Source organism: Solanum dulcamara, chromosome 7 (genome assembly GCF_947179165.1).
Source record: "Solanum dulcamara chromosome 7, daSolDulc1.2, whole genome shotgun sequence".
Classification (NCBI taxonomy): domain Eukaryota; kingdom Viridiplantae; phylum Streptophyta; class Magnoliopsida; order Solanales; family Solanaceae; genus Solanum; species Solanum dulcamara.
Genome location: NC_077243.1, coordinates 11,320,660 through 11,424,062, shown reverse-complemented (window position 1 = coordinate 11,424,062; position 103,403 = coordinate 11,320,660). Strand labels below are relative to the sequence as shown.

Genomic DNA, 103,403 nt, shown 5'->3' with positions numbered 1-103,403 from the left:
AAGCTTTACGCAGACTTCTGTCGTATGAAGTTTCTCAATTGGGCACCCTTAATTCTTGTGTTAATAGTGCGGTCTGTGGTCATCCGATTCCAGAAGCTCTTTGATTTCAACTAGCTGATTTATCGTTCTGGAATCTTTAGTCATAATAGTGTTGAATTTTGCTGCCTGGATGATCATGATAAAGCATTCCAACTTTGTTTTTTTCTTTTGTTTATCAAGGATTGGTTTCTTGACAAAATGGAATAGGCAGTGCTCATTGTGGTAATACAATTATATATTGAAGTTTGCCTCCCATTACGAGGCTATCATTATTGTTCTTTCAAGGTCGTTTTGGTGCTCCCTTCATGCAGATTGTCAGCTTCTAGATTAGCGTGGTTCCTTCTCTCTCTCTTACTCTTCACGTTTGATCATTTCTTATGGGGAGATGAGGTTCCCCCGAACTTTTCACTCATTACTGAGCCTTTCTTTCTGTGCTTGCAGTTGCAGGAACTTATATGTGAGGATGGTTTACTTTTTTTTTTTGCAGGAACTTATATGTGAGGATGGTTTACTTTTTTTTTTTTTGGTTAAACTAAAGTATGAGCTGCGGTTAGTTTGTCAAGATGCTTATGTTTTTTGATCCCAGGCGCGAAGTTGTCAGGGACTGCGGGAGATTGCTAATGTCTAAGAGCTGCTTTAATCCGTGAGGTTGTGTTACGTACTGCTACTTTTGCCTGCGTTCCTTTATCAATCACTCTTAGATTGATTTAAGTTATGATTCAGGAGTAGAACACATGGAAAGTTGATTGATGTTATTGGATGCGGATATGCACCTCTAGTTACAAGCTCTCAGGGATGTTAATCTGAAGATGGTAATGGGTTGTACTTGCAGGGACAATTCCTGCTGTCTTTCGTTGCCCCTGGTTGTGGTTCACAGCTTAACATTTTTGTTTTCCTTCGGTGTCTAGTTTGTTATGTCTTCCTTATTGGGGGTTGAGATGTGATTTTTCCTCTACATTGTGGAATATAGGTTTTACCCATTTGCAATTCGATCAATTGGTGTAGTGGAATCGTTTGGGTACTCAAGCATGAGTTAAGGTGTTGAAAACTTATAAGTGTTACTTTCGTACAGAGGTTTAGTCGTGTGATTATTTCTGTACTGCTTGATAACTATAGATGTGATTGGTGAAGGTATGGAATTTCGCACTGCTTGATCGCATGTGGAGTTCTTTTTGGGGTCCGTCAGGTACATTTAGTTCACTGGTTTGTACATGCTGCTTCATCTTCTTGCTTAGGTTAATCAGAGTTCATATTGTTTTCTGCAAAATTGCAGTCTTTGACCTTTTATATATGGTGCAGAAACATTGGGTAATACAATTCTATTCAACATTAGCAACAACATGGCTAAATGATATATCAATCATTAAAACTTTACACCAAATTCTTAATCATCAATTCAGTGCTAATTTCATTGTCGCTAAAGTCAATATAAACTAAGGACTTCATTCTGAAAAAAGAGGGGGAAAAAATCATAAATAAAAATTTCAATTTAATATTCAAAAAATAGAAAAGAAAGTTAGTAAATGGTGACCTGGATATTAGTATTTGCACCTTCAATAAAAAACAAGAATCGAAATCTTCAAGCGTTAAATTTTTTTCCTTATTTACTTGCGTTTTTTTAAGTAAAAAAGTCAAAGTTAAATTTGAAATAGATTTTAGATATCATGATGAAGTCAAATATGAATTTCTATTTATTCAAAAAAAGTATAATTATAGTCTGAAATTCAAAAAGAATTCTAGGTGTGATTTAAAAGACCAAGAAAATATAAGGAAGAAAGTTTAACAAGGAAAATTACATTTAATGTATATAGCCCATAATGTTATTGACAATTACTAAGATTTAGAAAATCTGTAATTAGTTTTATTTTTCTCCCTCTATATATATAGAGCGCACAACTCATGTATGTATTAGTCTTCATCTATCCATTTCTCTCTGTGTTAAGATAGAAAAGTTCATCGCCCCTCCTACTCCAAATAAAACGCCATGGAAAACAACAACTCTGAGCTATCGTCAATGAATGCAGGTGAGTCTGCTGGGTACCCAACTTGTCCGCAGCATCTCCTTGAGAAGATGGAAGAGCAGTTGGAGATGTTCTGGGCCTACCAGCAGAGAGAAATGGAGCATGTTAACGATTTCAAGCACAATGTACTTCCCCCTACCCGCATCAAGAAGATCATGAAAGCCGACAAGGATGTCCACATGGTCTCCACTGAATCACCCATTTTGCTGGCTAAGGCTTGTGAGTTTTTCATTCTGGATCTCGCCCTTCGTTCTTGGATTAACGCTGAGGAAAACATGCGAAGGACTTTGAAGAAGGATGACCTCACCGCTGCCATTGCACAAACTGACATTTTCGATTTCCTTCTTGACGTTGTTCCTGGGGATGATGCTACTAGTACTGGCGGCTCCATACCAAGTGTTGTTCCGTTCTATGCTGCTGGTGGAAGAAATGGACAGGATTATCTTGATCGTCAAAGGTAACTGTCTTATTTTTCCTTAATTCACACCTATATGGTTCAATTATTAATTATTTGTAATAATATTTCTATTTGATCTTGTTGCAGCTAAAGATCATGTCCGCTGCTGATCCGGAATATGCTTAATAATGGCACAACAGAAACTAGTATTAGTTACTAATGCTATATATAGATCCTCTCAAATGTAATGAATGCATCTTATTGTTATTGTTCATGGATATTGTAATGTCTTGAACCCTTTCATTATTTGTCCTTATAAAACTCTCTGTAGTTTATCAGAATGTTTATGCTTATGGATCAGTTCTATTCTGATTTTTATCGGTGTTAAAATAATAAACTGATCATTCTTGTTGCATAACAATTGTGTTATTTTACTTTACTCAGTTCTCTTTTTGCCCTTTATTTGTGTTTTGAAAACTAAGAATTCATTCTTGAAAAGGAGGGAAAAGAAAAATATTGTAAATAGCAATTTCAGTTTGATATTGAAAAAAATTAAAAATAAGGAAGCAAGTGATCTGAATATTAGTATTTTCATCTTCACCAAAAGAGAAAAAAAAATCTTCAACACTAATTTTTTTTCCATGTTTACTTGCTTTCTTTTAGTATGAAAGTCTAAGCTTACTAAATTGGAAATACAAACAATAACAACATCCTCACCTAGTATAATTCCATTAGTAGAGTTTGGAGAAAGTGGTGTGTACACAACTTATCTCTACCTTGTGAAAGTAGAGAGACATTACTAAATCTGATAAGCTTTAGATATTGAAAGAAGTATAATTAATCAGAAATTTAAAACTTTTTTTTAGAACCTAATTTAAAAGATATAAGAAAATATAAGGAAAAAAATAGCTAGGAAATTCACGATTATGTATATAACTCAATTTTTTTTAACATTATATTCTCCAAATTATAAAATGTTGAATAATATAAATATGTTTAAAAACTAATCCTGGTAAGGGTTTAACCTCTACCCACTAAGCCCCCTCACCCCAGCTATAAAAGATTTTTAAAAAAATGACCAATGTCAAACTTAAAGATATTACTTGAAATTCAGGAAAACAATGCCTAATTCTTCCTATTTTATTTTAAATTTTGAAGAAAAAAAAATTTACCAGCCAAAATCACATATTCTTTTAGAGTTTGTTAGAATTCTGAATTAAAGGACGACTCACTCTATGAAGTTCACCGTTCATTTTGTAGATAGTATTTTTTTAATCAAATGTTTTTGCAATTTTATCATGCATGGCTTCATTCGGATTGCTATAACTGTTTTCTGCATTTGTTTTTGTGAGCAAGGTAGATTTTAGAATCATAATTTATATTTATTACTTATCAATTTAGAATGGTTTAAGAATGAAAATTAAATTTGGGATGTCGCTTCAAGTTGTCGAATTTTACTTTAATTTTGGGAAAAATAATTAATCCTGAAAATTCATACAATCAACCCTAACTAATTTGATTTGAGGCTTTTTTTTTTATCTGAAAAAATGAATCCCAAGAGAAACATGTATATATATATTAACTTTATTAGTAGAAATGGTACTTCAAACGTGAAATGAGCATGAAGGGGTGCAGTTGTAGTTTCGTTATCATAACATATTTTAGAACTATTTATGTGCTCAGAGAGAAACTTGAATGATGTTGAGAATTGCTTTTTGCCCCATTCAAATTTAGATTTTTATAATGTCACAGTTTTTCAATCCACTGATCTAGTTTGCCTTCTAGTTATGGGAGTTTCAATTATATAATAACCTGCTTGAAGATCATACGTAAAATTAAACTAAGGTTTTTATTTCCATTTTTCATCTTAGATGGACTTCAAATCCACCTTTGTGAACCCACCCACCCCACCCATTTGCAAAGATCAGAAGTTGAGCTCATGCTCCGATGTAGTAGTAATGGAAGTCTTGATCAGAAGTTACATCGAAGAAATCTTGAATAACAAAACACAATGATGAAGCTTTTTGAGCAAGTCATCCCTGATTTTGAGACAATGAGCTAAGAAGCCAAAAGGTCGATGAATGTTTCTAGAGGCTTCCTATTTGGTTCATGATCTACACATCTGATTATTTTTTTTTCATTTTTGTTTAGAAGACTCTGGGACAAATGTTGGGCCGGGTCATTTTGCACTTTTGATTTGTTGTGGGCCGTTTGGCCTTCTCTTGTTTTCTCTAATTGGGTTATGTTTGCAAATTAAGGTGGTTTTTGATTTCTCAATGTGTGATACGTTTATTAGAGTTCGATTAATTCAAATTTGCCTAGGATTCATTACAAGAAGTGTTCTCTATCAATAAAATTTTATACCCATTAATTGAAACTGAGACTTCGAATTGAGAAATGAGTCATCTCATCCATTGTGCCACATGCATCCTTTGCTGGTGGTAGAGAAAAACATGTTACTCGAAAAAGACTAGAGTTTTTGTTTTCTTTTTTCATCTTCGATCCTTTCATTTTTAAGGATTATAGAGACTGAACTGAAAACAAAAATCAAAGAGGGATTTCACATGGAACAACTGTTCTCTCTCTCTCTATATATATATGTATATATATATTTGTACTTTTTTGGGCTAAACGGCTGAAATTAGCTCATGAAAAGTATGTTTTAAGAGAATAAAAATATGTGTTTGATAAGTACTTGTACCTGAAGCCTAAACACATGTATTATTCTTCATCCATTTCTCTGTGTGTCTGTGTGTGTTAAGATAGAAAAGATCATAGTCCCTCTTACTCCAAATAAAACGCCATGGAAAACAACTCTGAGCAATCGTCAATGAATGCAGGTGAGTCTGCTGGATACCCAACTTGGCCGCAGCATCTCCTTGAGAAGATGGAAGAGCAGTTGGAGATGTTCTGGGCCTACCAGCAGAGAGAAATGGAGCACGTTAACGATTTCAAGCACAACGTACTTCCTCCTACCCGCATCAAGAAGATCATGAAAGCTGACCAGGATGTCCACATGGTCTCCACTGAATCACCCATTTTGCTTGCTAAGGCATGTGAGTTTTTCATTCTGGATCTCACCCTTCGTTCTTGGCTTAACGCTGAGGAAAACATGCGAAGGACTTTGAAGAAGGATGACCTCACCACTGCAATCATACAGACTGACATTTTCGATTTCCTTCTTGACGTTGTTCCTGGGAATGATGCTACTGGCGGCTCCATACCAAGTGTTGTTCCGTTCTATGCTGCTGGAGGCACCAATGGACAGGATAATCTTGATCGTCAAATGTAATTTTCTCATTTTTCCTTAATTCACACCAATAGGGTTAGCAAAAAATATATAAAATAATTTGTCAAGTTCAATTAATTGCTAATTATTCCATTTCCGTTAAAGGTGGTATAGATATAACTTTCTTCGTTTTCTGAAAAATGACAAACGGAACGTTTTGCATGTCTCCATGGAAAAAGTATTCTTTTTTTAATTTCACTCTATTAGATAGATACAAACATTTTATATGTTTGCCTTGTTGCATTTAAGGCAATCTTAATTAAATTCGAGTATAAATTCTTTGATGCTGAATTTATTATTGTAACAATCTCTATCCACTGCCCTAGTTGTAGTTTCATAATATGGTTTTCTTTGAGGATACAAGACATTGATTTAATCTCATTCATATGGTTCAAGTATTAATTATTTGTAATAATTTTTCTATTTGATCTTGTTGCAGCTAAAGACCATGTTCGCTACTGATCCGGAATATGCAATTAATGGCACAACAGAAACTAGTATTACTTACTAATGCTATAGATCCTCTCAAATGTAATGAATGCATCTCATTATTGCTATTATATTGTTCATGGATATTGTAATATTGTCTTGAACCCTTTAACTATTTGTCTTTATAAAACTCTATGTAGTTTATCAGAATGTTTATGCTTATGGATCAGTCCTATTCTGATTTTTATCGGTGTTATAATAAATTGATTTTTCTTCTTGCATAACAATTGTGTTGTGTTATTTTACGCAGTTCTCTTTCTTCCCTTTAGTGTTTGGACTAGCTAGTATTGCTCCGTGCTATAATGGTATGGTGGAGTTCCCAAGGCTTATCGGCTATGAGATTATTAGTAAGCCTCGTCGGCATTCAAGAGTTTAGCCTAATTGTCAATGATGTGGGTGCAGACCTTAATGACTAATGACTAGGATAATTACAATTTCAGTAATTCCTCATTTATACAATCTTAACAAAATTAGCTCAAATTTATTTACAAAGCATGGATGACACCGTTAGTCTTTTATTATATTAAAATCACATTGACTTAGATAAACCACTGAATCATAAACATGGGTGCACTCAAATATATTCTACTAGTTTCATAAACACAAAACATTAATGAATTTCCTCATTGTTATAACAACATATGTTTGACAAGAGGGAAAATGTTGTTTAACCCATCTTTACCCAAGCAAATTTTGAGCGGATTGAATATTGACTCAATAATTACTTTGATCTAATTATTTTGATCCACCTGAATTTGATTCAACCGGCACACTTGCCATTTCTACAGTCATATAGTAATTCTTAATTCTTGATTATATGTCATGATCACTATTTGTGGTACATATATTGTTGAAGCTATGGAAAATGCATTTTCTCTCCCTTGCAAGTCTTGTGTGTTTTTATCATTTTTGGGTGAATGTTAAGAGGTAACAACTTTAACATCAAGCTGTGTAGGAAGTTTTGTCACAATATTTTGTAGGTCAAGTATGGAAAAGATCAGATAAAAGACAATAAGTTGTAATTGATAGTTTCAGTTCAACTTTTATATCATGAATAGTAGCATAGTGAAATAAGTGATTTTCACTCGGATACAAAATTATTCCTTTCAACTTAAGTTGATCAGAAAACACAACACAATCAAAGTTATTAAATAGACGAATTATAGAAGGAGATAGGCTTCAGACTTTCTGGAGTTAGCGCATTTGTGGAGAAACATTGAGAGAACAATAGTATAATATGACTAAATCATATATAATTCACTAAAACTTTAACGAGATTCTTAATTATTAACTCAATGCTAACTTCATTATTGTCACTATGTTGGTTGAAAAAGTTCTAGGTAAATTATTATTTTTATATGAAGCTTTTCCCAACAAAAGTTGGGCTTGTGATATATATTAATATCTCACTAATTAAGGAGGGTATGACCTAACCTTCATTATAAAAAAGATAGTGATTGCCAGAAACTTGCAATCTTACCCGGAAAGTTGAGGTAAATGAAAATTAACAACTTCATTCTTAAAAAATGAGGAAAAAGAAAAAATTTATAAATAATATTTTCACTTTGATATTCAAAAAATAGAGAAGGATTTTAGTAGATAATGGGGATCCGAATTTTAGTATTTTCTCCTTCACTGAAAAATCAAGAATCAAAATCTTCAACAATAACTTTTTCCTTATTTATTTCCTTTCTTTTAGTAAGAAAATCTTAAGTTTAGTATATCTAAATTAGATTTTTGAAGAAATGGAGAATGCATTTGTTTCTTCTCTTCCTTAGCAATATAGGAGGTTTTACAAAAGACAAATTTTATTGGTCAAGTGATCACACAGACAGGAAAGGATCAGATTAAGTTGTAATTGATAGATTCAGGACATAATACATAATATGCCCTTTTAAATTTACACCATCTTGACATCTATGGTCTCCAATTTTGAGTCTGTATAAATAGATACTTACACTTACCCAAAATTAAACGGTTCAATCAAACTTGTATAAAATTAAGACATAATACATAAATATGCCCTTTAACTTGACTTCAATTAGCATCTATATCCTCCAACTTTGGGCATGCACAAATAGATACTTAAACTTATATAAAATTGAATAAGTAGACACATGCGTCCTACGTGATATAATACACATAGAACGATATGTAGGAAACGAATTTACATGTAGGACACTAAGTAGGACACATGTGTCTATTTGTTCAGTTTTATACAAATTTAAAGTATATTTATACACATCCAAAATTAGAAAACATAGTTATCAGTTGAGACCAAGTTAAATGGCACATTTAAGTATTATGCCTAAAATTAAACTTGCAAACTAAGGAATGTAAGCAATTCAATATGTATTTTATTGAATTGCACGACATTATCTAATCAAACTAAGGAAAATGTTGTTTTCTTCAGATAATCAATCAATTTCACTAATTGGGTTATGTTTGCAAATAAACAGGGTTTTTGATTTTTCAGTGTCTAATATTCACATTAGAGTTCGATTAATTTGAATTTGTGTCGCATAGGACTCATTTAAGGAAAATGCTCTCTACCAAAGATTTTTTTTTCATACCCAATATTTGAAACCGAGACCTCTGATTGAAAAAGGAGTCACACCATCCGATCCGTTACTACTTGAAAAAGAAACGGAAATGGAAATTAATTAATTTAATTTATCTTTTTTCATCCGAATTGGGGAAAAAAAGTAAGTTTTAACAGAGTAACATCTGTGTTTAATAAGTACTTGTACCTGAAGCATCAACACTTACACCTTCATTAGTTTTAGTTTTTTGTGTATATATATAGAGCGCACAGCTGTAGCCTGTATGTATTAGTCTTCATCCATCCATTTCTCTGTGTGTCTGTGTGTATTAAGAAAGAAAAGATCATCGCCTCTCGTACTCGAAAACGCCATGGAAAACAACTCTGATGAGCAATCGGCAGAGAATGCAGGTCAATTATCCGCTTCGCAGCATCTCCTCGAGAAACAGAAAGAGCAGTTGGAGATGTTCTGGGCCTACCAGCTTAGAGAAATGGAGAAGGTTAACGATTTCAAGAACCACCAACTCCCCCCTACCCGCATCAAGAAAATCATGAAGTCTGACCAGGATGTCCACATGGTCTCCACTGAATCACCCATTTTGCTTGCTAAGGCATGTGAATTTTTCATTCTTGAACTCACCCTTCGTTCCTGGCTTCATGCTCAGCGACGGACTCTACAGAAGAACGACCTCACCGCCGCCATTACCCAAAATGACATTTTCGATTTCCTTCTTGACGTTGTTCCTGGAGATAATAACGCTATTACTGATCACGGTTCCTTACAAAGTTTTCTTCCCTTCTATGCTAGTGAAGGCAGCAATAATGGACAGGATAATAATCTTGATCATCAAAGGTAACTTTCTCATTTCTTTAATTCACACCTAGAGGGTTAGAAAAAAGATAAATTAAATTAATTAATTTCCATTTCCGTTACAACTTTCTTCGTTTTCTGACAAGTGACAAAGGGAACGTTTTGTCTCCATGAAAAAAGTATTCAACAAGTTATCTGTTATATATGAACAGTAGTTTCTTGATGGTGTTGTACTTGCCAGACTAAGCAACTAATTTAGTAATTTATTTGTTATAATCTTTTAATTTAACACGTTAGTTTAATCCAACTCATAGATATAGTTCAATTATTAATTATTAGTAATATTTTTTTCTATTTGATCTTGTTGCAGTGTTGTAGATCCGGATCTGCCTAGTGGTACAACAACTAGCAGTTATTAGCTAGTGTTAGTGTGAGCATTTTAACATTTTATTAAATTGCAATTTTTAGCAATTGTCCATTGATGACATTTAATGTCATCTTTATTATTCTTTCTTTTGTGCATAAAAATGTCTTTCATTATCATTTTTATTTAGTGCAAGACTAAATCATTCCATTATGTATTTTTAATCTAATTATCACTAATAAGTGGTACACTAAATCATATTATTATGTATTTTTAATCTAATTATCACTAATAAGTGGTGCACTAAATCATAATGGTGCACTAAATCATAATGGTACACTAAATGATGATAATGATGACATTCTATTATTTTTTTCATCTTTGAATGATTTTCTCTCCTATAAATAGAGAGGTCTTCTTTGTTTTGAAATGCAAGATAAGAGAAGAAAAAATTGAGAGAGTTAAGTTTATATAAAAAAGAGAGTTCTTATTAGTTGAAGGAAGGTGTTCTTTGTGTAGAGCTTTAAACTCAACTCTTGTCCAGAGTTTGTTGAGTTAAATTTTTGAGATAAGGCTGTTGTATCCTGGAGGGGACAAGTCAAGAGGACTACTGCTGGACCAGTGAAACGATTTACTGCAGTGGGCTTGAATCTCCTTAAAGAGAGCGAGATATTCGCGCCTCAGCCAAGAAGTGAAGTTAATTTCTTCATTTTATTTTTCAATTGTAATTTGTAATCTTATAATTTCACCAACAGCTAGTTACTAATGCTACAACTTCTCTTAATTATGAATGCACCTTATTGCTCTACTCTTCAAGGATACTGCTTAATTGTAATGTCTTGAATTCTTTTATTATCATTTTGTTAGTATAAAACTCATGCTTATGGAGTTTTGGTTTTCAGAGTTTTAATCAATTGACCTTTCTTCTTGCATAACAATTTTATTATGTTATTTTAATCAGTTCTCTTTCTGGCTATTAGGTCGTTTGGTAGAGTGTATTAGAAATTAATAATGCATGTATAAGTTTTGTGTATTAGTAATACCTTATTTGGTATTTTTATTGGGGAGTGTAGTATTTACTAATACAAAGGAAATCTATGGTATAAGTAATGCAAGGGGTTTAATGCATGTTGTTTGCATGGTTAAAGATTCAATTGCCCCTCAAAATCTTTTTTACCTCTTTTCCACTATATTTGTGGAAAGTATCTTTGTAAATAAATTTTTTTAATAAAAATTGTGCAATGCTTGCTATCTTTTAACATACCCAATCAAACAATACATAAGAAATAATTAATGCAAATATTACTAATACACTCTATTTAACATTATTCTTATACGCCCTACCAAACAATTCCTAAGTGTTTTGATTATTGCTCCGTGCTATAGAAGTATGATGAACCCACCAAATCTTAGCTTATCGGCTATGAGATTATTAGTAAGCTTAGTGGGCATCCAAGAGTTTGTACTAGTTGTTAATAATGTGAGTGAAAGTCTTGATGACTAGGGTAATTACGACTTCATTAATTGCATCATTTGTTTCCATTTTAGGAACTTGTTGGATTTCTCGATTCAGAAAAAGATTTAATAAGAATAAATTTGTTTCTCACCATTCATTTGTTCAAATAGCTACCTATGATATCAACACATAATTAAGAATGCTTATCATAAACTTCTTTAAGAATATATCATTATACGATCAGTAAGACAAATATCTTGTTGACTAAAGGTATAGTTAGTCAAGCTACCATGGCTAATTAATGGTAGTTAAGCTAACAAGAGTGGTTATTTGGTGGTTAGATACTAACTAATAGGTTGTTAGTTAGTTATAAAATTCAGTTAGAGTGTATGTGTACACAATACAGAAATTAGTACAAATACATATATATGTACATGTATCAGTGAGGGAAGAATACAACTTGGGAGATATTTCTTTCTCTCTCTTTTCTCTCTCTAAACTCAGAAGCTCTCCCTCACTCTCTCTCTCTAGCCTCGTCTCTTCTCTTCTATTTTCCTCCATTAATGAAGCACTGAGAACCTCCATTAATGGAGTTTTAGCATGGTATCAGAGCCTGCACTACGATCTACTAAGTGCGGCAACCTGCTGCTGAGATTCAAAGCCAAGGAGCACTAGAATCGCAAGTCAGCTGCTAAGAGGAAACAACAACAAACAAAAAAAAATCTAAGCTTGAAGAAATGGCGATTACAGCTGGATTTGAAGATGGATCTACGGAAACCAGCAACCAAAACACAAATGCCACCATCGAGGCAGCTCGATTCAACATTCCGGTGATAGACCATAATCATCCACTCTATCTTCAATCTAGTGATACTCCAGGAAGCTCACTGATATCTGTGCAACTCACCGGCTTAGAAAACTAGGCAATATGGAGTAGGCCATGCGTATTGGACTGCTAGGTAAGAGTAAGTTAGGGTTTGTGGATGGTAGATATCCTAAGTCAAAATTTCCCTCTAAATACTTTGATATTTAGGAAAAATGCAACGCCGTAGTGTTGTCCTAGATTATGAACTCTGTAAGACCAGATCTACTTAGCAGTGTAGTATACAGTGATGACGTTCACAAAGTATGGTGTGAGTTAAAAGAGAGGTTTGACAAGATCAATGAGGTACATATATTTCATCTTCACAAGGAGATTCACAGCTTAAATCAAGGAACAATGTCAGTGACCGATTATTACACCACACTTAAGAGCTTATGGAACGAGTTTGACTCCATCATGCCATGTCCAGGATGTTCCTGTGATGAATCCAGAAAATTCAAGGAACACTTTGAGTATCAAAGGTTACTCCAGTTCCTAATAGGATTGAATGAATCCTATTCAGTTGTTCGAGGACAAATTCTACTTCAAACTCCTACCCCAAACCTAAACAAAGCTTTTTCACTCATCTTAGATTATGAAAGTCAGAGAAATCTAGTCCATACCAATTCAGATGTCTCGTTTCACAGAACTATTGAAAGTGCAGCCCTGTTCAGTCAGAAAGCATATTCTCATGGTAAATGAAACTTTGGAAGTGGTGATGGTCATCCAAACAGAGGACACTATGACTCTCAATACAAGCCACATGCTCAGAAAGCTCAGAAAGTTGTATGTGAAGTGTGTGGATACAGGGGACACACTAAGGAGCAGTGCTTCAAGGTTAAAGGTTATCCTGTGGGTTGGAGATCAAAGAAGAAAGGTGGAGGCACAAGCTCTCATGCTAATCAAGTTGAAGTCTCTCAATCTACTAACAATGGCCTGCCCACTCTAAATTCTTCAACTCCACCAACTGCAACTTTTTTCACACAAGATCAATATCAACAAATCATCCAGATACTGGCAAAAGGAAGTGAGAATGTAGGGGAGCATTCATCTAAAGCAGCTTCTGCAGGTAGTACCTTATCTGCCTTAGTATCCAAATATGTGCCTTTGGGCTGGATAATAGATACTGGAGCTACTGATCATATGACAGACAGTCTTGATGTGCTTGATGCAGTTCACCCTATGCCTAATCCTGAGAGAAAAGAAGTTCACCTCCCTACTGGTAATGTAGTATCAGTCTCACACACTAGGAGCACAAACGTACTTGGTAGTCAACGTATTAGTAATGTGTTGTTTGTTCCAGACTTCAAGTATAATTTACTGTCTGTGTCAAAACTTACCAAGGAGCTTCACTGTATGGCAGCCTTCTTTCCTGATTTTTGTATTTTTCAGGACCTCTCAAATGGACTGGTCAGGGGGATTGGTAGAGAAGATCGAGGCCTCTACATCCTCAAACAAAATCTCATCAGCTCAGCTCCAACCTTTCTTTCTTCTGCAGGATCAACACATACTGCATCTACTTCAACAAGTCAAGCTGAATCTGACTCCTTGTGGCATAGAAGATTAGGCCATGCCCCCATAGACATAATAAAGAAGTCCTCTGGTCTTGATATAATTCATACTACTGTACTTTCACCTTGCACTGTCTTTCCCTTAGCTAAACAAACTAAATTACCTTTTCCAACTAGCTTTTATGTCTCTACATCAATGTTTGAGCTAGTTCATTGTGATATTTGGGGCTCTTACAGAGTTTCCACTCATTCTGGAATGAAATACTTTGTGACCTTAATGGATGATTTTTCCAGGTGTTGACACCCAATTTTTACCCTCAACAACGTAATTTTTACAAAAATAATAATAATAATACAATAATAATAATATATATATATATATATATAAAATTAAATAATAATAATAATAATAATAATAATAATAAAACGAAATATACATATATGGTATCATCGTTTTAAATTAATTTCTCTCTATATATATGTGGCTATATATATATATTTATAAAATAATTCTTGAATATAATATATTTTATTATTTATTCAAAAAACAATTATCTCAAAAGATTTTTATTTTTAAAATAAATAGCTCTGTTAATTAGTTTGATTTAATTAATAGACTCATATTTCAAGTTAATTTATTTAAACTGAAGTTAATTATTTACTTTGTCAAAAATGAGAGATTTGTTAATTAATTAATGCATACTCATCTTATTTTAATTTTAGACTTCTTCAATTTTAATTAAATTAAAATAATTGGCTTTTATAAAACCATGCATATTTTCAAGTGTATTTTAAATAATTTGTCATCTTCATAACATATGCATTTTTTTGTTATATAGTCATTATCTCTTAGTAATATTTAAATTTGACTTATAAAAAAGAAAATTATTATTTACCATAATTAATTATTTCGTAAATTAATAATTAGTTACAATGAGGTTAATCATTTTACTTTTGTTAAAATTAAGAAGATCGTAAATTAATTCGTCTAATTTGATAACCAATTTCACTAATTAATTTTACGTTTTCATTACTTCTCCTAAATAACAAATAATTAATATTGAATTAACAATTTTTTTATTTTTATTCTTCCATTAATACTACAACACGCAAATAATATATATGCCATCTCCTCGTCAAAAAATAAAAATAAATAAATCAATAAATAAATAATAATAATAATAAATAAAGAAATTAAAAATATATATATATTATTTATTCATCCAAAAATAAAAATAATTAAAAATAAAATAATAATATTCTGCACACCTTTTTGTCCCTCTTTTAAAATAATAATAAATAAATAAATAATTAAATAATGTTAATCTTCCGTAAAATAAAAAATAAATAAAAAATAATAATAAAAAATAATAATAAAAAATAATTTACTACCCACACTTTGTCCCCTCCCCGTTTCCCCATACTAATAAAAAACTAACGCGTGCCCCCGCCCATACCCCTTTGTCTCTAAACTATATATATATTTATATTCATCCGAAATAAATAAAATAAACAAATAATTTTGCCTATCCAAATATATATATATCTATATTCATCCGAAATAAATAAAATAAACAAATAATTTTGCCTATCCAAATATATTTATATATATATATATATATATATATATTATATTCATCCGATTTTCATTATTATTTTTTTATTATTATTTTATTTTTTTAATTTTATCTCTTTAATAAAAATTTAAAAAAAAATTTAATTTTTAATCCACGCGTGCCCTACCCATACCTATATTAATACTATATTAATAATGCCCATCACCCGTTGTCCCCTGTTTAAAAAATAAATAATAATAAACATTAAATAATAATAAAATATATAATTATTTTCTTTTCATCCAAATAATTTAAAAAATGAATATAATAATATATATATATATATATATATATATTTATTTTTTCTCGCCGCACTTTTGTACTATTTTAATATATATATATATATATATATATTATATTCATCCGATTTTTATTTTTTATTTATTTTTTTTATTTTTTATTTATTTATCTTTTTTTAATAAAAATTAAAAAATATATATTATTTTAATCCACGCGTGCCCCGCCCATCATCCTTTGTCTCTGCAGAATATATATATATATATATATTCATCTGATTTTAAAAAAAAAAGAGTATAATATATATTTCCGCCTCCGTATTATTTTATTAATTTGTCCACTCCGCATTATTTTATATTTTTACCCATTCCGCATTATTTTATTAATTTCCCACTCTGCATTATTTTAATCATCCGGCATTCCCTTTCATTTCCCTATATATACCCGGTTACTCACTCTAAAAAAAGGGTATAACAGCTTGGCGACTTCGCTGGGGAAATAAAGGTTCTAAACCATAACAGACTTAGGTTAATAATTTGAATTTCTTTATATTTTTTAGTTTTTCTTTTTTTTAATTGTTTGATGATTTATGTTATGATTATTTATTTGCTATTGCTTGATATTGATGTATGTTTGCAATTATTTTGTTGCTTTATATATTTGAATATTTGTTACTGTTTTATATAAACTGTCATTCCGTTCATACTTCCTCCAATTCTGGAAAATGGACACTTTCACACGTACACGTGAGGTGTGTTTTGCGCACCCACAAAGTTTTTTCAAAAAATCCCAAAATTTAGGAGAGTTGGCATATGCGCGGGGTGTCCGGATCTTTTTCCGTGTGGCCGCGTAGCCTTCTCACTCGAGTTGTCCACTCGGGAACCTTTTGTCTAGTAAGCCAAATCTTAGAAAAAACATAAGATAGAGTTGTGCTTCCCTTCGATCTAAGTCATGCATACATACGCCTTAGGTGGATTGACCCAAGGTGTCAATTCCACATTTAAGAAACCACTCATACGTCGACGGGATTCATGACCCAACGACCAATAAGCATATTTTATGGAACGTGATAATGATAGACTAATCCAAGCCAATTTTGACATAATGAGTTTGGAAAATGTGTCCTCATTTTATTAATTTGTATTGTAGGATGGATTCAACTCCCCAAATACCCAAAATTAGAATGGTCGAGGGTGTCCCGTACAAATTGAAGAAATGGTGGGAAAATTTTAGCCCCATCGAGAAATCAGCAATTACGAAAAAATTGGGCTTCCTCCCTATGCTATTCAAGGTTTCCCCGGATAATCATGTGGTTAGCGCATTACTTTCATTTTGGGATCCAGAACGTGTTGTGTTTGCATTCAAAGACTTTGAGTTAACACCCACATTGGAGGAAATCTACTATTTCACTAGTTTGAAGTATCGAGGAAGAAGTCAAATTATCCCACACGGTCAATCAGGGAAAAAATTTCTTTGATACTTAGGATTGAAAAACACTAGGAAACTAGGGTGTTTCAAATACAATTGGGTTTCCTTGGATTACTTATATGGGCGGTATGGATGTTCGGACAGTTACAAGTTATTCAGAAAAGAATTCTCTTGCACCTCTACCCATTGGCAAGTTAACCGTCCTATTGCATTTGTTGTGGCTTTACTAGGAACCTTGGTATTTCCACAAGAACATGGGAAGATTAGCACTTGTATATGTTATGTGGCTAAAGCACTTTTCAAAGGAGTCGACGGAAAGGAAATCGCTTTGGTTCCTATGATTTTGGTTGAAATACTTCGAGCCCTCGGAAAGTGTAAAAGAGGAGAAACAAGTTTCTTTGAAGGTTGCAATCTTTTTTTGCAAATGTGGGCGATGGAACATTTTTACCAACGTGATGACATGGTAGACATATGTTTTAGTAATACAAGTCATATTAACAGTTTTTATGATAGGATGAAAAAGTTTGTGTCTCTAGTTGGTACTAATGATTGGTACGAATTTTTGATTTCCCGCACTAGTGACCAAATTCAATGGAAATACCCACTACTCTCATGTCCTATTGCATTCATAAGGTGTAGAGGATTTTACTACATCGAGCTCATTGGATTGGAAGGTCTCCAACCATATGCCCCAATATGCGTGCTTCAACAGTTCGGTCAAGCACAAATGATTCCTCTACAAGCAAATATGAAATCTTCTGAAATTTCCTTTGAATCAGACTTTAAAGTCCCTAGAGTTGATAAGATTCTTCATGAATGGGATAATATCATCACGCTAGAGGTAGGAGATGGACCAGCAAGAAGAACTCCAGAATATCAGGCATGGCTTCGAGAAGATCGCAATAGCATAAGCCCGGAAGGTGAACAGGGCTTCGAGGATATTAGGACGACGATTTGGATACGACACTGTCATCTTGGAACCAAAATAGTTACACCAGAAATGTGGGCTCAAATGGTGAATATAATACATATTCTGGATAATGCGAGAGCAGGATCTAACAATGTTGGAGCATCATCTTCATCCACTTCACCATTTTGATTAAGAGCAAGAATTAGGCTAAGTCTTTGTTTCCATTTTTGTCATCTTTCCATGTATTTTGTTGATTATTGTACCCTTTTATTGTTGTTTAATGAAAATTGGATCTTTTGTCTTCCAAACTCAAATTATCTCAAGTTAATGGCTTGGATCAACCTATCATAAATCTCGTTATTTGGCATTTAGGCCCACCTTTGGCATAAAAGAGGTCCCGTGCATATTAGGTCGCATTTGTATTATTAATTTCTCTTCTTACTATGTGATTTATTTGCTATGTGGTACATGTTCCCTTATTTGCCAACGCTATTTACCTAATTGATTATTCTATTTATACTAATATATTTCTTTTCTTTTTGTTTAACAGAGGTTTCTTTTTCCTTTCTAATTTATTTCCCCAAAGGTTGATTCGTGTTGACTGCGAACTGGCGGATCATCCATACTTCACTAGATCAAAAGGCCGATCACCCGCCGATATGACTGGTTCAAGTGCATCCGATCAAGATGGTTTAGGACTTGTCACTATCCCAAGAGATGAACCTGAGGCTTCAGAAGGAAGGGATCCTATTCCTTATAATGAACATATTGCTAACCTGATGCAACAAATGGCCAATATGCAAAGAGAGATCGATCGACTTCGAAACCTTACCAATTTGTCCATTAGCCTAAATACACCACTTCCCAAACATAGAGCAGATGCAACTATTCCACCTGTTGACTCTCCCTCGCCTCAAGACTTCCTTCCAAATCCTTCCCCTTTCAAAACCAATATGACTGCTCCTAAACAACCTGTCAACCAACCACAAGTCAATTTCGCAAGCATCAACTCACAACAAACCAATCCACTACCTTTCACTACCCCTTATGTTTCCCAAACTCCAGTCCTTCAAACTACACTTACCCAAGCTCCACTCACTAAAACTAACCCACTTACCCAAAAAGCCCCACTCACCCAAACCAATCCGCTCATCCAAAAATACCAAACGATCCAACATATACTTGTGACACATACTACAACTCCTAACATGCAATATGTGCCACAAGTATACGTAACAGAAGCTCAACCTTTCGTTACTCCAATATCAACCATGCCAGAAGTCGATCCATATGAGGAGATGGAGAGAAAGGCCAAATCAAAAACAGATGAAAGTGTAGCTAGGGAGATTCGTAATTTGAAAGAAGCATTCAAAAGTATCCAACTTCACAAGGAATGTGAAGGGTTTGAGTATGAGGATTTATGTGTTCATCCTGATGTCGAGTTGCCTGCAGGATATAAAGTACCAAAATTTGATGTGTTTGATGGGAAGGGAAATCCATGAGCTCATTTAAGATCGTATTGTGACAAGCTAGTTGGAGTGGGGAAAGATGAGGCCATTAGAATGAAATTATTCATAAGGAGTTTGACAGGAGAAGCACTGGATTGGTATACAAGTCAAGATCCGAAGAAATGGCATAGTTGGAGTATCATGGCACATGATTTCATGGATAGGTTCAAGTTCAACACTGAGGCCATACCAGATAGATTCTATTTGATGAAATTAGAAAAAAAGTCGACGAAGTCTTTTAGAGAATATGCCATGAGATGGAGAGCAGATGCTGCAAAAGTTCAACCTCCGATGACAGAAAGTGAGATGACTTCCCTTTTTATATAATCTCAAAAAGATGCAACGTATTATGAAAAGATGATAAGCGTGGTAGGACAAAAGTTCTTTGAAGTTGTAAGGATGGGAGAATTCATTGAAGAAGGTATTAAAACTGGGAGAATCACTAATTTGGCAGCCTTGCAAGCAACAAGTAAAGCAATTCAGTCAGATTCAATTGGAGGAGCCTTTAAGAAGAAGAAGGACGGAGTGTCCGCTGTCATGACCATCCAGGAACGTAGGCCAAACCAAATGTTAACATACCAAAACCCTTTACCCCAACCTTCATACCATAGTCAGTATACCCAAGTCCCTCAGCCATATTACCAGCCTTCCGTCACCCCTTATCCAGTTTACACCACTCAGCCAATATATTATCCATCCAGAGCACCCACTTATCCAAATCCCTCACAATACCGACCAACATACCCACCTCAATCCCATTATCAAACACAAATTCGCCCATCAAATCCACCAAGGCCCCATCCAAACTTTGAAAGAAGACCACCCAAAACCTATACACCTTTAGCCGAACCTTTATCCCAATTATATGAAAGGTTGAGAACCGCAGGGATACTCCAACCAATCTAAGCACGAATTCCCAACCCCCTTCCCGGATGGTATGATGACACTAAGCATTGCGTCTATCACTCTGGAGCTGCTGGACATGACACCGAAAACTGTCTTACTCTCAAGGACAAGATTGAGGCATTAATCAAAGAAGGAGTTATTCAACTCAGAGGTGCTGCCCCCAATGTAAATAACAATCCTCTTCCAAATCATGAGAATGTGAACATGATCACCATTGATGAAGAATGCAATTTGGAAGGGACTATTTTGCCAATCAAAGAAGAGAAGAATGTCATGGCATCAGCCTTTATTGCTCCCATTATCACAATCCAGGCGCGAGCGCCATTTGAAGTGGAAGTTTTGGTTCCTAAACCTAAGATTACGGTTTTGGTTGCTCAATCAACTCATTTTGATACTAAAGCAGTTCCCTGGAGTTACTCAACTGACACAAAGGACAAAGGGAAAGGAAAGGTAGTTGTAGAAGCTGCTGCTGCCGGAATGACAAGATCGGGGCGATGTTATGCCCCTGAAGGTGTTGCACGAATCGTACCGAATAAGGAAGTTAACCAAAAGAGGGTTGTGACAGAAGCTGAAATAGAGGATTTCTGGAGGAAAATGCCAACAAAAGAATATTCTGTTGTTGAACAATTGAGGAAGACTCCTGCCCAAATTTCCTTGATGTCATTATTGATGAGTTCTGAAACTCACAGGAGCGCTTTGGTGAAAGTTCTAAGTGAAGCTTATGTTCCAGCCGAGATCACAAGTGAGAATCTTTCAGCCATGGTAGGACAGGTTTTGGAAGCAAACAAAGTCTATTTTCACGAAGAGGAATTACCATCTGAAGGTTTGGGACATAACAAAGCATTGAACATCACTGTCAGGTGTAGGGACAAGTTTGTTTCTAGAGTTCTGATTGACAATGGTTCAGCTGTTAACATATGTCCTTTCAATACCCTTCGAGCTTTGGGAATTAATATTGGGAAAATTCGTGAAAGTCATGTGAGGGTTAGAGGTTTTGATGGGACACAAAGGGGAGTCATTGGCGAAATTGATTTGCCACTGCAAATTGGACCCGAGGAGTTCGTGGTAGAATTCCAAGTATTGGACATACCTGCTAGTTACAATTTATTGCTTGGGAGGCCTTGGATCCATATGGCTGGTGCGGTCCCTTCTACCCTGCACCAAAATTTGAAATTTGTTTGGAACCACCACGAGATTATTGTTCATGGAGAAGGTAGTAATTCCATGTATCCTGACAATTCAATCCCTGTTGTTGAAAGTATGGAAGAACTGGATGGGTCTGTGTTCCATACTAAAGAGATTATGTGTGTCCATTAAACCGAAAGGGTAAAGTTACCACGTGTGCTTGTGATGGTGGCTTGGAAAATGTTGAAGAATGGTTTCATGCCTGGTCGAGGTCTTGGAGTGAACTTAGGTGGAATAGTGGAACCAATTCAATTGTCGGGCCAGAAATACACCTTTGGTTTGGGATACAAGCCTACTCCTGAAGAAGTCTCATTGGCCGATCTCAAAAGGAAAAGTGACATTTCATTGCCCCATCCCATTCCGCACTTGAATCAGTCATTTTCCAAGGCATATATTATAAAGGAATCAGAGGAAGACGCTGAAAACACCCTCGTGGAAAGACTCAAAAACTTATTTATAGAAGAAGTGGAATGCAACATGATCTTGGAGGATTGTACCGAGATTCCGACCATATGGGATGTGGAGCCTGGAGATGCTTTGAACAATTGGACTTATAACCCATCCCCGTTTCCTCGAAAATCTTGGTAGACGTTTGTATTAGAATTAATGAAATAACATGATTCAAAATTGAGGCCTGAATCATGTTTAAGAATCTTTAAATGTTTTGCCTCCACTTTTGAAATCTTAAATGCCACATCTAAGCCATATTTTCTGCTTTAAAATTCAAAATTTTGTACTTAATTATAAATTTTATTTATTTATTTTTACTCTCTTTCAGCGAGCAAATTAATAAATCTGCCAATACCAAGACTGTGACATGTAATGAAATGAGCAAACAAATCTCAAATACCGAGCAATCTTTTGCGGAATATGAAGAAGAGAAGCAACCTGAAGAGTTGACTGAAGATTTTGAACATTTTGAGAATAAAATAAAGCCAAATTTGGATGAAACTGAGACGGTAAATTTGGGAGATTCAGAACTAATGAAAGAAACAAGAATTAGCATCCATTTGACTCTGTCTCAAAGAAAGGAACTTATTGATCTTTTGGGACAATATATGGATGTATTTGCATGGTCTTATGATGATATGCCGGGTCTAAGCACAAACATTGTTTCACATAAGTTGCCAACTGATCCATCTTGTCCCCCAGTCAAGCAAAAGCCAAGGAAGATCAAGCCTGATCTGAGTTTAAAAGTTAAGGAAGAAGTTTCTAAGCAAATCGACGCCAACGTCATCCGAGTCACAAAGTATCCTACATGGTTAGCTAATATAGTGCCAGTGCCAAAGAAAGATGGAAAAATCAGGGTATGTGTAGACTATCGAGACCTCAACAAGGCCAGTCCGAAAGATAATTTTCCACTTCCAAACATTCACATACTTATTGATAATTGTGCAAAGCATGAGTTGCAGTCATTTGTTGATTGCTTTGCAGGCTACCATCAGATTCTAATGGATGAAGAAGACGTTGATAAAACGGCATTCATCACACCTTGGGGAGTGTATTGTTATCGAGTAATGCCTTTTGGACTCAAGAATGCAGGAGCAACATACATGAGAGCTATGACTACCATTTTTCATGACATGATCCATAAGGAGATTGAAGTCTATGTAGATGATGTCATTATCAAGTCACAAAAGAGCTCCAATCACCTCACAGATTTGAAGAAGTTCTTTGATAGGTTGAGGCGGTATAATCTGAAATTAAATCCTGCAAAGTGTGCATTTGGTGTCCCTGCTGGAAAGTTGTTGGGTTTCATTGTGAGTAGGAAGGGCATAGAATTGGATCATTCAAAAATAAAGGTTATTCAAGACTTGCCCCCTCCAAAAAGTCGAAAGGATGTAATGAGTTTTCTTGGTCGACTAAATTACATTAGTCGATTCATTGCACAGTCGACTATAATTTGTGAACCAATCTTCAAGTTGTTGAGGAAAGACGCTGCCATTAAATGGACTAAAGATTGTCAACAAGCTTTTGACAGAATCAAGGAGTACTTGTCTAGTCCGCCCGTCTTGGTGCCTCCAAAACCGAGGAGACCATTGCTACTATATATGTCAGTATCGGACAATGCATTTGGATGTGTGTTAGGACAACATGATGAAACTGGGAGGAAAGAACAGGCTATATACTACTTGAGCAAGAAATTCACGCCTTATGAAGCCCGATATACTTTATTGGAACGCACTTGTTGTGCCTTGACTTGGGTTGCACAAAAGTTAAGACATTACTTATGCGCGTATACCACTTTTCTCATCTCAAGGATGGATCCACTCAAATACATATTTCAGAAGCCTATGCCAACGGGGAAGTTGGCAAAATGGCAAATTTTACTAAGTGAATTCGATATTATTTATGTCACTCAGAAGGCCATCAAGGGACAAGCGCTTGCTGATCATCTTGCTGAAAACCCTGTGGATGAAGAGTACGAACCTCTTAAAACTTATTTCCCTGATGAAGAGGTGTTATTTATTGGAGAGGATATTTTAGAAGAATATCATGGGTGGAGGATGTTCTTTGATGGTGCTGCAAATTCTAAAGGAGTCGGTGCTGGGGCAGTGCTTGTCTCAGAATCAGGTCAACATTATCCAGTCTCAGTGAAATTCAAGTTTCTATGCACTAACAATATGGCGGAGTATGAAGCTTGTATTCTTGGACTCAGAATGGCTGTTGATATGAATATACAAGAATTGTTGGTTATAGGTGACTCGGACTTATTGATTCACCAGGTACAAGGCGAATGGAGCACCAAGAATGTGAAGATACTCCCCTATTTGCAATGTGTGAAGGAAATATGCAATAAATTTATCAAGATAGAGTTCAGGCATATTCCTAGAGCTCAAAATGAATTCGCAGATGCCTTGGCAACCATGTCTTCTATGATTCAACATCCAGACAAGAATTACATAGATCCAATCAAAATCAATGTGCAGGATCAACCGGCCTATTGTTTCCATGTGGATGAAGAAATAGATGGAGAACCATGGTACTATGATATTGTGAGGTATCTCAAAGAAGGAGATTATCCAGAAGGCATAAGCAATATTCAAAAGAGAACACTGCGGAGGCTTGCAAATCACTTTTTCTTAAGTGGAGAAATCCTTTATAGGAGGACTCCAGATTTAGGTTTATTAAGGTGTGTTGACTCCCAAGAGGCGAGCAAGTTGATTGAAGAAATACATGGGGGTACTTGTGGGCCACACATGAATGGTTTTACTTTGGCAAAGAAGATTGTGCGGGCCGGATATTTCTGGATGACTATAGAAACAGACTGCACTCGCTTTGTGAGGAAATGTCATCAATGTCAGATTCACGGTGATTTGATCCGAGTTCCACCGAATGAACTCAATGTGATGAGTTCTCCTTGGCCGTTCGTAGCCTGGGGCATGGATGTCATCGGTCCTATTGAGCCAGCCGCATCAAATGGACACAGGTTCATTTTGGTAGCTATCGATTACTTCACAAAATGGGTAGAAGCATCCTCACACAAGTCTGTGACAAAAAAGGTGGTGACAGATTTCGTTCGCAATAACATAGTTTGTAGATTTGGCATCCCCCATTCGATTATAACAGATAATGGAGCTAACCTCAATAGCGGTTTGATGCATGAGATATGTGATAAGTTCAAAATCATTCACCGCAATTCTACTCCTTATCGACCACAGATGAATGGAGCAGTTGAGGCTGCCAACAAGAATATCAAAAGAATATTGCGAAAGATGATTGATAATTATAAGCATTGGCATGAAAATTTACCGTTTGCCCTCCTTGGCTATCGCACCACGATTAGGACTTCGACTGGGGCAACACCTTATCTTTTGGTTTATGGAACAGAAGCAGTATTACCAATGGAAGTTGAGATACCATCCCTGAGGATAATCCAAGAAGCTGAGTTGAGTGATGCCAAATGGATACAAAGCCGATATGAACAATTGATGCTCATTGATGAAAAGAGAATGAATGCAGTTTGTCACGGACAACTTTATCAACATAGGATGGCCAAATCTTTCAATAAAAAGGTAAGACTGAGACAGTTCAGGCCTGGACAATTGGTGTTAAAACGGATATTCCCGCACCAAGAAGAAGCTAAGGGGAAGTTTGCGCCTAATTGACATGGGCCTTATGTGGTTCACAGAGTGTTGACTGGAGGAGCGGTGATTCTAGCAGAAATGGACGGAAAGATATGGCCGAAAGCCATCAATTCAGATGCGATTAAAAAATACTATGTCTAGGAGCCTTTATATTGTTTTCATGTAATATTTCATGTAATATTGAAGAACTACGTTACGACCTGATTCCCTTGGCGGGATACGTAGAAAACCCATATCGGGTCTGGTCACTTAGAAGAAATTATAAAGAAGATCCCATTGTTATGTACTATGAACTACGCCTGGCCTGATTCCCTTGGTGGGATACGTAGGCGGCCTGTATCGGCTTCGGTCACATTATGAGAAAATTTTAATTTCCCTCCTTATTATTATTTCGTATATGATAATTACGTATAGTCTAGTTCATGTTGGATACCTAGGCAACCAGTAAAGGACTCGGCCCCTTTGTTTCAATTCTCAAGGAATGTATTCACGAATTACGTATGGTTCGGTCTTTTCATTATCATGATGAAATATCATTATCTCTCTTTATCAAAACTGGGACAGTTTTGCGGGCAACATTAGAAGAAGACGTCAAGAAAATTGAAGAGTATGTGGGAAATAGAATAATCAGGTTGAAGAAAGACTCCAGAAAAGGACGTTTGCTTCGTTTCACGACATGTCGCAATCTAAAATTTTGCAGAAATTCTTTACTATTATATATATATATATATATATATATATATATATATATATATATATATATATATATAATTTATCTCATTACTTTTAATATGAACCTTTACACCAAATATTTTCCTGTTATTTATTAGCCAAGATTTAGAATAGACGGGGATTGCAAGTCCAAACTAAGTTGAAGAAAGAAGGAGTATGAAGAGCCAAGCCTTCAAAGTCAATGCGAATCAACCTCCCCCCAAAACTCATAATTTTTCTTTGAATGCAGGCTTGCCAGAATTATCGGCCAATAAAGAGGTCAACATATTTACAGCCTCGGAGGGATCATATGTTGAATGGTTTGAATTACTTATAAATTTATGTTTTAAATCAAGCTTCTCGAAAATTCCAAATATCTTAATTTCACAAATATTTTCAGTTGTACTACCTATGATATTAAATGCCCCGCATAAATATTCTCAAATGCACTCCACGAATACTTTCAAATAATTTTAAGTGCAATACGCTATACAAATGCTTTCAGATATCTTCGAACACATCGCACAGATGTCTTGAAATCTTTTCAAATGTACTGCACAAATGCTTTCAATTATTATCAAATGCACTGCACAAATGCTTTCAATTATTATCAAATGCACTGCACAAATACTTTCAAATATTATCAAATGCACTGCACAAATACTTTTAGATATTATCAAATGCACTGCACAAATGCTTTCAATTATTATCAAAAGCACTGCACAAATGCTTTCAAATATTATCAAATGCACTGCACAAATGCTTTCAAATATTATCAAATGCACTACACAAATGCTTTCAAACATTATCAAATGCACTGCACTAATGCTTTCCAGTATATTCAAATGCACTGCACAAATGCTTACAATTCATTCAAATGCACTGCACAAATGCTTTCGATATATTCAAATATTTTATTGCGCTCCACATGGCTTTCAATTGCTTTCTACTGCTTTGCACAAATGCTTTAAATACAATTGTATAAAACGCTTGCAAAGTTGCAATATTTGCAAAGACATCATTTTCATTAATCATTGACTTGAGGAGTTGCAATCTTCATTAAAGTCGCATTCTTCATAAATCATTTGGGTTAAAGCCTCATTTCATTAATCATTGCTGAAAGACACCACTATCATGAATAATCGGCCTTAAAACTCTATTTTTCATACGCTTCAATTTTATTTAATCATTACGGCTTGCAAGGCCGCATTTTCATATACTCGCACCCTAGAGGTGTCATTCCCATAAGCTTATTGCACATTGCTCTATATTTAATATTTACTAATTGTCTTATCAAGTTTAAGTTTTGCAGAAACCGCAGCATAACGTGGAATTGTTTCTAAGCAGTGAACGGGGGATGTTTGTTGGAAAGTCAAACTCACCAACAATGGTCATGAATCTACTCTCGAACTCTACTCAACCTACTTCCATAATTCAGGTTTTAAAATCCAGTCTCGCCATTATTCGTTATTGGGACGATTTCTTTGGGGTTAGGCTTTACTTCGTTCTTCCCAATATTCTCGCCCCTTGTCGAGTCCAGGTTTTTAATTCCACTTTTATCTCTTTATATTGTCAATACGCTCCCTTTTGCTTCACTTCATTTTTTAAATAACTCTTCACTTGTTCAATCTTATTCTTCTCTGCGGCCACCTCTGTCAATATTTTCTCATTCACTAATACTGGCACGATTTTATAAATGATGGCGCTTACGATTCGCTCCACCCTATTCTGGCATAACTTCAAAGCTGCACTCGGCTTGAATCCCAAAAGATTCGAGACTTGTTGGTAACTCAAAAGCAAAATTCATCCACAATTTTTTATTTTTTTTTCTTTCTTTTTTTTTTCTTTTTCTTATCTTTGTATTTTCATAAACTTCATTTCAACATTGATGGTCGGGACAAAATTGGCTATTATGTCAACTTCTTTGCCCAAAAACTCTTTCATCGTCTTCGGTCAAAGAGGGACAGCTGTTGACACCCAATTTTTACCCTCAACAACGTAATTTTTTTTAAAAAAATAATAATACAATAATAATAAAATATATATATATAAAATTAAATAATAATAATAATAATAATAATAATAATAATAAAACGAAATATACATATATGGTATCATAGTTTTAAATTAATTTCTCTATATATATATGTGGCTATATATATATATATTTATAAAATAATTCTTGAATATAATATATTTTATTATTTATTCAAAAAAAATTGTCTCAAAAGATTTTTATTTTTAAAATAAATAGCTCTGTTAATTAGTTTGATTTAATTAATAGACTCATATTTCAAGTTAATTTATTTAAACTGAAGTTAATTATTTACTTTGTCAAAAATGAGAGGTTTGTTAATTAATTAATGCATACTCATCTTATTTTAATTTTAGACTTCTTCAATTTTAATTAAATTAAAATAATTGGCTTTTATAAAACCATGCATATTTTCAAGTGTATTTTAAATAATTTGTCATCTTCATAACATATGCATTTTTTTGTTATATAGTCATTATATCTTAGTAATATTTAAATTTGACTTATAAAAAAGAAAATTATTATTTACCATAATTAATTATTTCGTAAATTAATAATTAGTTACAATGAGGTTAATCATTTTACTTTTGTTAAAATTAAGAAGATCGTAAATTAATTCGTCTAATTTGATAACCAATTTCACTAATTAATTTTACGTTTTCATTACTTCTCCTAAATAACAAATAATTAATATTGAATTAACAATTGTTTTATTTTTATTCTTCCATTAATACTACAACACGCAAATAATATATATGCCATCTCCTCGTCAAAAAATAAAAATAAATAAATCAATAAATAAATAATAATAATAATAATAATAAATAAAGAAATTAAAAAAATATATATATTATTTATTCATCCGAAAATAAAAATAATTAAAAATAAAATAATAATATTCTGCACACCTTTTTGTCCCTCTTTTAAAATAATAATAAATAAATAAATAATTAAATAATGTTAATCTTCCGTAAAATAAAAAATAAATAAAAAATAATAATAAAAAATAATTTACTACCCACACTTTGTCCCCTCCCCGTTTCCCTATACTAATAAAAAACTAACGCGTGCCCCCGCCCATACCCCTTTGTCTCTAAACTATATATATATTTATATTCATCCGAAATAAATAAAATAAACAAATAATTTTGCCTATCTAAATACATATATATCTATATATATATTTATATTCATCCGAAATAAATAAAATAAACAAATAATTTTGCCTATCCAAATATATATATATGTATATATATATATATATTATATTCATCCGATTTTCATTATTATTTTTTTTATTATTATTTTATTTTTTAAATTTTATCTCTTTAATAAAAATTAAAAAAAAAATTTAATTATTTTAATCCACGCGTGCCCTACCCGTACCTATATTAATACTATATTAATAATGCCCATCACCCGTTGTCACCTGTTTAAAAAATAAATAATAATAAACATTAAATAATAATAAAATATATAATTGTTTTCTTTTCATCCAAATAATTTAAAAAATGAATATAATATATATATATATATATATATATATTTATTTATTTATTTTTTCTCGCCGCACTTTTGTACTATTTTAATATATATATATATTATATATATTCATCCGATTTTTATTTTTTATTTATTTTATTTATTTATTTATTTATTTATCTTTTTTTAATAAAAATTAAAAAATATATATTATTTTAATCCACGCGTGCCCCGCCCATCATCATTTGTCTCTGCAGAATATATATATATATATATATATATATATATTCATCTGATTTTAAAAAAAAAGAGTATAATATATATTTCCGCCTCCGTATTATTTTATTAATTTGTCCACTCCGCATTATTTTATATTTCTGCCCATTCCGCATTATTTTATATTTCTGCCCATTCCGCATTATTTTATTAATTTCCCACTCCGCATTATTTTAATCATCCGGCATTCCCTTTCATTTCCCTATATATACCCGGTTACTCACTCTAAAAAAGGGGTATAACACCAGGTTTACTTGGTTATTTCTTATGTCCTCCAAAGTTGATACTATAATGGTGTTGAGAAAGTTCTTTGCACAAGTTCATAATGTTTTCTCTACTACTATTAAAACCTTCAGAACTGATAATGGGAGTGAGTTTTTTAGCCATGAATTTCAATCTCTACTTTCTAGTCTTGGTGTCCTTCATCAAAGTACATGTGTCTACACTCCTCAACAAAATGGGATTGCTGAAAGGAAGCATAGAACCATTCTAGACATGGCTAGAGCAATCAGGTTCCAAGCTAGCATGCCTCTGAAATTTTGGGGTGAGTGTGTCACCACTGCTGTGTATATTCTTAACAGACTTCCTTCCAAACTTCTTCACTATAAGTCCCTCTTTGAAGTGCTTCACTCTTCACCTCCTTCCCTCTCCCATATCAGAACATTTGGCTGCCTGTGCTATACAGCCTATCCCAAGATCTCAGATAAATTTGCCCCTAGAGCTATTCCTGCAGTCATGATGGGATACTCCCTGTCACAAAAGGGCTATCTCCTCTATGATCTGCACTCCAAGTCTATGTTTGTTAATAGAAATGTAGTGTTCAAGGAGGATATCTTTCCCTTCAAAGACTTACAAGCCTCCTCTAATCCCTTGTTTCCGGTTCTCACTCTACCTCCACATACTGTTGATTCCTCATCTATGCCACTGCCTCTCTTGGTACCTCTTTATCCTCCTCATCCTTCTCACTCATGTCCTAACCCTGACTCACCTCCTAATGTTCCTACTCCTAGGAGGTCATCCAGACAACCCAATCCTCCTTTGTAGCTTCAGGACTTTGTCACTGCATATCATGGTTCCTCCTCTCCTTATCTCATATCTGATCATCTTTCTTATGCCCATCTGTCTCCCCATTATGCTCATGCCCTGGCTGCCTACTCAGCTTTAATTGAGCCTATTTCCTACTCTGAAGCTTCCCTTGATCCTAAATGGATCCAGGCTATGGAACTGGAGATAGCTGCACTGCAGGAGAATCACACTTGGAGTGTGGTGGACTTGCCCCCGGCAAGAAACCCATTAGCTGCAAGTGGGTATACAAAGTGAAATACAAAGCTTCTGGTGATGTTGAAAGTTATAAGGCTAGGCTGGTGGCCAAAGGGTACAGCCAACAAGAGGGACTTGATTACAGTGAGACCTTCAGCCCAGTTGCTAAAATGGTCACTGTTAGATCCATTATTGCTCTTGCTGCTTCCAAAGGCTGGTGCATTCATCAAATGGATGAGGTATACATGACTGTTCCTGCTGGCTTTGCAAGACAGGGGGAGCAAGGCAAGGTTTGCAAACTCCACAAGTCACTCTATGGCCTCAAGCAGGCTCCCAGACAATGGAATCTTAAATTGACAGAAGCCTTGGTACAACTGGGTTCATCCAGAGCCATTATGATTACTCACTGTTTACTAGACAAGCTGAGGGTGGTATTGTGATTGTCCTGGTCTATGTAGATAATTTCTTAATCACTGGCAGCAAACAAAATCTGATAGACTGCACAAGGAGTGACCTACAGAAGAAATTCAAGATGAAAGACCTAGGAGAACTTAAATTCTTCCTTGGGATTGAAGTTGCCAGATCCAGTAAAGGCATACATCTATCTCAAAGGAAATATGCACTGGAGCTAATAGCTGAAACTGGTCTAGGGGGAGCCAAGCCTGCAGCTACACCACTAGAACAAAATCTAAAACTAACCTCTGCCAAGTATGATGAAGCTGTTGCTCCAAAAGGAGAACATAAAGACCCTACACTGAGGGATCCTAACAGGTATCAAAGGCTAGTAGGAAGACTTCTCTATCTTACCATGACCAAGCCTGATCTTGCATTCTCAGTTCAGAAGCTGAGCCAATATATGCATTGCCCCAAGGAATCACATATGGATGCAGCACTCAGAGTAGTCAGATACATCAAAGAAACTCCAGGGCTATTCATGCCATCAGAAACATCAGAACAGCTCATTGCCTATTGTGACTCAGACTGGGGTGCATGCCTGGAGAGCAGGAGGTCTGTCACTGGTTATGTGGTTAAGTTTAGTGAAAGCCTCATATCCTAGAAGTCTAAGAAACAAGAGACAGTCTCTAGAAGTTTAGCAAAAGCAGAATTTAGAAGTATGGCAAACTGTGCAGCTGAGGTAACTTGGTTAATTGGTTTATTCAAAGAACTTGGCATTCAAGTTGAACTCCCAGTCAGAATGGTGTGTGATAGCAAGTCTGCCATACAAATTGCTGTAAATTCAATATTTCATGAAAGAACCAAACACATAGACATAGACTGTCATTTTGTAAGGGAAAAAATATGTCAAGGGGTCCTGAAAACTGAATTCACGTCTACTAAAAATCAGCTGGCTGATCTACTCACAAAGGCCTTGGCAAAGCCCAACATCAACTACTTCTAAATAGCTTAGGAGTAATGGACTTGTTTAAGCCATGAGCTTGAGAGGGAGTGTTGACTAAAGGTATAGTTAGTCAAGCTACCATGGCTAATTAATGGTAGTTAAGCTAACAAGAGTGGTTATTTGGTGGTTAGATACTAACTAATAGGTTGTTAGTTAGTTATAAAATTCAGTTAGAGTGTATGTGTACACAATACAGAAATTAGTACAAATACATATATATGTACATGTATCAGTGAGGGAAAAATACAACTTGGAAGATATTTCTTTCTCTCTCTTTTCTCTCTAAACTCAGAAGCTCTCCCTCACTCTCTCTCTCTAGCCTCGTCTCTTCTCTTCTATTTTCCTCCATTAATGGAGCACTGAGAACCTCCATTAATGGAGTTTTAGCATATCTATATTTTCTTATCTAGCTTGTTACACATCCATATCATGTTATGCACATTGGAAAGTCTAAACATGCAAGAAGTGTCAAAGTTCCACGTGATTAGTCATTGATGAAAACTTATATAGAACATGTTTATTCTTTCTTATAATTGTAAGCTAAATATTGACTTAATACATTAATAACCTTTTAAACTTGTTAGTAAAATTGATTTAGATATTCAAACTACGGATTATTCTAATTTATAAGAAGAAAAAAGGCAATAAGCAAGAGGAGGAAAGAAGAATGTTCAAAGTCCTACTTCACTTAGCTTTCGAGGGTTTCATTATGTTCCCCGCCAACGATTCGAGGTAGAAGTATGCTGACGTTGAGTCTAAATTAAAGGATCTATTGTTGAATAAATACTTTTGGCAGCAAAATTTCTTTATCATATACGAAAATATCATCTAAATGTATAATGTCTTATTTGAGCACATAAATACATGATGTAAAATTTTATAACATTTTTAGTTTAAATATTGAAAAAAAGAAATTGTGTGTGATTTGAAGTGTTTATTATGTAGTTAATCACATAAAATATGTCAATTTCATTTAATTATATACATCATCCTCAATCAAAACGGGCTTGAGATTTTACGGCTTTTTGAGGCTAATACAAATAAACAAAGGAGCAAATATATTTTAAGTGATTAATTTTTTTATTTTATTTTGTACGTATTAGGCACATGAGAATGCATTTTTAAAAATCCAAAATTTAAACCTAGCTCGTGATGATATTTTTTAATCATATACTCTTTAGCAGAGATGTATCAACCTCGTGATGATATTTTTTTTAATCCTTTTGGGGTATTTGAATATGAGGATGATGGGAATTCTTACCGGCTCAATTCCTGGTTACATAAATTTTTGCCTTATTAGTAAGAATTTAACTTCCCGTATTCTAATTTTCTCCCCTATTTTTTTTCCCTCTACCTTTTTTTATTAAAAAAATGAGGGTGGGCCCCTTTTAGCTAGATTAGTCCACGTGTCATGTATGAGTCTCTCCATGTGGCAGAGAGTTACTGTAAAGGATAAGCCAATGGACTTGAGTACCTTTCTAATGTGGACCCTACTACCCCCTCTTTTTCTCCATGAATAAATAAATATAACAAAATAGATAGAAATAGTGACTATATATTTATTATACATAGACACTCTCCACTATTTTTTAAGATTTTCATTTTATTAAATAATAAAGTATATAAATTTGTAGTATTACATTAGTCAATTTTACGTGATATTATTTAATTTGATATTTTATTAGAATAAAAAAATTAAAATTATAATAGGATAATATTATTTTGGATACGAACTAAAAAAAAATATCGCGTAAATGTGACGGGGAGTAGTAAAGTTTTATATATAGAGAGAGAGGTAGAGCAAACATTTGGCTTCTTACATTTCTCTGCCTTCTGTTATAACATACAGAAAAAATTGCCCCTCGCCCAAAATAAGCCATGGAAAACAGCCCTCAGCAATCGGCGGCGAATGCAGCGGCGGCGGCTGCAGCGGCTCAGTCCGCTGGGTACCCGACTCATCCACCGTACCACCATCTCCTTCAGCAACAGCAACAGCAGTTGCAGATGTTTTGGACCTACCAACGTCAGGAAATCGAGCAGGTTAACGATTTCAAGAACCACCAACTTCCCCTTGCCCGCATCAAGAAGATCATGAAAGCTGACGAAGATGTCCGCATGATCTCCGCTGAAGCACCTATTTTGTTTGCCAAGGCATGTGAGCTTTTCATTCTGGAACTCACCATTCGTTCCTGGCTTCACGCTGAGGAAAACAAGCGACGGACTCTGCAGAAGAACGATATCGCTGCGGCGATTACGCGGACTGACATTTTTGATTTTCTTGTTGACATTGTTCCTAGGGATGAGATCAAGGAAGAGGGTGCTGGTCTTGGGCCTGGCATGGTGGGCTCCACAGCGAGTGGTGTTCCGTACTATTATCCACCAATGGGACAGCCTGCTCCATCGGGGGTGATGATGGGAAGGCCTGCTATGCCTGGGGTTGATCCTTCAATGTACGTTCAGCCTCCGCCACCACCATCGCAGGCGTGGCAGTCCGTTTGGCAGGCTGCTGAGGATAATTCCTATGCTGGTGGAGGCAGCAATGGACAGGGCAACCTTGATGGTCAAAGGTAACTTTCCCATTTCCTTCAGATCTGGGTAAAGCTAGGGTTAGAATAAATAAATTTGTCAAGTGGAGTTGTTTTCTTCCATTGTTTCAATTTTACTCTTATCAGATAGTAGTTACATATATTTTTTTTACATGTTTATTTTCTTGCATGTTGAGCACAACTTGGGCACTCTTTACCAAATTCGAGTAATGTACTTGAATGACTTCGTGTATTCTCCTTTTACTTTGTAAACAACAAATCTTTTCTGCAATCTCATTGATGTTGCAACATTGAGATAGAAGTTACACACTACACTTTCATCAATCAATTTTGCTTCATATTTTGCATCCTTGGGGAAAATGATTTGGGGAATCTGGATTTTGTGGGCGTCCAAATTTAGAGCAACGAGCTGATATGCTTTCACACATTTGTTTGACACTTTTTACGATAAAGGAGTTCATGATTGATTCTCTTAATCGGATATCACAAGATTTTTTTTGCGGTGGAAACTGTCGTAAGTCTTGATGCTAAGATGGCGCCAAAGCATCATACGTTTTCAATTTTCTTACCAATTGAATGATTATATATGCATTCCTGGGATATGCCATTCATAACCATTACCTATTATCCTGAGAAACAACTGATATCTGATGTATTGGTCGGTGTTGCAAAATACGAAAAATTGTTATCCATTGCCCACAGCCTTTTATGTAGTTTACATGCATGTCAAGGTACAGTTCTTGCTTTTTCCTTATTACGTAATTATTGGTTATGCTAATGCATATTGAACACTTGGCCGATAGGTAAAGTGGGATTAAATTCGTTACTAAACCCATTGGCTTAGAATCTTATAGGAAAGTAAATCCAGAGCAATTTGTTTAGTTGGAACTTTTTGTCTCTTGTTAATAGTGTTGACAGTTATTTGGATTTTGTTAGCTCTTTGATCCTAGCTTAGTACTCATGTAAGGGAACTAACTCTCTTTCCTTGTATACTTTTGCCTTTCGCATCACCTTGATGCTCTTTAATGAAATCTTTTACTTCATCAAAAAGAAAAAATCCCGAGCAAGTCCAAAGATCTAGGATAGTTTGATTTGGTTAGTTATAACCATTTCTTTTCTCCTTTTTTGTCCTTTGTGTGAATGCCAAAAAAAAAAGAGAAACCAGGACTGCTATGGTGCGCTTTGCATGAGCAGTTAGCACGCTAACGACTTACTCTTCATGGTAGAAGCTCATCTATATATTTCCCAAAAACTGCGTCAGTAGAGGTTTTCCCACTTTGGCTTCATGAAGCTAGAGTAAAAAAACATACACTGTCTTATGATTCATTTTTAGGGGGTGAGTAGAAGTTTTTTTTCTTGGGGGATGACAACGGAAACCCCACCCCACAGGGTAAACCTCCGCTCCTATGTAATAGCTCGCAAACCACAGAGGAGAGATAACTTGCCTAGTGCGACGAGCTCGACCTAGAAGGCAAACCCCTTGCTTTCGCGGGCAAGGGGTTTCGAACTTGAGACCTCTAACATGGAAGTCCCAAGTCCAAACCACTGGGCCACCCCGAATATAGTTCACCTTCAGAGAACAAATCATCTTACCGACCCATTAATATTCCTCGGACAAAAGATAAGTCTTTATCTTGAAAGGATTTTTTCTTCAAGAATGGAGATATTTCTGGGATTGATGAATTTTGTGACAATGGCTTCTTCAATGGGTCTTTCATCAAAGAAGAGATAATGGGTTCTATTGAAACAAACAAAAAATACGGAAACCAAATACTTATACTGCAGCTAAAACTGTAAAAGAAACTTTTTTGTTGAAAATGGTGGTGTGAAGCTTTCATAGAGAGGGTTTTGTGAAGCAGAAATAGACAAAAAATACAGAGAGTTTTACTGGACATTTCTGTTGTTTTCAGTAGAAAATAATACCAAGTGTACAGGAGAAAAATATGTAGTTGAATGTTCCAAACTTATTTTTTCTGTACTTGCCATGTTTTCAGTTCTAATCTAAAATTGGTCTTACTTTTTTATTAGAACTGTATGTGGTTGAATGTTCCAAACTTATTTTTTCACAATAACACATACTCCTTGTGATCCCACAAGTGGGTTCTAGGGAGGGTGAGGTGTACGTAAACCTTGCCCCTACTTGTGTGAGGTAGAGAGATTGTTTCCGATAAACCCTCGGCTCAAGAGAAGTGTTTCCAAAATCATGTTTGACAAATGTAAAAGTAAATGCTATGGTTAAAATACCAGAGAAAAGAAAAGTACTGACAAGAAAATAGTAAGGATAACCCAAGTAAAAGAAAGTAAAAGAAACGACAACAGTAATATAATTTGAAGAATAAAATAGTAATAAAATCATAATAATACTCATATTGATAAGTAGAAGAGGGAGCATACGATGTGCGCTAAGCTAAACCATGCTCTCCCTCAAGAAAGAGAGAAGTTGCTCGACTACCTACTAATCCTCTACCCAATTCTCAACCACCATGCTTTCCTAGCAAGGATCATGTTCTTAGTGAGTTGAAGATGTTTCATGTCATGTCTTATCACCTCTCCACTCTTCCCCGGTCTACCTTTAACTCTCTATAGACCTATCACATCCAAACTTAATTTTTTTCCTTTGTTTTAATTGAAAACTTGACAAGAGTTACTTCAAACACTTGCTTGATTGAAATTGTATATGTTAATGGATGATCATAGTTTATATTTATCTTGTTTTCATTTGGAAAATGAATTAGGGTTACTTCATTGTCTTCCGGAAGATGATTAAATATTTGTTAGTTTAATTCTCATAGTCGGGTAGATTAAATTCTTGAAATCCTCCGTTAATTTTTTTTCCTTTTATGTCCAATACTTATCATTGTTGTAAAGAAGAACAAAGCACAGGATGAAACTTTACTTTATCAAAATAAAAAGAAAGACTTAATGTGCTTTATGGTTAAACAAAGTTGAATTTCAGCTGCCTATAACATGTGGACCTAGTACCAGTATAGCATTCCCACTTAATTAAATAATTAATAGCAGTACATTGTTTCCATACCTCACATGAACTACCTTCTATTTGAATTCCTTGCATGTTAATCACAGTAAGTTCACATTGGTTCAACTAGCGGATCATCCAGCGGTGGTACTGTATTTATTGAATGTGTCTAGAACATGGTTTTCTGATAAGTGTTCTTCAAAGAGAACAACACCCCCTATGCAAACAGTTTGGGACTGAATTTAAGGTAAACTACCAGTAATTGAGGTCACGGGTTCAATCCTTGAAAACAGCCTCTGGCAGAAATGCAAGGTAAGGCTGCGTACAATAAACCCTTGTGGTCGGGCCCTTCCCCGAACCCTGCGCATAGCGGGAGCTTTAGTGCACCGGGCTGCCCTTTTTACCAGTAAGTGAGTTGTATCAGCTAGATGGAAACTAAACATGTCATCATAAGCCGTAAAACTGAAAAGACAGATTTAAAGTTATGTCCAAAAATATCTAAAATATTCATGGTGGGAACTCTCTGTTGTGTTTACCAGGAACCATCCTTCAACAGAGATGTACTTATCTCGCTTGCGATGTGGTACTTTTTAGAGATAGATAGGAATGTAGGATTAGACTATTCAGAAGCTGACACAAGTTACTTTTTTTTCCTTTCCAACTCAGCTTAGGCAGTTTACGATGTAATTCTGCTGGCTTTATTATCTAAAGAAGTCCATAATATATGGGCTACAGAATTTATAAATGTTGCCAAAGGCTTGTGATTTCTTTCTTTGATGCTGAACTTATCATTGTAACAACCTCTATTCATTGCCCTATTTATTCCATACCTCTTTTATCTTTTTTTGGTTTAGATGGTCTCATAATTAATGAGCTATTTGTATTCATTTATCCATGTGTATTCATGTTATTTCACTCCTTTTTGGCATGTATTGATTTGTTTGGTATGATGATGACCTATGATTGCTAAGGTTAAATGTTTTAGTCTCGAAAATGTTTTTCGTACTCCACAGTTATCTGTTTATGGGCTGTAGTTTATTGGTGTTGTTGTACTTGCAAGGCTAAGCAACTAATTTATCTATATAGTATTTGTTTGATGTAGTTTCTTAATATGGTTCTGTTTGAGGATACAAAACACTGATTGATCATTCATATGGTTCAATTATTAATTGTTTGTAATAATTTTTTATTTGATCTTGCTGCAGTTAAAAACCATGTTTGCTGTTGATCCGGATGCTTAGATGCACAACGGAAGCTATTAGTTACAAATGCTACAGGTCCTCTCAAATGTGAATGCACCTTATTACTATTGTCCATGTATACTGGCTTAACTGTAATGACTTGAATCCTTTAGTTGTTATCTGTATAAAACTGTGTAGTTTATCAGAATATTATGGAGTTTTGGTTTTTAGTGTTATGATAAAATTGATCTTACATGCATAACAATTGTGTTATGTTACTTTAATCAGTTATCTTTTTGCCCTATAGTGTTTTGACTATTGCCTCGTGCTATAGTAATATGATGGTGCCACCAAGGCTTATTGGCTATGGGATGATTAGTAAGGCTAGTGGGCACCCAAGAGTTGGCCTATTGGTCAATGACGTAGGTGCAGATCTTGGTGACTAGTGTTCAAATTTCAGCATATACAAAAAATATTAGGTGATTGCTTTTTTGATTCTCCTAAATCCTTATAGGCAGAGTTACTCGGTGTTTGTACTGAAAGGAGGTAGCATGTACCCAATGAAATAGTTAAGATACGTGCAAGCTAGTCGAGACACTACAGAAAGGAAGAAAAGATTGCAACAATGCTTTACTTGTAGAGTTCTCTTTTCCTTTCCTTATCCTTAACTTTTTCTCTTGTTTGGTTCAGTATATATAACTTTGATGTCACAACAGTTCTTTATTAGTCCTTGTAAGTCGAGGTGAGATCAGCTGAATTGATAGGGATAACCATAAGTCATTAATCGTGAAGCATAGTTGAATGCAGGGAAAGACCCTTGCTTAAATATGTAGAAGGATTTGCGACACTAAGGGGTCGTTTGATTATTGGGATGGCATAAATAAGAAAATTTATGGATAGAAATATTATATGGGATTAGCTATACATCTTTTATATGGGATAGTTAATCCCACCATTTTAGTGCATCTTATAGGATTAGCTATCTCTTATCCCATCAACCAAATGCAATAAGTTATGAGTGACTCATGTCATGTCTAATCACATCTCTCCAAAATTTATTCGAGCAACTTCTACATCTCTTTATAGCCAACATCTTGCACCTTCTCACTAGAACATTTGTGCATCTTTTCTTCACATACCCAAATCATCTTAGCCTAGTATCTCTCATTTTGCCTACCACGGATGCGACTCATACTTTTTCCTGAATAACTTTGTTCTTGATCTTATCTATCCTAGTATGCTCATACATTCATCTTGACATTCTCATTTATGTTACTCTCATCTTCTGGAACGTACGAGTTTTTGATTGGCCATCACTCTCCCTCAAACAACATAGCTACTGACCACAACTTTATAAAATTTACATTTAAGGTTTGGTGGCGCATTTCTATTACACAAGACACTAGTTGTGAGCTTTCATTTAATCCACTTTGCTTCTATCAACATCATCATCAATCTCCTCATTTTTGCTTGATTTATTAACTCCAGATACTTGAAATTTTCTTTCTCGTGGGTGATTTGTATATCAATCCTTAGTTCTATATATGTCACGTGGGTTATGTCAGTGAACTTACACTCAAGTATTATGTCTTAGTCTCTGCTCAATGTGCACCCTAGAAAAATAAGCTTCTTATAAATAAGAAAAACAACTTCCTTAACTGAAGTAAGGAAAACCATTTCATAAGCGAAATCTCAAGTTTATTGTCTCCTTCCATCCCACCTGCACCCTTGAACCCCCGTTAAATGACCTTGGGATAATGAGCCTGTTTGAATGGACTTAATTTTCAGGCGTGTTTGGTAAAATTTCAGAATTTTTGGAGTTGGCCAACTTATAATTTGTGGCTTAACAATCGTTTTGCTTTGATTAATCTGTTAACTTCTTTTATTATCATAAATAATTATTTTTATTCAAAATAAATTAAACTCCCAACACTTAAAAAGTACTTTTCAGCACTTGGATCTTGAATTCAATCAATTCTAACGGACTTATTTTTTTTTGCTTGCATATATATTTTTTATTGAGTCCCAAGTGTTAAATCTTTGAGAATACACTAGCTAGCTTACATTGTTCCACACTTTTAACAAAACTACCCTTAGCTAGCTTACATTGTTCCCACTTTTAACAAAACTACCCTTTTCTTGTAAGATTGAGTCTCTATTGAAAGACTAACGATGGAGATGAAGAATTGTTAGTTCTTCGACAGAACCAAATCTTCACAAACAGCGATGTCTTTTATAAGAAAAGAATTTCTCAATAGAATTAAAAATACAAAGTTTATATCTCTTTTTGTTGGTTGATATATCTCTTTTTATATACACAACTATAGTCCACGCATGACATGCACATTCATCTAACTAGGACAAACTTGTATGATTTTGCTATGAAGGAATGACAATAATTTTGAATTATTCGAAGAAAGAATTTGTTTGTTCTCTCTTTTAAATTTACTTGCAACCCGACCAACAAAACCATACGTGCATGTCATATAGCGTCTCTCATCGTCTATCTAAACAGTTTTAAGACAAACTTTGCCATGAAAATGTGAATTTTGTCGAGCATTTTAGGTTCATACTTTGAAGGTTATGTTCGAACCCAGCATGCAATACATCTAGAAACCATTTCCCCCATTTCAGAGCAGAAATAACCACTTGATAATAGGGAGGTTAAAACATCTAGAGGAACCATTAGGTACAAAGAGGATTAGGAGAAGGGAGAATTTACTCACAAAGGAAGTGTGAGCAAGTTGAAACATAATAAGTAACAACGAAACAAATTCACATCAGACTCAAAAACTAAGATTGACAAAGGGCTCGCATTATACAGGCCACATTATCCAACAAATCAATACCCTCATTCTTCTTTCTTAATTATACTTTCCATGATAAAGCATCTTTCATGAAGAAAAAAAACAGAGAAACATTTACCTCTGTATGACTGCATCAAGAGCACCAGAAAAGTAAAACTAAGTGATAAGTATTTTGATCTGGAATATAAGTGTACAAAATTCCAATATGAGGGTGAAGGGAGAAGGTGGAAGGTGAGAAAGTCAATTTGAATGCTATTAACTCAGACCAATAAGGAGAGTTCAGAATAAGATCTCAGAGATATCCAACAGCCAGAGGTTACAAATTTAAACTAAATTGTGAGAACTGTCATCGTTGCTTCCTTCTATATCTCCATTTAGCTTTCTCCTTCACACGGCCTGCAGTTTCACAAAAGAGTTTCAGTTGTCTTGTTGCAAAGCACCACAATATACATTCTGAAGAAGAACAGGGATTAAAACAGTATTTCTAGATAGTTCACTGCCATGGAATTATAAAGGCATTTTACAATCCAGGGAGCAAAACATCCAAAGCTGCAACAGGATCGGTATTCTGAAAGAAGAAGACTAAAGATAGGTATCAAATAAGAAAATACTAGACGAGGTTGACTATAGCCCTTTTTTTCATGTTGGGACAAAATGACAATACTTGGACAGCAAGTTCAATAATACGTTGCCAAGACACTATGCTATTAATTTTGCATAGTTCAGTTTTTTGCACATGATGGGTGTGGCCTAGCGATCAGAAAGCTAGCATGGACCATGAGTTAATAAGTTCAAATCCAAGCAGGGACAATAACAGTATGTAATTTCTTCCTATGTGAGCCTTGGTGGACAGAAGTACTTGGTGGATTCAAGGTGCCTACAACTTGGCCCTGAAGCACAATCATCAAGATTTGAATATTCTGTTTCTTTAATATTATAGAAAAATTTCATTTTTTCTTCTTTATTCAATCAAATGATTAATAGAAGTTGGACGGATTCATGACTTTTTTTTCACATGTCTCGGAGGGATTCATAACTTAAGGATATATTCCCTTCCTGGTAGCACCTTTCTTCATACAATTTAATACATGAATTCAAATTGGTGGTTTTGGTAAGAGTAGGGAAGGGGAAAAGGGCGAGGACAAGGAATTCTCTACTCATTGATATTCTTTTGACGGCCCGAGATTAGTATGGAATTGGGATCCATAAAGAAAAAGGATGAAGTATGTTTACAACAAAGGTTATCATACTTCCTACAATCCCAAGAAAAACATGAGATCAATTTTTGGTAATATAATGAGACCTTTTCACAAAAGGAACTAGTAAATTTAAATGCATATTAAGGAGATTAAAAAAATTCCTTACTTTTTAAAGAATATTTTTAGAACATTGTTTGGTTATACAAAATAATTTTTTGGTTAGTTTTTGTAGATAAGTTTTTCAAGTTTGAAAATTTAGGACCAATTTTTCCATGAATTTTTCTTTCCCACGCACAAAAATTCAAAAAAATTCAAGTGAAATACATGTTCAAACACCAACAACAACTTCCAATTACCATTTTCCAACATTCAAAAACTTTTCTTTTCGTTTCAACCAAATTATGTCCAAACGCTTACTAAAATTTCCAGAAAATCATGTCTTTTGTTTCTTCATATTCTTATGTCCTAATTATAATGAAATAGTACTTCTAGTAGCATCAAAATAATTAAGAGAATGTCTAACAGAGCTCATAATGGTATTGAAATGAAGGTTAAGCTGCCAATACTAGGACCAATCCACACAGAAAATGCATCACTTGGTTAAATAGGAGCAATGATCATCATGTACCAGACTTCACATGGTCAAATTTAACATACTTAAACATAGCTCTAGAATTACACATCCCTTGAAACCCAACAGATAGCTGGAAATATTTTGTGTATTCATGATGAAATCCAAACAAGAGAAAAATATATTTTATGTCAGGCATTAAAATGGAATTATGCATAAAGAAAACTGCCCCTTTTTCTTCTCAACCGCAACCAACAAAACTCCTTCTCTTTTGTGAATGAACACCTATATTCACTTGTAAAGCTAACTCCAGAATCATAATATAGATTAACTCGGCTCTTATCAGCAAATGTATCATTCTCCTTACAAAATATAAAAAAGCCTATTCGACACCAATTGATCGGTGCCATTTGCATACAAAAAATACTGTGAAAGAATCCTATGGCATGACATCTTCATATAATAATGTAATTAACACCTAAACCTGAAACTAATCAACCAGATCTAGCGAAAATTTAAGAGAAATATCTGCAGATTCACATGAGATCTGGAATTACCGATTAAGAAGCGCCAACAATAATGTTGTTGATAGGAATGAAGATCAATTTGACAAAAAATCCTACAAATCCCATCACGACGAAACCGATTGCAGTACGAGTAGCAACTTTGGTGAATTCTGCACAAAAACATTCGACTAAATTGAAGAACACGCACGCACATATACAAATCGATGCATTGAACACACAAAATCACAATAGAAGTGAAAGTAATACCTTTGCGATCGGGCTTGTGGCACCTCTTAACAAGCCTAACGCTGTCTTTGGCGAAATCTCTAAGGGGATCGAAAACAGAGTCGAGAGCATCCATTTTGTTAATAGAAAAAGTTCCAATTACGCTTCCAAAGAAAGAATTTTATGGCACAAAGAGTTCCAATTACGGTTTCATTTTCATCTAACCCGCTATAAAGAATTTGGGCCTGGGCCCTGCCATCCAAATGGGCTTCTTTTCTTAAACCTGAGGGCCCATTAGACCATGATTTAAAATAGAAAGTAAGAAAATAAGAAAATAATTTTTTTTTAGATATGATAAAAAGAAAGAATGGGAAAATTACAATAAATAGACCCAATAATAAAACTATTTATCCAAATTGGTTCCGGCCCAAATTATTTACCCTTAATGTCTACTCATGACCCAAACTATGTATTCTTTTACCCCACTTTCTCCTTTTCAATTTCGCACATGACGTCAATATCACTGTTGTGAAATAATCATCTGCAATACTTCATCGGTATATTGATATCATATATGTATCATATAGGATAAAGCTTAATTCTTTGTGATATTTCGTCGGTTTATTGATACCATATTGGTATCATACAGGATTGAACTTTTTTTAAGAAATAAAAAATAAAATAATTAAGAGAAAATAATTAAAATCACAATCTTATTTATTAAAGGGATAATTATTGTTATACCCAAAAAAGAAAACTATTTACCATTGGATACCCCCGTTGTTTTTAACTATCTCGCGTATGATACCATGAGAATATATACACACACACATTCTGATGGTATTAATAAGGAAGAGACAGTGTTTCAGCGAAACTGATATACTCTGATGGTATCAAGAATTTTTTTTTTGATACCATCAGAGTATCAAAGAGGAGCAGTAATACTGACGTCAGTATGATGTCATGCGCGAAATTAAAAGGGAGAAGTGGGGTTAGATGTTAAATAGTTTGGGTCATGAGTCTATTAAGGATAAATAGTTTGGGTTGGGTCTAATTTTGATAAATAATTTCACAATTAATTTATTTTGTGTAGTTTTTCCTTTATTAAACTCTAAATTAATAGAAAATATATTCTTTGTAATACTCCATCTATATATTGATATCATATCAGTATCATATAAGCAGTGTCGGAGCTAAAATTTTGATTAAGGGGGTTCAAAATCTGAAGAAGTAGACACACGAACTAATCGAAGGGAGTTTGACATTTACTATATATACCTAAAAAATTATTTTAACCATATATAAATAATATAATTTTCTGCCGAAGGGAGTTCAGATGAATCCCTTAGCGATAAGGTGGCCCCACCACTGCATATAGGACTGAGTTTAATCTTCTGTGATACACCATCGGTATATTGATATCCTATTAGTATCATATAGAATGGGCACTACCGTCACCATGACATCAACGCACGAATTTTAAAATAATTTTTTCTATTTTAAAATTAAAAAATATATAAAAATAATGGTGAAAAAAAATTGGTCACTTACCGAATGAATATAAAAAAATAATTTTTTTATATATGATAATTTTTTTTTTGTAAAAATACATATCTCTCATAAAAAAGTTATAAAACTATAATAAAAACAACTATAAATGGCCTATAAAATCAATTTTTCTCCCCCCAATGGTATTTATTAAATTACATCGCATGATATAAGAGTAATTAGAGTTTGTGTTTTTTTAATTAACACATGTCCTCACTTCCATTGAGCGAGTACTCACAGCTCGTGCTCTCTGTTTGTTCGTGCGACTGCGAAAAAGCTCTCTAAAATTTCACCCAAAAGGGAGCAAAGCAAAGCAGAATCTAAGCTACTCTGTAAGCTTTTCTCTTTTCTTGCTTCAAACATTTCTTCATCTTTTTTTATTTTCTCCTAAACCGTTAAGATATTCTGAAAACCTGTGGATTCACAATAATTTTCTGTCACTCAGCTTCAAGTTTTGTTTTTGTTTTTAAGTAATTTTTGTGGGTTTTCTTCATTATTAACAATATAGCTGTAATGCAGTTTGGACGGCGAGTTCTTTTTGGGTTTTAATAATTAAAGTAGGTTAATCCGAAAAGCACGGTTTTTTTTTTTAGAGATGAAGCTGATATTAGCTAATTTTTGGAAGTAGAAAGTACAGAAGGTGTTAAATGCTTCTCTGATACTTCTTGCATGTCGAGTTCTTCCGTTTCTGTTTCCTGTTTTTGGGTTTAGGGTTTAGAGGTGAATTGACTGAAATAAGAATATTTGTGTGCTGAAATCCCTAAATACAGCTGAAATTGCTTTATGGGTTTTCTTGAGTTGCAAAAGAAAAGTAAAGAAAAGATTTTTATTTAAGGTAAGCTTATACTTTTCACAAAATGTTGTAGGCATTTTATGGATTTTTTAGAGGTGAAAAAAAGAGATCTTTTAAGGGAGCTTATACATTTCATTGAACTTTTTGTTTTCTGAAATGTTGGTGAATGTCTTGGGTGAGGTTTTCAGTTTTTATGACTTGATGAGAAAATGCAAACTCCGGTTGAGCTTATTTTCCTGTTGTTCTCTTTTGGCTCTCAGAATAACTCGTGGGGATTTTGGAATTTCTTATTTTTTCGTTAGAAGGCATGAACAGAGTTGATGTATCAATGCATCCAATTCTCAGTGTGAATAAACAGTGATTCTTAATCTTTTAAAAGTAACATTACATATTCAAATGCTACATAAAACATACTATAAGTCGCAACCTTTCAGAGTCTCTATATTTTTCTAGCTTCATGTTCTTTAGAAATAGCTCAACTAGAGCGGAAGTGGGTTGTCAAAAACACAGTTTACTTTCGAGAGCAAATTTCACCAAGCAATTGCAGTTTTCACCTGATTGACATTTGTTTAGGCTTTTGTTTTGTTGCTTTGTTATTTTGCTTTTTCTAAATAAAACCCATTTCTAGTTAGGAATGAAAGATCAAGCCTTAGTTCTCCTCTTTTTCCTTTTTAGAGAAAATACTCATTTGGCCTTCCTGGAAGGACAATATTTCGCAGTTTCAGCTGGGCTATCTAAAGACTTTTAGCTGAGAGATCATGTTTGTGCATACCAGTATACGTCGGAATAAAGTTAATATCGAGTGATGCACTTTGATTTTGTGTTTGATGCAGGCGTTTCATTTAGATGACGATTTCTGACTTCATGGAAGAAGTGGGGTGTAGTAGTGGTAAAGGGAAGATATCTAATGGATCAGCAAGGATGGATTTTGATATTGATGATCTTTTTGAAGTAGATGATGATGATTGGGACGAGGAAGAGGATGAAGATGAGGATGATAACCATGATATGGTTTTAATCAAAGAGTTGGGTGAAAGTTTCTTGAAAAACTTCTGTAAAAAGGCATCAACTGGTTTTTTTGACAAGTATGGTTTAATCAGTCACCAGATTAATTCATATAATGACTTCATCAACTATGGAATCCAAAGGGTGTTTGACTCGGTTGGGGAGATCCATGTTGAGCCAGGTTATGATCCATCAAAGAGAGGTGATGGTGACTGGAAACATGCTTCTGTGAAGTTTGGGAAAGTAACCCTTGAGCGGCCGAAGTTTTGGGCTGGGGAGAAGTTTTCTTCAGATGGTGGAAAAGAGTACCTAGACTTGTGGCCACGGCATGCTCGCCTCCAGAACATGACCTATTCTGCCAGGATTATGGTTGAGACTCATGTTCAGGTTAGGAAACGTTTTTTTCTCTCTAATATTCAAAAAGTAAAAATGATGTTTGCCTATAATCTATAGTTTTATGTGTATCAGATTCTTTATGTTTATTTATATTCATTCATTTTTCTTATTATTCTCAATTTTGAATGGGCCAGATTGTAGGATTTCTACTTTTTTGGTATACTCCTTGTATACAGCTGACTCTTTACCCTAACACTAATAAAAATTACTTTATCAATTTATTTATTTTTTGAATTAGCGAGCTATGTTCTAAAATGATTGCATTGTGTTGCTCTTCAGTAGATTAAGTTGTCAATCTTGTTGGTCTCTTTTGAACAGTTCTTTGTTAAATGCATTGCCCATCCGATGAAAAGTAAGTACATGTCCATCACAAAGAAAATGAGAGGATCTGAGCTGCATGCATCCTAATCCTTAACACTTGATACTATCATTTATTTGAAATTCACAAAATTCAAACTTTATTTGGAGTACCACTGAAATTTGAAATATAATCCCTTCCCATGAAATAGCCTTTTCCAGTTAGCATTGATAACACATCCAACATGTCATTTATTTTCCTTTGTTAGTTTCTTATTCTTTTAATTTCTTTGGCTGCCCCTTGTATATGATTCCAGGTGTATACAAAAAAGCTAGTTAGAAGTGACAAGTTCAAAACTGGTGTAGACCGGTTTGTTGACAAGGAGTGTGAAGTGGAAGACAAAAGGGATGTCTTGATTGGGAGAATCCCTGTGATGGTTAACTCAGAATTGTGCTGGATGAATGGTGTTGACAAGCCTGACTGTGAATTTGATCATGGGGGATACTTCATTGTCAAAGGGGCTGAAAAGGTAAGATCTTCCTGCTAGAACCTCACTCTCGACAGCTCCCTCTGTTTTGCCTAAAGTGGGCATAGAAAACAAGACTGGGCAGTTGGTGTTAGTTAATCTAGTATTTAAGCCCTACTGAGTCTAAGGGGAAGATTAGAGAACCATTTTAGTACTCAAAAAAAGAAGAAGAAGAAGAAGAAGAAAAAAACCATTTTACTACACATCAACCTAGCATAACTCAAAACAGGGGAATTTCACTTGTTAATGTTAGAATATATGTTTCAAATAAAATATCTTATTGATAGTTGGATTGCGACACCTTATTCCTAGAAGACAATATATTTGAGTGTTGGAATGAACTGAGTCCAATGGGGTGGAATGCATATAGATGATTTGTTTGGTCAAGCCCAAATTGATTTGTAGTGTTGTACTAGTAATTGTTGTTTCCTAAATAGGTGTGTATTTTGACAGATATTCTAATTTTGATAATTCAGATAATTGCAACAGTTGTGTCCCTATAATGGAAGATGTGACAAAAGAGGATGAATGAGAGGAGAAAATTGAACTTCATAGTAGACATTTAACTAAGCGATTGACTAAAATGATGCATAGTGTGAGGTCGATCTGAAGGTGCTAGCTACTTTTTGAGTTGGTTTATTTGTCTTAATTGATGATACTGTTGAAAATTGATCTTATGAAGGTGAAGCTTATGTATTACTTTGCATAATGTCCAGCATTTTAGAGTTCAGACTGATGAAACAGTTTTGTAGCATGCATGAACCTTTTGGAGGAAAGACTATGTGCCTCCATCATAATTTGATGTAGTCGGATATCACACACTATTAGTAAGACAAGAACTCTTATTATGCAAGACAAGTTGCAAAAATATGATAAATTATTTTTCTTCTGTAAAAACGTCAACGGCAGTCTAGGAATAATATAAGAACTCTGTATTTTGTATAATGTGTTGAATTCGAGTGATCATGCGCATGTTTAATACAAGTTGCACAAGTATGTGTTGTAGTTATTTATACATTTTTCTAAAAGCACGGATTTGATAAGAATTTCAGCATTGTGTATTTCTCCCAAAAACAAAAAATGTTGACCTTGTATGATGTATTGAATCAGAGTGTTGCATGCATGCATTTTAATGCAGGTAGCCAAAATCTCTGGTGATGGGTTATTTACATTTCTGAAAACCCATCAAGTTCAGTCTTGGTTTTGGTGACATAAATATGGTCAGTACTAAAAGAAATGAATGTAAAAGAAAAAGTCTAATAGACAAGAGGTAATAAGAAACTTGAAATTTTCGAAAACTTTTTACATGACCGAATCCTATCAAATATTTATTTTTATCCTTTGAATTACTCATATATATCCTATGAATTTCATTTCGCACTGGAGAGGATGTACGATGGATACTAGAGCCAGACCCCATATTATATGTTCAGCTTAAAAAATTCTGATGCAGGACATCAAGGTATCAACTTTGTGTCTCGGTAAGACACTGCACAATTTTTGGAGTTCCTACTTAGTATCTTATAAATGATTCGACGTCAATAACAAAATATCTTTCCATAAAGTGACACAGAGCAGTTGGAGATCATATTTCATTATTAGGTAGCTAAGAGACTGATAATTTTAAGTATATCAGATGGTGTTCCCTGCTCTATGTCGTTCCGTAGATTGTGAATTTAGAAGTGCAAAAAAGGTGATACACACTCAAAGGAATGGACTTATGGACCTAAAGCTGTTAACTTGGCGACAAATGATCCAAGAAAAACCCAATGTGCTTGTTGAATATAAGTCAGTTAAATTAACAGTTCATGGTTGAACATTCTTTTTGCAGCATCATCTCCATAACTTGGCTGGTGGTGATAGTGAACCAACGTTTTCGGTATAGTTAAGCAAATAACATTTTTCAGCTTCTGATGTCTTTTGGAAAAGGGGGTATATGATGCAGGAATGAGCTTGATCAGGGATGGATCTAGGGCTTTGGTCAGGGGTTCCTAGGTACCCAGTAACTTTTGCGCAAATCAAGTATTTATATTGAGAAATCTCTTAAATATATAAGAAATATGTGTTGGAACCCTGTAACAAAGTAGCCTCTTGGTCTAGTGGCAGAAATGGAACCCACTTAAGTTGTGTTTGTTGAGGGTTTGAATCCCCTCATGCACTTATATTAATTTATTTTTTTATAATTTTAGATCTCTAGGAACCCATAAACTTCAAATTATGGATCCATCTCTGAGCTTGATGTATACTTTCACAACATGACAACAACCCTTTTCTAAATTCTGGGTAAAGGAAGGAATCCCGGCTGCTTCATGTCAATTCTATTACATCTTAAAGCCGTTGCATATGGAACTGGGATCAGATTAAGAATTGAAGTACAACAAAACTTCTGACCTTGTTTAACTTAGTTTGGAGACTTTAAAATGTCTTAAGGAATTTATCACTCGAGTCTTAACCAAACTATTTGCTCAAATTTTTGAACTGGTAATACAAAGTAGTATTGTTACCTTTGAAGAGTCTTTAGCTACTGTTATATGCAAAAGTTCTTTCTCAAGCTTCAAGCTGAGTAATGCAATCTTTTCCCTTGATGACTATATAGTACACTTTTGGGAAGTCAAACAGTTTGTTTCTTGACTACAAATTTCTAACATTTTCTAAATACTCTTAGCAACAATAATTGTGGTTTGAGTATGTTGTATCTTGTTTTTAATATGTAGTAGTAATAATTGTTTCAGTAAAAGAAAAAAGAATGGATACTTCATGTCGAAAATTAAGTGTGTCTGACTCTCGTACTCAGAATCCATCATTCTTTTCAGGATGTATGCAACTTTGGCATGCATTCTGCACTTGTGCTATTTACTATAGTGATATAGAATATTGTTTATTCTTTTTGGTCTTTTAGAAGTATATTTCCTATTGCAGTTCTTTATAGATTGAAATCTCTTGCAATTTCCATTTCAGACCTTCATTGCACAGGAGCAGCTTTGTTTAAAAAGACTCTGGGTGTCAAACAATCCCACTTGGATGGTTGGATATCGCCCAGGTGAAAAAAGGAAGAGAGTCTACATCAAACTGACTGAGACCTTGAAGCTTGAGCACATTAAGGGAGGAGAAAAAGCCCTCAGTGTATACATCCTCGCAGAAATGCCAATTTGGGTCTTGTTTTTTGCTCTAGGTGTATCCTCTGATAGGGAGGTTGTAAATTTAATTGATGTGGATATTGAAGATACTACTATCGTCAATATACTAGTAGCTTCTATCCATGAGGCTGATAAGAATTGTGAGGATTTCAGGAAGGGGAAAAAGGCTCTTGCTTATGTTGATAGACTTATAAAGAATTGTAAATTTCCACCTCAAGAATCTGTTGAGGAGTGCCTAAAAGCATATCTGTTCCCTAATCTTAGTGGTTTCAAGCAGAAGGCTCGCTTCCTTGGCTATATGGTAAAATGCCTTTTGCACTCTTTCATTGGTCGCAGAAAGGTTGACAACAGAGATGATTTTCGAAACAAGAGATTGGAGCTGGCTGGTGAGCTCCTTGAACGAGAGCTAAGGGCGCACATTAAACATGCCGAGAGGCGTATGGTGAAGGCAATGCAAAGAGATCTTTATGGAGATCGACAAGTGCAGCCAATTGAGCATTACTTGGATGCATCAATAATTACCAATGGTCTCTCCAGGGCTTTTTCCACTGGACATTGGTGTCACCCTTACAAGAGAATGGAGAGGGTTTCCGGTGTAGTTGCAACTCTTAGACGAACAAATCCATTGCAAATGACTGCTGATATGAGGAAAACGCGTCAGCAGGTTACATACACCGGGAAGGTTGGCGATGCTAGATACCCGTAAGTTTTTGTAAATTTATGTCGACCATTTTTTTGTGCTTTCCGTTAGCAGAAATGGTGACTTCATTTGTCTTGCTTTGTTGCTCATTCTGTCATAATTTTTTGGTATTTTGTTTCTGCTTTGTTTAACTTTAGTATGATAATTTAATGACTGTTAAAATAACTTATGTAGACATCCTTCACACTGGGGAAAGCTATGTTTTCTATCTACCCCAGATGGAGAAAATTGTGGCCTGGTGAAAAATTTGGCTAGTATGGGTCTTGTCAGCACAATTATTTTGAAACCATTTCTTGAGACATTGTTCCGGTGTGGGATGCAAAAGTTAGTAGACGATAGTGCCACCTCACTCCACGGAAAGCAAAAGGTACTACTTGATGGGGAGTGGGTTGGAATATGTGAAGATTCTGCACTCTTCGTTTCAAAGCTAAGACGTAAGCGCCGCAGGAATGAAGTGCCACACCAGGTTGGCCCGTGATCATTTTCATTTAATTATGTACACTTGAATCATGGAACCTTGCTGTTGAATATTTATTTTTATTGCAATGTTGTTCATTGATCCACCATAAGGATGGTTATAAAACTGTCAACCAAACATAGTAACTTGTGTTTTTCTCTTTTTTCCTCAAGTAGGATGTAAATCTTTTGTGATACTGTAGTTGATGTACAATGGCATGTTAGCGCCACTGGAATAAGGTCCCACATTAGGTTAACTCACGATCATTTTGATTTAATTATGTACAGATTTTAAGACTTAGAATATTTGTTTTGTGTGGACGCGTTTTTGGGATAAAGTAGAATACTTGTTTATATCATAAGTATGATTATCAATTTATCAAAAGGATAATTATCAAACTGTAAGCCAAATGTCTTGTCTCATGCTCTTTGCTCCTCAAGTTTATGGTATATTGTCACACCAGGTAACTTTAAATGTGAAGTAAAGTAAAGGACTGATAGGATAAATTGTCACCCCAGGTAAGTGTGATAATTTTGATTTAATTATGTACAGAAGAGTCATAAAACTTACTGTAGAAGTCTGGTTATATTGCAAATACATTAATTAAAGGCGATTGTAAAACTATTAACCAAATGTAAAGGACTCATCTTTTTCTCTTTGATCCTGAAATAGACCTGATTTTTTGTGGTATATGTATCAACTGTAGATTAAGTTTTGTATGCTGGTAAGTCCGAACCCTGAAGCTGCCAACAGTAGGTTGTGCCTCTTTCCTCCAATGGTGACCTGAACTCCCAACCTCTTGGTTGGAAGTAAAGGGTCTACCATTAGAGCAACCCTCTCTTGTCATTGCGGACATTGCCATTTTTTCTTAGTTGGAAATAGATGTGATCTGTTCGGAATAGATGGAATCCTTGAACTCTGTCATTCCACTTCTGTGATACTTTTTCCTTTTGGGAAATATTTCATTTTGCTTAGTGGTGGTGTCCGAACTAGCTTGTGTGCACCGCGGCTAATCCACTGGGTACTTACTACCTCCTACCAGCACATACACCATTAACTCTGCCCACCAAGGCTCAGGTTGATGGGGAGAAAATCACATTTTGGAAAATATCTCTTTGCAATGTGCAGAAATTCAGACTAACCAAATAAAAATTATATTCCCTCCCATTCTATGAGGCACCGTTTGACTTGGCACGGTGTTTAAGAAAAAAAGGAGGACTTTTGTAACTTATGGTCTAGAACAATCCTTAGATATTGTGTGGTTGTAAATCATTTCATTATGGGTGAAAGTTGAATTTTAAAGTTGAATTGTTGTTTCTAATTATAGTAAGGTGACATTCTTTTTGGAACGGACTAAAAAGGAAAGGGTGTCACATATAATGGGATGGAGGGAGTAACCTTTTAAAATTTTGAAGGATTCAGACTATAAACTTAAATCCAAGAGTTCTCTATGAAATGACCTTTATCACAGATTTGGCAGAACAATAAAATTAAATCCAAAAGTTCTCTATTAAATAACCTTTATCACAAATTTGGCAATTGATTTGATGGTTCCCATGAACGTTAAATTCATGGAAGTTGATGTAGCTTCTTGACTAGGGAAATTTAACCCGGTACCTATTTCATTAGCACTGGATGTGCTGCGAAAAGTCTCTCTTTTATACCTGGATATTAAAATTCAATCTAGTATATTGTTTTTAGAAGACGTTGGATATTGTCATATAAGATCTGTAAATTTGATACTCATACACTGAACATTCTAAAGTTTTCTTCTAGGTTGAAGTTAAGAGAGATGAGCTGCAGGGTGAAGTTCGCATATTTTCTGATGCTGGAAGGATTCTGCGCCCTCTTCTTGTTGTTTCAAATCTAAAGAAAATCAAAGCTTTGAAAGGGGGAGATTATGGTTTCCAATCTCTTCTGGACAATGGGATTATTGAGCTCATAGGACCTGAAGAAGAAGAAGACTGTCGAACTGCATGGGGAGTTGAATACATCTTAAAAGCAGATAAAGAGAATCCACCTGCTAAGTATACTCATTGTGAGTTGGACATGTCATTCCTGTTAGGCTTGAGCTGTGGTATTATCCCATTTGCAAACCATGATCATGCTAGGAGGGTCCTCTATCAATCTGAGAAACACTCTCAGCAGGCAATTGGGTTTTCAACAGTGAATCCAAACAATAGAGTTGATACAAATACCCATCAATTGTATTATCCTCAGAGGCCACTTTTCCGGACAATGTTGGCAGATTCCCTTGGGAAACCAAAATGTGCTCAGTACCAGAAAGGAATGCTTCCACGACCTGAATACTTCAATGGGCAATGTGCAATTGTCGCAGTAAATGTTCACCTTGGCTATAACCAAGAAGATTCATTGGTTATGAATCGTGCTTCACTGGAGCGCGGAATGTTTCGATCTGAGCATGTTAGGAGCTACAAGGCTGAGGTCGACAATAAGGAAGCTATGGCTAAGAAGCTAAAGGTTGAGGACTCTGTCAACTTTGGGAAAACCCAGAGTAAAATTGGACGAGTGGACAGCCTAGATGATGATGGTTTTCCATTCATTGGGGCAAATCTCCAGAGTGGAGATATCATAATTGGGAAATATGCTGAATCAGGGGCTGATCACAGTGTCAAGCTGAAGCATACGGAAAGGGGCATGGTTCAGAAGGTTTTGCTCTCTGCTAATGATGAAGGGAAGAATTTTGCTGTTGTATCTCTCAGACAAGTAAGATATATATATGTATATATGTATAAATATGCTTTTACGTATGTGACTCTGTATTTCTATACAACTTTTGCTGTAGTATCTCTCAGACAAGTTAAAGTGCTTCAAGATGCAGGTTTATGAGAAACAATTATTTATTTAAAAGACCATCAAGTCTTTGGAGAACTGTTTGCAGGCAGTCTGGAAAGCTTCTTAAAGTACTTGGACTTCATGGGATACGTCGTCTCCTATTCATAGACCCTCCATCATACATTATCTATTTCTTAAACAGGAATTGAAGTAGTAGATCATTTAGTCCCTTGATACCCTGGAGGGAAAAATGGACTATTCGGGGGCGCTGGATTGGGTAAAACAGTACTCATTATGGAATCGATTAACAATATGCTAATGAACTTTATAAGTTTAGGAAACTGAAGATACAGATCAAAAAATTGAATTTCAATCTTTATGATAAAAGGAGAACAGATGTTATGCACTGTGTACATAAAGACCACATATAGTTTCACGTGCCTTGAAGGCTTGAACCATCTTGTTAATGAACGCATTGAAAGACTAGCTACTGAACTGAAGAATAGTTGATTTGTCTCTAAGTAGACTACTAGATTATGATAAAGCTTCAAAACTACAAGCCATTGTAGAATATCTTTTGTACTCTTGACTCTTAAGAGTTAGCAAGAAAGCCTGATCACATATTTTTGTTTTACTTATGGTGTAAATTGGAACATGTAAATGAGGTTGAATCAGTGCTGCAGATGTCTGAATCCCTACAGGATTAGATAAGGAATACTTTTGCTGTTTTGCTTTGACAAGTACAGTTCCTATAGCACATCCTTAATGCTACTTTATCAATAAAAGTAATTTACCTTCTCAAAAAGAATGTTAGCAAAGAAAGCTTTTTGCGGTAAGCATTATGTTTCTGTGTTATGATTCAAATATACATGTGTGAATAAGTTGGTCACCTCATATCCATCTTTACGTCTCTTCCATCCTGTCCTTCCTCGAGAGTACCTGGAAGACACTATATATCTAACCCTAATTCCCTTTAAATGATTCCAGTATTCTTGCTCATTGTGTGCAGGTTCGTTCTCCATGTCTTGGAGACAAGTTCTCCAGCATGCATGGACAAAAGGGTGTCCTTGGATTTCTGGAATCTCAGGAAAACTTTCCTTTTACAGTTCAGGGGATTGTTCCAGATATTGTAATCAATCCCCATGCATTTCCTTCAAGGCAAACCCCTGGTCAGCTGCTAGAAGCCTCTCTGGGGAAGGGCATTGCCCTAGGTGGTGGTCAAAAATATGCCACTCCCTTCTCCACTTTATCAGTTGATGCCATAATGGAGCAGCTTCATGCGTAAGATATCTGAAAGCTGTATCGTTTTTCATAATTTCATGTTCTTGTGCCAACCAGTTAAGCTGTGTTTGTTTTGTTGTATTCAATTGTGAATTCTGGTGATTTGTCATTGACTATTAAATGCTATATGACCTGCAGGCGAGGATTCACGAGATGGGGCAATGAGAGAGTTTACAACGGCCGGACTGGTGAAATGGTTCATTCCCTGATTTTCATGGGCCCAACATTCTACCAACGCCTCATCCATATGGCTGAAGACAAGGTGAAATTCCGTAACACTGGGCCTGTCCATCCCCTTACTCGCCAACCTGTGGCAGACAGAAAACGCTTTGGTGGAATTAAGTTTGGTGAGATGGAGCGCGACTGTCTTATAGCTCATGGTGCTGCAGCAAATCTGCATGAACGCCTCTTCACACTGAGTGACTCCTCCCAGATGCACATCTGTGGTAAGTGCAAGAACATGGCAAATGTAATCCAGAGATCTGTGCAAGGTGGTAAGGTAAGGGGTCCATTTTGCCGGTTCTGTGAATCAGTTGAAGATATAGTGAAAGTTAATGTGCCATACGGTGCAAAGTTGTTGTGCCAGGAGCTCTTCAGCATGGGCATATCTCTCAAGTTCGACACTGAGATTTGCTAATTCCTGATTAAGCTTCATCTCTGAGATTATACTGATGATGCTGACATGTTGGTGAAGTTGTTGATGGGAAAAAAATCATCTCTTGTATCTGTACCTTGTTAGTTATCAGGTTGTGTCTTAACACTGTTTTCTGTAGATATCTCTAGTGTTGATGGGAAAAGAAACTCGTCTCTTTGATTTAAACCTTGGTTATCAGGTTTGAAAAAGTGTGTTCGTTTAGACATTCTCTCTCTCTTTCTAGTGCGCGCGCACACAGATATACATGCTGAATTGTTGTTGTAGGGTTAAGTTTGCTCTTTTGCTGGGAAAACATTGGCAGTTGATCTTTCGTTGTTAACAAGCTGTAGACAAGAAGTGATAGAAGAAAGAAGTAACAAGTATGCTATTGTCATCATTAATGTCATACTTGTCCGAAGAAAAAAAGGTTTACCTTTGACATATCACTTGTCTTGTTTGGCTTTAGATTAACATTGTTTCTTGACTATCACAAATAGATTTGATTGAATAAGTAGCTCAATTGAAGTAATAATTAGTTATTACCTCTAAAAGAGATGGAAGAAAGAAGTGTAGGAAGTAAGTAGTACAGAATAGCCAAATGCTGATAGAGATTGACGTACTGATTATTTAGAAACACTTGCTGAATTTCAGGTATAATAATCCAAACCTACAAAAGATCCACCCATTTATTAACTTAGTTCAGCCAAGTAATATTTGGGCTGCTTAGTTCAGCCAAGTAATATTTGGACTGATTGATGACTCGCTCAGTTCTTAACAAGGATTGGGGTGCGGTGGGGAGGGTGAGATGGAGGCTTGCGTGGGTTCTGTGTGATAAGAATGAGTCACTAAGGCTTAAAGGTAAGTTTTATAAGGTAATAGTTAGCCTACACTGTTGTATAGGACAGAGTGTTGGCCTATCAACAACGCACACCTTCAGAAGATGAATGTAGCGGATATGAGGATCTCAAATGGATGTGCGGGCATATTAGGAGAGATAGGATTAGAAACGAAATTATACAAGATGAGGTGGGAGTGGCCTCCGTGGCAGACAAGATGAGGAAAGTAAGATTGAAATGGTTCAGGCATGTGAAAAGAAAGTGCACGGAGACATCAATAAAGAGGATTAGAGTTTGGTGTAGCAGGTTTTAAGAGAGGTAGAGGTAGGCCAAAGAAGAACTAGGGAGAGATGGTTAGACGAGACATGACACATCTTCAACTTACTAATGATATGACCCTAAATAGGAAGGTTAAAAGGTCGAGGATTAGAGTAGAAGGATAATAAGTAGCCGTGTATTGTAGTAGTACTTTTACAAGGGAGAAATTGTTGTATATTTTGACTTGTCTAAATTCAGTGCACCAATTTGACACCCCTCATTTCTTGTACCAGATCCTTCATTTGTCCATTTTGGAAATGTATATACTATTCAGTATTTTCCATTCAAATGGATAAATTCAACGTTAAGATTTAAAAGATTAATGAATGGAGCATGTATAGAAGTGAGCTAATTTACAAAGAGATACTTAAGATGGGTTCTCAAGATAATTAAGGGAAAATATATATGGTAATGAAATAAACATAAGCTGAATGCCTAGATCTAATAGCAAACAAAAGAATTTCTTCTACAATAGCAGACACTATATGTTCAATTATGTAGGACAAAATGTAGTGGCATTTGGTTTTGCTAGTATGTTAAAATCCCAGAATTTCCCTTTAGAAGAAACCAAATTAGTGTCACATAAGAATTCCCAAGAAAACCACTTCTCAATCATTCTATCAACATCATGTACCAATACATGAGTCCCATTCTTGTTCTTGCTGCTTCTTGCTAGTACACCAGCAATATAAATTGCAGCCATTCTTCCTGGTGATTCTTGGTTATCTCCATCTGGTCCATCTACAATCACCAAATCCCACTTCACTTTATACACTTCCTTAGGAACTTTTGTGACAAGTGACATCAATTTGCACTTTCTTGATGAATTACTATGCAGATCATGTTTGGCTCTATCACTAGCTGATATGTAGCAGTGTTTTTGGTTTTGTCTAGCATGTTTTAAAATCTTATATGCATCTCTAGCAACTGTTTGATACTCGACTCTCTGAATTCGAGTACTATTAGTATTACTCGTGGAATTATTAGCCTTGATCTTCGCGGGGTTGTCCTCAAGAAAGACAGTTATTCCACCCCTATTGATGGTTGAGATTTGAGAAGAGTATTGTGTTTCAAGCCCGAAAACAAGAATATTGCAGGGGGATTTTCGCGATACAAGATCATAGAGAAAGTTGATTTCTTTCTCCATTAGGAGATTGTGGCGGTGTTCAACTAGAGACAAGGCAGAGAAAATAGGAGAGGAATAGGAAGTAATTACAGAAATCTTGATAAGTCTGAGTATGGAAGCAAATGATAAGACAAAAACAAGAAGTGGGATGATGTTTCTTTTTGTAAATTTCATAGCTATGTAGTATTTGTGTAAAAGGGTCTTTTTTAGACGAGTTTTTGGTGAGAAAAGAAGCAGAGGGAAAACAATTTCAGAAGGGGGCATTGTGTTCTTTTCTTATGTCACTATTTTCTACCTAAAGGGGGGCTTATAATAATTTGTTGTGACATGTGTTTAATTTCCTCTCAGAATTTTCTTGAGTGAAGAAGAAGGAATGGTATTTTCCTTTACTTTGAAGCATTTGAATTTTTTTAGTTTTTATTTTTGATTTAGTTGTCACAATTTTCAACAGTATTTCTTAAATTGTATATTTTTGGTAACTGTTGTAAGTGATGTAGGTGTGATCAATCATTGTGAATGATGGGTACTAAGAAGTTGGACACCAAATTTCGTCTGCTTTTGCATTTTTATATTTTGGGGTCATTTGCCCCTATTTTGTATTGGTGTTTAAATTTATACCCCACTTACAATTTTTTTTTGCGGAATATAAATTTATATTTCCGTATCAGAATATTCCACAAATTATGTTTCAACACAATTTCAATTTCTAAAGACTTATGCCTCACTAGGCATTAGTTTAATTGTTATTAAATGAAATTAAAGACCAATCCAAGAGCAATTTTATTTTATTTTTCTTCTGGGTACTGTTTTTGTCAGCGTTTGGTGAACATGTGATATTGAAGAAAAACCTATCTATTATTTTTATATAAACAAAGCATCTTACAATGCATGTTATCTCTAAATTTGTTTTAAACAGAGTAAGTACCAAATACCAGTTCAACTAAGTATATCCATCTGTCAACAATTTCAACCAAACACTAGAAAATGATTCTAGCAAAGAAAATATGTTTTTTTTCTATACCAACACACCCTAGGTTCATACTCTTCAACTCGAATAGCATTATTCTTAATATACTTATTTTACTGAAAATTAGAGAATCAGAACTTCAAAACTGAGATAACAAAGGAGAATCACGAAGTGCCAATAACGTCCAGAAAGCCTGCTCGAATGCGAATGTTAGTATTAGAAAAAGATGTCGTTGAACATGTAATCGAGTTGGGTTAGAAGTCCCTTTCTTTCCTATTACTTGACCTGCAAATTGCATAAATTGCTTAATTTGGGATTTCCTAAATAACCAAACGGATCCCTGTGAAATATTTAAATGGTCTTTTATTGAACATTTGAAGTGAAGCAAACATGATAAGAGTTTCATGCCAACTTGTCTTTTGCTCAGCATTGGACCGTTTCAGGCATAGATACATGCATGATATGTATTGATGATTGATGAATCAATAGACCAATGTGTTTGGCTTTAGAATTATAACACGTGGTAGTGTACTTTATATTCCTGTAACCAAATACCTAAATATTCATGCAATAGTACCAAAATTACTTCTTGGTACTATAAGCACACAATTTCAATTTGTAGACCAATAAAACCATATAAAGTAAAACGATTGGAAGAGAGTGCCAAAAGATGCCATGAAATAAATAGCGGGGCGGGGGATTACATTGAATTTTTGCTAGAACTCGGTAAGTAAGAGCACTCATCAACAACTAGATATCCAAAGAACCAAGTCAGCATCTATAACAACAAGACTTGAATATTATTTGCTTCCAACTTGACATACAATGAATAGCAACAGTAGCAGCTGTATTAAAATAAGAACCTCGACATCTTTCTGCTCGTTGTGAGAAAGAGGGTAAAGAAAATGAAGGTGAAGATACTATCTATTCCTAGAGGGATACTCCATCCTCATTACATCTCAAAACTCATGTATAACTAAAGACACCTATACTCATTGTACAACTTCCAGGGTGTCATGGCAATCCACAAAGCGCGGCAACTGACTGGGCCTGAGGAGATCACACTTGAGAACTTCTTCCTTAAGACACCAATGTACAATATGAACAACTTTTACATGAAATAACTCAAGGACTTCTTCCTTCTAGAGCCCCCCTCTCCATAGAGTTCATTCCACTGAAGAAGCTCAGTCATATTTATGGATTCCGATGACACACTTGCACAAACCTATAAAAACACCAAACCACATGAAATCTCAGCATTCAGATGCAGCAAAATAAACAGTGAGCTTACAGACATATCATTAACTTCTGTCAACTCACCCGCTCATGAGCATTTTTGAAGTCGTCCATGTTCAAAGGCCGTATGTCAGCACCGCCGCATGGTGTTGGCGTAGGTTTACCTTCTGCCAAAGCTGCAGCATGTTCCTAAAATCAACTCCAAGCATGAGATTCCAGTAGTAACAAGTTATTAAGTGGGTAAGTTTATGAATAGCAGATCAAATGCACTCTGTTGGAAATTCGGGGAGAAGCACTCTACAACAACAACATATCCAGTGAGATTCCACAAGTGGGGTCTAGGGAGGGTGAGGTGTACGCAGACCACCCCTACCTTGTGAGAGGTAGAGAAGTTGTTTCCGATAGACCCTCGTCTCAAGAAAAGTAATTTCAAAAACAGGTTTGACAAATACAAGGGTAATAGTTATAGCGGAAATACTTGTAAGAAGAGAAGTACTGACAGAAAAAAATAGTACAAATAACCAAAGTAAAAGAAACAACAATAATATAATACAATGAAGAGAGATATAATAATCCAATTGTCAATTCTTGGTCATTGTCATTGAGATTCATGTTAATTCGGATTAATATTTAGGTGTTTTGATTCCAGAACAGAACTAGAGATCCTGGCCCCCTCCCTTGAAAGCTCTGGTGCTGCGATGCAATGCAAGAGGTCGGAAATCTGGTTGTTTCTGATGATGAAAAGAGCTTTTATAGAATAGTTATAATAATAATAATCATAATAATAATAATTACAACTATACTCTCCCTCGAGAAAGAGAGAAAATTGCTCGACAACCTACTAACCCTCTCCCCTAATTGTCGACCTCCATGCTTTCCTATTTAGGGTCATGTCTTCGATGAACTAGAGATGTGTCGTGTCATGTCATGTCTAATTACCTCTCCCAACTCTTCCTCGGTCTACCTCTACATCTCCTTAGCCTTATCCCCCTCACTCGGGCATTCATGCTCCTCCTTTTTATACGTCCAAACAATCTTACACTCGCTTATCGCATCTTGTGCACCACTCAAGCCACCCCATGTCCCGTATCTTCATTTTCAATCTTTATCTCTCCAAGTGTGCCCGCATATCCATCTAAACATCCTCATCTTTGTTTCATTCATTTTATAAATGTGTGAATTCTTGATTGGTCCAATACAACATAGCTGGTGTAACAATCACTCTATAGAACTTACCTTTTAGGTTTCGATAGAACATTCTTATCACAAAGGACACCAAATGTGAGCCTCCATTTCATCCACCCCGCTCTAATATGATGTGTGACATCATCATCAATCTTCTCATTTCCTTAGATTATTGATCCAAGATACTTGAAGCTTCATCTCTTGGGGATGATCTGTGCATCAACCTTCACTTCCACGACTGCCTTGTATGGTGCTTCACTGATCTTGCAGTGTCTTAGTCCTGCTCAACCTAAAACCTTTAGAACCTAGGTTTGTCTCTGAACCTCCAGTCTATCATTTACTTCGTCGCATGTCTCATCAATCAAGCATCACCAAGACAAATAAAAACAAGTTAAGCCTTGATCCCTGGTGTAGCCCCATCTCAAATGGAAGTGTTCCGAGTCCCCTTGCACTGTTCTCACTGGGTTTGGGCTCCATCGTACATGTCCTTAATCTCTCTAATGTATGACGCAAGTATATCTCTAGACTCCAAGCATCTCCATAAAACCTCTATAGACTTAATCGTATGCCTTTCTAAGTCAATGAACACCATATGTAAGTCTCTTTTGCTATCCTTATACTGCTCTAACAATCTCCTTAAGAACATACATGTACCTGAGATGGATCTAGTTTATTTTTAACACACCACCTCCCCCACCCACCCACCCAAAAAAAAAGTCGTCACTACAGTAAACATTGGGGAAGATATAAATTTCTAAAATTTAGGTGAAGATAACCAACACAATTTGGTCTTTTTAACTTCAAAATCTTGAGCTTGAATTCTTTCTTGGATCTTCCTATACCTCTCATATCATTTGAGAAATCATATGCTTGCAAAACACGTACGGCCAACTAGTTCCTATCTTTAAAAATAAAAAAAAGCACATTCGACGAACTGTTTTTTTTAGCTTTTTTCAGACTTGCAAAGATCCGACAAGTTCATCTATTGGCATGGTGCCAAAGTCCCTGCCCTTTCAATTCTCTTTCCAGTATGGTTCCTCCATAATGCCCAGCTTAGTCACCTAAGCAGGCAATAGATGAGCCTCCGGAATAGTGGCTTTCTGCTAAGGGAGAGAGCGAAAGGCGCCAGACACACTCTTATTTAAACCAATTCTTCAATAACAAACCACATTAAACAGTGACCCAAAGATGGTAGTGTATGTCACACAGAAATTAAGTTTTGCCACGTAATTTTTGTTTTTTATACTATTTTTATTTTTATTTTCTTTTTTCCCCCTACCAGCTACTGCACCACTAAACCACCCTCCACAGTCCACTCATCTTCCACAAATTCTGAACAGAACTCCAACCTTCTTAAACTATGAAATAAACTTAAATTCATAACAGAATTCCAACCACCGTCAATCCCATTTTCCAAGAAACACCATCAACTGTCAACCACTTCTCCACCTCCCTCAATGGTGTGGACTCACACCAAAAGATTTCTTCTCCACACCATAGCCGATGACCACCAGATACTATTGTGACAACACCCTTCCTCCCGTTTCCGTATATGGGGTTGCATGTGTACTTTCAAGTGGATTGAAGGTTGTTGTAGATTGATGGTTTTAAGATGTGGGATCTGGAGGGAAATGGGTGAGAGAATGAAAGAAGAGGCGCCAGAGAAGTATTTCTGGCACCAAATGTCGAAAATTCGAAGAGGAAGAGCACTCTCAATCAATCAAATTCTCTTGAAGACAAGTGGAAGAAAGTATTCTTCTTCACTTTTTCCCGCTTGGCTTGAATAAAATAATTATATTTCCCAAGTATTTCCAGGTATCATATTTAACTCCAGACAATACGTGAATTAGGAAAATCTATGTAATTGAGATGTATCTAGTTTAGTTTTCCAACAATACTTCCCAAGTTCCTCCTAACTTGTGCTTACGAATACAATTAAAAATTAGGTGAATTATTTCTGGAACTAAGCCTATTCATTATCTTGAACTATTTGCCAAAGTATGACTATCAAAGAAGAGGCATTTTGCCCAAATTCTAGAATCAATTCCACATCTTGAGATCCTTACATTTTTTTGTTTTTTTATAACCGAGAAATCCGTTGGTGGCCCACCCTTTGGACCAACCATAGCCTTCTAAACTCAGTGGATAATGGGCCCACCCCTCTACCCTTCTCCACTTAAAGACCAGGCTTCGCTTTGCATGGTGTGGGGCTTGAACCTGTGACCTAAGCCACAAATCTTTAAGTTGATGTACCTGCAACCTATTCCCTCTTGATCGCGCATTTATGCTTTCACAAAGTCCTCCCAAACACGTAATAATTAAAGAAAGTAAAATTGACACATCCAAACCGCAGCACTCGCAATATCTACTAAAGAAGCAATGCATATGTTCCTTTAATAATAAAGGAGTACACGCACAAACATCTAATAACAAACCTGTACCTTTTTTTCTTTTTCTAGGATTTCTCTAATGGGTTGATATGCCGCTGTAACACAAAGATTCTGCAAAATACCGGACTTAAGTCAGCCTCTGCAAACATCAAAACAAGCAAAGGAATATTCATTTGTCATGCAACAATGAAATAGCAAAGTCACCTTAAGGTCACTTCCAGAATATCCATCAGTCATACTTGCAACTGCATCCAGATCAACATCTGGAGACAAGTCTTCTTTTGAAAGTATCACTTTCAGAATTTTCGCTCTATTTGGAGCATCTGGTAAATTGACCATCAGCCTGTTCATAAAATGTCATGATAAGAACATTGAAACCAACTGACGAAACTTTCCTATTTCATTGGTAGCAAATGACTGGTTCTTCTTTTACCTACGCGGCAGTCGCCTTATGACAGCCTCATCAAGGTCAAATGGTCTGTTTGTTGCTGCAAGTACCAACACTCGCTCAGTATCTTTTGTACGCAAGCCATCCCAATTCACCATGAATTCATTTTTCATTTTACGCATTGCCTCGTGTTCTCCTGGATTTTCCCGTCGTCCCAGCATGCTATCAACCTTCGGTAATCAGAAAAAGGGAGAGCGGGAATAAGAAAATGCATAGCATAAAACAGAAAAGAACAAAAGACATAAGAGTTCTAGGAAGTGTACTTCATCAACAAAAACGACACTCGGAGCAATTTTACTAGCAAGGGAGAAGACAGCTTTCACATATTTCTCACCCTCACCAAACCACTGCAGCATGAAAAACAACAGTAAGATGTATACACGACAAGAAGCACATATGAACACATACACGATAGAACAGTTTGACAAGTTCCAAATGAAGCAAACCTTTGAAGTGATACTTGACATTGAAATATTGATAAAGTTCGCACCGGCTTCAGTGGCAACTGCTTTCGCGAGCATGGTTTTCCCAGTTCCAGGGGGTCCAAATAGAAGTATTCCCTTGCATGGCTGCAAAGTAAGCAGTTGAAAAACAACATTCTTCAGTAAGAAAACTTAGGCAATCACAAATGAGACTTATATGAGATATACATGTCTGATACCAACAAGAATACATAGCGAAGCCAAATAAGATAGCATTAGGTACAACAAGCTTTTCTTTTGCCCCCACCAAAGAGAGCATTTAAGTACAAGAACCTTCTCTAATGCCACATAATATTTTTATCAATGTGATAATTCATATCAAGGATCTCACAAAGATCAAGAGAATGGGAATGTGTAACATATTGATATAGGAAGGTGACAGATAAATAAAAAGGGAACCTTTTTTTTGCATCAAGATAAACAAGAAACTTCATAATCAAATTCAAGTAGCAAAGGAGCTGAAGAAGCAAAGCGAGGAGTGAGAAAACTTACAAGATTGTCTTTATGTTTATTTTTACAGTAGCTATCAAAATAATGCAGCCACACTAAATGAATATTCTAATTCGCAACTTAAAAATCTCATCCGAACTAGTACCATAGTGCCTAGAGAACTCAGTTTACTGACCTCAAAATAACGTCACTAAAAGTTAAACTAACAGTCATCTTCTTCTCATTTTACATTTTGTCAGCACAATAACAAATCGATAAGAAGAGTGGGCAGAAACGAGTAAGACCATTTGTGCTAACTGTTAGATTCCTGAACACAAGTCAAACACTACTAAACAAAAAAATGTGGTTTCACTTATAGACAACCATGTAAATAAGAAAGAACTGAAGATGAAAACCTTGGTTAGTTGACCCTTGCAGAAAAGTTCAGGTCTTTGTAAAGGAAGCATGACCAGCTCTTTTAATGTATCCTTGACATTTTCAAGCGCACCAATATCGTCAAATGTTACTCCAATATCACTGGGGGGAATAACATCTGCCAGAAGTCGCTTCTCAAATTCATTCTCAGTCACAATATCCTGGGTCAGACAAACAATTAGTTCACAAATCATATGCCAAAAACTTCCCACAGACATATTAGGGTAGCATCTCATGAAAAATATAAGTTTAGCAAACCACCAGAAAGAAGGTATCACCTTAAGTGACTTCTTCAAGCTCTTGCTTTCATTTTGCATAGCTTGTAGAATTTCCAATCCATACTGAATGCTGCTAGATTGAAAAGATACAAAACAACTCTTCAATACCACAAATATTACAGCTAAGCAAACCGCATATAGTCTCAGCTACTGCTGCTACTTCTATTACCTCACAGGAGACAAAACAAGCCTCACGTCAGGATCTGCAGCAGGGTTCTGCATCAAATGATGGCTCAAGGCCCATCCAACCACCTTCTCTGCACCTTCAAAGCACCAAAAGAAAGAGAAGAAAAATAAATACCTTGTCCTTATGCAACAAAAAAAAATCAAATGACAAAAAAAAAACAGTTTTTTCCATTTTATGCATATCATATGTTGACTTAAAAAGAATACAATGTGAAGTAGCCTGACAACCTCCTTCACCCCCAGTCCCTTACCTATCGAAAGAAATTGTAAACAATATGAAAAAGAAGTTGCTTACTTTCAACAGAAAAAGTCTGGTCTTTGATGCACAGTGTGTCAAGTCCATCAGAGTCTAATCCATTCCGATTTAGAACCTATACCCAAAAAAAGGGAGGGGATCAACCAACAAGAGAAATAAGTGAAAAGAATCATGATTTTTCCATTGATCTATTGACCTCGCATGTCAGGTATTCCACTTGTTCACACAACTAAAAAATAATAATAATAGATCCCACTAGGCTTTAATAATTTGCAACAGCTTGGAATGCTGAGACATGTCACCCACTTTCTAGGGAAGAATAGAATTCAAATAGTGGACCGTATTCTGTTGCCAATCACAACTCAAAATTCTAGAAAGAGCACAAGCTGAAAGTTCAAACAACCCAAAGGTACAGAGTTTGTCAGATGAAAAGTGATACACAGGAAATTTCACTACCCCGAGTAACAATGTTGTTTTCCCTCTTCCTTCTACTTCTCTATACTGTTTTTCCATATCATTAAAAAAGGTTGTAATGAACCAAAGAATGTTAATGATCTCAAATATTTCTTATTTTCTTCAACAGTGGATCCCCCCTTCCCCCAACCCCCCCAACACACACACACGAAAAAAAAATGGGTTCACGTAGACAAAATGGAGAAGCTTGTCTAGCAGCAAGGGAAAAATAGGAATATAAGCTAGTTTTTTCTGGTGGAACCATTATCTGTACTAGGTGAACCAGGACATTGAGACACTTGTCTGGCAGGTGATGGAACAAGACTGACAGAAAAAGTTGCTAGTGATGGTACAACAGCTGGAGCTACCACTAAGAGAACCAGGAGGGTTTGAAAGCAACTACATTGATGATGAGTAACATCTACGAGGTTGACCCATCTTTTTAGTGTAAAAAGAAAATTCCTTGACAGTAGTTCAGCCATCCTGTCAGTTTGTGCATTTTAGTAACAACTATTTGGTGTACTAGATAAATGCTTCTGAATTATCAATAAAAACACAGGGAAAAAAAGGCACGTATTCTCATCAAACTTTGATCTATGCTAACATAACAGTAGTTTCTCTTCAAGTTTTTTATATAACCAAAGGCAAAATTTATGTCGAGGAAAATGAACTAACACATCAAAGAATCTTGTAGCTTCATAAGAATGCAGAGATGTCAATTGATTTAAATACTAAACAGTTCAAAATATTAGGTTGCCACTTGCAGCAAGGATGATTAGCAACAACATAATCAACAAACAGGTGAAAGGTAGGTTACAAGCCCTTACTGTTCGCAAGCTATTCAAATTTCCTTTCATTTTGAGGGTATCAGCATCTCGATCCAACTGTTGCTTCCAATCAGATAAAAGCGCCTCATCCTGCAATAGCAATAGCCACTCATCAGTTATGAAAGATAGTAAGAACAACAGAAATTCTAAACAAAAAATTGAAAACAGACCTGTGGCATGTGAATGGTCACTTTGTTGGGGAAAAGCTTTGTCAGAAGTTTAGTTGTCTTGGTAACTTCCTTTCCCCTGTCATGCAACTTCCCAAAACTGTCCTGAGGTCAACAAATTTGAGTACTATAAGCCAGTGGTTTAAGTTTGAAAGGAAAAAAAAAGTCCACGTGAGAGTGACATTGGCACAAGGAACAGATTACATCCAGACAAAAGGGAACCACTCAAACTGCCAGGCTTAGGGTTGCCAGATTCCAATAATTCCCAGATTCCAATGATTTCGATGTAATGACTTAACAAAGTTGGTGAAAAGAAAAAACCATCCACCTCAAATAAGAAGGAAAAGAAGTCAAATCAAAGACGAATTGCCAGGCTTGATCATAAAAGGAAATAAAGATGTGTATTAAGTCCGTAGTGTAGGCCATCTGTAGAAGATCACTAGTGTGATGCAAGAAATATAACATAGTATAGTGCACTCATAATACGGGTACTGCTTCCCCTAAACTACCACCCACCCGGCCCCTAAGTGAAAGGAAGAAAAAGAAACAAAGAGAAAAAAATAGACACAATTAAGCCATTGTTTCCAATCGGCATCATCTTGTACAAAATACTCACAAAGAAAAGTATAAATTTAAGGAACAGAATACTCTACCCAGGATCGTCCATCATAAAGAGAGATGGAAGACGTCCCTGCTTGTATTTGGTGGACAATACAGGAAGAGAGGAATCAAAGATGTTTTCAAGATAAGTATGGCAACATTCAGAAGATGAAAATGTAGTGTATGGTGCTGTTATATTTTTTGTGTAAAGGAAAGTATTTAGAAGATCATGAATCTACTTTTGATGTTTTAGAATCCTTGTGAGATGACAAAGGACTAGGAGTGTTATTTCAGCATTCCACCTTGTAATTATGGGAGACTACACAATTTCTTGGTGTAGCTAAATTTTATACATACAAATATGTTACCTTTCTCAAAAGGAATAATTACGGAATAAAAGATTGAGAGAGAGTCTATACCGGGAAAGCCAAATCGAGCAAAGCAGTTTGATTGCTGCCAAATTTGGTGAAGAGCAATCCCCCAGGATGTGACTACAGCGGGCAGATCGGGAAAAGATTAGACCTTATTCCAACTAATAATAGTTAACACAAAGACTGACAAGTTTAAAAGAAAAGTTAAAGCCTACACATAATATATCTCCTCTAGAGGAGAAGAAAAGGAGCAAGAAAGCAAAGAGTCTGATTAGACAGCTAAAAATTACAAAATTGATGTCATAAGAATTTTTTTTGAAAACTGTGTTGTATCTGCATGTTTAATAACAAAGCATATGATAGAGCAAAAGTTAGGCATTCAACCCTCTTTAACCTCTCTTTTTATAATCCCATTTGGACCTCTGCAATCATGCTAACGCTTTCTTATCACCCAAACCTCTCTGCCTGTTCTCTTTACGAGAAAACCTGCTCTTGTCGCAAGCATGTCTGTTTGTCTTATGGATCATCACACCCATTGGCATTTCTTTTTCTTTTTTTAATGACCGTGATGTTCGGGGCCAGCTTTCGCGCACCTCAACTAATTCCACGAGATAGCTGTCACCTCCCACCAACAACAGGTACCAGGTTACTCTGTCCACCAAGGCTAGGACAGATGGGAAGAATCACCAAGTGCTTTTTGTCTCAGCCGGAAACTGCACCTGAGACCTAATGGTTCTCAACCATTTCATTAACCACTAAGACACACCCTTGGGTACAAAATTCTTTCTTAAAAATAATTAGCGTCGCCTGAGAGATTCAAGCTCTCGTGGGGCCCACTGGCATTTCTTTGTACGCAGTTTTTTTTGATCTTAGACTATTCATAAACCAGATTAGTGGTCTGATGACTGGGTCAACAGCAGCCAAACTACAAACTCAGTACTAGTCCTTTCTGGAGTTCCAATTAGAAAGATAAAGAAGAGCACTCAGAATATCAATTCATTTCAATTATCAATCAAGAAAACAAAAGCTAATTGACCTAATTGAGCATCCAGCAGACCAGCCTCTCTCCTTCGGCACTCCATTCGGTGAGAACCTGAGTAAATCACAACTGTAATGCTGTAAATTCACTTTTCCAAGTTCTCACTTACAAATCAGATTTGTCAGAATGTCTACTCTTCCCATCCTTTCACTTGGGATTTTCTCTAGTATGTGTGTCAAGTTGCTTGCATGCAAATAAAATATAAATCCGTCAAAACTATTAAAAGTATTGCATTTTCTAAACCTGTATCGCTGCAATAAGATTCATCACTAGGGTGGCAAATAGGAATAGGAGAAGGAACCTAATGGAGACAATAGAGGTATGCGACATGGCTTATGAGGATGCATAAGGTGCAAGGGAGGCTAAGTGGATTTCTATTCCATTTTGTACAAAGAGGAGAGTGAGTTGAAACCTTCTATGGGAGGAATAGAGTTTGGCCAAATAGGAGGGGAGTGAAGGGAGATCAGACTGGAGGAAGTGAGCAAAACCATGGACGGATGCACGTCGGACAAAGCACCCTGCTGAGCAACTACACTCTAGCATTCTTTCAAAAGTGAGGGGAAGAGATGAAGTGGAGATCATGATATTATATAGCATCTCCGAAAAATCGGGAAGTTCAAAAAGAGCCTTAACGCAATCCTTCTCAAGAGGGAGCTTCAAATATCAAGGATTACAGACCTGTTATAATAGGTCTACTGAGAGCATTTACAAGATCATTTCTTTTTCTTTTTTGATAAGGTAAATTGTTTTATATATGTATTAGTATCACTGGCATGTACAACATGGTACATCATTAAAACTTCTTATAGATTATGTAGAAAACTAATAAAGCCAATCGTAAACTCAAAGTCACAAGTATAATGTACATTTGCCATGTTTCTCCAAAAAAGAATGCAAAGAGATCCAACAAAACTTAAGACAAGTTACATTCTCCTTTTTGTATATAGATATTCTGGAGTTCCTCTCCAAATAACCCACAAATTTGTTGCTGGAATTTCGTTTCAGGCCTTTGAGTGTATACCCATCTCAGCCCCCACCCCCCTCTTCCCCCCTCTTATGGCAACTTCGTAGAAGTTCAAATATGACTCTAGGCATTGTCCATTTTAGGCCGAAAATGTTAAAAGCACGTCCAACAAAATTGTGCAGTAATTTTGCAATGCAGGTATAGGTTGGATTGTGTCCATTACAAGATCATTTCTAAGGTGATTTCAGATGAACTAAAGGTCTTAGATAAGATGAAACACTATCAAAATCTTAGACACGTTTGTGGAGGACAGACAGATTGTAGATGCAACTTTGAGGACAAATGAATTGGTGGAATTAAGAAGAGAAAATTTGCACAACATGAAGTCCTAAGATCACATGAATAGGAACACCCTGTATATTCTGAGGTGGAGATTGGCTTAGAATAGAAGTAAAGAAGGTCCAGGGTGAAGTTCTGCATATCGATGGTCAAGTTCTCAGTCCTAGTCGCTGGAAGCCCTTGTGGCTTTTTAGATAGCTCCAGAAGGTTGAAACAATGAGACCTACTATTGCCGATGTTGTTCATTATGATGATAGCAGTGTTGATCAGACAATGGACAATTTGGTTGCAGTGGATTTTCTAGAAGGTTTCAAGGCAGGCATGGGGTAAAATGACAATTTTAGCGTCTCATTTACAGTTCGTGCATAACACCCTGATATTCTGTGGCCGGACTCTAAAGCTTTCCTATCACAGATAAGTACTGGTGTGTTTCAGTAGTCTCAAGATTGGAAATGGATCTTAAGAAATGTGATATTATACCCCATGGGGGATATGGAACACATCGATCAGTTAGTACAGGTGCCAACAGCATATCTAGGGATCGCTTTGGAGCATTTAACCTAGACCTTTGGCTTTGGAATCTTGTCGTTGAAAGAGCTGAAAAGAGGCTAGGCTTCTGACCCTAGTGCCATGATTGGCTTCATTAGCACATTAAAGTTGTCATGGCTTCGAGTTTTTGGCCAAAATCATCCTTAAACAATACTCCAAGCTTAGATTACATCCTTGAAATATTATTCTTCGCAGAAAACATCCTCCAAGTATTTAAAATTTAACAATTTTCATCCTTCTGCTAGAATTTTTCAGAAAACTAACAGATCCTACAAAAATCAAGTCACCCATTTATATTTATTATTCTAAAATACGTCAAAAATATTATCGTGAACTTTTTGGACAATCGAGTTTAGCATTATGCAAAATCTTTTAATTCACAGCTTTTTTCATTTATTTTTCATGTGATTTAATATTAAAAAATTACCAGTTGAAATATGTTTCTTCTCAACTTAATCCGCTTAAGCGGTGTTTGTAGGAAACTTCCACTTCTAATAATGGAGAATGAAACTCAAATGCGACACATAATCAGAATTTTGATTAAAAGCTCGAATGCAAGACATAAATAGAATTTTGATCACCTTAATATCAGATTGCACCGAAAAATTATTGATCTAACTAGAATTTGACTTTAAAAAAAGGTGAAGATAATTAAGCTCCTGCTTCTTTCAGTTGGTAAAAGAGAAGAAGAGCAGGTCATGTATCCTCACACTTTCCTAACATTTTTTGTTTCAGCAAGCAATGGTGCCCACGATTTTTAATATTCTTTTTTTTCAGGAGCTTTTAATAGAAGATAACGAATTATGTAGAAAAATTTATTGTTCACATGAATTGCACATGTTTTTGCAGGATCCCTTAATTTTTTGACAATATCTAACTAAAGGATGAAAATTGCTAACTTGCAAATACTTGGAGGATGTTTTCTGTCAAAAAATATATTTTAAGGATGTAATTTAAGTTTGGGGTATAGTTTAAGGATCTTTTTGGCCAAAAACTCCATGACTTCCTTAGGGATGTAACTTAACCAGCATCATCCTGGCATTATCATAAATAAAGTTGATCTGTACTGATCAAAGAGGCTAGTGAAATGGCAGAAGAGGTTCCTGTCAAAAAGGAACCAATGCCTAGCGGAAGCAATGAATCTTTGATCAAAATCACACTTTCAAGAATCCAAACATACTACATTTATGTCTCTTATGCACGAACCAGAAAGTATAACAACTAAGCTAGAGAAGCTTCAACTCAATTTCTTGTGGGATGTGAATGATCAGTCAAAAAAGTTTCACCTGGTAAGCTAGATTATCATAACATCCCCTATTCGGTATTAAGGACTTTTGGTATTAAGGACTTGAAGGTCTTTCACAGAGCGCTACTCGAGAAGTGGTTGTGGAGGTTTGGGAAGGAATGGGCATTGTGGAGGACAGTGACTGCAGAAAATTACAACATTAAGGATGAGGGTAGATGACGGACTCGCGGACATCACTCGTTCTTATGGTTACGGACTGTGGAGGAACATTATGAAGAATGAGAAGAGATCTGCAACCAATATCACTCTGTATAAATGTCAGATGTTACCTTTTCTTTACAACCATGGTGCCCGGACCACCTTGCAAGTACCTCTACTAATTCCACAGAATACCTCCAACCAGCACACCAGCAACAGGTGTGTCAGGCAATTCAATCCACCAAGGCTAGGGCAGATAGAACAAGGTTGGCACATATGGGAAGAAAGCACCCGTGTTTTTGTCTCTGCTTGGATTTTACTTTAGACCTCATCTCACCCACTTCATTGACCACTAGGCCACACCCTTGGATGCATCTAGGATGTTACTATTTTGCACGAATCCAGGTGATGTGGCACAATATACCAAGTATCACCTATCTTTCCTCTTCCACATATCAAAGTCAAAGGGAGGAAAAATATATCGGGTCTAAAGAGAGTAAAACGAGGAAGCAATATAGGATTTAAGGATCAATAGAAACTAATACGACAGTGTTAGCAAAGACGAAAAGTGCAAAAAAATCTAAGGTCCATTGGGACTTTAAGAATAAAACGTGGGCTTTAATGAAGAAAGGAACAATGGAAAGAAAATACAAATATGTATGTGTAGTTCAAGACTAATAATTATAATAAAAATAACAAATATATGGACAAGGATATTGAAAAACATTACGATAAAGTGATACACCAATTATTTAGTGTAGTCTCTTCGGGATTGCGCTCATTGACAAGGAACAGTATGTCTTATAAACTTGATGACAACACTTAAGCACCCGTGAAGGGAGGTGAAGCCCTTTAACATGTTTTGTGTCTCGCTTTAGGGCTTAAGTGCACCTTTGATAACACTCTTATAATATTGAGAGGTTGAGAAACTCCAAACCGATAGAGACATTCTATATACAAACTATTCCCCCATAGGGAAAGGATAGACACAAGTGGAAAATAAGGGGTAGCAGTCTCTTCTAGGTAGTTTTCTACCCGAGGCCGTGGAAAAGGGAAACCAAAGGCCTCTCTTATCTATCAGTACAGATCCCAAGAGCCTTGAGAAAGGCATGCTTCTTCACATGGATGGCAATGAGGATGACTAAGGATTTAAGCACCGAGATTTTTGATGTCTAAATTCCTTTTAAGATGACTAAGGATTAGGAGTCCTCTTTTTGCTCAAGTTGGATTGTAATATGGGGGACTACACGCCCTTTGTGTTGTTTGAAATCATTAATATATAAACATCTTAACTTTACAAAAAAAAGTGTGATATTATCAACAAAAAACTTGAGGAAAAGTGATACTCCTTCGTCACTTCATGTGTCTGTGTTTGACCCTGCATGAAATTTAAGAATCTAAAGAGAACTTTTGAATCATGTGGTTTTAAATTAGAAGTGTGTATAACACATCAAAAAATTCATTGAATCTTGTGATCTTAAACATGTCATGTCGCTCCTATAAAACCGTTTCATTAAGGGTAAAATCAGAATGGTCGTGCTAACTAGTTGAACAGTCACTGAGTAAATTTTTCATGTGTAAAAATGCTCTCAGGCACCAATATCGAGGAAATCTTTTCATACACAGTTTTTAGACTTTTTCCTTTATAGGGGGCCAAGCTTCGGTAGGATGACCGGAGTTAATGCATCAGGGGAAAACAGCATTTACTACAATGCCGGATTCAAGCCATATGAGATCACTAAATGCCAGTCAGGAGTAGAAACATGGTACGAATGGACCGAACATAGCAGGAATTTAATGAGGAGAGTAAGAGTTACTCATAAAACTCTAAAATGGTTAGTGACGGTCTTTATTGAAGCATAAAAAACACACGGGAAAGAAGTCAAACGATGGAAAACAAAAGACCACTTCTCAGAGTTATATTGCACCCTCAAGTTCAATGAAAACGGGAGATACATCAGTTTCACAGCCATACAGGGGCAGAGCAAATCCATAATGATTACACCGGAGAGTTATTACAAAGGAGGGTGGGGACACATAGCCCACAAAATTAATAAAAATTTATCTGTGTGCCAGAGACCACACATCAGCTGCAAGAAGCACATATAAGCCAACAAACACTATCTTTCAAAAAAGCTTGCAACAGTAGTAGCAGATGGACAACGGAGGCTTCGAGGAAGGCACATCTACAGGCAAACAAGAACAGCATCAGAATCACAGGAGACAGATCCACTTCAGAGAAGGATCTTCTGAATAGATGCCTTGTGGGTAGATTTTATACGGCGACACAGAAGACCCCAGCTCTGAATGAGGTCAGAAGGTGGGCCTGTAACTCCTGGAAGACAATCAGAGGTATTAATGTCTTCACAATGAATGACGATCTATTCTTATTCGAGCTCCCATCAAAAAAAAATAGCAGAACATGACATGAATGGAACCTGGAGTTGGAAAAAAATGAATTTGTCACTCGAATGGTAGAACCCTACAATGGGCTGCTGGCCGGATAACATCACCAGAGATTGGTTGTGGGTCAGAATCTTAGGGCATCCACTATGTATGTGGTCACAGAGCATCTTCAAAAAGATCGGTGATCAGTACGAGGGAAACATCGAGACAGGGGAGGAGACATCTCTGAAAAACCACTTACACTGGGCCAGAATCAAGGTGAAAGGGGATGGAAAATTGATTCCGCCGGAGTTAGAAGTAGCTGTTGAAGGGTTCGTCTTCACTATCTCGGTATGGGTGGAAGCGTCGGTCACTTTTAGAGCAGAGAAAGAGAAATCAAATGCTGTTGATTTTAGACCAGTGGTCAATATAGGGCAGAGACCTATTTTGATGAAAGATTCAGCTTTTGGGGAGACTAGCCACGTGGTGTCAGCAGGGAATAAGGTCAATTCAAAAAAAGAAGCAAATGGATGGCACATTAAGGGGAAAGGGCCTATGTGGGCCATAGCAGGTCAATTAAAAGAAAGTTTGGGCCAATCTGAAGGCCCAAAAAATTTCGACTTTCAGGAAATAAATAAAACATCCCAAAAGGAAGACATCACTATGGAGACAGAAATAAATGCAAATATTTTTTCCCATCAGAAATCTGCAAGAGCCGCGATGGAGCTAATTGAGGTGGAGAAGGAGATCCCAGATGTTCAACTTGAAAATCCAACAGAAAATACAGAGGTGGAAGGGTCGCAACAAGAAGGAGATGGCAAAACATTAGCCATACAATTACATGACCAACTCGAGGTAGTGAATTGCATCGGGGACGAAGCTATCCCTCTCAGAATGAAATTCCCAACAGAAGGAATTGAACATGAAGAGGACATTGCAGAATGGATTCAAGAGTACATAATCAAGCTGAGCTCTGAATTTGGGGTGAACTTTAAAGGCTGTGAGGAGAAAGCTAAAGAACTGTTCAGAAAGGTAGATAATAACAACCAGCAAAACAGTGACACACAAACCACAGTGAAGAAGAAGGGGGCAATGGAGTTGAAAAGGCTAGAACTAGATAGTAAGTTCTAGAGTTATGGGTCTAGAAGCAAGGGGGGATATCTACCAATAAAAGATTTACGAATCTGAAAATCATATCTTCGAACGTGAGGGGACTAAATTGTGGCAGAGAGAGGGGACTGATCAGAAATATGCTTAGATCTTGGAAGGCAGATGTAGTGTGCCTCCAATAAAATCAGCTGGAGGGGGAAATCACTGAAATAATGAAGTCTGGGGAAGTAGGTGGGTAAATTATATCCAAGTAGAAGCCAGTGGGACTAGGGGGGATAGTTATCATGTGGGACAGAAGGTTCCGGGAAGGAGAAGAAAGTAGTGTGGGGAAATACTCTATTTCTTTTAGACTCACTAGTAAGAACCAGAACCTTGACTGATACTTAACAGGGGTCTACGCTCCAAATGAAAGAGTAGAAAGGGAAGAAACCTGGGAAGAGTTAGGAGCGGCTAGAGGACTTTTCTCAGGCCCTTCGGTCCTATGCGGTGACTTCAACATCACTAGGCACCCATCAGAGAAAGAAGAGTTGTCTTAGAATTAACAAAGCCATAACAGACTTCTCCGAGTTCATAGTAGACATGGATCTGATGGACAGAGAGTTGAAGGGGGGAAATACACATGGAAAAAAGGGGAGCGACAAGATATAGCAGCATGTTGGACAGATTCCTTGTTTCAGAAGATCTAGACAGTTGCTTCAGAGACATAAAACAGTTAATCATGCAGAGGGTAACATCAGACCACTCTCCAACTATGCTGCAGTGTAGAGACTGGGGGTTCTAATTCTTATTTCAAATTTCAGAATTGATGGCTTCGAGGGGTTTAAAGAGAAGGTCAAGATCTGGTGGGACTCATTCTCTAGTGTTGGCAATCCTGATTTTGTTCTAGTGGCAAAGTTGAAGGCTCTGAAGACCAAACTCAAGGAATGGAGTAAATCAGTTCAAGGTAACTTAGGAATTCAAAAGCAGATGGTACTAACAAAATTGACAGTACTGGAAGAAATCCAAGAACACAGAACTTTGCAAGAGGAGGAATTGTGTCAAGAATGACTCTTATAAATGAATTTGAAGATATTGCCAGAAAGAAAGAGATAGCATGGAGGCAAAGGTCCAGGGCGACATGGCTAAAGGAAGGGGACAAAAATACCAACTTCTTCCATAAAACAGCAAATGCCCATAGGAGAGACAACACTATTGATAGACTGAAAGTAGGGGAGGTGATGATAGAAAATCCAGTCGAAATCAAGAAGGAAATAGTGACCTTCTATGAGAACTTATATGCTGAAACAGAAGAGTGGAGGCTCCTCTAGAGATGGAGAATTGCCCTAGGATCAATACAGGAGACAGTTCCATGTTGGAAGCCCCTTTTGAACTACATGAGATACTGGAAAGCATCAAGGCATGTGCAGGGGACAAGGCCCCAGGTCCACATGGCTTCTCCATGGAATTTTTCAAGCAGTGTTGGGACATAATTAATGTAGATCTTGTAGCAACAATTCAGAATTTCCATGAAAAGTGCTTCTTTGAAAAGAGCCTGAATGCAACTTTTGTTGCTTTGATTCCAAAGAAGGTGGGTGCTGAGGAACTAAAAGATTTCAGACCCATAAGCCTCATTGGGGGTGTCTACAAGATAATAGCTAAGCTCCTACCACAGAGACTCAAAAAAGTAAACTAAGGCATAATAGATAGACAAAAGATGGCCTTCATCAAAGGAAGGCAGATCATGGATATTATTTTAATTGCAAATGAATGTATTAAAACTAGACAAAGAAGCAACAAGCCAGGGATTGCCTGCAAGCTGGACATTCAGAAAGCTTTTGACTGCCTGAATTGGAATTTCCTCATCCAGATGATGGAAGGAATGGGTTTTGGGGCTAAATGGATCGACTGGATCAAACATTGTATTGGCACTGTGAGATTCTCTATCCTAATCAACAGAGCACCTACTGATTTTTTGCTTCTCAAAGAGGATTGAGACAGGGGGACCCACAATCTTCCTTTTTGTTCATTATAGCCCTGGAAGGATTGTGTAACTTGATCAACACAGCAAAAAGGAAAGGGTGTATCAAAGGATTCCAAGCAGGAGATTTAAACAACCTGGAGGTAACTCATCTCCAATATGTAGATGATACATTGGTGTTTTGTGAAGCAAAAACAAATCAAATCCTGATTTTGAGGATTATTTCTGTCATTTTTGAGGCAGTCTCTGGACTCCATATCAACACTATGATGGGGATAGAAAGCTTGGCCGGTAAGTTAGGAGGCAAGATTGGGGAACTGCCAACAACTTACCTAGGCATGCCTCTGGGGGCTAAAAGCAAGTCCAAAGGTATTTGGAATGGGGTCCTGGAGAAATGTGAAAAGAAACTCACCAATTGGAAAAGTCAGTACCTCTCCTTGGGAGGCAGACTAACTTTAATCAACAGTGTCCTTGATGCACTACCATCCTATATGATGTCAGTATTTCCAATGCTTGCTAGTGTATCTAAGAGCATTGATGCCCTTAGGAGAAACTTCCTATGGCAAGGCAGTGAAGACAAAAACAAGCTCCACCTAGTTAAATGGGAGGAATTGATAGTGAACAAGAATACAGGTGGCCTAGGCATCAAGAACTTAAGAAAGCAAAACCAAAGCCTCATGTTGAAGTGATTGTGGAAATTTGCCAATGAAGATCATATGCTTTGTATGGCATGGAGGACAAGTGGATGACAAAAGTGGTTAACACTCCTTACAACTGTATTGTACGGAGATCAATTCGGAACCCGCGGCCTATGTTGTATTCCAGAATCCAAGTGGGAGATGGTCAAAAGACCTCCTTCTGGGAGGACAAATGAAATGAAGCAACACTTATGAAACAGTTGCATCCGGAACTATACATGTTATGTCAACAACAACATGCAAAAGTGGCCACAATGTGGACTGGTCAAGGCTGGAATTTGTTCCTAAGGAGAGACTTGTATGACTGGGAAATAGAAAAGGTAATTGCATTCCAGAACTCAATAGATAATTTCAGCAATCTTACTGAGGGGAGGGACTCATTGATTTGGCAGAGTGACATTCATGGCCAATTCTCAGTAAATTCAGCATATAAGGTACTCAACAAGACTGAAGACCAAGAGACAGACTGGCCATGGAGGATGATCTGGAAACCAAAGGAGCCCTACAAAGTAAACTGCTTCCTGTGGTTACTATCAAAAGAAGCAGTCCTGACCCATGAAAATCTGAAGAAAAGAGGATATCAATTTGCCTCTAGATGTACTCTGTGTGGAGAGCAAGCAAAGACAATTAACCATTTTTTTTGCATTGTAAGTGGACTGAGCAGCTATGGAGAATGCTCATTTGCCTGAAAGGAATTAGGTGGGTGAAACTAGGTAGCATTAAAGGAGTTCTAAGTAGCTGGAATAGGGATGGCAATGCTTCAAAGGAGGAGAGATGGAAGATTGTCCCAACATGAATTTGGTGGACAATTTGGAAAGAGGGGAACAATAGGAGCTTTGAGAATGTGCAGAATAGCCTTCAAATGATTAGAATGAGTTGCTTAGCCCTTTTCTATTTTATTTTTTTTGAAATTGGTAAATTTGTATTCATCAGCATTCAGGGCTATGCTGGCCACCTCCAAAAATTTACAAAAGAGTCATGGATACTTACAAGGATCCTATAAAATCCACTAATTGGATTTCTTCTTCTATATTCTATTCTTTACACCAAAAACCTAACATAGTAATAACTTTCCACTTAATCTTCTATACAGAGCATTCTTTCCATTGAAAGATCCTCTGATTTCTCTCCTTCCATATGCAGGCTGGAATTGTTCTCCACCACCTCTTTTGACTCTTACTGCCTCCTCTCTTCATCCAGCAGCTAAGGAAGTCTGCTGTGTGCTCTAGCATGCTCCAGTTCAGATTAGCTCTTTTCTATTTTTGGTGTAAACAAGATATTTTAGCTAGAACAGAAGACATCTTTGATGTACTAGATTGTCTATAGGCATCAGTTTGATTAAGCTCAAAGCTTTTGTAAGATGTAATACTCTTTTGAAGAGGAACTACACTTTTTGTTGTAGTATACCTGTGGATATTAATAGACTAAGTTACCAGCCCCAAAAAAAAGGTAAAATCAGAATGTTGGAATTAAAAGCAACTAAATATAAAAAAAGTGGCATTCTTTTTTAATCAGGCTTGAAAGGGAATACACAAATTGAGGAAACTAAAGAAATGGGGCACTGTGGTTACAGCCAAGTGTGAAAATGATGGGTTCTGGAAGACTAAAGAAGAAAACACCAATTATGGAACCAGTTTGTGGAGATCAATTAGGAACTTATGGCATGGTTTCTCAGAAAGAATTAGCTTTAATGTGAAGGATGGCAAGAGGATTCTGTTCTGGGAGGATAAGTAGTTAAGATATGGTAGTCTCAAGCAAATGTTTCCTAACATTTTCTTACTAAATCAGCAGCAGGAATCTACTCTACATGAAGTATGGTCTAATCAAGGTTGGAACTTAACCTATAGGAGACGGATGCAAGACAGGGAGATAGAAAGATTGGCCAACTTTTATGTCACTTTAGATCAATGCAAAGGGTTGGCCGCTTTGTTGTTGCGGCTTCGAGGGTCCCGGATATCATAGAACCTCTTTCACTAAATTTAAGCTGCACTCCCCGTGGTTCTCAAATATGAAATCCAAACCGAGAGTAAGCAAATGCTCTAGTATCAAAAAAAAATTGTTGCTAGGCTTGCTATGTCCACCCTTTCATCGGGGATCATATTTTGCCTCTTTGTGGATTTTAAACCACTGCTTACCCTCGGCTTCATCTATCCATCGAAGGTCAAATCTATATGGAGGTGCTTGGCCAACTTTTACGGCACTTTAGATCAATGCAAAGGGTTACAAGAAGGGGAAGACACTTTAAGATAGAAATGTCACAGCAAGGGAATTTTCACCGTAGGTTCTACCTACAAGGACATGAACCAGATGGAATCTCAAATTTGTTTTCTACCCTGGAAGCTCGTATGGAAAATCAAAATTCCATACAAAGCAGTTAATTTTTAATTTGCTGGTTGTGAAAGAAGCTGCTCTACATATGTGCTCCTGATGCTATTTTTGTGAACAAAATGCAAACACAATTAACCATCTGTTCCTTCGTTGTAAAGTGGGGAGCCAGCTGTGGAATCTGTTTACCAACTTCAGAGGCATTAGGTGTACTATGTCAGGTAGAACAGAAGGGTCATTATCAAGCTGGAAAACTGAGAGGGAAGGCAGCACTAACAGAAGCAGATGAAGAATTGTCCCAGCAGTAATATGGAAGGAGAGAAATTCTAGGTGTTTTGAAGGCAACAGCAGCTCTATACAAAAGTTAAAACTGAATTTGCATTATAAGTTCTTGTTATTGATGTAATTCAAAGTATATAGATGATCCAATGTATATTGTAGACATCCTAGGATCCTTGCAAGAAGAGATAGGATCTAGAGAGAGTCTAATGTTTTTACTCTTTTGAGTGATGTCTCATTGATGTAAATTTTGAGCTTCCAGCACTATGTGCAAAGGCAGATCCAGAATTTTGAATTTTTGGGTGTCATGCTACTTTAAACAGTAACCTATGGCAAAATCTTCAGCGTAGAGTAAGATAATATTTAATATTTATTAGCAAATTTGCATGCAAAATTTAGATTTGTTTTGTTGGTTCAGATAAGATTTTACTTACAAAGGTCTAAGGTTCTAATCTACTTATTCACAATTCTTTTTACAATAAACTCGCTAATGATGTGCATGGAAAAAAAAGTTTTAAGAAAATACACCCCACAGCAAAGCTCAAACTTGCATTCCTGCAGTGGTAAACCTGAGTTTTAACTATTGACACCACAAGACTCACTATTTCTAAGGGTGTCATGAATAATATTTATACTTTCCTTATAAATATATATACAAATATACATGTATATACAGATTTTCAACCGAGATCACGAGGTGGCATGGCATCCCCTTCCAACTACATAGATCCGCCCCTGACTATGTGTTGATGATATATATACAAAATATGTTACTTTTGTCAAAAAAAAAAAGAATATACAATTTGAAAAGGAGGGATTATTACATTTGTAAGCTGGTGCTTCATGTGTAAGTGATCGACTAGTGCCCTGCCCATTCTCTACCCAGTTGTGGCGGATTTCTAAAACTCTTTGAAATGCAATGAACAATGTAACGGTCAATGACCTAGTAGTTGGTACACATTCGGAGAGGAAAGGGAGGGGGAGCCTCGGATGTATACCCCTCGCACTTATGTTGGCACTTACAACAGGACGAGCCTAGTTGTATATCCCGTTACACTTACATCGGCACCTTGGAGGAAAAGGAATAGGAGAGCCTTTAGAATGGTGAAATATGACTCTGTGCATGTTAGGGCATGTCTTTTTATTTTTTAATGAACTTCTGGGACACCCACGAGGCTAGTATAGATTATTGGATGGATTTTGTATAGAACATAACATGTAGGCTCTTAATTTTGATATACCTTTAGTATACGAGGTTTTTCCCCCCATCAATAAGATTATTACTTAATTAGAAAAAGATACATCTCTTTTTTGATAAGTAAGATGTTGTATTAGAAAGGTATCAAGGAGATGCAAATTACATACACAAAAAACATGGTCAACTCCTGAGAACAAAAACACTTATTTAATCAGGGAGTTAACCACAAGCAAAAGATACATCTCTCGCTTCCTTATCCCTCACCTCTAGAGCCTTTGCACCTATGACTTCTTTAATCAATTAACTTGATCCGAAAGAGATTCATACAAGACGGCTCCTAACAAGCAGTACACACATACCGAAAACAAAATTAATTGTACACCACTACATTTGACAACCTGGAAAGCAAAAGTACCTTTTCTTTGCGGTTATCTGTATGTGCGTGAGATCCAATAACAACGATGTTAGCAGGAAGCTTTTCAAGCCGACTTTTAAAAGTTGAATAAGATTCTGAATTCCCTGCCATAGATTTCTCAGCATCTTTCATAAATAAAATGAAGGGGGAATTTTTGCTCTCGCCAAATACCACCTTACAAGCAGAAAGAAATTTACAGAGATATTAGGACCTCAGGATAACCAGAAAAATGAGTTTCATAGCATTAGTTCTCAAAGTAATCATAAGGATCAAACCTCAAACAATGTGCTAATGAGTAACTTGTCCAGATCATCGGCACCTGTGGCTTCCAAGCGTAGCTCGCTGGCTGAGAGAGAGAGAGAGAGAGAGATGACAAAAAGCAAAGAAAACTAAATTCAGCATTACTGACTTGACAAATTAAAGGAGAAAGAAAGTAAGACCATGTGAGCAATACCCTTGCAAAAGAATCCATGGCCATCATCACAAAGACCCCCAAAGTTAACCCCGTCTGGTATAGGCTTATCAAACCTTACACCAATTTTTGATAATGCATTATCTTCAAAAGGCAACACAATCTTCCCTCGAGTCCCAAAAGTTGGCCCCCTAGTAATTCGGACCAAGATATATTATAGGTTAAATAAAACAGTTTTAAATTGTATTGTAACTGAAGCATAGGCACTGTTGTAGAATAAAATACCTACTAGCATGACTAGTTTACAATCAATAATATGAAGAAAGCTAAGGACTACAATACAAAATCTCAAAAACAAAAATTAAAATAAGGAGAATAAAAATGAAGCATTGCCTTGTCTCAAAAAAAAAAATGAAGCATTATAAAAATTTTAATCCTTAAAAGATTGCCACAGATAAAACAGGAGGAAGAAGTGATTATATGTGTCCATAATGAAAGTCCATGTGAAATCAAATTATCGAGAAAGCACCGAGATTCAAGTGAAACATAAAGTTAACAACAACAAAAGCCACCAAAACAAAGTTGCAAGTAAAGCATATACATATGTGCACGTGTAGTCCCAGAACAAAAATCATTCAAACAGCACCAATTCGAAAGTTCCGAAATTGAAGAAAAAAAAAGTTATAAAAGGTAGTAATACATTTGGGAATGGCACTGAATTCTATCAATTCATGCAAGTTGCAAGCCTAATGTTACCTTCATATTGACAGAAAAATATGTACAGTGCATCAACTGTGGTATTCAGACATATTGCTACAACAGAATCGCCTTCAATTTCACTGGTAACCCGTTGATACAACGGACTTGCCACCTATCAGTTTCATCTTAACCTTTATATTTAGAAATTCTTTCATGCAAAAGCCTCCCACAGTCATCTAGTTAAAGAACATAAATCAACACTGAATCTAGTCTCCATTTTCTTCTCCCCATCTTCTTTGTGTCATAGAACTATCTCTTAATGGAAAATACATGCAATCTCACTGTCATGTATCCACACAAAATTCCCACTTCAAGTACTGTTAAAACTTCCAAATTGATCCAGATAAAGCTGCAAAATAGTATGAGCTAATCTTTCTGACGTATTCTCATTGGTAGAACGCAAAATGACTGTACTACAACATGATCATTATAAAAAGTAAAACTCCATTATGATTCTAGACTAAGATAAGAAATCCATTTGGAGATGCATTTAAGGATTAAAAAAAAGGAGAAAAGACCATTTTTTCGCTATTCCATATACATCATATCAAGAACAAATGGTAGTTACAAGTCTAGAGGCGAATCTAGGACTTCAATTCATGGGTTCAACCTTCAAGATTATGGGTTCAAAATCTAACCATTGTCGAAATTCTTATTATTTTTCAAACAGATTTATACCCCAGGTAAAGGATATTGGGTTCAGTTGAACCGTAGCTCTAAGATACATCCCACCACTGGTTACAACTTACACGACCATCACAGGCCAAGCACCACTGGACCAAGATGCTTAAAGAGAACAACAAAATCACCATTATTAATAAAATTAGGTATCCAAATAGGTCTTAAGGGATTTCTGAATTTGATCGCATCTATGGATTTATTGGTAATTCATTATAAACATCTTTACAGCACGTCCAAAACTCTTACGCTTCCAATTCCTCCATATTATTTAATTGGACTCATTAAAGTGCTTGTAACTCTAATAATTTCCTAGGTTCCTGGGTAGAATGGTGGTACAGTGAGAAAATTTATAGAGAAAAGTGGAAGCAGAACACCTACACCCACCTGCTTCCCAGGGGCTCATAGTAAATAAAACAAATGTTTGCACATCAAATTTCATTCAGGATGTGCCTGAATCTGATTAAATGAGCAAAAATTAAACCACTTAAAAAGAAATATAGATAGCAACCATGTTGATATGTGTTTTGGTTTTCTTTCTCAAAATATGTGCTTTGGTTTCCTAGGAAAGAAAAAGAGGAACTGATATGAGTTGAATGACTTAACATGAGCTCTCCTAAAAATTCCAAACTCATTACCATGGACACTGTTGCCATTTTTGACTAAACTATGTTTCTTTTCCAGAAGACACTTGTGGACAGACAAAAAGAAGAGATTGACCTTTTCTACGTAATTCCCTGAGTCATCCCACAAATGGACCGGAGCCTATTTGGTCAAACTTCTAAAGCTTATTTTAAAAAGCACATTAGTCAAAATAGCTTACAGAAAAGTACTTCTGCTAAACTGATTGTGTTTGACCAATCATTCAACAAGTGCTCCGAGTATTTAAATTACAAAAAAAAGACAGTATTAAGATTCATTTATAATTAATATTATTAAATAGGGAAATGATTATAATATTTTTTGTGGAAGACTTCAACTAAGTTCTATAGTTTTATTTATTTAAAATTTAAAACATATATTAAAATATACATTAAGGCTTTTCATCAATATAAATATTTATAAGCAAAAAAAAAAGGAAAGAAGAGGGAGTTTGTATTTCTATTTGAGAAATATATTGGTTAAATTAATGAGAGATAATTTGGTAAATATGAACTTTGGGTAAGGAATTTTTATAGAGATTGTAGTTTTTTTGGTAATGGGATTTTACTGGGTATGTTGTTGTTGTGGTAGATTTTTGTTAAGGATACTTTTGCCTGGAAAGGATTAAATTTCTGCTTCTTTCTGTTTCTTGGAAGAAGCAGAAACCTGTAGCTTCTCCTCAACTACAAAAAAGTTGCTTCTATTGCTGCTCGAAGGCTCTTTTTGTTTTGGCCAAACACCTCAAATCTCCGGAAGAAGTGCTTTTGGAGTCCTAGAAGCTTGGTCAAATGGGCTACCAAAACAAGAATGGAAAACCATTATTGTTCTTCTTCTCCTCCATTCCGGTCCTAATATCTAAACATAAACAAGTTGTTCTACGTTTAATTTAATTGTGATGATATCAATCTCTTGATAACCATAATAGTTATACTGCTGTAAGCAAAAGTAGTACATCATTTTCAATGCATCCAAATTCAAAAATAAAGAAAAAAGTTTCAGAAAAGAGAACAAATACAATATCAAAAAGGAACTATGACATAACATCAGATAGTGGATAATACAACTCATTTTGGGTCCCGAAAGAGTGAATAGTAGAAGGTCTTAAGGAGAAAGTGTTCTCTAGAACTTACCTGGTAGAGTTTGAATATAAACCACCAGAAGCAGAACCAATGAACCTCACTTTATCACCTGAATATTACCAACATTGGTTACTAAGGTAAAAGAGTAAAAGAAACCGTAGAATGCTTATATAGTGAAAAAAAAAATAGATGCAGTAACGATTAATAAATATTAGAACCCAATGGCAATACCTATCTTGAACAAGGTATTCTTTGATGTCCCGGCTAAAGACGGTACATTGCCACTCTCCATCTTTGGTTGTGCTTCCGAACCCAAAGGATCAGTCAGAGTGTTAGCATTAGTTACTTGACCAGATGATGACTCATTGCCTTTAGGCAAGTCAGGTTCTCCAGGAATCTGCTTGGAGTTAGCAGACATCTTATGTCCACTGCATCCCTCTTTTAGTAATTCAGCCTCCTTTGCTGAAAGACCCTGAATGACAAGATAGCAATCCATAAGTTGAGAGAATACATAACAATTTAACAGCAGTAAAGGGGCAACAGTGTGCCAAAACCAAACATGAAAATTTTAGTTTGATGATTCTAGTATCTAGAAAATCAGAAATAGACCACAGATTCCCACTGTTGCAAATTAGGGAGACATGTGAAATCCCCCCACCCAAACACACCTGGAGAAAAGAGAATTTCTCCAAATTTGATGTTACTCCCATATCATCCAATATGTCCACCTGGCTAACTGCCCTTTTAGTGACCAAACCAACAGATAATATTGTTTCTGTTCCATAAGTAGAGATCCAGAAAGAGGTCCATAAGTACCAACAAGGTTGTCCAGGACAAGCGGCAAAGCAAGCAATCATAAAAAAAGTTGACATGAAAAAGGTGGGATCTTGGAATCGAAGTATTTCAGAAGTAAGGGAGGTCGAACACGACTAAGAAAATCATGACAAGGTATCATGCGATCCACCCTCAAAAAAGAGTTAACATGAATATCGTCTTACACCCAAAAAGGAATGGCTATCGAAGATGAGCAATTTAGCTCCATAATAGTGAGCAAGTGCCTTTGCCAGCATCTCCTGATAAATCTCAGATCCTGCTATACAAAAGCAGAAGTAGTTAATATGCAGACATTAAAATTTACTACCAAGAATCTACAAGACAAACAATTCATAAGAAGCTTTTCATCAAAAAATACAAAGGAAAGCGACTAACCTGCAGGACCGGAGAGCAGAATTCTTGGGTTGATAGTGGGTAGCTCAGAAGTATATTTTACTTGTTCTTTATGCTTCAGGTGTATATAAGAAGCCGCAATCAGCACATTTTTTGTGTTCTCACTGTAAGATCAGATATCGAATGAATCTTCACTAATTCATGGTCGTTGTATATATTGACTATTTAATAATGTTACCAACCATGGGATTACTAAACCAATTAAGAACAAAAATGAGGCACAACTAATCCTGCTAAATAACCAACAGAATTTTAGCACTACAACGCTCACTCATTCACAGTAAGGACCAGAAATTGAACACATCCTTTTAGCAACTAAAATGAGAACTGTAGTTAATAACTCTAGTGATGCACTTACTGCATTCAGGCCACCTTAAAGAAATCACATTTTGGAGTTTGACCTTTCATCACATTAAAAGACAGACATAAAAATCAGTAGATGAATTCCCAACCTTTATTGAGGAATAGGGCTTCATTCTGCTTAAAAATTTGCAAGGTTATTTTGGTAGTGGAAAAAAATCAATTATTTGATATTTCAGACAGAAAAATGATGATACACCCGTCCCCCACAACCCCCACAGTTCTGGGTAAAAAAAAGAGAGAAACTACATGTTACAGCCCATAATCTTGCCTGTAGGTTAAGAGAAGTTACATACCATTTAGCTTCAACAAATTCCCCAAACTTTTTTCCGACTTACTTACACTTTTTTTCAACTTCAACTTCTTCTTTTTAGCAGATAAACATTGATTATATTACTTAATAAGAAAATAATAAACAGCCTAGCACTAAGAATGTGTCAGGACATTAGAAACACAGAAATCCTCCAATACCAAAAACAAAAAAGTAGGATGGATTTTTTCTGTATAAAGTACTTTTCCTGTAGAGAAACAATGAGCATGCTATTTTCATCTTTGAAATCCTGCAGGTTGCACCAAAAAGCCAGAATCCATAAATATCTGAATTTAATCTTCGGTATAGCATCTACTTTCCCTTCAAAACATCTCGCATTCCCTTCCTTCCACACACTCAACAAGACAAGCAAGCATTATGTTCCAAATCTTTCTCTAAGGTTTTCTTTTTGTTCCCCCAACATCCCAGCTGATCAAAAGTTCCTTACTGAGTTAGGCATAGTGGAAGCTATACTGAATAGGTAGAAAAACAAGGACCAAAACTGCCTTATCAATGGTCCAACTTCAACTGTAATATTGTCCGAACACCTACTAAATAACTGTATCCTCTAACTCTACCTCCTAGTTGTCAATGACAAGCTTCTTTCTAATGAGAAACGTTTACCTCCCACATAGGCATAAACTTTTGAAAGAAATGCATTGAGGACATGTACAGTTATATTTTGAATGTGAAATTCCAGAACAAAGATTAACTTAGTTTCTTTCCCCTTATAGCAGTAGAATTTTACATTCAAAGAGTACTGTTTTTGCCACATAAGATAATGCACAAACTTTTTGACATGGAAATTGTCCAAAGAAGGGGCAATAAAAAGAGCTTTCATGAAAGCGGGTGTAGTATGGGGGAACTAAGGTGCAATATTGGAATTTCACAAACAAGGTATGATTATGACTCATAACACATTGGCATAAGTTGTAACATGTTAACATCAATCAGGAATACATAAGTCTAGAGCTTAAAGCAAAACCTGCTTCATTCAAGTGAAAGGCATGAATAAGAGAAACTGCAAAATACATTCCATAAACACCATATCTTTCAACTCAAAGAGAACAGATAGCATATAAACCAGTCGTATATTAAGTATACGATGTAAATATGATAATGCATTGTGGTCCTGGGAATACCTTAAGTAATATGGGAAGCTATCAAATGAAACATCTAGCTGTTGTCCATCAACTATTGCAGCATGAATCTCTTCTTTAAATACTGCACATCTCAGAGACACCCCTGCTGCGGAAGCTGGCATTGAATCTCTGGTCCACTCTCTTTCCTCCGGTATCTGTCCATATATAATTCTAATTACTTCATCTCACATATCAGCGGGTTCATACCCATAATAAAAGACCAAAAAACAAAGCAGTTAGACACTTTACGTTGCCTGCCTCTCTGCTAGCATTCAGGTTTCCATCAAGAGGGGGGATTTTGTTAGTCAACCCAGCATCAGCAGCACTGCTGCTGCCAACATTTGCAGCTGAATCGACTTCGAGGCCATCAAACTCGTCTTCATGAATAACAGGGGAAGAAGGCACCTCATTCCCACTAACCTGAGACGTAGGTTTCAAACGCGATGGGTCTTGCCGCAGGCTTGAAAGTGATGCCAAAATGGAAGCACCTGCTACAGCTGATGCATCTCCTGCTCTTCTCTCAACGCGCAGCAATTTACCTGCACTGGTCCTAACATCTGAAGGAGGTGACTTAACTCCAAGATCATATGGCAGCTGCTCAAATATCTATACCAGAAGGTTAAGGATATTCCTACAAATTATGTGGCCGAAAACGAAAAAACAGAACTTAACAAAACCCAAAAAGAAAATCTGAAAAGTAACAAGAGGCATACGAATTTTATTTTATTTTGATTCTGATTTTTACATAATAATAAAGGGACATAAAAAATTTGGAAGTAACATTAAGGATACATAAGCATGATTTCCCGTAGCACCAAAAACAAGCTCATCGCCTGAATTGAGAATGCAACTAGTGGTTTTCCTAACTGTCTTTCCATTAACTTGCACAGATCCTTTGCCCCTGCTCTCAAGCACAGCAACCCAGTTTCCTTCGTGCTGATCATTTCCACAAACAATGAGTACTCATACTTCATATACACAGTATGAAGTTCATCTCCGGAAAAAATAAATAAATAAACAAACACCAAATTGAGCACAGATGTAGTTGTTCCAATCAGGGAATTTCATATGCAGCAGTTCAAAGCCAAGTATTGGCAAACTCTCCGAGCTCACCCAAAGATTTTCTACTCCAAATAATTAGCACAGTTTTAGCCAACATATAACAGTGCGAAGAACTGTTTAAAACTTCTCAATAAAATTTCAGACCAGGAATTGTTTAAAACTTTTCAATAAAACTTCAGACCAGGAATGTGGACTTTCATCAACATGGTTGATAGCTGTTACAGTCTAGCACCAGTGATCCAGGAAAAATGGATGGGCCGCGCCAAGTTGAATAGTGCTACAGAATGGATAGTGCTACAGAATTGTTCTTAAGCAATATCTCGGACAGAAACAGTCTGTGAACTGACAAAGAAGGGCAGAAGAAATCCAAAATGCCAAAAGAAACTTTTTCTTCTTTTTCCCAAATCATTGTATCAATACCATCACTGACACAAGGAAAAGTCTTGAAACCATGGGCAGATGGCAACAAAATTTGAGAATGTAAATCAGGGTAAAGACCAGAAATTGAAGCAATACCTGTGTAAGCCTTATAGAACATAAGGTTGCACTAACTGTTTGTTGCTTGATAGGAAGATGAGCATTTTTGCTAGAACCAATCAAGAAATTTGTAGCCGAAACATGTATAGTTGGGTTCTGCAGCACATATGTAAAACCAATAATAAATCTTGAATTGCAAAACACAAACTCCGACCAACGCAAAGAAAAAGCTTGAAGCAAGAAATTTCACCTGTGGAAACTCCGATATAAGCCTACACCAAGGCGATGTTGTTTCCGAACCTTGATTCAGCTTCCTCAAAGTCACGGAGCTCCTTGGCTTATCAACTATAGCAGGTGTTGCCCCTAAAACCCCAGGAAAAAAAACACTAACTTTAAACATGATCAAGTACACAAGACAGTAAATTTCACAAAAAAAAAAAGAGTTAAAAGAAGTTACCTTCTGCGATAGGTGTGACAAGGGAAATGGAAGGTGCATCATCACCCTTTGCGGCGGCGGTATCACCGTCGGGAACAGTAACGGCGGCCAATTCCGGCGGGTCAGTTGAAGACAACTCCTTGGGATTCTCCGTCGATGGAAGAGACTTCGGTTTCTCCGAAGACTCCGCATTATTATTATCTACTACCTAAAACCATCCACCCAAATAAAAACAATAAAATCGATTCACCGAACAAAGGAAAAAAAGATAACGGCAGCAAAATTAGAGTGAGGTGAAGAAGGAAAGATTACTTTTTGACGCTTAGAGGAAGAATCATCGGAGGAGGAGGCCGACCGCTTAACAGTCGACGGCAGAGATCCACTTCGTCTCGTCGCAACCATTTCTCCGGAGACCAAAAAAACACTTGGAGAGAGATAGAGAGAAAGGAGAGAGAGAGAGAGAGAGAGAGAGAGTTGTTTGGGTTTCTTTATTTCGTTTTGGTGTGTAAAATATATTAATAAAATACTGCATTTGAGATGGGAGTACCGCGGGTTGGTGCGGAGAGGATGAATCCAGAATTAATTTGGATGGGAGTATTCCAACTTCACACTTTTTCTTGCTTATTTTAAGCATGTGTTTGAACATAAATTGATTCATATTTAAAAGTAAAAAAAATAAAGAGGAAAATATTAAAATAATAATAATATATAATGTTATATATTTTTATTTAATTTACAGGATAAAGGAATAGGAGAGACAAGATTAAAAATGAAATTATTCGAAAGAAGGTAGCAATAGTCTTTGTGACAGATAAAATAAGAAAAGCGGGGTTGAGATGATTTTGACATATGCAAAGACAGTGTTGTTGACCCCAGTTAGGACATGTGAGAGGTTGATTGTAGGAGGTGCCCGGAGGGGTAGAGATAAGTCGAAGAAGTATTAGGGAGAGGTGATTAGAATGGATATAGCGTAACTTCATATTACCAAGGGCATGACTCTAGATAAAAAGGAATGGAAGTTGTGTATTAGAGTAGAACATTAGTAGGGGTGAAGTGATGTATTGTCTTGCGTGGGTTTAGGCTTGTTAATGCATATCGTAAAACTAGTCATTTCCTTATGTTCTTGTCGTATGTTGTGTATTGTATTTCCATTATCAAACTATTTTGTTGTTGTTATTGTTTTTTTTATAGACTTTACACTGCATTTTTTATTAATCGTTATACTTTTTACATTGTTTTCTTTTTCTGGTTTGATGCACTTGAGCCGAGAGTCATTTAGAAATAATTTTTCTACCTCTTCGAGGTAGTGGTAAGATCTGTCTACATTCTATCATCTTCAGACCCCACTTAGTAGAATTTCACTAGGTATGTTGTTATTGTAAGGAATAGAAATTATTATCTTAGAACAAGGATAATCTCCAGACTCAGCTTCTCGTAAAGCAATTGCGAACAAGAGAGATGTAATATTTATATTAAAGTCGAAATAAACAAATACTTAATTGTAGTTGGAGATGCTTGATTAATAATTAAAAATATATCTATTTGAAGTTCAATTTTTTAAGAAGGTATTTGGAAGTAGAAATGACATGAATTTCATAAATTTTGTTTCTTGAACTCCAAATTTTATATTTTAAATTTGAAACTGAAATAATAAATCAATTCGAGAGAGAGAATTATTTAGAATTCCAAATATCTATGCCAAACATGACCTTAGCCACTTGATATCATACTCTTTTGGATTCTTATAATACCATTGAAAATTCTAGTAATCAAGTTGAATTTAATTTTTTAATACAATTCAAAATTGATAATATGTTGATAATTTAATTTGTTTTTATTTTTTTATTTTCCATCCATCATTCAATATTCATATTGGAGCTACAACTAATCCAAATTCACCCGACTAATGCTTTTATACGACATTACTCTTACATTTCAAATTAGCAATTTTGTAATTGCATATAATTATATTTTAAATGACATTATAAATGTAAAATATTTTACACTGTAATTCAAAATGCTAATCTTTAATATATACATGTAATATAATCAATGCTCGTCCAGAAAAGTCAATCAAGAATAATTTCTATTACTCTTTAGATAATACATAAAATAAAATAGAATAATTAAGTAACATAACTTATCAATTATCACTCCATCCATAATATAAAATCGAAATTGCAAGTCAGGTATACATGGAACACAAAAGAATCTAAGTCCACGTGGTTAAAAGTAAATAAAAAAAATATTCGATTGCTAAATTAAATTCTACATGATATTGACAAAATTTAATGACAATATCTTGCAATTTATCATATAGCTCAAAATGCATGTTTAGTATTTACTCGAAATACTTTAATTTAATCTTATACATTCATGTTATTCACCCGACTCTAAAAGAATTCACAATTTTTTAAAAATAATTTCAAAATATTAATTTTAAACTAATTTATGTACAAATCGCATTTATAATCAAGTTTGAAATTGAGAATGAAAACAAAAAAATGGTCTTTACAAATTTCTAAAAGTTAATGTACTAAAAAAAAAATACTTACTAGTAAAGATTAATCTTTCAAAATTGAAGTAAACGACATCTGGTTTGTGGAACTGTCAAAGTGGGTTTGGTCCGTGAGGCCGATTCAATTCAATCCTTGAATTAAAAGAGGTTGAGCTAAATTTTTCCATCTCATTTAGGAACAAATTTTTTTAGCCCAACCTCATTTAGCCCGCCAGCCTCATAGGCTCAACCCGAGCCTTAGAGGTCAGCCCGTGAGTTGTAAATTTTAAAAATATTTGTTATATATATTTTAAGTAGTGTTTTATTCTGTCAAATCTTCAACAACTAGGCAATTGAAGTTATTATAACTATAAACATTTGACCTCTTTTACTTTTGTGTTTATGCCTAATTTTTTATTTCTCCTTTCTTGTCTAGTTTAAGAATAACTTATTATATAATGTATGTTGTTCTGATGAATCTTATAAATGTTGATTGTTGTATCTTGTCTATTCTGTTGTTTTGTAAGTATTCCACTAAAGTGTGTGCAACTCATGGACATGTGAATTTTTGATATATTGGTGTTGTGTTCATCAATGTTTGATGTTCTTTCTAAGAAGCCAATGTTGTCCATTTTTTGATTAAAGGGTCAATCCATCCCAACCCGTAACCCGCTTGGGGCTGCATTGGGCTGCTATTTCATAGGTCCTTTAGTTAAAAGATTCAGTTCGTCCTAACCTATTTAACTCACTGGTCATTTATAGGGTGGGGCATTCTGACAGCTCTATGGATCAATTAAATTATAGTTTCTAATGGTAGAATATATTAAATTCAAATTATTTGCACAACTTATTTGTTCGTCTTTAATCGATGTTTAAACTAATTCAATTATTAAATATATTTATTCTTTTTAATAATTAGTTTTAAATTTTTGTAGGTCTTAAGATTTAAACGTTGTATAAAATATTGAAATTATTTTTATGTAACATTTTACTACACATTAACAATACATAACATCACATCATCACCATTACAATCTTTTGTACAATTTCTCTGAGATAGAACCATTTCTGTTGAAAATTTAATATACAATTATTATAGGTAATCGCCTATTTCCATTAATTACCATCACCAGTCATCTCTACCACCGTATATCACCGTTATAGTCATCATCAACCACCTTCTATTATACCGTTGCCACCAAGTATCTTCATTACCAATCACTTCCGCCATTAGCGTCGTATATGTATCATTTTTGGCCATCAACGTATAACCACAATATGCGACCATTGCATAATAACTATCTCCAACTTATCAACCAACCATGAGTTATCACTAGCTTTTAAATGATAGTTCATCAAAATAAACAGTTTTATTTCTTTTTACAGTTAGTTTTAAATTTTTGCTGGTATTAAGATTTAAATACCATACAAAATATTTAAATTATTAAGAAGGTCATTTAAATATTTTTATTTAACATTTTACTATGCATTATCAATACATAACATCATAGTATCACCATTACAATCTTTTCTACAACTTCTCCGAGATAGACCTATTTTTGTTGAAAAATTACTATACAATTACAATATTTAATCGCCTATTTCCATTAATTACCATCACCAATCATCTATACCACCATATATCACCATTGGAGTCATCATCAACCACCCTTTATTATATCGTTGCCACCAAGTATCTTCATTACCAATCACTTCTATATTAGTGTCGTGTATTTATCATTTTCGGCCACCAACGTATAACCACTATATACTACCATTGCATAATAACTATCTCCAACTTATCAACCAACCACAAGTTATCACTAGCCTTTGAATGATAGTTCATCAAAATAAACAGTTTTATACCATCATATAAGCTAATGTTTTTCCCAATGTCTTGTAGTTATGATTAAGTCATATAATTTTTTATATTTATAAATATTCAAATAGAAATGATTTATACATACATGCATACATAGATATTGAAACAAAAACACTTTAATATTCAATGTTTAAATCTAATTATGGTATTTTATTATTATAATATGTATTTAATTCAAAATCTTAAATATTTATATATAAAATAACTATGGTTAGTTAACTTTTTTTTTCATTCAGTATTCGATATTTGTATTAAAATCTGATTAATTCAGATTTGCATCGCGTAAGACGCTAAACATTAATCCCAACAAGAAAAAAATTAAGTGCTCAAAACATTTTCCAGCGGATCATAACAAGCATATTTATTTTTCTTTTCTTTTCCTACAAAGTCTATGCCTTGGTCACCCAAAATGTCCACAACTACAGTGGAAATTCTTCTATTTGTAATCATACATCAACAACTTTTACTAGCACTAGTTCTTCATCTTTTTTGTGCTATTGACCTTACTTAGTAACTTGAAGACTCCCTTATGCACTATATTTTGTTTGATTTAATATAAACATCTTCCTTACCAAAATAATAGAAATACTACTACTAGTTATTCCAATATTTTTTTAAAGGACACAAATACAGATTTGTCTTGAATGTTCTTTTATTTTTTAAAAAAATTAGGTAGGGAAAGAGAAAATTGAGAGGAAATTACAATGTGGGAAATCGAACTCTCACCAACAAGGTGAAAGTTCAGGTAGCCAACTAACTAAGCTACTACGATTCCCCTCATGTTGAATGTTCATTCAATACTTCTACAACTTTTTTAAAAAACGTGCAGTCAAGCAAGTAGCTGTCAAGTAACTTAAAAGTAGCTTTATAAGCAGGTTTTTATAAGTAGCTTTGTAAGGATGTTTCTACAAATAGCTTACAAGCTGCTTTTGTTGAAGAGATGCGCCATAAAGTTAAATATAGAAGGATCACTTTCACACGACTACATAAGGAAACATTTGATTCTCTTTACCCGAATAGACGTTGCTTATTTTAAAATATATTTAAATTGAATTAAATCAAACCTAAGAGGTCATGATATCTTGTAATGTTGACTTAACAGCTTGATGGAGTTATGCTAATCAAATTCATAAACCTATAAAATATTAAGCTTTAAATTTCATATTTCAAGTTTGAACTTGAAATAAAAGGTTAATATAACAAATAAATACTTTTTTGAAATAAAATTCAAATACTTAATTTAAATTTTAAAACAAAATCTATGAACAATCTGGAACCAAATTTCAATTAGTAGGCATTTGTACATGTTTGATTCAGATTTTAAAAAAATAAAGTAGAAACTGAAAAAGTACATCTGAAAGTTGAAATTGTTTTTGAGTCCCTAAAATTTGTTTTTCAAACTCTAAATTTTATATTTTAAATTTGACGTTAAAATATTGTGTCAATTTAATAAACAAACAGTTCCTTAAAATATTTTTCAAATTTTAAAACCAAATTCTATGTCAGCGCACTCTTTGTTGCTAATCACTGAGCATTTATGAATTCCACCTATAATAAAAGATTTCGATGAGATTATAGTAATTGCAAGGCATATATACATGGACCACCAAAGAATCTAAGTTAAAGTAATGGGAAAAATTCTTAGATATTAAATTAAAATTCTACATCATATTGACAATTTTAATGATCGTAACTTATAATTTATCAAATGTCCCCCAAGATACATTTTTATATTTACTCTAAGGGTGTGTTTGGTATGAAGGAAAATGTTTTTTGTGGAAAATGTTTTTTTGGAAAATAAGTTGGTTTCTAACTTATTTTCTCATGTTTGGTTGGTGAGTGACAAATATTTTTCGAAAAATACTTTCTATTGTTTGGTCAGTGAATGAAAATATTTTTTAGAAAATATCTTTTATTTTTGGCTAGAGAGTAGAAAATATTTTTTAGGAAAATAGTTTCTGACATGAAAATCACCCCTAGTAATTGACTCGGGATCCAACCCCGACACCTGACATGCGATTCAACTTGACTTTCAACCCAAGATTCGACTTTCAAATTTAGACTCAATCCGGACTTTCGAACCGAAACCTGACCACACCCAATTCTAGACCTAACTTTCAAATAATTTGATTTTTTTTATAAAAAAAAATGCCAGTGGGGCGGGGAGGGGGGTTGGGGGACTGACAGGGGGATCGGGGTTAGGAGTGGAGTGAAAAAATAAAATTTTCAAGACTTGAAATATTTTTCAAAAACAATTTTTTTTGTGGGGGGGGGGGGGATGGTAGGGGAGACTGACGGAGTGGGGGGGGGGATGGTAGGGGGTCGGGGTATGGGCTTGGGTAAAAAAATGAAAATTTCAAATTTGAAATATTTTTCAAAAGTAAATTTTTAATTTTTTTTGTGGGCTGGGGTGGGAGGGAGGGTGAATGTGGGGGTGTGGGGTAAAAAAATAAAAATTTTAAATTTTAAAATATTTTTCAAAAATAAATTTTTAATTTTTTATATGGGACGGGGTGGGGTAAAAAAATAAAAAATTTAAATGTTAAAATATTTTTCAAAAAAATAATTTTTTTTTAATTTTTTTTGGGTAGGGTGGTCGGGGTAGGGATAGGATAAAAAAATGAAATTTTCAAAAAATATTTTTCAAAAATAAATTTTTAATTTTTTCTTAAGAAATTTTTAATTTTTTTTTTTGGAGGGGAGGGGGGAAGGGGGTCGTGGTAGGGTGGGGTAAGAAGAAAATATTATAATTTTAGGTTGAAGGAGAGTTTTGGAAAATGTTTTCTTTAGTTTTTGAAAGGAAGTTATTTTTCTTAAATTTGTGAAAAATAAGTTTATTTGGAAAACATTTTTCAAAACATTTAAGCCAATCAAACATGAGAGAATTGAAAAATATTTTCTCCTTCATACCAAACACACTCTAAATACTTCATTTTTTACGATACACATGTTTATACATAATATTATATAACATTATATCTACAAAAAATCATATAGTTTTAATAGATTACGTATAAATTCTCTTGACATAATTTTTTTCCTTCATGCCAAACACACTCTTTATGTATAATATATGTATAGTCGTATATAATAAATGTATATCTATATCTATTTTACCTTAAAAGCAGTAACTTCTTGATATAAATGTTAAATTACTATGATACCTTCAATTAAAAATATCCCCTAACTTTAGTGTTAAATTACATTAATACTCCGAACTAAAAACACTCATCTATATCTACATAGATATACACTGACTATACATTATAATACACTCAAAAGTCTAAATATAGTTTAACTATACACTGACTTTTCAATTCAGACCTATTCAAAATCTCCTCTAAACAACCCCAAAATCACAGGCTTATTGCAACGACCCATTAGGTCGTTTTGAGAACTAGAACTTTTTATTTCATAAAAGACTCATACCATAAATTTTAATGGGTATTTTGGACTATTCGATAACTACGATTATTTAGTTGAGGGGTAACTTTAGATAACTAATTTAATTAGTGGGCTAAAATAATAATTTAGTTAATATATTATATCACTTGTTCTATATTTATTAGAATAAGCTAGTAGATTTTGTCACAGTCTGTCCAAATAAGCTCATAAGAAGCGGAGTAAGAGGTGGAATAGAATAACCCGGTTGAAGCAGAGGATATTCAAAAAAAGAAAACGGGAATGCAAAATTTACGATTTTTCTAGTTGATTGGTCTTTGCCCCAATCATGGCTACTAATAAAATAAGACTAGCAAACCAAAAACCAGACGAAATAGCAGGTATAAAGTAAATTGCCCAATGTTTCCAAATTAGTCCAACTTCGTACCTTTCCAGCTCTTGCATTTCCACTCGGGCTTGCTGCTTTTATTTTAAAAAGCCCAAAAATAAAGATTTAAAGTGATCTATAATTTACTGAGTATTTGATATAACTCTTTGGTACATAATTATATTTTAATTAGAAAAGAAAAAAGAAGAGAAAGATTTGAGAAAGAACTTACCTGTGCGGCGTCCAACACCAAACGAAGCCGCCAATTGCTTCAGGTAAATCATCCATTGCATAAGTCTTTTATTATAAATGTAGGTAGTTATATTATTTTATTATATTAGTAACTTGTGAAAGAGGGAGAGAAATTGAATGTGCATATTGCTATACACAGTGGTGTCTTGGATTTAGACAAAAAGAAAAGTGCTTTAGTGGCCAATCATTGGCACAGTGATTAAGTAATGATTACTTCGCATTAGTTATCAGGAATATAGAGCATTCTGCAAATCGCGATCTTCTGTGAACCAACACATAAGTCCATAATTTGATTTTAATATTTTGCCAGAATTTTCTTATT

The 103,403-nt window shown here is 35.5% G+C and overlaps 8 protein-coding genes and 1 pseudogene across 9 annotated transcripts; 6 read left to right on the top strand and 3 right to left on the bottom strand.

Annotated features, from left to right (window-relative positions):
* The first annotated feature begins 2,021 nt into the window (after positions 1-2,021).
* Positions 2,022-2,608, top strand: LOC129894505 (nuclear transcription factor Y subunit C-1-like). Its single transcript, XM_055970217.1, has 2 exons — positions 2,022-2,517; positions 2,605-2,608. The coding sequence occupies exons 1-2, from the start codon at positions 2,024-2,026 to the stop codon at positions 2,606-2,608; spliced, it is 498 nt and encodes a 165-aa protein (XP_055826192.1). The 5' UTR covers positions 2,022-2,023.
* A 2,652-nt stretch (positions 2,609-5,260) lies between these two features.
* LOC129895450 (nuclear transcription factor Y subunit C-1-like) lies at positions 5,261-5,749 on the top strand. The gene has a single exon (XM_055971172.1). It carries the CDS (start codon positions 5,261-5,263, stop codon positions 5,747-5,749), a length of 489 nt encoding a protein of 162 aa, XP_055827147.1.
* A 3,240-nt stretch (positions 5,750-8,989) lies between these two features.
* Positions 8,990-10,144, top strand: LOC129896252 (nuclear transcription factor Y subunit C-1-like). Of its 2 annotated transcripts, XM_055972110.1 has the most exons (3): positions 8,990-9,355; positions 9,443-9,630; positions 9,959-10,144. In XM_055972110.1, the coding sequence occupies exons 1-3, from the start codon at positions 9,149-9,151 to the stop codon at positions 10,005-10,007; spliced, it is 444 nt and encodes a 147-aa protein (XP_055828085.1). In that variant the 5' UTR covers positions 8,990-9,148; the 3' UTR covers positions 10,008-10,144. The 2 variants fall into 2 exon arrangements, with proteins under 2 accessions (XP_055828085.1, XP_055828084.1); XM_055972109.1 differs by having other exon boundaries at positions 8,990-9,630.
* A 9,477-nt stretch (positions 10,145-19,621) lies between these two features.
* Positions 19,622-25,800, top strand: LOC129894504 (uncharacterized; annotated as a pseudogene).
* An 8,816-nt stretch (positions 25,801-34,616) lies between these two features.
* On the top strand, positions 34,617-39,770 carry LOC129896017 (nuclear transcription factor Y subunit C-1-like). Its single transcript, XM_055971835.1, has 2 exons — positions 34,617-35,389; positions 39,551-39,770. The coding sequence occupies exons 1-2, from the start codon at positions 34,701-34,703 to the stop codon at positions 39,552-39,554; spliced, it is 693 nt and encodes a 230-aa protein (XP_055827810.1). The 5' UTR covers positions 34,617-34,700; the 3' UTR covers positions 39,555-39,770.
* A 2,714-nt stretch (positions 39,771-42,484) lies between these two features.
* On the bottom strand, positions 42,485-45,036 carry LOC129896669 (protein transport protein Sec61 subunit gamma-1). The gene is made up of 3 exons (XM_055972607.1): positions 44,877-45,036; positions 44,661-44,779; positions 42,485-42,729 (listed from the first exon to the last, which is right to left on the bottom strand). The coding sequence occupies exons 1-2, from the start codon at positions 44,968-44,970 to the stop codon at positions 44,664-44,666; spliced, it is 210 nt and encodes a 69-aa protein (XP_055828582.1). The 5' UTR covers positions 44,971-45,036; the 3' UTR covers positions 42,485-42,729; positions 44,661-44,663.
* A 1,542-nt stretch (positions 45,037-46,578) lies between these two features.
* LOC129893805 (DNA-directed RNA polymerases IV and V subunit 2-like) lies at positions 46,579-58,731 on the top strand. The gene is made up of 8 exons (XM_055969205.1): positions 46,579-46,714; positions 48,009-48,567; positions 49,191-49,403; positions 52,359-53,239; positions 53,412-53,703; positions 55,471-56,421; positions 57,500-57,771; positions 57,910-58,731. The coding sequence occupies exons 2-8, from the start codon at positions 48,022-48,024 to the stop codon at positions 58,406-58,408; spliced, it is 3,654 nt and encodes a 1,217-aa protein (XP_055825180.1). The 5' UTR covers positions 46,579-46,714; positions 48,009-48,021; the 3' UTR covers positions 58,409-58,731.
* Positions 58,732-59,865: 1,134 nt separating this feature from the next.
* Positions 59,866-61,023, bottom strand: LOC129895554 (probable methyltransferase At1g27930). Its single transcript, XM_055971281.1, has one exon. The coding sequence runs from the start codon at positions 60,947-60,949 to the stop codon at positions 60,053-60,055; it is 897 nt and encodes a 298-aa protein (XP_055827256.1). The 5' UTR covers positions 60,950-61,023; the 3' UTR covers positions 59,866-60,052.
* Positions 61,024-62,431: 1,408 nt separating this feature from the next.
* Positions 62,432-95,161, bottom strand: LOC129896085 (uncharacterized). The gene is made up of 28 exons (XM_055971907.1): positions 94,994-95,161; positions 94,703-94,889; positions 94,496-94,608; positions 94,285-94,401; positions 93,499-93,642; positions 92,956-93,312; positions 92,707-92,861; positions 90,877-90,998; positions 90,666-90,757; positions 89,899-90,139; positions 89,719-89,776; positions 86,552-86,700; positions 86,373-86,443; positions 86,098-86,271; positions 71,444-71,515; positions 70,428-70,529; positions 70,258-70,347; positions 69,017-69,092; positions 68,705-68,798; positions 68,536-68,605; positions 68,239-68,418; positions 67,358-67,480; positions 67,175-67,258; positions 66,897-67,081; positions 66,668-66,806; positions 66,515-66,574; positions 62,973-63,077; positions 62,432-62,877 (listed from the first exon to the last, which is right to left on the bottom strand). Exons 1-28 carry the CDS (start codon positions 95,081-95,083, stop codon positions 62,764-62,766), a joined length of 3,564 nt encoding a protein of 1,187 aa, XP_055827882.1. The 5' UTR covers positions 95,084-95,161; the 3' UTR covers positions 62,432-62,763.
* Positions 95,162-103,403: the final 8,242 nt, after the last annotated feature.

Excerpts from the sequence above, each read along its gene's own strand:
- LOC129896085 (XM_055971907.1), bottom strand. The coding sequence starts at position 95,083 with ATGGTTGCGACGAGACGAAGTGGATCTCTGCCGTCGACTGTTAAGCGG. Across the intron at positions 71,516-86,097 it reads CAGATAACCGCAAAGAAAAG|TCACATCCTGGGGGATTGCT; the intron begins GTACTTTTGCTT and ends TGCCCGCTGTAG. Across the intron at positions 62,878-62,972 it reads TCAAAAATGCTCATGAGCGG|GTTTGTGCAAGTGTGTCATC; the intron begins GTGAGTTGACAG and ends GTGTTTTTATAG.
- LOC129894505 (XM_055970217.1), top strand. The coding sequence starts at position 2,024 with ATGGAAAACAACAACTCTGAGCTATCGTCAATGAATGCAGGTGAGTCT.
- LOC129895450 (XM_055971172.1), top strand. The coding sequence starts at position 5,261 with ATGGAAAACAACTCTGAGCAATCGTCAATGAATGCAGGTGAGTCTGCT.
- LOC129893805 (XM_055969205.1), top strand. The coding sequence starts at position 48,022 with ATGACGATTTCTGACTTCATGGAAGAAGTGGGGTGTAGTAGTGGTAAA. Across the intron at positions 53,240-53,411 it reads GTTGGCGATGCTAGATACCC|ACATCCTTCACACTGGGGAA; the intron begins GTAAGTTTTTGT and ends TAACTTATGTAG. Across the intron at positions 57,772-57,909 it reads ATAATGGAGCAGCTTCATGC|GCGAGGATTCACGAGATGGG; the intron begins GTAAGATATCTG and ends TATGACCTGCAG.
- LOC129895554 (XM_055971281.1), bottom strand. The coding sequence starts at position 60,949 with ATGCCCCCTTCTGAAATTGTTTTCCCTCTGCTTCTTTTCTCACCAAAA.
- LOC129896017 (XM_055971835.1), top strand. The coding sequence starts at position 34,701 with ATGGAAAACAGCCCTCAGCAATCGGCGGCGAATGCAGCGGCGGCGGCT.
- LOC129896252 (XM_055972109.1), top strand. The coding sequence starts at position 9,149 with ATGGAAAACAACTCTGATGAGCAATCGGCAGAGAATGCAGGTCAATTA. Across the intron at positions 9,631-9,958 it reads AATAATCTTGATCATCAAAG|TGTTGTAGATCCGGATCTGC; the intron begins GTAACTTTCTCA and ends ATCTTGTTGCAG.
- LOC129896669 (XM_055972607.1), bottom strand. The coding sequence starts at position 44,970 with ATGGATGCTCTCGACTCTGTTTTCGATCCCCTTAGAGATTTCGCCAAA. Across the intron at positions 44,780-44,876 it reads CCACAAGCCCGATCGCAAAG|AATTCACCAAAGTTGCTACT; the intron begins GTATTACTTTCA and ends GTTTTTGTGCAG.